This window comes from Mus caroli, unplaced genomic scaffold, assembly GCF_978045245.1.
Source record: "Mus caroli unplaced genomic scaffold, Mus_caroli_1 scaffold_17, whole genome shotgun sequence".
Lineage (NCBI taxonomy): Eukaryota > Metazoa > Chordata > Mammalia > Rodentia > Muridae > Mus > Mus caroli.
The window spans coordinates 81,215,749-81,359,927 of NW_028227272.1; the positions used below are offsets into that span (position 1 = coordinate 81,215,749).

At 38.4% G+C, this 144,179-nt stretch overlaps 1 long non-coding RNA gene across 1 annotated transcript; it reads left to right on the forward strand.

Annotated features, from left to right (window-relative positions):
• The first annotated feature begins 8,878 nt into the window (after nt 1-8,878).
• LOC110311176 (uncharacterized) lies at nt 8,879-75,070 on the forward strand. The gene is made up of 5 exons (XR_002379928.2): nt 8,879-8,937; nt 20,934-21,027; nt 68,547-68,699; nt 72,044-72,140; nt 75,015-75,070. It is a non-coding gene; the product is annotated as an uncharacterized LOC110311176 (long non-coding RNA).
• Nucleotides 75,071-144,179: the final 69,109 nt, after the last annotated feature.

Genomic DNA, 144,179 nt, shown 5'->3' on the forward strand with positions numbered 1-144,179 from the left:
ACCTCTAGAAGCAAGAGCTAGACATAACTATTTATTTTATGTTTCTTACCTTCAAACAGTGGGGCTAATCCTTTGCCATGACCTCTTTGGAAGTCAAAGGACCCTTTTATAGGGTTTACATATGAGATATTCTGTGTATCAGATATTTTCAATATAATTCATAGCAGTAGAAGGTTATAGTTATGAAATAGCAATGAAAATACATTTATGGTGTGGGTCACCACATCTTGAGAACTTTATTTAAGGGCAACAGCATTAGTAAGGTTGAGAAGCATTATTTTAAGGCATGTTGTGTATTAACGAAAAACTGACTTACACAGACAAGGAAATTCTATCTCTATAGGGTTAAATGACACACATTTGTTATATAGAATGGCTATAGTGGAAACTAGATGTTAAAGACCATTTTAGTAATAATTCTTCTAAAAATAATCTAAATACATGTATTCATGCACCATTACATATGCCATCTTAAAACTTTGATAGTATCTTCTCATTGATTCAAGTATCTAATTGCATGAGAACACAAATTGGACTTAGAGACTCATCTGAATTTCATGTCCTGAAGTGCAATTAGTCATATAACCAGTCAGTCGCTATGCAGCACGATCCTGGAGATGAAGAGAGATATTTAAACCAAGAAAAAGCATGCTAAAATAATTTATGATCCAGGCTTTGTAAAATATCTCAAAATATATGAATAGATGAAAAACTGAGTTAACGCAAATGATTTTGTCTTTAGAATGTAGTATTTTAAAAAGTAGATAATGAATGGAAAAGAACAATGATCAATGATTAAAGCGTGTTTGGATTTCAGGACTAGAGCAAGTCTTGCCTTCACATGTGAGACTCCACATAAAAATACAAATCAAATTAAATCAAGCTGCATACTTACACACTTTAAAGTAACAAATAAAACAATAAATTGCTAAGTAAAATTTCCTTGAGCTTATACTCTTAACTAGTCTTTAAGAAATAGAAATTAATTAAATACAACCCAGGGATAGATAGCGTTCAAGAAATATTTCCAGCTCATGCCCTCTGTGTCCCATCCTGACTTCATCCTACCCAGAACCTCTAGTCAAAATGCTTGTAAACCCTGAATTTCATGTGCCCACAATTTGATAATTTGTTTAACCTAAGATGTCTTTTGGATATATAATGAACATTTAAAAATTTGTATTATTTTATTTCTGAAAATAAGATATAATCACATCATTTTCTCCCTAACCTTTTCTTCATCCAACCTTTCCCATTTATACAGTCCCTCTTGCTATCTCAGATTCATGGTCTCTGCTTCTTTAAACTTTTTGTGATATAATGGACTGGGCAATTTGGGTTCATATATTATGTATTTATATATACTGTGTTCATATATGTGGTGGTTTGAATATGCTTGACCCATGGGAAGTGCTACTATTGGGAGGTATGGCCTTGCAGGAATAGATGTAGCCTTGTTGGTGGAAGTGCAGCACTGTGATGGTGGGCTTTGAGGGGCCCCTAATGCTCAAGTCTCCTTCTTCTGCCTCTGGATGAAGGCATAGAACTTTCAGTTCCTTCACCAGCCCCATGACTTCCTGAACACTGCCATGTTCCCCACTTTGATGATAATGGACTGAAACTCTGAAATGGTAAGCCAGCACCAGTTAAATGTTATCCTTCAAGTCTTCTTTAGGCATAGCTTCGCTATTATTTCTAGGAGACAAATGTCTTATAGCAAGCTTTCTGTGTTTCTGTCTCTTACAATGTTTCTATTCCCTCTACATTATGCTGCAAGAGTTATGTTACAGGTATGTCATTTGGGGCTGAATACCACACTGTCATCTGTTCTCTGTATTTTGATTAGTTGCAGCTTGAGGACGTCTTTAGCTGGAGAGGAGGGAAGATTAATACAGAAGAATCAAGAATAATGAAGACCAAAATGTGGACACTTTGCCTCTTCTTAGAATTGGGAACAAAACACCCATGGAAGGAGTTACAGGGACAACGTTTGGAGCTGAGACAAAAGGATGGACCATGTAGAGACTGCCATACTGGGGGATCCATCCCATAATCAGCCTCCAAAGCTGAAACCATTGCATACACTAGCAAGATTTTGCTGAAAGGGCCCAGATATAGCTGTTTCTTGTGAGACTATGCCGGGGCCTAGCAAACACAGAAGTGAATGCTCACAGTCAGCTATTGGATGGATCATAGGGCCCCCAATGGAGGAGCTAGAGAAAGTACCCAAGCTGCTAAAGGGGTCTGCAACCCTATAGGTGGAACAACAATATGAACTAACCAGTACCCCCCTCCCAGAGCTCATGTCTCTAGATACATATGTATCAGAAGAAGGCATAGTCGGCCATCATTGGAAAGAGATGCCCATTGGTCGTGCAAACTTTATATGCCTCAGTACAGGGGAACTCCAGGGCCAATAAGTGGGAGTGGGTGGGTAGGGGAGTGGGGGGGAGGATATGGGGGTCTTTTGGGATAGCATTGGAAATGTAAATGAAGAAAGTACCTAATTTTTAAAAAATCAGGAAAAAAAGAAGAATCAGGGAGGGCTGTAAGATGACAGAAAGGATGACTGAAAGTTTTATAACGGATTCTGCTTTACCTATCTGCCTAAAATTATATATAGTTAACATGTGTGCATACATGTAGAGTTTAAATTAAATATTCCTATCTGGAGTGGTAGTGCACCCCAGGAATGATAGACTATCACACTGACTGATAAGTGGATATTAGTCCAAAAGCTCAGAATACCCAAGGTACAATTCACAGAGTACATAACGCTCAAGAAGAAGGAAGACAGCTGGGCAGTGGTGGCACACGCCTTTAATCCCAGCACCTGGGAGGCAGAGGCAGGAGGATATCTGAATTGGAGGCCAGCCTGGTCTACAGAGTGAGTTCCAGGACAGCCAGAGCTTTTCAGAGAAATCCTGTCTTGAAACCTCCCCCACCCTGAAAAAAAAGAAGAAGAAGAAGAATGGGTATCAAAATACTCACAGAAGAAAATATGGAAACAATGTGTGGAGCAGAGACTGAAGGAAAGGCCATCCAGGGACTGCCCCACCTGGGGATCCATCCCATATACAGGCACCAAACCCAGACACTATTGTGGATGCCAACAAGTGCATGCTGACAGGAGCCTGATATATTTGTCTCCTGAGAGGTTCTGCCAGAGCCTGACAAATACAGAGGTGGATGCTCGCAGCCAACCATTAGACTGAACAAGGGGTCTCCAATGGAGGAGTTAGAGAAAGGAGTGAAGGAGCTGAAGTGGTTTGCAACCCCATAGGAAGAACCAACCAGACCTCCCAGAGCACCTCCCAACTAAAGGAGGAACCAATAGCTCCAGCCCCATATGTAGCAGAGGATGGGCTTGTTGGGCATCAGTGGTAAAAAAGGTTCTTGGTTCTGTGAAGGCTCAATGCCCCAATGCAGGGGAATGCCAGGGCAGAGAGGCAGGAGTGGATTTGTGAGTGGGGGACCATCCTCATAGAAGCAAGGGGGAGATAGGGGGTTTCCAGAGGGGAAATCAGGAAAGAGGATAACATTTGAAATGTAAATAAAGAAAATATCCAAGAAAAAGAAAAAGGAAAAAAATTGCCAAAACCAGACATGAGAAAGACTGTTAAGAATCATTGGTCAAAGTTATCCAAAAGTCTCGCCAAACACTGCTATTTCTATTGCCTTTAGTTTCCTTTCAGAGGTTGAATGTAAGTCCCTATTAATAAAGAGACCATATATTTTGGACACAAGACCCAGAGGATCTGATCTTGGTCTGACCTGTAAGCCTTCTCCTTGAGGACTAGAATGTATGCTACCAGAAGATACCATGCAAGATTTCAATGAAGAGAAGTCACCAAAATGGTACTACGTAGTTATAATGCCTATGAACAAAAACAGTGATCAGAATGGCATGATAGAGCTGAGGGAACAGTAATAGCTTGCATCCCTTGGCAATAATCAGAAGTTCCATGTTTTTATTTAAAGCCCATTCAATAAGAGGGAGGTCCTGCTGGGCAATGAAGACTTAGCCAACTATCTAGAGCTAGTCAGAATGTGAATGTCAGAAAAGAACCTATTAGCACCTATAGAGAAATACCTTATCTCTGTATGTATGTGGCATCTGTCAGTAACAAATTTGATGGCCTACGACTCAGGCAGGAAATAGGATGTGGGACATCTGGGAGGTAGAAAGGATTCTAGGAGACTGTCAGGTGGGAGATTTGCCCTGTAAGATGTGACAATGTGGACACATGGTACCTGAGAACAGGTAATCAGCCATATGGCAGGATGTACATTAGAATAAATGGGTTACTTTAAGTTATGATCTAGTCAGAGAAGGGACTGGCTATATGATCGTGGTTCTGTAAATGTAATTTGTGTCTGAATCTTATTCCTGGGATCATGAATCTGGGAGGAAGAATGAACTGACTTCTACAACCCCCTCTTTACTAATCCGACATAATTCCTAACTGCATTCCAAATGTCTCTATTATACTGACAATACAGGTATAGGTCACAGCCCTGGTCAAAGAAATGTTTCCTTGCCACCAATGGTGATGTCAGACTTTCACCTGTCTGATGTAGCTCACCTACAAAATGGCTGACTAGAGAAGTTGCCTATGTGATGTTCATCCCAGGATGGTATAAATTTGAACAGGAACTCCAGTATCCTGTGACTCAACATAAGACTACATGGACTCCTTACCTTTTCAGAATAAAAGAAGGCAGAGCAGGGTACTAGAAGAAAGACTTTCATCTTGTACTGACTTGTTGATAGTATAATAATAACGATTAGAAGGGTAGATGTGTATCAGTCAATTACTACAACGAGGATCTCAGATGAACCAACTTACAGAAAAGGCGTGTCTTGGCTCATGCTTAGAGATTCTAGTCAGTAACAGGGTGAGCACAGTGCTTTTAGAACTGCAGTGGACAGCACAAAACATTACTAGAGAAAGCCATTCACCTGGTGTCAATGATGTGAAAGGGGAGGATAAATGAAATGGGAATCCTAAGCCTTTGTGAATGAATGCTCCCCACAATGCACTAAGTTCCATAACCAGGCCTTTCTCCTAAAGCTTCTACTTGTCTCAAATGCTTCATTGTCAAAAGATGAACAGTTTAACGTATAGGCCCATAGATAGCATCCCAGGTCTAAATGTATCAAGAAACTATCAGAGGTCATCAGTTGATCACCAAATAAATGAAAGAGCCTAAGAAATGTTCACTGTAGTAACAATGAAATCACTGAACATGAACATGCTGAAATGTGAACCTACAATTAACATGAGTCAAGGCCGAGTGAGACTAGCTGAAAGACAAAATAATGTTGGAAAGATGAAGTGCCAAGGAGAAGATAGTGTAGAAAAGAACTTATTCAATTGGGTACCAAAACACTGACAGACAAAGTTAATAGTGACATTCAGTAGAAACTAGAGTTAATTTAAAAAAAAAAAAAAGAGTAATATATACATAATGACAGATGTATTTGAAATATTTAAAAGTACATGAGAGATTCTTCAAGAATATTGTGAAGAACCCAAAACACAATGCTGAAACCAAGTATGGCCGTACATCCCTTAATTCCAGCACTTCAGAGGCAGAGTCAGGAAGATCTCTTGAATTTGAGGCTAGCCTGGACTACATCTAGAGATTTAGGAAATCCAGAGCTACAAAGAGAAATGTTGTTATAAAAATGATAACAAACATAGAAAAAAAAAAAAAAACAATGTTGGTGCTACATCCTAGTCTTACAAATACTAGAATCTGGAACAAAGGAAGACACAGGCATGTGGAGTAATAGGAAAGTCTAGTAGTCTAAGTTCTTGGGGTAGCAAAGCCAAGACTAAACACACAGGCAACTCATGAGAATCAACTCTAATGGATACCATCAAGTAGATGCTCCACGAAACTGAGTTGATGGACTACATTCATAGCTGCAAAGGGTTGCTCATAGTGCTTTATAAAGATTGACTAGACAGCTCTAGGGAATTTTTATTTTGTTGGGAAGGGGTAACACTAAACATTAGATGCCTTTTTAATTCTGTCCCTGAATTATAAACTTACAGCCCTGTTTAGATTAATTGAGCTTCAATGTTTCAATATCAATGACCTAAATATAAATTGTGCAAGCAGTAAAGCCATATGCTGAATACATAAATTATTCATCTTATAATTTAAAGCTGAAAAATAACAGCTCTCTTAGGATATAAAATATCACAGTATTCTAGAAAGATTTTAACATTTAGGGAAATTTTTTCAGAGATGTGACTGTCTCTTAATTAATGTAATTACTAAAAATATCATGAATTAGGAACAATTTTCACATCAACAGAGCAGTCATAACAGTGTTTTAGAAACTACAGGTTACAACCTATTAGTTGTTCATGACTAGAATGTTTTAATGAATTAAAATGAAAAAGCTCAAATTTTGCATGTAACCATTGCTTGATTAAACATATACTGTTTATATATAGCATGTGTGTCATATAGATAAAAATATTCATGAAATTATATATATCCATTTGTTATTTGTCTATATATTGCCTGAACACTTGTTGAATAATTCTGGTAACAATTGGGATTAGAACTGGTGTTAAAAGTCAAGGAAATTTTCTTTTTAAAGTTTATGGTCTAATCACAAAGGTAGATAGTAACAAAGAAATCATTGAAGCATTAAAATTTTTAAAAAATCATCCATGTTGAACCATTTTGCTCCCTGAGTACCATGAAGGGGTGAGCTGACCTCTGCAATGTGCTCTGCCAAGATGTGGTGTAATTCATCAACATGGACACAAATAAAGAAGGTTCAGTGAACATGGGCTGAAATCTCTAAAATAATAAGCCAAAGTAAACATTTTTGCCTTCTAAGATGAATGTCTCAGGTAATGCATTATATATGTATCTTGTCACTGAAACAATACACATGCCAGAAGCAAGTTAAGGAGGGAAGGGACTATTTTGGCTCACAGTTCTATGATACAAGTCATGATGATAGTAGAAAAGCAGCTGATCGTATTATGTTCCTCACATATGTTTTCCTCATATACGTTCCCAAAAATTGTGAGGAAAGCTTATGTTCAATTGCCTTTCTCCTTTTTGTTTATTCCAGTGTTGCAGACCCTATTAGGACCTCCCAAGGTTAAGGTAGGTCTTCCTCTCTAAACTACCCTAATGAAGCCGATCTTTCACAGGCAATGTCTAGAGACTCAAGTACAATATAAAATTTCCCATTCTGTTCCAGACATTTATTTATCTCTTAGGTGACTTGAGACATTATAGAGGTAAAATTCAATACTAATCATCAAAGAAACTTCAATAGCAATAGAAAGCCAATTGACATAAATTGATGATCATCTTCATAGGGGACTAATAAACTCAATAGCTATAGATGCAAAGGTTGTGAATCATAGGTTATTAATTATTTTAAATCAACCACCAATATTTCCATGGCAAAAATATTTTTCCAATTGTGAGAACATTTTTAGTAAACTTGTTATATAAAATAACACCTCCTTGAGCTGGTCTGAAGCCCACAGCACATATACAGCAAAGGGCTACCTTGTCTGTCCTCAGAGGGAAAGGATGTGCCTGATCCTGTAGAACCTTGATGCCCCATGGTGGGGGAATATTCAGAGGAGATCTCTCTCTAAGAGGTGAAGGGAAGCAGTGTCACGGGTAAGAGCCCGGGGGGTGGAGGGGGAGGAACTAGGAGGGACAAAACATTTGAGATATAAATGAATAAAATAATTAAATCAATCCTCCTTAAGTTCCATGATGATTTTCATTTCATAAAGTTTAAAGTCTATGAAAACTATGAAAAAAACAAAAACACATATTCATATTTAGAACAAAAGAATAATGTACTTAGAAATAGGTATTGTCTTACCTAACTCACGTTATTAGTAAGGAAATTAGAAAATTAGACAGAACACTAGAAGGTTCACCACAGTCTCTAAATGAGTTTGAAAGATGCCTAATTTATCTATCACCTTCCTTGTATGGGACTAACAATGAACAGCTCAAATATTGAAACAAGCAGAGCACCTAATTTCTAGACTACACCAAGTAAAAGTGAAAACAAATATCCACCAATGATTTAAGGATAGAAAAAATTGAGAGATTTGTAAAAATAGATGACAAATACTCAGAGTGATAAAAGTAGAGAATTCCTGAATGTGGGAATACTATGCTGTCCTTCATCTTACCTGACACCTGAGCAGGACCAATACCTGATCACAGACTATGGCTGTCAGTTGGTTATAAGAAATCTTTCGGAGAATACAGTACTGCTATTGAAAAGTTGAAGAATAACAATGTAAACACAACTTATAATGATCATTCAGTTCCAAGAACAGATTTTTTAAAGGTTTTTGTTGTTGCTTTTATTACTACTATTAAAGTGGGAAGAGAACATGAAATGGAATTGTTATGGAATATGAACTATTGTCACATACATTGAATACTCGGTTCCCAAATGTTGGTGTTGTTGGGGACACTGTAGAAGCCTTGAAGATGGGACCTACCAGGAGTCTTGGGTGCTTGAAGGAATGGGAGGTTACAAATGCCATGTAACCCACTGCATCTCACTCCTGATGTCCATTCAATGATCTTCCACACACACCCCCATGTTGTACAAGTGTGAGGTTAAACACTTCCCCCAGTAAGTAGATCATTTTAAGCTATTTATTAGCATAGCCATAAGACAAATTAGTCATATGGTTGTTAGAAAGGGGGTGGGGGGGAAGCACTATGGGCTATGCTAGGCCTTGATTGGTTCATTGCATGTGACATCACAAGGAATCATTGTTAGATACCAGTCCACATAAGGAGCTGCCTGGAGCTAGATATCTCACCCAAATATCACACAGAAGCTGTTGGTTGGTGGGTGAGCAGTTTCTCAGTGACTTGGACTTTCTCAACCTGCTGAACCTCAAAATAGTGAGTTTGTAGCATAGATTTTCAGTTTTCAATTTTGGTGTTTAACATTTAAGTATTGGTTTTTCTCTCTTATTGAAAATTTATTTTTTCGAATACAATGTATCCTGATTATACCTTCCCTGTAGTCCTCCCAGTTCCTCTCCACGTTCCCTTGAGATATTCAATCTTTCTATCTCTCATTAGAAAAGAACAGGCTTCTGAGAAATGACAAAACAAAATATTAGATAAAATAAAGACCATCAATTTGAAGTTGGGCAAATCAAACAAACAGAAAAAAAAAGCCTGGGAGAAGTCACAAGAGTCAGAGACCCCTTCACTCACACACTCAGAAGCCCCATAAAAATATCAAAGGACTGAAAGTCATAGTAGATATGCAGAGGACATGTTACAGACATGCTCAGGCCCAGTACAGGCTGCTTCAGTCTCTAAGTTCATATCAGCTTGTTCACTTGAATTAGAAGGCCTTGCTCTTCTGCTCTCCTCCACTTCACCTGGCTCTTAAACTCTTTTTGCCTCTTCTTCAGTGGGGTTACCTAAGCTTTGACAGAGATGTCCCATTTAGAAATGAGTGTTCTTATTCTTCTCTCTCTCTCTCTCTCTCTCTCTCTCTCTCTCTCTCTCTCTCTCTCTCTCTCTCTCCCTCATCCTCCCCACTTACCCCTTTTCTCTTCCCTTCATAAAGTCTGACTCCAAGTCTGTATTTGTTCCCATATGCTACAGAAAGAAGCTTCCTTAATGATAGTTGAATAATACACTGATCAAAGACTATAGCAGAATCTCATTTGGAGTCATTGTATCAGTTTTTAAAGACAGAAGTATTTGGTTTTAACCTAGATCTTTTAACCTGGGCAATCTCCTCTCAGGGTCACAGTCACTCAAGCAGTGTCAGGTATGGTTTCCGTTTTGTGGAATGAACCTAAAATCTAATTAGACATTGGTTGGTTACTCCCAAAAGTTTTGTGCCATTATTGCCCTAGCATATTTCATAAGCAGGACAGCTTTGAAGATCAAAGGTATTGTAGCTGGGATAATGTGATTGTTTGTAAATAAGTGGCCTAAAGAGTAGCACTATTAAAAGTGTGGCTGTGTTGGAGTAGGTGTGGCCTTGCTGAAGTAGGTTTGTCACTGTGGGTATGGGTTTTAAGACCCTCATCCTAGCTGCCTGGAAGCCAGTATTCTGCTAGCAGCCTTCAGCCTTCAGCCTTCAGATAAAGATGTAGAACTCTCAGCTACTTCACCATGCCTGACTGGATGTTGCCATGTTCCTGCCTTGATGATAATGTACTGAACCTCTGAACCTGTAAGTCAGTCCCAATTAAATGTCCTTAAGAGTTGCTTTGGTCATGGTGTCTGTTCACAACAGTAAAACCTTAATTAAGATAGAATGATGTTTACATTTCTCTTTTGGCTTCTCATGTCAAAGACACTAAAACATAGGGAAGAAGATTCTATGTAGGCACTAACTCTAGCTCTCCATGTTCAGTGAATGGTGTGGCCGTTGCCTATAACAATGGAGTCTTGTTATCAGTTTGTGGGGAGTAATCTCTTGTCATAGCAATATACTAGATAGTTGTCCAGCAACTCAATTGGATACAGCCCAGTCCCAGTACTAGAAGCTCTGTTTGTTGATAAGAGATAGGACTTGGTCTTCCATTACTTGGAGACTTCATTGGGATCACCGTCATATATGTTAGGAAGTTTCCATTGTACTAGGTTTTTGTATCTCCCCCCCCCAAAAAAATGCCTCTCAATTCTAGCTGTTTACCCTGCATTCACTCTCTCAACCCCCCTTCCCTATTCCTCCACACCTAATCCTCCCTGCTTTACCCCTGCCACCTCCACTCCTACAATAAAATCTATTTTCTTATCCCTCCTTATCCCATCTAATCCCCTAATCCCATACTTAACCTTTCTTGATCTATGGACTGTAGCTTGTTTCTCATTTACTAAATAACTAATATCTACATAAAAAGCATACACATGGGAAAGGAATATCTCCAAGGAAAGATTTGGGTTTTTTATGTTAATGTGAGCTTTTCTTTATTGGCTCTTTTTTTAAATTCGTTAAATCAGAAAGTCTTAACCATGTATAAAAATTTAAGTGAAGGAAGATGTCAGTGCACATAGAATTAAAGTATATAATTAACTCAACTTTTAATCAGAAATATAGCACGGAAAGTGTATGGGGGTGGTAAGAGAGCTAGTCAAGGTTGTTAGTTTGACTGTATTAGGAATGGACTGAAGCCCAAGCAACTGAGCACATCTGTGAGGGATATTCTTGACTGAATTATTTGAGGTGGGAATATTAATTCTAAATCTGGATTATATGAGGTCAGACAACCCACCCTAAATCTGGAACAATTTTCTAAGGTCATCCTAGAGAAGAGGACATGGAAAAGGGAAGCTTTGCTATTTGCTCACTTGCTTTTATACTCACTGAAAGTTCATCTATCTTGATACTGATACACTACATCATGGGTACTAGAAATGATTCCTTTGGAATTGCAATGTAGACTGAAGACCAGCAACTCTCTCAGAAACTCCTGGGATGCCAGCACCAGATTGAAACTTCTGAGACGTCTAGTCTCATAAGCTGAACAACTACCAGGTTTTTGGCCTCTCTGTCAGGAAAGAGTCCTTATTGGACTACTTGGACCACATCCTATAAGCTGCTGTAATCATTAATGTTGTTTGTTATATATTACATAATTATATAATTTACATGTATATATTTAAATGTATATACTAAAGTGTGTAAGGATAGGTGTATATATACATATACATATCATGTTCTTTTAGAAAACACAAAGACAAAGGGCTAAAGACTAAGGTGTAAACACAATTTGCATGTAGGTGAAAATAGGTCTGAGGATTTAGGCTCAGGGGGCTGCAGAGTTTATCTTCCACAGGGTGCCACTTGCCAGTATGTCAAAGAAGTAGACATTAAAACCAATCACACAGAATGGAAGATGAAAAATACAAAAAGAGGGAATTCAGACGTCATTGCTGTATGCAATATAAAAGATTTGAATAGTATTTTTTGTTGTTGTTTTCAACTGAAAACACTTTAAGAATATCTGTCTAAAATTATTTTTAGTGAACACGAACATTATAGGACTCTTCTGAAATAGTTGAATGTAGAAAATAAAAGTTCAGTAAAAACACGGTTTCACTGAAGGAACATAAAAGAACATTCCCTAACTACAATGAACTTAAATTCAGGAATTGGTAGTAGATACTCAAGAGGGCTGGATCCTCCATATATAGCTTGTATAAATCTTGTTTCAAAGAAAGAAATTATCATGTGCCTTAAACCTGTCTAACATACATTCATCTAGATAACAATTCACTGACAACACTGAACTTTGTTATCAATTTGTGCCTATCACTGTAAGTTATTTTTAACATTCTCAAAAGGGAAAAAGTCAAAGCACTTTTTAAAAACTCAAGTTTGGGGCTGAAGAGACACCTGTGGAGAGCATGTAAATAAGAAAGAAGCACAGACCCAAGTTGGATGTTAAAGTGCCCACTATGTGTAGCAGATAACAATGAAGTATTTTGTAATGATGTAATGCTAAAGTTTGATTGGCTAGAGTGTGACTGCAACTTGTAGCTAATAAAAGCAGAGGCTAGCAGCAGAGAGAGAGGTATTGATGCTGCAGCACTGAAGACTGTTGTGCTGTCTTGCTCTTGGACCACTCAATGAGCCTCCCTGGCTGCATCAAGATCCAGAAGGTGGAGCTGCCATCTGAGACATGGCATAGATAGATTGTGAGCCTTGCCTTCAAGCTTCTCTGCTGCTTGCTTCAGAGTCAGGTAGTGTGTGTGTGTGTGTGTGTGTGTGTGTGTGTGTGTGTGTGTGTGTGAGTGTGTGTGTGTGTTTTATGGACTGATGCTTGTCATTGTAGTGAATAAACCTTGAGCTCAAATGGTTTCTGGACTCGATCTCTCCTCCCAACCCCTAAACCTTACTCTACTAACCACAGTTGTTGTGGCCAGCAAGATTCTACCTTCAAGGTGGGATCCTGAGAAGGAAAATGGACCTTCTGAGAACAATAGCTGTCCTGGCCATTCTAAATTTTACTAAATTGTCAATAAGCATCAGGTCATACAAAATTAATGCCCAGGTGTAGAACTAACCAGAGCTCTAAGGGAAATAATGAAAGAAGAGACCACCACCCCAAAGTCAGTGGTGAAGTACCTCATCACAGGCTGATTATGAATACCTTGAAGCCAACTGCTACCTACACTGTAGGAAGAGCAGAAAGTTTAGGGAAACCCATGAGAAACTGACTAGCTAAACACCTGGTGAGAAGGGCAGATAAATTATTGGCAAAAGTAATAAGAAACACCCACCAAACTAACTTTGTGTGGTATATAAAAAAGAAAACCATTAAAGCTCTGTACTCCCTAGCAATATAACAACACCAGAATGAAGAAACTAATTAGTAGCTTTAAAGCCATGATGACACAGATCCCACAAAGAGAAAATGGCTTCAAATAAAAAATATGGTCAAAAAGAAAGCTGGTCTTAAAGATGTGAGACTGAGGTACCTCTAACAAATCCACAAGTAGTAGAGCCATTGCTAGAGCACACATCTAGTAAAGAAATTCCAGCAATACTGATGAAAACCAGAGTGGACATAGATAAAGACAGACCGATGGGCAAGAGGATAGCCACTAATATAACTAAGAAAAGGAGGGCAAGCAACCCCTTTAAAGATTCTGTGCTAATACAGGGCCCAGGCAAGACAGCCATATCCCTTCCAGTGACATCTTCCAAGGTGTATTCAGTAACAACTCAAGCAACAAATAGAAATTAGACAATAGACTCTTCAATATGTAAGTCAGTTGAGACAAGAATATTCCCAGAATGGAATGAAGGATATGTCTATATGTAAAGCTCTGGTCAAAGGAGCAGACACAGTAATGCTGTCAGAATTGGAAATGAGGAAAATCAAGAAAACAGTAGAAAAATCAGCAGTGCATGAAGCTTTAGAGCAAGTCCTAGACACTGCTTGAGGTGAAGAGGCCATTCAGCTAGTGAGAAAACTAAGAGTACTGTGGTTTATATATAACAAAGTAGCTACACCACAGGATGCTCCATTTATACCACAATTCAAAAGAAGTTCAATTAAGGGGACACCACCACACATAAGAATTAGTTTGGCAGGACAACTTCAAAACTACAGAACTGTTTCTCAGGTAATTCATCTCTTTAATGGATACAGGGAGTTAGACAAAGAAAAATTAGTAACATTAAATATCAGAAGAAAACCATTTAAATTGAGAACACCCAGATTTTTCAGACCATTCACAAATATTAAACCCTTTGGCAGAAAGCCTGGAATTTCATTTATAAACAGAACCACACAGAAGGTTATACCAAATAGGATTTTTGAAGGAATTAACCTAATCCATTTTTAGGGAACAGAAGGCCACCTGTACAAAGGAAGAACCAGCACCCAACTATGAGAAGACCTTTCAACAAGAATCAAGTCATCTCCAATGAGACCATATATCATGTTGCCCCTAAAAATTAATAAGATGACACTAGCAGCAATGTTAATATTTACACAGGACTACCAGACACTATACCAAAAAAGGAAAAAAATAATTATACAAGGAGGGCCTGAAGAATTCATAGTACTAGTATGTAAATTAGAATTAATGGTATATGATCAAATAATCCCCTTGGATTTTGCATGTTGCAGTGAAACAGAAAATATTTTAAGCTTCCCAATGATCTTAAACATTTTCCCCAATTTCCTAAATTTTAAAAAGATTGCCAAAGTAAAATGTAATCTAGCAGGAGTAAAAATAGAACCTATAAAGCTACCAACAGTTAAACACGCATTTATGCCATAATACCCAGTTAAAGGAGGAAGTGAGTAGATATCTGAAACCATTAAAGCCATACTAAAGGAAGGAGTAATTGAACTAACTCAAAGCTTCTATTTCAACAGTTCAATTTGGCCAGTTTTAAAACCTAGTGGTAAATGACAGATATTATAGGAGAATTAATGAATTCTCCCCTAAACTTCCAGGACAATTACCAGACACAGAAGATATTTTCGTGAGGACTTAAGAAAGCGGAGCCAAAATGGCTGGCAACTATAGATTTGTCACACATGTTCTTTGACATACCACCACTACATCTACAAAACAGAGAATGTACCACATTTACTTGGCAAAGAAGATAGCACCAATTTTTAAGACACCCACAAGGATACATAAACATCCCAATATTAGTCCACAACATTCTAAAATAGTCATTGGATAAGGTCATGTCAGTGCCTAATTGTGTTATATATTCATATGTTGATGACCCTTTGATAGTAGGATGAGAAAAAGAAAATATACAAAACACAGTAGACCAAACCATACAAGTATTGAGAGATGATGGTTGGGCCATCAATAAGGATAAGGTACCAGGACCAGATACAAAATGGTAAAGAATGGCCAATACGCTTCTATTGAAAATGCTTCCCGTGGTTGGAAAACAAATTATCTCTATGTGTGGAAAGCATAAGAGGCCTTAAAATCTTGCCACAGCATGCTGCAGAACAACGAAGTAATATTCAGAACCACGATCCTGATCCTAGGTTGGATCAAGGCACCAGAGGAAGCATGGGCCCATCTACCCATAGAAGGAAAAGTACTACAATGGAAGTTGTACTTAGCAGAGCTCCTTCGCTCTGGTACCTTGTCTGCAAAGGGGTCGGTGCCAAAGGCATCAGAGTCAATACTTTAGATCGACTGCCCTATGATTCCACAGGGATTATCAATCATCCCAAATGCCACCCCTCCCCAGAAACAGGCACCACTAGGGCACTTGGGGGACAAGAGAGTACCAGCCTTCTCTGGTTAATGCCTGGTTTATGGATGGCTCTGAAACCAGTGAACAGAATATGGTTTTGTGGAAGGTGGCAGCCTACAGACCAGGGGATGAAATGGTGATCACAGAAGAAGAAACAGCTAAATCTGCACAACATCCAGAAGTAGTAGCAGCCATGCTAACAGCAAGTCAAAGCCTCAAAGAAAAACAAAAGGTACTGCATTTGTTCACCGACACATGGCTGTGTAGCCAATGGTATAGCCATACAGTCGGGAAAATGGAAAGTTGAATTATCGGGAAATTAATGGCAAGGATATATGGCCCAAAGAATTTTGGACAGAATTATATAATATGCTCAAAGAAGTTAAGGCATATATATATCGCATGCATGCCCATGCTAACAAAAAAAGGTGATGAATATAGACATATTGATACAGTACACAAATTAGCCACCCTAGCAATTACCTTAAAATGAAATTGGAAGGCAGAACAGATAGGCAGCAAGCTAAGGATTAAAGCAAAATGGAAGCCTATAGTGACTAGACATTGGAGACAGAGATTACTACCAAAGAAATATTAAAAGTACCTGAGATCCTCGGACATGCAGGAACACACACTACATTTCAGTGGTTTTCGGGCAGAAATTTACAGGTGATTTGAAACAGGATTAAGGATGAAATAAACCAATGCAAGCATTGCTGAAGATATGAAACTAGGTTCACACACAATTATAAGGGAAACAAAGGACAGAGGCTTGGTTTAAATCATAACTTACCAATAAACTTTACAGGACCATTAAAACAATAGGAAGGAGTGTATGCCATGTACCTTGGTAGATATATGCACCAGATTAGGATCGGCCAAAAACAGACCACATCCAAACCAGTCTTTAACCATACTCACATTATAGGGCAGTATTTCCCATTATGGGACCCCAAATATTATACAATCTGATCAAGAAAGCATTTCACAGGGAGTAAGGTTAACATTTTTGTAAGATTATGAATATACAAGGGGAATATCACATGGCTTATCAGCCAAGAGCAGCAGGAGCCATCAGAAGATTTAATGGTCTGCTCAAAACTAAGCTAGCAAGTAGGGATAAGAACTAATGAAATGTATACGTGGCACAAGAACTAATGAAATGTATACATGAACTGAAGATTACACTGAGATTGAATAGGGAATTCCCAATACAGAAGCAATACAAGGTAACAAAGGTATAGATTACCCAATGGACCAGGACAAAGGTCTAGTTAGGGATTATACATGCATTCATGGGAATAAGAAGGATCAGATGCTTGAGGCAGCAGAAGTGGTGACCCAACGACAGGGAAGCACTCTCCTGTTTGCACAAGGTAAAACCAACCTAAAACTGTCCTGACTGGAAAATATTCCATGACCCATATGTGTCTTAATAGAACTTTATGCAAAATCCTCTATTATACATGTCTAGAAATAATTATAGGTATTTATAGTGTAGTGCCAGCAGTAAATTGTGCAATACACTGGTGCAACCAGATAACAAGTCAAGGGACAAATATGGCCAATATGAAGTTAGCAAGAATGAAACTCGCTAACTGGCTGCCTCTTGTAGCTATTAAAAGCAGAGGCTTGCAGCAAGCAGACAGAAGTCTTGATGCTGTGACAGTGAAGACCATTGTGCTGTCTTGCTCTCCAACCAGAGGAACACTAAAAGTGCTGCCCTGGCTGCATTGAGATAGAAGATCCAAAGGAAAGGAGCAGGTGCCCCAGACAGACTGATTTCTAGCCTTGCATTTGAGCTTCTCTGTCACTTGATTCTGAGTCTGGTACTTCGTGTGTGCTTGTCATTGTGGTGAATAAACCTTGAGATCAAATGGTATTCAAGAGCATATTTTGCTTTTACAAAAAATATGAGTTCTATTTCCAACACTTTTTTTGAATGTCACTCACAAGTGCATGAAATCTTATGATGCTCCTGGCCTCTGTGGGTACCTGTGTTCATACACAAATATTCAAAACACACAATATATGTAACTGAAATAGTAAAATAATTATTTAAAAACTCAAATTTTAAGCAAGTTTGATAACTGTCAATCAAATGGATGGCATTTGGCTCACAAAATACCTTCCACCATTAATAGTACCACCATTTAAAGCAACACTCCCAATGTAATCAAAACAAGAACACAATTGGGCAGTGGTGGTGCACACTTTTAATCCCAGAACTTGGGAGGCAGAGGCAGGCAGATTTCTGAGTTCGAGGCAAGCCTGGTCTACAAATTGAATTCCAGGACCATTAGGGCTATTCAGAGAAACTCTATCTCAAACACAAACAAAAAAAAAAAACCCAAACAAACAAACAAACAAAAAGAACACAAACCTGTCATCTCTGACCTATGAGAACAGGACATATTATCCAGTGTGATGACTTCCAGCCTTCTGGAATCAATGTGTCTACTCTGTCCCTAGAGATGGAAGTTTTCTAGGTATAGCAAATTGTCTGTAACAGGTGTTTAGACATTCACAGTTGTGAAGACAACACCAGTTCTATACGAAGATTGTTTATATGTAGCTCATAGAAAAAGAGGCTGCTACTAGAGACACAGCTCTGGGGGCGGGGTACTGGTTAGTTCGTATTGTTGTTCCTCCTATAGGGCTGCAGACCCCTTTAGCTCCTTGGATACTTTCTCTAGCTCTTTCATTGAGGGCCCTGTGTTCCATCCAATAGATGACTGTGAGCATCCACTTCTGTATTTGCCAGGCACTGGTATAGCCTCACAAGAGAGAGCTATGTCAGGGTCCTGTCAGCAAAATCTTTCTGGCATATGCAATAGTGTCTAGGTTTGATGGTTGTATATGGGATAGATTCCCCGGGTGGGGCAGTCTTTGGATGGTCCTTCCTTCCGTCTCAGCCCCGAACTTTGTCTCTGTAACTCCTTCCATGAGTATGTTATCCCCCATTCTAAATAGGAACAAAGTATCCACACTTTGGTCTTGCTGCTTCTTGAGTTCAGTGTGTTTTGCAAATTGTATCTTGGGTATTCTAAGTTTCTGGGCTAATATCCACTTATCAGTGAGTGCATATCATGTGTGTTCTTTTGTGATTGGGTTAACTCACTCAGGATGATATCCTCCAGACCCATCCATTTGCCTAAGAATTTCATGAATTCAATTATTTTTGATTGCTGAGTAGTACTCCATTGTGTAAATGTACCTCATTTTCTGTATCCATTCCTTTGTTGAGGGACATCTGAGTTCTTTCTAGCTTCTGGCTATTATAAATAAGGCTGCTATGAACATAGGGGACCATGTGTCCTTATTACAGGTTGGAACATCTTCTGGGTATATGCCCAAGAGAGGAATTGCTGTATATTCCATCAATGGGAGGAGAGGCCCTTGTTCTTGTGAAGACCATATGCCCGAGTACAGGGGAATGCCAGGGCCAGGAAGCGGGAGTGGTTGGGGAGCAGAGCAGGGGGAGGATATAGGGAGCTTTGGGGATAGCATTTGAAATGTAAAGGAAGAAAATATCTAATAAAGAAATGAAGTGGAAAAAAAAGAAAGAAAAAATGGATGTTGGAAGTAATCAGGAGACTCAAGTCACATCTAGAATTTAATTTTTGTGCCACTGTGCATAACTGGGACTTCCGTGCCCTTTCCTGTTTTTAAAGCTGGGAAGCTGTGATGCTCACGTTATGATGCCTACTACCTATGAAAGAAGAAAAAGCAGTCATGAAGCTCTGAAGTATTGAAAAGATACTTCTAGAGTGAACCATGGCACTCTAGCAGGAAAATAAATTATCTGTCCTCAACTACTTCAGACCAAATCCAAACTTCAGTGTCATTTTTTTAAAAATGAGTTTATAACTGACAGGTTGCTGGCATGATCAAGTTGAAAATCTCCTCCCCACTTAAAAAAGGTCATTTCCTAAAAAGCTTTCCATTTAGGGAGCCACACATATTGTGTTTTACTATCACGGATTCTCTACCTCTAAACATCTAAATTACATCAGCTATAATCTGATTGCCCTGAATTGAATGTGACAGCACCAAATATCATGGTTCATCTTTGGAGCTTATATCACTACCGTGAAAAATACATAGACCATAATAATTGTTTCTCTGGACTCAGTAACTTTCCTCTAACAGTTCTTTTGGGATTAGTCACCCAATATAGAAGTATTTCATTTTATTTTGAATGCCTATTCCAACTTTGTAGAAGTTCATTGACTTGGACAGACTTTGGGTCTAGCTGATTTCAGGGTGTGATTTTTTTTTATTTGCAAGTATTTTTAGTAATAAAGTTTAGAAAGTTTTAAAAAGAAAATCATACTCAAATTCTTAAAAGTCCAACACAATCCATATTCAATGACATTGTTTTGAAGCAGTTTGTCTCATAATGCTTTGTCAGGGCTGTTTTCTTTTTTTTTAACTTTTTTGGGTATGTATTGAGTTTTTGTTTTATTTTGTTTTTAAAGGTTTATTTTATTTATATGACTGGGTTGTCTTCTAACATACTAGAAGAGGGCATCAGGTCCCATAATAGATGGTTGTGAGCCTTCATATGGTTGTAGGATTGAACCCAGGACCTCTAGAATAGCAATCAGTGCTCTTAGCCACTGAGCTATCTCTCCAGCCCCAGTATAGAGTGTTTTTATGGGATTTCTATGTGAGTGATCATGTGAGTCTCCACATCTACATATGTTGCTTCATCTTTTCTTTGGCTCTTTTTCTTCTAGTTATTTTATCCTAATCTGGTGTTTTGGGTTTTGTTTTATGTAATTTATTTTGTTGTCATTTTTAGATGCATTTCATATCTCATGAAAAGACAGAGAAAGAACGAGTGTGGATTTGGGTGATGTGGAAGCAGTGAGGGTTGGGGAGAGCCTGGAGGATGGGAAACCATAATCAGAATATATTATACTAAAACATCTATCTTCAGTTTTAGAACGAACAAGATAAGTATTTTATTTTATAAGTCGCCATAAAAATACACCTCAACTTGAACAATGGGCCTTAAATCCTGTGGCTGATTATTTACAGAGAATGCACACATAACTGAACTCATGCTATAAGTGTCAAGATAAAAGCTATTTTTGGGAAGACTAAATATCAGAACAATATTTGACAAGGTCACATGAGCTTATTTGGGAAATGTATTTTATTTTTACAGATTTACATTGCTAAGAACCGAGTCTAGGGTTTCAACGTTAGGCAAGTCACTACCACTGAACTAGATTCCCAGCTCACCTATATATATTTTACATGTAAGTAGCAGTTTTCTGATCCATATTTTCATAGTACCCTTTTGATTTTCAAGTATTCCCTTTGTATAATTTTGAAGTTTCCTCTCTTATACATTGGAGATACTCCAAGACTTCAAACATACCTAAAATCAAAATACCAAACTTCTCATCCATGTTTGAAACACACATTCAAGCTTTTCTAGCTGAATATAAAGAGTATTTATCATACACTGGGGTTACTAAATTATACACAATTTTAAAGGTCTATTTTATTTTCATGTGTATGTCTCAATATGTGCAAGTGCATGTGGATGCCCAAGCAAGCCAGACAAGGAATTCAGATCCCCTGGAACTTGTGGTACTGACAGTTGTGAACTGCCTGACAAGGGAACTGAACCAGGGTGTCCTCTCTGACAGCCACAAGCTATCTAAACTGCTGAGACATCTTTCAAATACTAACTTACAGGGTTTACATGAGTTATGACATCAAAATATAACATCATTTTCCTTTATTTTCAATTTCAGAGGTAGAATATTTGTGTATCATAGACCTCAGTAATCACAAAAGACATTTTTTTTGTCTTCTTATTACATGTAAAATGTTCATCTTTTCCATTTAAACTATTTTGCTTCCTCTCTTTAGAGTATCTACATTACAGATTTTGCATTTTGAGGCCTGTCTTGGTCAGAGTTACTATTGCTATAATAAAACCTCATGAGCAAAAGCAACTTGCGAATGAAATAGCTTATTTGATTCACTATTCCACAGCACAGTTCATTGTCAAAAGCTTTGAGGGCAGGAACCTGGAAGCAAGAGCTGATCCTAAGGTCAATGGAGTCTGTGTATGTATGTGTGTTGGGGGCATGGGGGTTGCTTACTGATTTCATCCCTGTGACTTACTCAGCTGGCCTTCATATACTACCCAGGACTACCAGCCCAGGAATGGCCCCACCTACAAAGGCTGAGCCCTCCCACAGGCCTTTATTGAAGAAAACCAGAGTTATTTGAACCAACCATTGCAATCCCATGACAGTCAACCTGGTAACCAAGATAACTAATATATAACCAACAGGATTATAAGAAACACAGCTGGGACATACTAGGCAAAGGTCTTTCTAGTTTATTTCTCTGTTGCTATGATAAAACATTGGCCAAAACAACTTGGGGAGCAAAGTGTTTCTTTGATCTACAGATTACATAACAGTCCATACTGAGAGAAACCAAGGCAGAAAATAAAGGAAATGAAGCTGAGACTGTGGAGGAATTCTAATTACTAGCTTGTTCTAGGACTATGTTCAATTACATTTCTTATACAACTCAAACCTAACTGCTAAGGAATGCTACCAACCACAGGTAATTGGGCCCTCCAATATTAATTACCAATTAAGAAAATTCCTCACAGATGTGTCCACAGAACAATCAGATTTGTAAAATTCTTCAGTTGAACTTCTTTTTTTTTTTTTTTCTCGAGTGTGTTAAGTTGATAAACAAGATTGGCACTCACAGAGATAACACACACCCACCGTGTGGCACGCACTTAGGAATCTTCATTTCTTAAATTTTCCATTGAATATTTTCATACTACATTTGACCCTTAGTAACTAATGCTGTGGAAAATTAAATTACAGACATGGAGAACTATTTGATTTCACAATAAATTTCCTTTTAAAGGAGTCAAGACCAGTGACTAATGAAGCCAAGAAAATTATATTTCCTGACATGACTTTGATCACTCGGTGTTATTATTGATAACTCTGAATTTTACTTTCAAAAATATCCAAGTTCCCATAAAATGTTATGCCATATGCATAACCCACTGCACTATCATGTTTTAAAACTAGAATGAGCATAGAAGTCAGAAAATGGCTTCCACAACGACATCCAAAGGGTATTTTGAGTTACCTACTAAAGTTTCCTTTTTCTGTATAATAAGGAAGATTGCCAGTTACCATAGTAACCAAGGATGCCTTTTGACTTCTAAGGTGAGAGACAGAACATCATCATGAAGGCAAAGTTTCAACAATTAAAATCTAAGATCCATGTAGTTAGCTGAATTACCTAAGAGCACATTCTTGGTAAAAGGTAGATCTCATCACTAACACCAAGAGTTCTTAGCTTACATACCAGCCTCTTCTGCATCATGGAAAATAGTAAATAAAGCAAAACAAAGTGGGTAAGAGCACTTCAGGAAGCCTGAGAGCTCCTTTGTATTCCCAGAACCCACAGGTGGTGTATTCATTACTTTCCTATTGTTGTATCCAAGGCAATTATAAAAAGGATTTATTTTAAGCCTATGGTTCCAGAAGGATAGGAGTCCATCACCAACACCAAATACTGAAGAAATGTGACAACACAGGGAGACACTGCAGCAAGAACCACTGAGAGACCACATCTCAAACAGCCAGCAGGAAGCAGAGAGAGCAAATTCAAACTGTCACGAGTCTTTAAACTCTCAAAAGGTGCCTCCTTGGGATGGAGAGATGGATAAGCAGTTAAGAACACTGGCTGTTCTTCCAGGGGAGAAGGATTCAATTCTCAATATCCACATGGTGGCTCAAAACTATCTGTAAGTCCAACTCTAGGAAATCTGATTCCCTTTTCTGGCTTCTGGTGGGCACTAGACACATACATGGTGCACAAACACACATGCAGGTAAAACAACCCTACCATAAAATAATAAAAGAATACTATCCAAATTGGGCCACTATGTGGGAATCATGTATTCGGATATGGAACATTTTACTGAAACCAACTCCTATTAGTTATCTTCTATTCATATATGTCCACCTCATACCTACTGTGGCATGTACATGCCCATGCACACAAAGTAAATAAATATAAAATAGGTAAATAAATTTTATACCCACTTTAATTTTATATATATATTTTTATATGTATAAAATCCTATATCACCTATATATAATATATATGATCCAGATTCATATATATATGATCAGATTCCTTTCTACACACACACACACACACATATATATATGTATATAAACTTTTAGCCTATATAATGTTCCTAGTATGTATGCATGCTATCAGGGGTGACCATTTTAGTGTTAGACAACCAATTGGTACACTCCTTCCTCAAGGAAAACCATTTCTCCTGCTCTCAGCGTTCCTTAGATGGAGGAGCCAATTCTCATCTAAATCCAGCTGAGCTATCCACACTTCCTATGCACCTATGACTGCAAGGACTATGCTTGCTGTAATGACATTCCACAGCACTTTTACCCATCTTCTGGTTCTGGGGTTTTTTATCATTTTTTATTAATTTAGTTTTTACACTCCATATTTTACCCCCCTGTCCACCCTCTGACTGTTCTACAACCTATACTTCCTCCCCACATGCCTGTCTCCACGTGGATGTCCCCACCACCCACTCCACCTGATTTCTAAACTCCCTTGGCCTCCAGTCTCTTGAGGGTTAAGCTGGAAACAACCTAGATGTCCCATGACAGAAGAATGGATACAGAAAATGTGGTTCATTTACACAATGGAATACTACTCAGCTATTAAGAATGAGGACATCCTGAGTTTTGCAGGCAAATAAATGGAAGTAGAAAATATCATCCTGAGTGAGGTAACCCAGAACCAAAAGGACATGTATGGTTCTGGTGTTCTTTTGTCCCCCTTTTCTACAGTGTTCCTCGAAGTTTGGAGGAAATGTTATAAATGCATTGTTTAGAACTGAGCACTCATTTGCCACTTATTCTCTGCTACCTATACAACCCTAAGTTGCCACAGTCACCACCAGTCATTGGGAAGAAAGGTTTCTTTGAATAAAACTAAAACCAGTATTTCTCTATGGAATAATCACAAATATTTAGAAAGCAGCTTAACATCATATCAATTAAGCAACTGTATTCAGTCTCCCACTAGGGCCTGTGGTGTTAACCACCGAAGGTTCTTTTGACAAGGTTTATGGCACCTGGTATAAATTTCCTCCCTTGGAACACTTCATAAGTCCTATCAGAGAACAACTGCTTGCCTCCATAACAGTAGTGACAGTATTTCACATGTGAGACACAAATGGGATAGCAGGTTGATATCATAAATCACAGGATTCACAGCTGGATGTAAAAGCATTTTCCAGCCCAATAGCTCACCTTAGAACTTTCTAGAACTTTCTAACACTTGGGAAGCTAGCCAGCATGGAAGAAGTTTTCATTGCAGATGGGGCAAGGATTTTTAACATGATAAAGACATGGTTTGTGGTGTATTCAGAAAATGGGTCTTTTAGTTCTTGAGAGAAGCTAAGAGAAATGGCTAGGTTGGAGCTTGGCTTGTTTGTTGGCACTGTGGCCTCCTTGACCAGCAGCTCATCTCCCCCTAGGTAGCAAGGTTTTGCTTAATGACGTCCTAGCTTCTGAGCAGGTACATTTCTAGACTTACATGGTATCTCCTTTTAAACTCTTCTTTTAATGAACTGGATTTTTTCATTCTTTTATTTCTTTTCTTCCAGTTCCATTTAACTTTAAAGCTACGAATGTGTTTTCTTTACCCACTGCACATTTCCAGAGCACTCGGCTTTTATTAATAGGTCATAGAGAATCCAATTTGGCATCTGGAAGCAGGGAATTGTCTCTTAGCCCAGTGCAATAAGTAATCCGAGGACAAATCACTTTCAAATCCAGATTAAAGGCATAAAGTCTCACCTCTTTCAACCTTTCTGTGTTCCCTCCAGGTTCTGTCCCCTACTAGACTGCCAAGTTCAGTTATGTTTCCCAGAATACATGACACAACATCTGTGGTGACTTCCAGTGGGATTTATTTCCCAGATTTTCATTAAAATAATAACTGAATTGACTCAGTAAAATGCTGCTTACCACGATACGGCCCTTTGGAGGTTTGCAAATTTGCATTTAATACTCTTTAATGTCATTACAGCATTAATAATCTATGTCTGAAGAGCAATAAAATATTTCACACTTTCTATTTATGGAGATAGCTGCATAACCCTCCATTTTAATGAGACTCGGGCATAATGGAATCTTTGACTTAGTCTGAATCTGTTTATAAACAGTTGTCCATCTCTGTATTCTCTGTATTCTCTTTCTCTGAAAAATAATGCAGAGACATTGTCCCAGCAGAATAGATGGCATGACCCTTCTGAAGTTCCTCAATAACCTTCGAGTTGCTCAAATTTCTAACTGCAATTGGAATTGAGACTGAAGAGGGTCAAAAGCAATAGAGTGAAGGCTACTTTGCCTCGAATTTTAAAATCCATGCAAATCAAGACCCATGATGTAGATCCAGGGCTTGTAGTCACATGCCTGGATGAACTGCTGAGTGAAGGAAAGGTGTGTTAGGAAGGCTGCTCCTCCTCCTTGTCTTCCTTCTTCCCTTTTCTTCTCCCTTCCTTTCCCTCCTCCCCCTCTTCTCCCTTCCCTTTTCTCTCCTTCTATCATTTCCTCATTTTATATATTTAGATGAGAACAAACAAAAATAAAGCACAATATGAATTATTTTTTAAGATCTGTTTCTCATATGGCTACTAAGAGTAAACAACTGTCAGAGAACACTGAAACATCAGCTGGGAAGTTAGAGAATAAGATGATAAATATGTGACCAACAAGTAGGAAAAGAGGATCCTGGGACTCACAGAGGAAGGTTGGTTTCTCATTTTGTGTTGCTTATTTTGGTTTTTTTGTTTTGTTTTGTTTGTTTGTTTGTTTGTTTGTTTGTTTCTTCATCCCCTGGTTGACAGCCAAAACTCACTGAAAAAAAAAAAAAAGCATTTGTCTTTTCTGCCAGTTTCTGTGAAACAGGCATTGATGGGGTCCAGGTTGGCCTCAAATTAATACATAGACTAGGTTAGCCTTCACTTCCTGATCCTCCTGCCTCCATCAACCAAACACTGGAGTTGCAAAGTTGATCTGCACTCAATGTCAAATAAGAGCCTGTTTTTGTTGTTGTTGTTTACTGTTCTGACTTATTTACCTCTTGTTGAGATTTACATCGTTCTGGATGTTGTTAATAGAGGGAGGTAACGTCTTTTGGAAACAGAGCATCCTTTTCCTGAAAGCAGAGCAAGGTTCTATACTGCTGAGCCTGCCACTGGCTTCAATGACTTGCACTCCATCAAGCTGCTACACAGAGACTTGAAACGAGAGAATATTCTTTAAGATACTTATTTTTGTCTGATAATGCTAAAAAACCTTTTTGTGATTCACGGGAGTGTCATGCACCTAAAGAGATCAGAAACCAGCACAGGTGGTGCTTCAGTGCTGCTTGGTGTGACATGCTGCTACAAAAAAAAAAAAAAAAAAAAAAAAAAAAAAAAAAAAAAAAAAAAAAAGCAATGCCTCCTTTTATTGCTGAGATGTTATTGAGGTCCATGATAATGCTCTTCACATACCTGTAAGTTTGCAGCCTGAAATGAGCTTCAAATTTTCTTCCGTTGGAGGAGAACTGTTAGAAAAAGATAGGCCTAGGGGGCTTGGTGACAGAGAACACTTTCTGGAAATTCTGAGTCATCCATTTTTTATCCAAAAAAAAAAAAAAAAAAGGAATATTCTGCCACCATCAATCCTAATAGACTGTACAGATGATGTGGAGATCTTTGACACAATGTTCACAGAGGAAACAATTGTTTACTGTGCGGGTCTTCTATTCTGTGGTGCTCACCTGGGTCCTGAAAGCAGATGATGTGTTTCATGGATTTTATTGTGCTCCTTGTTCATAAGATTTCTATTTGACCACAGATTACTGTCCAGAAACCATAGGGCAAATCCAAGCCAGGGGATGAAACCAAAGCTTCTATTTGTGAAAACATATTCGAATATTTTGTATCAATGGCTAATTTCCTATTAGAATGTTGAAAACCAGAATTTTTTTTTTGTTAAATGTGAAATATAGAGCATTTCAAAAAGCTAAGCTTTGAATTGAAATTTGCAGTCGTGTACATTAAAAGTTACTGTTCTTAGCATTTGCCTAGGTTAAAGAGAGTGTTTTACTGTTTACTACTGTTTCCCTAAAACAACACACCTAGATAGACTGCTTGGGTATTTAAGAAGAAGCCATGATTTTCCAAGCTACTGTTTAAAATACTTAGATCTTTGTAAGATTAAAATGTAAAAGTATAGTCAACAAACTTGTTGAAACTCTTTGAAATGCTGTTTCACATTTAGTTGAAAATATTAGTTTTCAATATTGTATGTGAAAATTAGCCACTGATACAAAACACTTTAGTATATTTTCACTGATAGGAGCTTTGCTTTCATCCGTATAGTTAACACCAAATTCTGCAGGTAGAGTAAGAAATCACAAATATAAATCACTTGCTTTTGAAACAGTTTTTGAATCATATGCATTCATTGTTTTCCCTCTGGAGGAGAAGAAAAACTTAAACAGTTAAAAATATTAAAAATCCTCATGTAACTGAAATCCTATAAAGAATTTAGAGAAAATTTTCAAGGTCGTACCAACCAAAATGCTTCTGTGGAATATGTTTGAATGACAAATAGATTCTGTTTGTGTTGCTTTTTGCAATATTTGATGTTCTTTTAATTCAGTATAAATCTGTCTTGGTGAGTAATTATGTACCTATTTTAAAACTACCTTCCTAAGATATTTGAAGTGAAATAAAGAAGAAGAAAGTGGAGCCTTCTCAAAGGTTAACCTAATTATGAATAAGAACAAGACAGAAAATAATGAAAAAAAAAATAAGCACAAACTACCAAGAAGTTTCAAGTGATCTGTCACAGAGATAAAAGACTCTTGGCCTACAAAGGCGGATTGAGACCGGTAGCACGAGAAAAAAAGGGAGTGGGAAGAATGATCTGGGCAAAACCCAGCAGGATTAATAATGGCAGTATAAGCAACAAGAATATTAGATATTAGTAGACTTGGAAGTCATCAAATCTTGTCTCTTTGTCCATAATCAGTATCTTGCTAAACCAACACCCAAAGCTTCATGACTCAGGAGCAAATGAGACCTAAATTTTATCTCAGTCCTTGGAAACTCAGCATTCAGAGCTCTAAAAACTAATACGAATCTAAGTCCTATGAGATTACTCTTTATGGGGATGCTCTGATAAAAAACAAGAAAGGACTCCTCTAGAAAGTGTCAAAACCCAATGGCACTTGTCATTTCACCTGCATAGAAAAACATCGTCCAGGAAACCTATCTGTTATAGAGACATTAGAAGTCAAATAAAACTATCTAAAATATAAATCTACATAATAAACTCTTTGACCATTGCCGTAAAGAACACACTGAGGCAGGTCTGTTGAGAAACATAAAAAATAAAAAGTGGTAACAAAATAAACGATTCCACAGGCTGAGGCAAGTTCAAGTCTCCTTACCAATTTATCAGTTCTTATTTCTAGCAAATACCTCCAGTGATTACAACTACCTCTGATTTTTGTAGCTAAATCTTTCTGATTAACACAGTCACTAAAACACAAGACAGTTTCTAACTGTGGTCAAAATCAGAATCCTGATGTGTCAACAAAGCATTTGCAAAATTCATCAGAGTAAGCAATCCTCCTATTTGAAGAGACTGTTAGGAATGTGTGTGTGTGTGTGTGTGTGTGTGTGCATGCATTTGTGTGTACATGTGTGTGTATGCATGTGTGTGCATGCATGTGTGTGTGCATGCATGTGTATGTGTGCATGCATGTCTGTACATGTGTATGTGTGCATGTGTGTGCATGTGCATTGTGTGCATGTGTGCATTGCATGTGTGCATGTGTGTGTGTGAATGTGTGCATGTGTGTGTGTGTGTGTGTGTGTGTGTGTGTGTGTGTGTGAATGCCAAGGAGCTCTCACCAGGCTTAAATGCCAGTGATTTCTTTACATTTCCAAAGAAATTTGTTAACAGCACTGATTCCTACATAATAATCTTAAGAGTACCTGGTAATCAAAATATGTTGGCTCTCCAAAATAATTACGTTAAATTTTATCAGCTTTGCCAATGACATTGTATTGTAGAAGATAATCAAGTCCTATTCAGCCACATCTTTAGACGGATCAAGGTTATTTTTATTTCAAATTTAATGGCCTATATACTGCATTCATTAGTGACCCATTACTCTGGTAGATGGCAATTTTTTTTACAATCCGTTTGATTTTTTTTAGAAAAGAAAGAAAGAAAAGTCAGTAAAAAAAGAAAGCCCATATGAAAAGTTAACCAGGTTAGGTCAAACTTATTAAAATGTTCCCCCGTAGTAGATAAAGTCCTACATTTCTTAATTGTTCCTTTCTCAAAGAAATATCATGCTTAATATTAGTAATCAATATTGTACATAATATATAATATTGTTTCCTCATCTCAGTTATGAAAACACCAGGAACTCAACAACGTGCTTAATTATGCTTAGTATTTTCTCCAAAATGAAAACAAAAGAGTTTAAGGGGTTCTCATGAAAAATAACACAATTAAATAAAATGCACTGAACAGACCTCACACAACTATTTACATCATACACTTGTGGCTCTGCCCTTATTCTAATATGGGCATACAAGGTTCAATAACCAGAATCTATATGATAGCTCACAAGTGTATGAACTCTAGCTCCAGGGTATCCAACACTCGCTTCTGGCATCCAGAAGCACCAGGCACATATGTGGCCCATAGACATACATGAAGGCAAAACACATATGTAAACTAAGTAACTTTCTAAAATTATATTTATTTACATTTCAAATGTTATCCCCTTTCCCGGTTTCCCCTCTACAAACTCCCATCCCATACCCCCTTACCCTGCTTCTACGAGGGTGCTCCCCGACCCACTGACCCACTCCCACCTCACGGCCCTAGCATTCCCCTACACTGGGGTACCAAGTCTTCACAGGACCAAGAACCCATGATGCCAGATAAGGTCCCTTCAGCTCCTTCAGTACTTCATCTAAGTCCTACATTGGGGTCCCTGTGCTCAGTCTGATGGTTGGCTGAGAGCCTCCACATCTGTATCGGTCAGGATATGGCAGGCTACTGTCAGCAAGCATTTTTTGGCATCTGCAATAGTGTCTGGGTTTGGAGTCTGCATGTGGGATGGATCCCCAGGTGGGGCAGTCTCTGAATGGCCTTTTTTTCAGTCTCTGCTCCATTCTTTGTCCCTTTATTTCCTTTAAACAGGAGCAATTCTGGGTTAAAATTTTGGAGATGGGTGGGTGGCCCCATCCCTCAACTGGGGCGGGGCACTAACCTCTGGATATGGTCTCTACAGGTTCTCCCTCTCCTTTGTGGGGTATTTCAGCTAATGTCATCCCCGTGGGGTGCTGGGAGGCTTTTGCTTTCCTTGCTTTCTGGTTGCTACCATAGTTCCCCATGCCACATTGCTACACAACTCTGTTCAATTTCCTGGCCCTCTGTACATCTCCTTCATCTACTCCCATACCTGATTCTTCTGCTCTTTTTCCCCTCCCCCTCTTCTCTTCCTCCCAAGTCCTTCCCTCCTCTACTTCCCTTGATTACTTTTTCCCCCCTTCTAAGTAGAACCGAAGCATCCACTCTTTGGTCTTTCTTCCTCTTGATCTTCATGTGGTCCATGAGCGGTATCATGGGTATTCCATGTTCTTTGCCTAATATCTTCTTCTCAGTGTATACATACCATGTGTGGTCTTTTGTGACTGAGTTACCTCACTCAGGATGATATTTTTTAGATCTATCCATTTGCCTGAGAATTTCATGAAGTCATTGTTTTTGATAACTGAGTAGTATTCCATTGTGTAAATGTACCACATCTTCTGTATCCATTCCTCTGTTGAGGGACATCTGGGTTAGTTCCAGCTTCTGGCTATTATAAATATTCTTGCTTATTACTTGTTCGAGCATCTTCTGGGTATATGCCTAGAATTGGTATAGCTGGGTCCTCAGGTAGTCTATGTCCAATTTTCTGACCAGACTGATTTCCAGAGTGGCTGTACCAGCTTGCAATCCCCACTAGCAATGGAGGAGTGTTCCTCTTTCTCCACATACTCATCAGCATCTGCTGTCACCTGAATTTTTGATCTTAGCCATTCTGACTGGTGTGAGATGGAGTCTCAGGGTCGTTTTGATTTGCATTTCCCTGATGACTAAGGAGTGAACATTTCTTTATTTGCTTACATTCGAGTTTCCTCAGTTGAGAATTTTCTGTTTAGCTCTAATACCCATTTTTTTAAGATTTATTTATTTATTTTATGTACAATTATATCTGTCCTCAAACACACCAGAAGAGGTTGCCAGATCCCATTACAGATGGTTGTGAGCCACCATGTGGTTTCTGGGAATTGAACTCAGGACCTCTGGAAGAGCAGTCAGTTCTCTTAACCACTAAGCCATCTTTCCAGCCCCTGCTCCCCATTTTTAATAGGGTTATTTGGTTTTCTGGAGTCTAACTTCTTGAGTTCTTTTCCCAATCTTATAGAATGACTCTTGGTTAAAAAAAAAGAAGAAGAGAAAACACTTATTCAAAAGATAGTATGACATTAGAGTGGTCAAAATATGAATAACAAAGTAAGATATGATCAAGTATGAGTAAATCCAAACCATGATGTATTCTGAATCAATGATTAGCAGGATTGGAGCATGCCTGATATCTATAAATTATAGAAGAAAACTCTTTTTTAAGAGAAATACCAAGCAATGAGTTGAAAATTCTATATTATACAAAACATCTATTCTCGTCTGCAAGTTTTTATCAACCCTGTTAGAACTAGGGGAGTGTCTGGAAACTTTAAAGGCTTTATTTCAAGCTCTGGTATTAATTTCTCTATTTCAGCTTGGTGCTAAGAGTTATGTATTTCATAACTATTATAGTAATATCCATTCTAACAAGATTTACTAAAAGGAGCATAGAAGTAAGTAACGTTCAAATGAGCCATCCCAAAGCCTTCAAACTCAAAAGCTGTAGACATAGCGAAATCTTTCCTGCCCATGGGATTATTGTACACTACTTACTTACGTACTTCCTATTAGCTCCCCCTGCTAAATGTATTTATTTTCCTCTCAGAGTCTTTACTTGGGATTTGTTACATTCATTGACACAAAAGCAGTTTTAACTATTACTCAGAAGTTTATCCGTAGCCAATTGCTGCAAGGGGGTAGAACAGTAATCAGGTCATTCCACTGTCCTTGATACTACTTAAAGCAGACATAGAGGCTCTTATTCCAATCATTTTTGTTTTATCAGTAATAAGAGTTTTGAACATACTTATATAAATTCAATATACTATTAAAACTTTGATAAGAATTCTTCAGGAATACAATGTGCTTTGACATTTGATTTATTAATTGATTTAAGTAATTTGATGAAATAATATTTCATTAAAATAGAAATATGTCTTTTTTTTTTTTTGGTTTTTTGAGACAGGGTTTCTCTGTATAGCCCTGGCTGTCCTGAAACTCACTTTGTAGACCAGGCTGGCCTTGAACTCAGAAATCCGCCTGCCTCTGCCTCCCGAGTGCTGGGATTAAAGGCATGCGCCACCACGCCCGGCCAGAAATATGTCTTTTTAAAACATCTTTTTTCACTTTTTTTCTTTTTTATTCCCCTGTCCTGGTTTCCCCTCTGAAAACCTCCTATCCCTACTCAACTCCCCCTGCTCACCAACCCACCCCCTCCTGATTCCTGGTCCTGGCATTCCCCTATACTGGGACAGAGAGCCTTCACAGGACCAAGGGCCTCTCCTCTCATTGATGATGGACTAGGCCATCCTCTGCTACATATGCAGCTAGAGCCATGAGTCCCTCCATATGTTTTCTTTGGTTGGTGGTTAATTACTACACTTAGCCCTAAAACCATAGAATCCCACTGTGTGTGTGTGTATGTGTGTGTGTGTGTGTTTGCATGGAGATTACCAAGGGTTATAGAGGCTTCCATGGAGCTCAAAGACTTTAGAGTCCAAAAGCTTAGAAACTGAGAAGCGCATTGAAGATGCAGAGAGCTTCTGTGGGAGGAGGGTAACAAAACTGAATGTGTGATGGAGTTACAGCTCCCATGGGAAATCAGTGTAGTGAGTTCATTCACACTTACTTACGATATTTGTCTTACTCTTTGGGGGCATTATCTTTGTAGGTTTAACAACATTAGCATAAAGCAAGAGCAGGTCTGTCATTAGGTGAAACCAATCATTAGTAACTGAAATCATGCTATTTTGTTATTAAACAGCCTTTCTGTTCATGGAAAAATTGTTTAAGATAGTTTAAAATTCCCTCCAAAAAGAACCTCATTAAGGTAAAATTATTGGTCATGAAATAGAAGTAACTTAATGAAATTAAAATCATAGATGAAGTGATACTGCAGTTGCTTCATTCAACCAATATTTATTGAGTGCAATATTTATTAAGCCACTGTAGTTGAGCTTGTTCCTTCAGGCTTGGCACAGCCATGGCCATGTTGAAAGCCATAGACCCAAGTGTTGATCTACTGACATCCACTCATAAAGGTTGAGACGGGGGCTCACAGGATATAGCATGGACTCTCCTTTATCCAAACACATAAAAAACAAATTTAAGGACTGGATAAGTAACTTAGATAGAAAAGTGCTTGCCACTGAAAAATAAGGATTTGAGTTTGACATTCAGAATCCTTTTTATTTTAAAAAGGACATGTTTGTTAATACTTTTGACCACAGTGCTGGAGAGGTAGATGCTAACAGATCCTGGGCTTACCTGGACCAGCCTAGTAAGAGAGTCCCAGGTCAGTTAGAGACTGACTCAAAACAAAGCTAAAGAATAACCCCTAAGATTGAACTGTGACCACTAATAATAATCACAGGTATATGTACACACAAAGAAAACACACACACACACACACACCAAACCTTGATTAAGAACTATATTTAAAAATTACACAATATTCTAGACATACCCAGAACATATTTGAGTTTTAGTACATTGTCAATGCACTTACAGCTGTGTGCATAGTGGAAACTCATTTGAAACACAGAAAATCTTCAATAACAAATGAAAATAAATTTTCCATACTAAAGCTACTCAAAAACAGGAAGAATCTATAATCCTCTAATTTCTTAATCAGGAAAGCCATTTCTGGATATTAAGTCATAAAAATTAATACACTATCCACACTCCGATGTTCCAGTACAAAATCTGAAATATGCAAAATTCATTTAAATTTGCATGTTATTATTAAAGTTCATGCTATTATAAAAGAAAAAGAAAAAAATTCTTGTTCAGAGATAAAAAATGTTCAGCAACAAAAAGGCACAACGCAAAAACAATTCAAGTCAAATCACCCATTGGTGTTCTGTTAATTCAAGGGGTCCCTTCTACATAACCAAGTGCTGCTAAGATCAAATAACATTTTTTTAAAGTTCAGCTGAGAAATATTTTGAATTTAAAAAAAAAAAAAACAACTCTGGAGAAGAGGGATAGAATATTCTATGACTTGTTAAGTATCTGAACATGATCCTGAATATATATTTACCATCACCTTTTCACATTGGCTTTAAGAAATGTTCTCAAACTTCTTGAGATCTCAGAGGAACTGTCTGAGAAAAGCTGTTTTCCAAACCACATCTTGTGGATGCATGCGCACTCGTTCCAAGGCAAAGTGACCCTCAGCCATTAGAAAGCGACATTGTTCTGAACCATGCCCTCTGTGGTAGGTTAGCACACCATTTTTAATCCTGTTTTGCTTGAACTACTAAGAGTAGGCATCCAGTGATGGCACAGCCATTTAACAGGTTGTGTTATTGAGATGGAGAACAAATATTCTTCCAGGAATAAAATGCTATAGAGAATTTTCTGTAAATATGGCAAACTGAATGGGGAAGAATTTTTACAATGTTACAGCAAACAAGGAAGACATAAATTAATTCAAGTGAGAAGGAGCCCAGTCTAATTTTCATAGCCTAAATTCCAGGGCCAGGAGGCAGGAGTGGGCAGGTGGGTAGGAGAGCACACTCATAGAAGCAGGGGGAAGGGTGGTGGAATAGGGGGTTTCTGGAGGGGAAACCAGGAAAAGTGATAACATTTGAAATGTAAATAAATAACATATCTAATTTTTTAAAAAAGGTAAAATCCACATTATCTACAAGAAAATGTATTTTACCTAAATAATATTAACCCTACAGATGAAAAATGTTTGAACCTATTTTATTAACTATATGGCAAGTTTAATTTTCTCACAACAGAAAACAAAATCCCATTTGCTTTGAAGATACTACTGTTGCCTACCCATCCAGGAACTGAGTTCTGAAAAATGTTAACTGTATTCCTTTTTTAATCCAATAAACTTTGAGGTTTCTGCCATACATGTTGGGTTTATAAGGCATATTACATAGTCAGAAACCAGTTAACATCAAGAGACCAAGGAATCTGTGAGAACACAGCCCCAAGAATAAACTAAGCAGGGCTCTTAGAGGTTCAGAGAAACTGAAACAATATTCATAGAGTCTGTATGGGGCTGAACTGCCCCATACAGTTTAAGATAGGTAAACTTTATGAGTCAAGATCCCAAAAAGACTTCATCTCAGGATTGCTTTTGCAGCTGATAAGTCTTTCCAGTCATTATTAAATTAATATAGTAACACCTGGGAATTAGCCCATCCTATTGAGCAGGTTTACTGCAGATTAACATGAAAATAAACTTTCATGAATTAACGCTGTTCAGCTGAATTAATGATTTTATAGAGTTCCTGGCATGATTCAAATAACCTTAGGAAGAGTTATTTAAGAGATAGTTGTTTTGCTAGTAAGATGTAATGAAGTTAGAATCAAGAACAGAATATGCCCACTCTTCATAATAGTGGCCAAAGACTGCATAATAAGAAATATAATGAGCTTTCACAATTATATTGAAAAGAGAAATAGGCTTGGAGCATATTTGTGTTCAAGGAAAAGCATTTAGGTCAAAAGATAAAGCCACAGGTGTGCACTGTGATTAGGTCAGGTAAAAACTGTTGCTTTGGATTTATAACATTACTTTGAACATGTTATTGATCTCCTTCTGTTACTCCCCTTTTATGCAACATTTTATCTAATATGTAATTCATTCTTACATAGAGAATTTTTTATATTAAGGATATAAAAACCTGGAAGCAATAAAGAAAGGTGGTGCGCCATTTTCCGCTTCACCCTGTGTGTACCTGTCTGTGTGAGTGACATTTTTCCTTTCCTTCTTCTCTCTCATTCAAAAAGTTAATGAGCTCCCTGGCCAGTGAGATGCTTCTGACTGACTCACCAGAAAAAGAAGCACTAGCAACAAATTCTCTACTGAATTCCCCGACTGCAATACAGCGTATGTTAATTGCCAGAGAATTATATAGTAAGTTTATAAAGTCAATAAAAGTTAAGTTTTCCAGTGCTTAATGAAGCACAGAACAGAGAATTAAAAGGCCAGAGATCATCAATCTTTTGACCTGTGTCCAATGCTGTGTCCCATATCAACCCTTTCCAGCTGGAGGCCCCCGGCAATTGCAAAATGCTTTTTTAAAGAAAATTCATGCCTCCCCTATGTTCTGACCACTTTTAAGTATATCTGTCATAAAGTTTTAGTTTTGTCTAAATATGTTAGGATTACATAACATAGGATAACATGAATTTAAATGATCTGCTGACTTTGATGTGTGTATGTGATGATCAATTTGATTTTAAATAGAAGATGACACTAAAGTACCCTGATACACTGAGGGGCCACCAGATAAAAGAGTAAATCATGTACCTATAAAAAAAATCTTATTTTCTTTTACTTTAAAACTTCTCTCTGTTTGTTATGTGATAAATGTGATTTTTTTTCATTATTAAATCTTACACTTGGACAATGGAAAACACTTGGGTTCAAAGCTTCTCCAGTTTCTGGTCAAAATTGCTTTTTATTTTAGGGAAAAACTCTTCCAATAAGAACAAGGAATTCAGGCAAATAGTCAATATTTATGAAGGAATCCTATGCTGTGCCAATGCTAACATATTTATAATTAACTCTTTTTATTTTAATTAGGTATTTTCTTCATTTACATTTCCAATGCTACCCCAAAAGTCCCCCATACCCTCCCCACCCACACTCTTCTACCTCCCCACCCCCACTTCTTGGCCCTGGCGTTCCCCTGTACTGAGGCATATAAAGTTTGCAAGACCAATGGGCCTCTCTTTCCACTGATGGCCGACTAGGCCATCTTTTGATACATATGCAGCTAGAGACATGAGCTCCGGGGGGGTACTGGTTAGTTCACATTGTTGTTCCACCTATAGGGTTGCATACCCCTCTGGCAAGGATGTGGAGAAAGAGGAACACTCCTCCATTGTTGGTGGAATTGCAAGCTTGTACAATTAACTCTTAAGATATTTTACTTTAGGTCTTGGGTCATGGAACACTCATATGGTTAGCCTGAGTAGTGAGGCTTACATTACATGGTTGAAGCAATACATTCACATTTGGGAAAGAAAAGTCCTAGCTGGGAAACAGAATTTTACTACTTCGTTTTCTTTTGGAAGCAAGAACCAAGATGTACAAGTGTGGTAAACTGACTTATAAAGGATTCTGACTTAAAAAATAAAACAAGCCATATGCAGTTAGTAGAGATGAAGGAAGAGGTAGACCAGATGAACCCACTTCAGATAAGCAAACCTGGAATGAGCAGGTCTTGTTTTCCTGTCATGGATTCTAGTTGCTTCCCACCTCCCACATCAGGAAGCTCACAAGTCCATATAACTTCAGCATCAGGATACCTGACATCTTTTTATGGCCTGTGTGGGCACTGTATGCATGTGATGCATAGACAAGTAGGTACATACACACACACATACATCAAAATTTAATTTAAAAACTAGAAATATCTCATGACTATATATATATATATATATATATATATATATATATTATTTCCTGTGTTGTTTCTCGACTCCCCAAATAAATTGTACCATTTCAGCAGAGACGGTGTGCAAGGGGATTCAATGTAAGAAGTGGGTCATACTATCATGAGGAATAAAAGATCCAGTAATTGAATGTCTATAAAAAATTTTTTTTAATTTTAAAAAATTTAAAAAAATAAAAAAAAAACAAGGAAAGCTGCTGTGTCACTCAAGGTATTATAGCAGGATCAACAGTATTTGAAACTTCCTGGGAACCAGGAACTCCAGCAACCTATGGCTAGAAAACATTAACATCCCAAATTAAGAAAAGGCAGTTTGTCTTTCTGCCGTTTTGTTCTTTACAAGCTCTTAATAGACTGGACACCTCATCATATTGATGATGGCAGAATTTTATTGTGTCCACTGATTCAAATGAAATCTCATTTTTTTTCTGGAAATACCATTACAGATATACCCAGTGCTTTTACAAGATTTCTATGTATTCCTTAATCTAGACAAAAAAAAAAAAAAAAAAAACACATAAAACTCAACATCACACATTGCAATTCCATTCTGCTCTCCTGGCTCACTTTTTCAATGCTATATGGCAGAAGTGCTTTCTTGGCCCTTTGCTTTGGAAAATAGTGGATATAACTGTTCACATCACCAAGGACAATGGAGGTTATAAACTCCCTGGATCATAACAGTAGGCACAGAGTACTACCTAGAGAGATTAGGAAAGGAGAAAAGCTGTAAACACATCACAAACAAGTGAGGAAGATCAGGCACTAGAGACGGACTGGTTGTGTTTGTTACGATCCTTAGACAACTCAAATTTCCAAAGCATAGAAATCCATAAACGGCCAAGATTTACTCCCTCAATTGAAAGAGTGGCCCAAACTCTGTGAAGTAGTAACTGCATTAAAAGTGAATTTAGGAGCCTTCAGTTGTCATTCCAGGAAAATATGACTTGACAGAGTGAAACTCAGGAAGCTATTTGCCCCCAGTACCATCTTACCACTTGTAATATTTCCTTGACCTACATGCACCATAAAACCCCTTGTTGCCATTGGCATTATTTTACTGGAGCAATATGAACATCATTCACTGAACACCTTATTTCTTGACATGCTGATCTGAGAAAAACACATTCACTTTTATTTAAAACATTATATAGAGAAAAAAACTCTTAAAGAACAGTTATAAATTTGGTGCCAAAAATAGTCCTTGATTTTGAGTATTCACCAGAAATTGTCTTTTTCACTTTTCTTCCTTCCTGTCTTTCTTCTCTTGATGGTAAGAGATGCTCAAAAACAAATGATGACTTGATTTAAAGTCTATTAAAATTGGCTGAGTTCAGAAAAAGCTGCCAGAAAGATAGAAGATATGTCTTTGCTTTTATACAGAAAGCTCTTTGTATCAGATATTATGTAAATATTAGATTTGTTTTGCTCACTGTTTTACTATATGATCTTATATAATAGCTTAGGGCCTGTTTCCGCCTCCTTTTTGCTTGATGGTTTTAATGGCTCCTTCTTCATCACCAGCAAAGAACATGATTAATTCTAAGAGTGTGGGATCAATAAGAAGAACTTGGAAACAGTTGTTGAAGCCAAATTATGGTTTTACCTATCAAACCAACAATAAAAATGTATGTTCAGTAAGGCAAGTTGCTTCTTGTACTCTGTTTCCAAAATGATTATTGTAATGAATTAGAAAGTATTACAAGGTTAAATGAGTATGGGATTTTTACCTTATAACTTTTTTTGAAAAGTTCAGATTAGTTGGGCATATATATATATAGTAATTTTCCTTTTGTTGATATCATTTTCCACCCTTTCATCTAGTAACTCATTGGATCTATAACATGATGTAATACTTTTAATATAACATGCAACTGTTTGCAACCTGCTTCTACTTTTAACACATCAAGAAAAAAAAAAAAACAACATTTTTTTCACTCCAAGAAAATACAAAAAAAAAAAAAAAAAAAAAAAAGCCCATCTGTAATCTGCTCTGAGTTCCTTCCATTACAAATGCATTTTTATTCCTTCAGGGAAGAAATAAGAAATACCCAGTTGGAAATAAACAGACTCTACCTTCTTTGCCTCCAGTTTCTTGAAAGGACTTGAAATTATAGAGGAAGTTAAAGAATATTAAGATGTGTAGATGGCAGAAAGTTGGTTTTGTAGTAGATATGATTTTCAATCTGAACTGAAGACCCTGACTGTCATGATTTTCTGGCTAGGGGAGATTATTATAGATCATGTGACTCTTTTCACCATATGCTAAACTCTGCCAAGGCAAGTGACCTAGCCCTGGCATCTGAAGAAGCCAATCTGGACAATCTCGTTGCCCTTGAGAATTATTTATCTTAAAATGATTTTTGTTTACTACTTAGAGTCATCCCATGATACCCTGAGTTGAGCATACATTTGAAGTTTCTAGAATATGGCAATGAAGCTGGAAGCATGAACAAAAATTTGAGCCAGAAGTCAGTGAACAAATGACCACAGAGCCCTTGACTTTATGAATTACTATTTATGTACACAAATACCCCTTAGTATTATTCTTGATAAATGTAAATTTCAATTAGTATTATGAATTCTACACATAGATATCCCTATCTGAATGTAGGTATGTGAATGTACTGAATATAGATATATAGAATGTAAATAATACATTCCTAAATTGTTCCCTGCTTCCTAGACTACATTTAATACAGTTCTACATATGCAATACAGTCAGATTTTTGTTATCTATAGATAACAATGACCTACTTCAGAAATTTCCTAAATATAAACACATAAAATAATTCACTTAAAATTGTGTTTACTAGACAAAAATGTATGTCTTAACAAGTCAGCATTGCATTTTTAAGTTTCTCTTGGAAAAATTATACATGGTAGGAAATTAAGTTAATTTAATCTGATTATTTTCATATAACACAACAGTACTGTGGTTTGTTGATCTCGTTAACAAGAAAAATTACAGAGTAATCTAAGTAACTAAAAGCTATTTTAAGGCTGACAAATTTATTCTAAGCATAATATCCCTAGACTGCAATTTCAGAAGCTATTATATTTGTAGATATAGTCTGACCCAAGTAAGTTATCTTTAGAGTTTAGTTAGGCAGCAAGCACATCAAGCTTTGCTTTTGATAAAAATATACAGTCTCCTCACAGACTACACCTAACCATCTCATAAAAGCACAAAGATCACAAATATCTACTATCAAGCTACCTCATTTTATTTGTTAATATAAATATAATCTTACTAATCTCATTTCTCATAGGACCAAATGGTTTTGTTTCCTAAGATGTATGTCCTAAAGTCTGATTTGTGAATAGCTGAAGTATCCAAGACTTAGGTTTCACAAACTTTTCATAAACAGTATTTGACCAGCTAGAATTCAGGATTTAGAACGTAGTACCATAAAGCCAAATCCTATGATAATCTGAGAAAATGTGATCTAAATAGTCTGATCACTAAATTATGATTCTGTGGTAACCTATTCCATGTGATAGGACCAAGTATATCATCTTTTTCCTCTAAACTTGTAGTCTAGTAGGATAAAAAGAACTTGCATTTTTATAAAGTATATGGTTGGTTTATAACACAACTATCTAAGATCTTTACATGTCATCTGTTTTATTCATTGAAACAAATTATGTATTATTATCAAACAAACATGACATGTTGGTGCTTGCAAAGCCTAGATAAACTGGAACATGTTCATCAAACCTTGGATAAATAGTCTCTGAATTGGACCCTGCCCCCTGGTCTATCCTGCTGTAAATCCCATGATTCTGTGCAAATGCAATGAAAAAATAGTCTCTCCATAGCCTCAAATATGAACTACTAAGTAACAGATGCTATAATGAGAGATGAGGAAAAATAAGAGAAACTGAAGGCCCCTTATATCCAGGTGCCATTCTCATAGACAATGCAGTTATTAAACAAATAAAGCTAGAAATAAAATAGAAATGATTTCTGGAAAATGCTTGAAGAGGGAGCAGTGCATAGAAAGAAAATTAAAAGATCTTCAGAAAAATTCTCTCTGGGACACAATATACCACCAAACGCAAAAGATATTCATGCTAAATTATGGGAGATGGAGTCTAGAAAATGTAATCTATCTAATCATCATCCATAACAGGATTTGGCCAATCAGAGGTGTGGTAGCATCTTCTGGCTTCTATGAGCACCAGATGTTAATTTTTTTTTAAAGGGCAGGACTTGATTAAGATTTTTGTATAGTCTGTGGGGGAACACCTGTTTATGAAGCAATGTAAAACATAATAATTGGTGAAATACATGAATTTTATGCAATTCAATTTTACTAACATAATGAAGTTTTATTGTAATATACACAGGTTAACTTTTCACAATGTCTTCAACTGCTCTCATGGGCTACAGTGGAAAAATGCAAAAGTTCTCAAAACTTGACAAAGGCTACTATGAATGGAAGTCACTTGGTAGAAAGAAAGAAGAAAGAAAGAAAGAAAGAAAGAAAGAAAGAAAGAAAGAAAGAAAGAAAGAAAGAAAGGAAAGAAAGAAAGATAAAGAAAGAAAGAAAGAAAGAAAGAAAGAAAGAAAGAAAGAAAGAAAGAAAGAAAGAGAGAGAGAGAGAGAGAGAGAGAGAGAGAGAGAAAGAAAGAAAGAAAGAAAGAAAGAAAGAAAGAAAGAAAGAAAGAAAGAAAGAAGAAAGAGAGAGAGAGAGAGAAAGAAAGAAAGAAGGAAGGAAGGAAGGAAGGAAGGAAGGAAGGAAGGAAGGAAGGAAGGAAGGAAGGAAGGAAGGAAGGGATGAAAGGAAGTGGGTGGTTAAGTTTAGTTCAATCCATATAAACTGAGCAAGGAGAGTCAGACTCAGAAATATCATTTAGCATTCTCTAATTATAGTATCTGACTTATATTTTACAAGGAAGAATGGGAACAGATTATGACTCTAAATAAACCATTGACAGAAGGATCTGTAAAAAGCATGTATCTAGATTAAACAAGAGTAGTTGGTGAAGGAGAAATAGAAGGTCTAGCAGACACAAAATATGAAAGATTTCCACCCTTACCAATGAGATGGTTGGGGCAAGGGGGTGGTTTTTAGAAACACACAGTTGCTCTGCAGAGTGGCTTCTTATAAGGAAAATTAAGAGCTCTATTTTGCATATAACGTGGTGTACCTATTCATTTTCTCACAGTAGATCTATTGGTCTAAAGAATCCATGAGTCTGACATTTAGTGGGGAAATCATGTATATGATCATATTGTTGAAATTTGCATAAGGATGAAGGTAAAGCTATTAGCCTGGGAGGGGTCACTTTAAGACATGCTATGTAAAATGAGGATGTAAGATAGCGAAGCTCGGTCATTTAGTGGTCTGACATTCAAAAGAAAGCCTAAGTTATTAGTGAGGACCAAAGTTCTGAAGAGGATCCATCCAAGTGAAGAAACTGTTTCAAACCTGTTTGTAAAATAATGAATGAGATAGCTTTAATGCTTTCAAGTAATGCCTTCAATTTTTTTTTATGTTTCTGAGATTTTTATTTTACTACTTTTACAAATCCTTTGTGGGTTTGGTTAAATATTCATATTAAAAGGTTATACACATATACAATGAAATGTGATCATATCTACCCTTATACTTTCTCAACTCACCCCAGTATTCCCTGAAATGTCCATTCCCAAATTAGTCTTTATTATTTACTCTATATAGTGCTACTCATATGTATATGGGTATGGACACGTCCTCTAGAGAACAGGAAATATAACAAGTGAGTACAATCTCAATAAGGAATGATTCTCCCTACCCCAGGACCTCTCTTCATTGTCAATACTTCCTTGGTATGGGAAGGCATCTGGAGATCATATATTCAATCTGTGCAAGAATTTTGACTGACATGGTCTTGTGTGCATCCTGTACAACAAACCATGGTTCTTGTGAGATCATGATTGCAATAGCCAAGTCTTGTCCAGAAGATGGCATTCTATACCACACCTCTTCATCCCCAGACTTCCCTGGTCTTCCCTGAGCTTTGGTGAGAGTGGTAGTGGTGATGGTGGTATTGGTGGTCGTGGTGGTGGTGGTGGTGGTAGTGGTGGTAGTGGTGGTAGTTCTGTACCATTTGGGGATGAGTATTCAATCTCATATTATCAGCACTTCAGCCAACTATGCATCTCTGCATTGACTGCTATACATTGTAAACTGTAGTTTATTGGGCTAAATTTGAGAACAGCCCAGATGCATATCGATAAGTAAACAGAATTTAGGTTTTATTGAAACATATCCTTATCAGATATGATACACTAATACAAAAGTTATTTTGTACAAGTTTTGTAGGGCACACTTCCAGAGTTACTCTTTGCTGTCTTCTTGCTTGTGATTAATCACGGATGAGTCTGCTGACATCTCTATTTTTAATTAAGATGTCCTTTATGTCCTGCCAAGGTCCTCTGCTTCCAACATACGTCATTGAAAGACTGTCCTAACCTGAAAGATATGACCATAGTCAAACATAGATACTCTCTACTGTCAACGTGCCAAATAAGCATTTGTGGCTATTGTCTTCCTGGAATTGGTCATGCTTTGTGTGACTTGCCTTTAAGAAATACTGAGAAAATACACATGCTCACTGGTGTGGTATTAACCAGCAGCCCTCCCATCTCTTTCTCTTGCATCTTCTTTCTGCCTTTTCTATAATCATCCTCATCTTTCCAATCATGGTTCCCCTACTGACTGACAGGCAGGTTCCTGCAGGGTTTGGTGAAATGAATGGTGCTACTTTAAGTCCCTAGGTCATCTATATGTTAACATTATCTTCTTACAAATCATCATGTATTCCTAATGGTGATTTGTTTTTCTTCCTAAAACAAGGTATGAAATAAAATGTCTTTATTCAACAACTACCAAAATTTAATGAGCCTACATCATTACTTAAGGCCATTTAAAAAATGAGCTAATTAGTTTAAAAATTCAGAAGTTTGGGTGTTTTAAATAATATTTACAGAATACAAGCAAAAAGACAAATTGTGTCTAAATGCCAATTAGTAATAAAATCTATTCTTAAATGAACGTATTAGAAATACATAATAATGTTAAAACACATAGTTTTTCATGCAATAAGAGTATTATTCCCAAAACATACCTATCACATATCTGGCATTTTGGATATCATTTTGCCAAGATTCTAAAGAATAAGAAGTAGCAAGAAGGAAGACAAGAAAGCTCCATTGAAATAGCCCTTGCCGGTTGACAGGGTTTGGACATGATCAGCCTCCATGTGTGACACTCTTGCTCCTTAGGGGTCCATTGAATGTTCTGCTATTGTGTGAGCTGAAGGACAGGAAAGTAAATGATCTACGATCCCACTGAATTTGAACAATTTAGCAGGTCTGCATTGTACTTTTTTTTTCAATTTTTCTCCTTTGAATTTAGATTAATTTTTATGGAGAAACCACATTACTTTACTGAGCTTGACCCAATTTAGTTCTGAAAACATGATCAAGAATAGAGTTCATTTCAGATACTAATTATCTTTTTTTGCTGGCTTGCTGTGAGAGTTGGCATTATAACAGCAGTGAGGAATCTCTATAGCTTATAAATACTTAATGGAGGAATGATAGCCAGTTTTCACAGTTACTTTACCATAGCCAGGAGAATGAGCTATGTAATATTTAATAGTCACTGTACTGAAAGTAATTCCTGAAACAATTCTTACCCCTCAGTTTTTTATCAATTGTGGGATTATATAAGGAAAAAACGCCAAGTTGATTAAAACACTAAGCAAGTTATTATTTTTTTAAAGTTCTGCAGTTATTAAATGAAACAAGATTTGCATAAATCAGTAAATCTCATCTATTATTTCTGCCCATCTCAGGAAATGAATTATTAGTTGAAGAGTCTCATTCTCTACAAAGCTGCATTCATTATTGTCTAGAATCTTCTATGATCCCCAACATTCATATTGATAAGCAGAGAGGAAATGTGATTACCATATTGATTACATTAATTATAAAAGGAATACTTTGTCCTCAGAGTTGAGCATTCAGAAATGACATCTTATTTCTTCCCTGAAAACTTTCAGAGCCCAGTAGAGAAGGTGTGCAGGTCCTGTAACACTTCCCTAAGAAGAGAAGTTTAGAGCAGAGAGGTCTCCAAGTTCACTATAAAGATGCACATAACTCAATAGTTTAATAAAGGGAAATAATCCTTCCTGACATAGATTTCATTGAAATGGCAGGTGCACGTCTCCTAAAAAAAGTGCTCGGTATGTAAGTGCCAGACCTAGAGCCATCCTTTGAGTTGTATACATCAGCTCTTAGCGAATTAAATGCTGTATTTCTCATCCAAAATTTTATCCCTAAAAATCACAGGTTAGAAATCACAGTCCCATCACCCCACCATCCTACATTCTCAAAACTATAACTTCCTTTAAATCCCAGCACTTCTGCAAGTCCACAACTTCAGCCAACAGAGAAACAGCAAAGACCACGAGATGTATCATAAGTTAAAGGGATACCCAATGTTGTCTATGACTTAAGCGAATGTCATTTTTTAAAAGAGCTTTTTTAAAGCATTTTCTTTAAAAAGAAACCTTCTGTAAAGCATTTTCCACTTTCCTTTTTAATATAACAAAATGCTCAAAAATACCATAAGGGTGAAATTTATAAAACAATGAGTATATATTTCAAAGTCAGAAGATTTTATAATTTATGTTAAAGTAGAAATGATCCTCTCTGGTTAATTCTCTATAATTCAATCGATAAAACTTGCTCTTCAGCATTCACTCGCTGATGAACTTTTAGTACCTTTGTTTTTGAGCCTGTTTATGAACTCATACTTTTAGAAACCATATGCATTTCCTAGACAGGACTTTAGCCAGACTTTGTTGGCCCTGTGAAAGGTATCCCTGAGCCCCAACATAACAGGATATTAGGAGGGCATAGCAACCTTAACTAACTTGCCTAAGTGTCACTAGAAGTCAATTATGAATTTTTAGTCTTTACTAACACTTCCAAGTGACCTCCTTTTATTATAATTTTCTTGACTTTCTTGCAGTAAATCAGTGACTTATCCACCTGTACTTATCTGGGAACACAACTCACATCACAGGAGTTTAAAAGCTAGAGATTGTCTCTACTTCAGTGCAATTCAGAGAAGAGATTTAATCTTATTTTCATCCATAGAAGACAACACAGGTGTAACATTTGATAGGTAATCAGTGAGTGCTTGCTTGGTAGAAGCTCAGAAATTACAACAATTTCCTGACTCCATTACTGGCATGCTTGTAGTGAAATTCAGAGTATGGGTCTCTCGGAATTCTCATGTTTCTAACACTTACACTTAGTTAAAACTCAATGGATTTGAGCTGGAGAGATGTCTAAGTAGGCAAAGTGATAGATGTCTAAGCAAGAAGATTTGAGTTCAGTACGCAGAACCCCATAGCAAAAAGCTGCAGCCTGTGCTTTAACCCCTGTGCTGATGGATGCAGAGAAGGAAAAATCATCACAATAGATACCACAGATGCGGTGAATGCCTTAGGTAAGAAACAGAACACAGTCAGTTGTAGAAATTAGATTGAAAGCTTAAAGCAATGAAATCTGGAATCTGCTTCAACTCATGAGCCCTGTTTCAACAGGTAAGGAAAAATTGTATAAGAAAATAAAAACAAAAACCTTTCCCAATCCTATACAACCACAACAGAGATTATCTCCACCCACTCACACAGACTGGATTTTGGAATGTTGTTATTGCATGGCGGTAAATGTAAACTATAGAATGCTACCTCTCCTGTAGTACCTTATTCACATTACAGCCGCACATTATGTGATCTTTTGAAATATTAATTTTTTTTTCAGGATCATGAGCCTTAGAATCCAGCTCAACATAGTCTATCAGTGTGAAGACACTGAACCACAGCCTTGAACTTGGACTGCTCACTTATCTAGTCTCTTATAGACTATAGAAAGTGACTAACTGCCAAATCCATTCACAGAATACACAGCATGGTCGTTTTACCACAGACGGTTTCACAATCAGTTCAACCCAAGGAGGAAGGGCCCATCAATCAATCAGCCAGACAGTTAATCAAAACACACACTGAAAAGTCTATGAAGTCAGGTTCTGAAAGGAATTTAACTTTGATGATTTGAACACTAAGAATGCCTAGGATTTAGGAGTTGGATTGCTTCCAAACAGAAGATGAAGCAGCTTCTTCTCCTGTGAAATAGATGTCACATGTTATTCAAAATGGGGTCAACACATCAGTCAACTTTTTGAAAAGCAATTCATTCTAAATGTTTACAAATAACCCCACAGACGAGATAGAGCCAGCCGTTCAATAACAGTGTTCATTTTGTCCCCTTTAAATTTGAAAGGAAACATGTTACACCTAGGAAGACAAGAGCTTTAAATGACTACAAACAGCTAAGGAGCAATTATCCATCAGAAAGAGCCGCAATGAACTGAAATTGTGCCAGCCAGATTGCCTTCTTTCTTCTTTTACAGGTTTTGATACAAAATATGTTTTTACCTGAAACTTGAAACTTTAGTGTTCCACACGTAATCATTAAAGCTTGGCCATAAGAGGAATAACTGCCTCCACAAACCTCTCCAGCTCCATCCCCTACAAACTTACATCACTACGTGTGGAGGGGTGTGTGTGAGTGTGTGTGTGTGTGTGTGTGTGTGTGTCCAGTCTTTTACATTGAAATGTACTTTATTTTCAAAGTCAGTATAACCGTGAATACTTACATGCATAAGTATATATAAATTCTAAACTCCATTGCAGCTCAACATAATAATATTTATCTGAAAAATGATGACATAGCTCAGAATGGCTAGCCAAATGGTCATCCGTAACCAGTGAAAACCTTAAAGTCAGAAGTAAGGATTATGTAATGTTCGAAAGAGTAACTGATCTGGTAAAATATCTACACCCATCTCTAGAGAATTCAATTCCACTTCAAAAAGTTTTTCACTCTGATGCAACTCACAGCAGGGTTTGTTATTCTATTTGAGCTAGCTAGCTCACCGCCCCACCCCCTAGGCATCGCTGTCATACAAGATGGGGGGGGGGGGGCGGGCAGAGCCCTGAATGTCTATGGGGCAAGGCTTTATAGGAACCATCAAGCAGGTAGTATGTGAGAAAGCATTTAATTGGAAAGCTCCTATGTCCTTTAACATAATTGGGTGGTGCCAATTATCATATCATATCATATCATATCATATCATATCATATCATATCATATCATATCATATATCATATATCATGTCATGTCATATCATATCATATCATATCATATCATATCATATCATAAATTTAACTTCTGTTCCCCTCTGCATTGGTGGTCATTAGGCAGGGCGTGTGGGCTTGTAACCTGGGGTGCAGGTTTGTTAGGGGAATAACCTGGAGACACTGGTCTTGAGGGTGTAACCTGGAAACTCTGGTCTTGGTGGGATTAGCCTAGAGACTGCAGCTAGGCTCAGGTTTTGTTGGGGGCAACTTGGAAACTACTGCTAGGTACCAGCCTGCTAGCTTACCTGCGTTCAAATATAGATCAGGTTCTCTAAAATGGAGTCTGAATTTAAGATTTGGCATCTCAAATTGAGAGAGAAAGACTATCGCTGCTTCTTAATAACTTGATAAAATATATAGGAAGTCTAAAAGTTCTAACAAGTGACTGCTAGAATTGATAAATAACAGCAAAAGTGCACATTTCAAAATTGATATGCAGAACTCAAGAACATTTTATACACCAATAAACAAATTTTTAAAGAAAAAAGTCATTATAGCAATTCTATTTTCAATAACTACAAAAAAATAATATAAAATACTAAGGTCATTAGTTACATTTATTTGCTTCCAGAGTTTTTATTTTGTTTCTATTTTAGTGACATTAATAAGACTTAAACAGCGATGATAAAATCAAAGACACAAAACCACAAATATCCCCATGTTCACAAATTACCAGAATTAATGTTCTTTTTTTAAATGTCTATTCTATTAAAGTAATTAGCATATTTGATGCAAACCCTATCCAAAAAACCACAATGTTGTAGTTAAAAGAACTAAAAACCCAAACTTGAAATGAAGTGGGAGACTCATAAGCAAAAAAGATCTCAAATAATCACAGCAATCCTGAGTTCTTGAGAAGCAAACATCACGATATACAATTTCAAAACATATTACAAGGACATGAGAAGGAAAATCAAACAAACACTTAAACATAGAACAATACTAGACAGGTATCCAAACGGGAAAGAATAGAAAACCCCGAAGTCAGTGTATCTTAGAGCCAAGTGTCTATTAACAACAGTGTCAAGACTAGACACTAGAAAAAGTGCAGCCTTTTCAAGGGTTTCTGAGAAACTGGATGTGTATACATATGGTGAAGGCTCCAAATATTAAGAAATTATTAAGAGCTCTCGACAGGCTAATTTCCTGGTTGGCTGTGTGTGTATGTGGTGGTGGGGGGGGGGTGATGTATATACGTACATACTAAAATATCACATCAAACCCTTTAATGCATACAATTAATGTAGAGGAATACATAAAGGTGAAATTTCTTCATTTTAAATCTTAATTTCAGTAATCTAAGATGTATTCTAATATCTTTCTAAGTCTTAAATGTCTATCCTGAGGGTGTAAATACAAAACAAAATTGGATACATAAGGCTAAATCTTCTCAGTTCACACTCCTTAAAATGATGAATAGAGTTTCATTGTCTAAATATAGTCCACAAATGTAAGTCCACTATCCTGTTATAGTGAAGGTGAATAGATGAAAAGTAATGCTTGGATACAGCCGAGTGAATAAGAATAGTAAGGATGCCCAGAAGCTGAAGGTACGATAGGCAGGCTGACCAGTAAAGAAGGAAAGCCCTCATAAAGCAACACCATATCCCAGCCCGGGAAGGCGTGCAAGGCACTCAGACCCTTTCATCCTCACATGTAATGCTTCTAATTGCAATAGACTGAATTGTGGGTAGGAACACCACCTAAGCCAGGAAGCCATGCCAGACGATAGCTCATAGGCAAAGATTTGGTTATGAGGTGACCAATGAAAATCATAGCTGCCTCTTGGTAGCTGTCTCCTGAAGTTCAGAGTGCCATTTGTGGTTAAGCATCCTTGATGCTACAGTAAGATTGTACCCATCATACTAAAAACAAGGCATCAGAGCATTCACCCACATGTGTATGTGCACTAACAAAGGTCCTGCAACCTCAGTCAATCAGACAGTATTATGGCATCATTTTCAATATAGTTTTGACACATCTCTCCTTTTGTAGAGACTAGAGGAGAAAATGTCCTAATAGGAAGATCTATCCCACCATGTTTTGGAACAAAAATAGGTCATATGACCTCTTGAATATGTCACCAACCATAAATATTCATAAAAGACTTAAAATCCACAACATAGTGTTCCTACCTTAGGGCAGCCCATATCAAGTTCTTGGAGTGTTCACTTTGATAAGCTTTGCTTCTGCTGATTTGCTAGATGAATTTCTAAACAAATTCTATCTCTTGACTGAATCCAGTCATTCAAGAAGACAAAATGCAAGAGACTCTACCTTTTATAAACATAAAGAATAAAAGTGTTATCAACCTTTCTAGCCGCTAGCTTTATAAGAACACATTTATCTTCTGCATGGACATACTTGGCCTCTCCTTCAGCTTCAGTTATATCCAGTGGATTTCATGCTACTCTTGGTGTCCTGGAGACTAGAAAATACCTGTAGACTAAAAGGAACCAAGGAGGAGGAGGAGGAGGGAAATAGGAGGAGTAAGAGGGAGAAAAGGGAGAGGGAAGAAGGGGAGGAGCAGAGGGAAGAAAGGGGAAAAGGAGAAGGAGAAGAAGAGGAAGAAGGAAGGAGCAAGGTAGTAATCGAAGGAAGGAGAGAAAGAAAGAACAAAAGAAAGAATGAACGAAAGAAGGAAGGAAGGAAAGAAGGAAAGAAAGAAGAAACTACACATATTTCAGGTTCAGGGAGGTGGGGTTGAATAAATAATAAGTATACTATTAGCTGACTGACTGCTGTTTTAACTTTTTAAAAAAAGGTAAGCACCAAAGGGGTGTGGGGTATCATTCATTTATAAGTAATCTGTCTAAAACTTCTAAGGCCTCAGGTTCCACCCCCAGAACCAAACCCAGAGATGAAAGTATGTGCACATGTGTAAGCCAGAGGACGACCTTGGGAGTCATCCTCAGGAACTGTCACCCATCTCCTTTAAAACAGGCTCTCTCCTTGCCCTGGAACATTCTAATTAGGTTAGACTGACTGCCCAGAGAGTCCTAAGAAGTCTTCAGTGTCTGCCACTGTGCTTGCCTGAGGACCAGGGAGATTAGAGCTGTGCACTAAAGCTTGGCTCTATTTCAGTTCCTGGGATCTAAATTCAGGTCATCATACTAGCACAGCAAGTGCTTTACCTACCTTACTTACCCAATCCTCATCCCCACCCCCACCCCCATCCCCACCCCCCCAACTCCACCCCCACCCCATCCCCCAACCCCACCCCCATCCTCACCCCCACCCCATCCCCATCCCCACCCCCAACTCCACCCCCACCCCCATCCCCCCAACCCCACCCCTACCCCTATCCCCACCCCAATCCCCCCACCCCCACCCCATCCCAACCCCCCAACCCCACCCCCATCCCCACCCTCACCCCCATCCCCACCCCATCCCCCTACCCCTATCCCCATCCCCACCCTCACCCCCACCCCATCCCCATCCCCGTACCTGCTTTTTATATAAGTTTATGGAATTGAACACAGGGCCTTCCCTATGCTTGCCATGCAAGCACCATTTCAACTAAACTAATTCCCAATCTCAGTGTTTTATTTCTAAGTACACCATACACATCAGTAACTAATAAAAATGCCCAGATAATAATAAGCCAGTGATATATATATAATTGATAATTGATAATATATAATTTATATATATATATAATTAATAATATCAATAAGCTGATACTCATATTAAATGACCATGATTTTCCCAAATTGTCACTGCTAACAAATGGTGGAACCAAGGTTGTGTCCTCAAATTTTTCTACCTTGAATTCAGTATTTTCTCAAAATACCATACTACTTACATTAAATGAAATTTTTTTCAGCTACTCAAGACCAGTCTATGAAATGCCTTAGTTTCATTCATTCTCTTGAATCCAGATGGTTTAATTACAAAAAAAAACAAAGAACAAAACCAAAAGAAAACAAAAACAAAAACAAAACAAAAAAAAACAGGTGTAGGTTTTTCAGTACCTAGGATGTGTATTATTTATTTTAGGATATTGACTATGATGATAATAAATATTCATAACCTCTGTCATGTGTCATGTAAGGAAATGAAGTCATTGCCCAGGTTTTAATAATTATTCCTTTATGTTCCTAAAATTTTAAATTTGTTCTGCTACGTAAAAGTAAAAAATATAAATCTCCAATGTTTTAATGATATTTTGTAATATTACCACATTCAAGGAAGAAATTAAATATTTTTTAAAAAATGAATGAATGTGAATAGCTATCACCCAGGCTAACATGAATCAGAGAATATAAAACATGGACATATGAAGGCTGAAAGGGTGTTAGTATCTACTTTATAGTCAGTCTGAAGCCCATTCTGTTAGACAAAGAGGATGTGGCCATGTTCATCTAACATTTGGGAAACATCTACTCTCCTATAGACTGAAAATATTTCTTAAAGAGGTGCCTAAATTCATTGATTTCTTGCTTGAATCATTTAATTGTGTATGCATGGATAAAAATGTTATTATTGAAAGTAAATAAAAATTTTAAATTTATATATTTTCTCACAGCTGCCAGTGGAATATATTTTAAATGATCTTACCACAAAGAAGTATGTCAACAGATGAATACTTCATTAGACCAATTTGATTATTGTAGAATTAACATATGAATGGAAACATCCTATTGTACCACATAAGTACATATAACTTTTATTTTCCAAATGAAATTTTACTAATCTTTTTAAAAGCAGCAAGTGAAAATATTAACCTACCAATACTCATCTAACATGTTAGTAAAAGAAGCAAAGTGTGGATATGGTTGAAGCTTTGTTTCTGGAGTTAGATACCTGAGTTTCTTTGCCTGATTTCACAATTTACAAGCTGTGAAATACTGGCTGAGGTTCTTGTATTTTGTGTATCTGGGGAAAAATAGAGCTATTAATAGCTGCTATCACATGAATAATGAACATATTAAACCAAGCTAAATGCTTAGAGAAATAAAGGTGTACACTTGGCAATGGCCAAGAGGAATTGTATGAATAGTAATGTTGACTCCAGCATCCTTTTTATCTTCCATTCTGGGTCAACATACAGCAAACTGATTCAGCTTTACAACTGTCACAGTGGCCGAGCCTCGCTGGAACTTGGGACTTGTTAAAAGCCAACAACCCTTAGAGTACCAGTCATGCTACACAAAAAAATGACAAATTACCAATGTCCTGACCCATTTCTCAGCCTCCTGGTTGTCCTCAAAATTACCTAACATACTTAAAAATATATAAAATAATAATTAGGAAACCACACAGACCCATGTAGATACACAGACCTACTTCCATCCTTCCTTTATCGAAATACTGATGTGAGTCTTCTACATTCATTAACAAGCATCCCACATATGTCCAAGCCATCCCCCATTTTTCTGCTCACAATGTCATCTGGTAGTTCCACATAATGAATACATTAACCTTTATCTCTCATGTTTCCCTAAATATCCTATTTCCTGCTTTCTGCAATGACACCTTCACACACATTTTTTACGTACCATCTTCCTATAAGCCTTTTTCTTCCAACAGATCATAAAACTGCTAATCTGCCCACACGAAATGCTCTCTCCAATATGTTAGCTAATTTTATACCGTCACATTTTCCAAAAGTTTAGTGCATTCACCCTGATTCAACTTTTTTGCCTTCAGACACTTTTTCTTTGACTTGTTTCTTCTTTCAATAATATCACAATTGTTCTCTTTTAACAAAAGGCATGGGATTCATTGTGTGTTGGTATATGTGTGGATGATCTATTGTATAGTGTCACCTGTATCCAATATGTGCTAACTTCCAGAAGAACACTGGCATTTGTCTAAGAATATCAGTCACTCAGTATCCTTGCATCTTTACATCCTGCGAAATCCAAGTAGCCTGATATGATAGTATTTAAAGATACCGATGAATTATGGCTAGTAGAATGCTCAGTGAAAATATCTCCTGAATCTGGGTTATCATAAGATGAGGATAAATGGGAGTAAAAGAGGAAGCTACTTGCTTAAAAGGTCATCTACTCCTATAAAAATCTCTTACAACTACCAATTGGGTGTCAAACATCAGGAATCAGACAAGGTAAATTTTCCTCAATGAAAGAGGCTCAGTTTAATCATATGCTATCATTATAAATATTAAAAGTATTGATGTCTTCCAGAACCCTCTCTTCAGATAAGTGAATCTCTCAACCTTCATCTGAGAAGGCTTCATTTACAGTGAAGAAATTAAAGAACACAGAGATACACAACAGACCAGGGTACAGAGAATACGAAACTGCAGAAACCTCAAACTCTAAGTAGAACATTTATACCACAACTCCTACTCTAAAGGCTTAGGGATCATTGCAGAAGATGAAATGGAGAGAATATAAAAGCCAGAGGTGATGGATAACTACAAAGAAACAAGGTCCTCTGGACGCAGCTGGGACCCACCCACAGGAAATCACAATAGGACCCGCCCACAAGAAATCACCAGCATGAACAAAACCTGTGTGATCCCAAGCCAGACCAAACTACAGAATGCAGTTGGGAGTTGGACACAAAGTCTACTCAGAGGGGTATATCAAATAACTCATATTCTTAAATTTGAGCCTTGCGTGATGGATAAAATTCTGTGATACATTTTCAGTTTTACATCTGGTACTAGTGAATCTGTGAATAAACAAATCTGGGGATTTTCCTACAACAGCAAAAATCTTTTGATATATTTTATTGAAAGTACAGTATGAAGAATAAAAACTAATATGCAGTGTCCAACATTGATATTCATAATAAATGTTCTCTAATAAGGATGCCATTATAAACAAACAGTAATAATGCATTGTTCTTAGTGGTGGCTCCTACTTCAGTTCGAATTGAAAGGTTCATGTGCTCAATGGAAAATCTTTAAAAAGCCCATTGTTTATATGAAGACTATTCAGAATTCAATTTGTAGAAAGAATATATTAAACTATCCTGTCCAACAACTAAGAATTACTAAATCAGTATAAACACATGCATTATGAAATGTGATGAAATCATTGATTAGCATTAAACATATGGAGATGTTTTATGACTGAAGCAATGAGGAATCTTTTAAATTAGAAAAAAAAAGCCAATATTAACCTTAAATGAACTAAAAAGAACTCTCCAGTTGCCAGAGCATCTGCAGGAAACATCTTGGTTCCCAGATTCCACCAAGACTAGTCTGCACAGTTGAGAGTGTGGACTAAAGAAGCTAACAGCTTCAGGGACAGGCGGGAGTCACAGAGTTTTTGAGACAGTCCGTGTTTCAGGCTCCAGGTATCCGGCACCTTCCCTGCCAGAGGAGAGGTGTCCGCCCTGGCAGGGAGGGCTTTGCCAGAGTACCTGAGGGAGCCATCTTGGTCCCCTGGATCCCACTGAGACTAGTCTGCACAGGTGCAAGTGTAGACTACAGAAGCTAACAGCTTCTGGGACAGGTCCTGTTTCAGGCCTTCATCTTCTGCCAGGAGGCAGTTCAGAAGGCCAGATATGTGTACACCTTCCCTGAAAGAGGAGAGTGTGCTTACAGAGAGTGCTTTGACCACTGAAACTCAGGAGAGAGCTAGTCTCCTAGGTCTGCTGGTAGAGAATAACAGAATCACAAGAGGAACAAGCTCTAAACAGAGACAACTATAACAACTGACTCCAGAGATTACCAGATGGCAAAAGGCAAATGTAAGAATCTTACTAACAGAAACCAGGACCACTCTCCATCACCAGAACCCAGCACTCTCACCTCAGCCAGTCCTGGGCACCCCAACACACCCAAAAAACCTAGACCCAGATTTAAAGGCATATCTCATGATGATGGTAGAAGATGTCAAGAAGGACTTTAATAACTCACATAAAGAAATACAGGAGAACACAGCTAAAGAGTTGCAAGTCCTTCAAGAAAAACAGGAAAACACATTCAAACAGGTGATGGAAATGAACAAAACCATACTAGAACTAAAAAGAGAAGTAGACACAATAAAAAAAACCCAGTGAGGCAACGCTGGAGATAGAAACCCTAGGAAAGATCTCTGAAACCATAGATGTGAGTATCAGCAACAGAATACAAGACATGGAAGAGAGAATCTCAGGTGCAGAAGATTCCATAGAGAACATCGGCACAACAATCAAAGAAAATACAAAATGAAAAAAGATCCTAACTCAAAACATCCAGGAAATCCGGGCACAATGAGAAGATCAAACCTATGGATAATAGGAGTAGAAGAGAATGAAGATTTTCAATTTAGGGGCCAGCAAATATCTTCAACAAAATTATAGAAGAAAATTTCCCAACTTAAAGAGATGCCCATGAACATACAAGAAGCCTACAAAACTGCAAATAGACTGGACCAGAAAAGAAATTCCTCCCAACACATAATAATCATAACAACAAATGCACTAAATAAAGAGAGAATATTAAAAGCACTAAGGGAAAAAGCTCAGGTAACATATACAGGCAGGCCTATCAGAATTACACCAGATTTCTCACCAGAGACTATGAAAGCCAGAAGATCCTGGACAGATGTTATACAGACACTAAGAGAACACAAATGCCAGCCCAGACTACTATACCCGGCCAAACTCTCAATTACCATAGATGGAGAAACCAAAGTATTCCACGACAAAACCAAATTCACACATTATCTTTCCAAGAATCCAGCCCTTCAAAGGATATTAACAGAAAAAGACCAATACAAGGACGGAAACCTGGCCCTAGAAAAAGCAAGAAAGTAATCCTTCAACAAACCTAAAAGAAGACTGCCACAAGAACAGAATGCCAACTTTAACAACAAAAATAATAAGAAGCAACAATTATTTTTCCTTAGTATCTCTTAATATCAATGGACTAAACTCCCTAATAAAAAGACTAACAGACTGGCTATACAAAAAGGACCCAACATTTTGTTGCTTACAGGAAACCCATCTCAGGGAAAAAGACAGACACTACCTCAGAGTGAAAGGCTGGAAAACAATTTTCCAAGCAAATGGTAGGAAGAAACAAGCTGGAGTAGCCATTCTAATATCTAATGAAATGGACTTCCAACCCAAAGTCATAAAAAAAGACAAGGAGAAGCACTTCATACTCATCAAAGGTAAAATCCTCCAAGAGGAGCTATCAATTCTGAATATCTATGCTCCAAATAAAAGGGCAGCCACATTCATTAAAGAAACTTTAGTAAAGCTCAAAGCACCACGCATTGTACCTCACACAATAATAGTGGGAGACTTCAACACACCACTTTCATCAATGAACAGATCATGGAAACAGAAACTAAACAGGGACACAGTGAAACTAACAGAAGTTATGAAACAAATGGGCTTAACATATATCTACAGAACATTTTATCCTAAAACAAAAAGATATACTTTCTTCTCAGCACCTCATGGTACATTCTCCAAAATTGACCATATAATTGGTCACAAAACAAGCCTCAACAGATACAAAAAAATTGAAATTGTCCCATGCATCCTATCAGATCACCATGGAAAAAGGCTGATCTTCAATAAAAAAATAAATAATAGAAAGCCAACATTCACATGGAAACTGAACAGCACTCTTCTCAATGATACCTTGGTCAAGAAAGGAATAAAAGAAATTAAGGACTTTTTACAGTTTAATGAAAATGAAGCCACAACATATCCAAACTTATGGGACACAATGAAAGCATTTCTAAGAGGAAAACTCATAGCTCTGAGTGCCTCCAAAAAGAAACTAGAGAGCACACACTAGCAGCTTGACAACATGACAACACACCTAAAATCTCTAGAACAAAAGGAAGCAGATTCACCCAAGATGATTAGAAGGCAGGAAATAATCAAACTCAGGGGCGAAATCAACCAAGTGTAAACAAGAACTATTCAAAGAATCAACCAAATGAGGAGCTGGTTCTTTCAGAAAAACAACAAGATAGATAAACCCTTAGCCATACTCACTAGAGGGCACAGGGAAAGGATCCTAATTAACAAAATCAGAAATGAAAAGGAAGATATAACAACAGATCCTGAAGAAATCCAAAGCACCATCAGATCCTTCTACAAAAGGCTATACTCAACAAAACTGGAGAACCTGGATGAAATGGACAAGTTTCTAGACATATACCAGGTACCAAAGTTAAATCAGGATCAGGTTAATGATCTAAACAGTCCTATATCCCCTAAAGAAATAGAAGTCATTAATAATCTCCTAACCAAAAAAAAAAAGCCCAGGAACAAATGGGTTTAGTGCAGAGTTCAATCAGACCTTCAAAGAAGATCTAATTCCAGTTCTTCACAAACTATTCCACAAAATATAAGCAGAAGGTACTCTACCTAACTTATTCTATGAAGCCACAATTACTCTGATACCTAAACCACAGAAAGACCCAGCAAAGATAAAGAACTCCAGACCAATTTCCCGTATGAATATCGTTGCAAAAATACTTGATAAAATTCTCAATAACCGAATCCAGGAACTCATTAAAAAAAAAGAAGAAGAAGAAGAAGAAGAAGAAGAAGAAGAAGAAGAAGAAGAAGAAGAAGAAGAAGAAGAAGAAGAAGAAGAAGAAGAAGAAGAAGAAGTCATTCATCCTGACCAAGTAGGTTTCATTCCAGGGATGCAGGGGTCATTTAATATACGAAAAACCATCAACGTAATCCAGTATATAAACAAACTCAAAGACAAAAAAACGCATGATCATCTCTTTAGATGCAGAGAAAGCATTTAACAAAATCTAACACCCATTCATAATAAAAGTCTTGGAAAGATCAGGAATTCAAGGCCCATACCTAAACATGATAAAAGCAATCTACAGCAAACCAGTAGCCAACATCAAAGTAAATGGTGAGAAGCTGGAAGCAATCCCACTAAAATCAGGGACTAGTCAATGCTGCCCACTTTCTCCCTACCTATTCAACATTGTACTTGAAGTCCTAGCCAGAGCAATTGGACAACAAAAGGAGATCGAGGGGATACAAATTGGAAAGGAATAAGTCAAAATACCACTTTTTGCAGATGATATGATAGTATATATGAGTGACCCTAAAAAATCCACCAGAGAACTCCTAAGCCTGATAAACAGCTTCAATGAAGTAGCTGGATATAAAATTAACTCAAATACCTCAATGACCTTTCTGTACACAAAGGATAAACAGACTTAGATAGAAATTAGGGAAATAACAACCTTCTCAATAGTCACAAATAATATAAAATATCTTGCCATGACTCTAACTAAGGAAGTGAAAGATCTGTATGATAAGAACTTCAAGTCTCTGAAGAAAGAAATTAAAGAAGATCTCAGAAGATGGAAAGATCTCCCATGCTCATGGATTGGCAGGATCCATATAGTAAAAATGGCTATCTTGCCAAAAGCAACCTACAGATTCAAGGCAATCCCCATCAAAATTCCAACTCAATTCTTCAATGAATTAGATAGGGCAATCTGCAAATTCATCTGGAATAACAAAAAACCTAAGATAGCAAAAACTCTTCTCAAGGATAAAAGAACCTCTGATGGAATCACCATGCCTGACCTAAGGCTGTACTACAAAGCAATTGTGAAAAAAACTGCATGGTACTGGTATAGTGACAGACACGTAGACCAATGGAATAGAATTGAAGACCCAGAAATGAACCCACACACCTATGGTCACTTGATCTTTGATAACCATCCAGTGGAAAAATGACAGCATTTTCAACAAATGGTGGTTATCATGTAGAAGAATGTGAATTGATCCATTCCTATCTCCTTGTACTAAGGTCAAATCTAAGTGGATTAAGGGACACCACATAAAACCAGAGACACTGAAACTTGTAGAGTAGAAAGGAGGGGAAAGCTTGAAGATATGGGCACAGGGGGAAAATTCCTGAATTGAACAGCAATGGCTTGTCCTGTAAGATCAAGAATCGACAAATGGATCCTCATAAAATTGCAAAGCTTCTACAAGGCAAAAGATACTGTCAATAAGACAAAAATGCCACCAACAGATTGGGAAAGGATCTTCACCTATCCTAAATCAGATAAGGGACTAATATCCAATATATATAAAGAACTCAAGAAGGTGGACTACAGAAAATCAAATAACCCCATTAAAAAATGGGGCTCAGAGCTAAACAAAGAATTCTCACCTGAGGAATACCGAATGGCTGAGAAGCAACTGAAAAAATGTTCCACATCCTTAATCATCAGGGAAATGCAAATCAAAACAACCCTGAGATTCCACCTCACACCAGTCAGAATGGCTAAGATCAAAAATTCAGGTGACAGCAGATTCTGGTGAGGATGTGGAGAAAGAGGAGCACTCTTCCATTGTTGGTGGAATTGCAACCTTGTACAACCACTCTGGAAATCAGTCTGGCGGTTCCTCAGAAAATTGGACATAGTTCTACCGAAGGATCCAGCAATACCTCTCCTCAGCATATATCCAGAAGATGTTCCAACTGGTAATAAGGATACATGCTCCACTATGTTCATAGCAGCCTTATTTATAATAGCCAGAAGCTGGAAAGAACCCAGATGCCCCTTAACAGAGGAATGGATACAGAAAATGTGGTACATTTACACAATGGAGTACCAGTCAGCTATTAAAACGAATGAATTTATGAAATTCCTAGGCAAATGGATGGACCTGGAGGGCATAATCCTGAGTGAGGTAACCCAATCACAAAAGAACTCACACAATATATACTCACTGATAAGTGGATATTAGCCCAGAAACTTAGAATACCCAAAATATAAGATACAATCTGCGAAACACATGAAATTCAAGAAGAACAAAGACCAAAGTGTGGACACTTTGCCCCTTCTTAGAATTGGGAACAAAACACCCATGGAAGGAGTTACAGAGGCAAAGTTTGGAGCTGAGATGAAAGGATGGACCATCTAGAGACTTCATATTCAGGGATCCATCCCATATCCAGCTTCCAAATGCTGACAGCATTGCATACACTAGCAAGATTTTGCTTTAAGGACCTAGATAGAGCTGTCTCTTGTGAGACTATGCTGGGGTCTAGCAAACACAGAAGTGAATCCTCACAGTCAGCTCTTGGATGGATCACAGGGTCCCCAATGGAAGAGCTAGAGAAAGTACCCAAGGAGCTGGGGGGATCTGCAACCCTATAGGTGAAACAACAATATGAACTAACCAGTACCCCTCCCCCCCACCCACCCACCGAGCTCGTGTCTCTAGCTGCATATGTATCAGAAGATGGCCTAGTGGGCCATCAGTGGAAAGAGAGGCTCATTGGTAGTGCAAACTTTATATGCCTCAGTACAGGGGAACGCCAGAGCCAAAAAGTGGGAATGGGTGGGTGAGAGAGTGGTGGGGGAGCATGTGGGGGACTTTTGGGATAGCATTAGAAATGAAAATGAAATAAATACCTAATAAAAATAAAAAAACAATTAAAAAAAAAGAGAGAACTCTCATGACAAAATTCTTCTTTCCCATCTTCTATTTGTTCTAATTGTTACAAAATGGCCACAGATTGGTAATGCCAACAGAATGAAGCCTATAGTTGTGATGTATACTTTGTAGACAGAAGTGCTACCTTTTGGATTTTAAATATCCTCCCAAGGTCCCTGTCAAAGGGAATAAATAGAACTTCAGGGAGTAGAATCCCTCAGCATACCCTTAAAAGAAATACTGGGATCCAGACCATTTCCTTTTCTGGGAATGGGTGGGAAGGATTGTTTTCAAGAGGAGAAATATTTGTGTGTGTGTGTGTGTGTGTGTGTGTGTGTGTGTGTGTGTGTGTGTGTGTGTGTGTGTGTTTGTGTGTGTGTGTGAGTAATTTTATTCTCTGACAGTTTTATACATATATTCTCTCTTGTCCTTTTCTCCCCCATTACTTGCTTACATCCCCACTGCCTTCTGTTAAAATTATTTTCATCCATCCTTTTACTATGTTGATATTTCCTCTAACCCACTGAGTTTAATTAAGATTTTTTACAGGAGTGTGAATGGAGGTTATTTACTGGAAGGTGGGTAACTTACCATTGGCTGTCCCACTGAAGTAACCCTTTAGCTTTTAGATGCTTCCATTAAGGTCATGAACCTTTCCATCCCTATTGAAGTAGCCCCTTGGCAGTGCATTATTCCAATTTGTTTATAACTCCATTGTTATTAGAAAGACGCCTTCTTTAGTGTGCACTAACTGCCCTAAAGCCCCAAGGGATGGGTGTGATTCTGTGAGCTCTTCCCTTAAGTGTTGCTCAGCTCTTGTTCAGGAAGTCTAAGCCCCACAGTGTGTTCCTGATTACACTTGCTGTTTCCTCTCCAGAAGAAACTGTTTGCAGTGCTCCTAGCCAACCTGGGCCTCCTACACTCTTTCCACACTCTCTTCTGTGCTGTTCCCGAGCTGGAAGAACAGAGGTGATATAAATGTCCTGTTCTTAGCAGAGCAGATCACAGTCTTTGTTCCATTTTAAGTTTTTTTTTTTTTCCCCCGATCACAGTAAAGGTAACAGGCTCCTTCCACCATGCAATCACAACATCATGAAGGATACCCCCACAAGCCCAAAACTTCCTGCTCGAAAATGACGAGCCAAGCTGGGCGCACATCTTTAATCCCAGCACTTCAACACTTGGGAGGAAAAAAACAAAACAAAACAAAACAAAGAAAGAAAATGAGGAGCTGAAGCTCTTTATTTTAAAGTATTTAGTCCAAATAAGTCAAAGTTGTTTTTTTAATTCCTGTGATTTTGTTTTTGTTTGCCAGTTCTTAATCAATTTATCACAAATTTATTTACTCTTTAAAACGATCCCTTCTTCTTTAATCCAGAGATATAAGTTTATATAAGCCTGACTATGCTGTTTTGATGCATAATGGTATTCAACTCAGGAGCATATGAGAGCAGAAATCTACTTCCCTTTTAAAATTGATAACTTCAGAGAGCTGCATCCATAACAAAGAAAAAAAAAGCAGGTCTATGAGGTAGGAAACTGGAATCTGATCAAAAAATATGTGCTGGAATCTATCTTAACAAATGAGTTTTCTATCAGAATGACATTGTTGGTTTTTTTGTTTTTTTCTCTAAGCAATATGGGCAATGCAATTATTGTAATGCAGAAACCCAAGCCCAGACTTGAGTGTCTGATTTAGAAAAACAGATGACAGAAAAGGCTGAATGACTGAGATTGCTTGATGAAAGACCATGAATGGAGAAAAATCAGTATTTTTAACTGGTTTGCCAACTTTAAGAGGAAAACAAACATGTATTTAACTGGCAGCGCCAAAGCCTGTGAGGTAGACTCGAAGCAGCTGCAGAATGGGCTGGGGAGCCACGGTGAGAAGGCAGAGCAGAAACTTGGCAGGATCTGAGATGAACAAGGTCGTGGTGAATCAGGAAAGAAAACAGGGCCTAAGAAAAGACTTTGAATCACACATTCTGGGAATACTAAAATAAGATTTTTCTGGAAATACAAAAAGTGTATGTTGTCTCAAAGAATTTTACCAGGGGCTAGAGAGATAGCATGGCAGTTAAGAGTGCCTGCCCACAGTCATCTATTGGATGGAACATGGGGCCCCTAATGAAGGAGCCAGAGTAAGTACCCAAGGAGCTGAAGGGGTCTGCAACCCTATAGGAGGAACAACAATATGAACTAACCAGTAACACCCCCCCAGAGCTGTGTCTCTAGTTGTGTATGTAGGAGAGAATGGCCTAGTCGGCCATCAATGGGAGGAGAGGCCCTTAGTATTGCGAAGATCATATGCCCCAGTACAAGGGAATGCCAGGGCCAGGAAGTGGGAATGGGTGGGTTGGGGAGCAGGGTTGGGGGAGGGTATAGGGGACTTTTGGGATAGCATTTGAAATGTAAATGAAGAAAGTATCTAATAAAAACATTTTAAAAAAATACTTAACATTAATTAAAAAAGAGTGCCTGCTGTGGGCTAGAGAGATGGCTCAGCAGTTAAGAACATGGACTGCTTTTCCAGAGGTCCTGAGTTCAAATTCCAGCAATCACATGGTGGCTCACAACCATCTGTATGGAGTTTGGAAGAGAGCAGTGGTGTACTCATATTATTAAATAAATAAATAAATAAATACTTTTTAAAAAGAAAAAAAAAGAGTGCCTGCTGTTGAGTTTCTACCAGTCACCTAAGGATGCTCAGACACCTGTTACCCCATCTCCAGAGAATCTGCCCCCTCTCCTCTCCTACCCATCTCTCCCGAACCACCCCCCTAGGCCCACAGAGAAAGAGACATGCATACAAATAAAAATATAAATCTTTCAAAAATGAATTTTCCCTACAACATTCACGGATGTTCCTTCATAGTAGTTAAACAAAATAAAGAATATGAGATATTCATTTGATGGTACACTTGAAAACTTCATGCTTTCAATTCAGATATTGACAAATCCTCAATATAGTTCCATATGTTTTATTTGACTGAACAAATCATGAAACAATTTCTCAAGGAGTGAGGTGACCTGTGTCTCCTCTTCCTGTAACTCTTCAGCTACATTTGAGGACACTGAGAGTTCCCAGAAAGCAGTTGCCAGCATAGACTGATGGAGTGATAAAAATTCTAGTGACTATGGATGATCTGGAGGCTACTGATCTGTAGCCTCAAATTACAGTTCCTTAGGTAATATCCTATCTTCCTAAAAGCCAATCCTTGTCCATCTCTCTATCAAACCTAATAACCTAGGTAATATACAAACTTAACAGAACCCTGCTCTCCACTAGTGGAAGGGCAAATAGTATCCTCTGATACTTCATCAATGTTGTTTTATTTTTTGTTTTTGTTTTTTGTTTGTTTGTTTGGTTGGTTGGTTGGTTGGTTGGTTGGTTGGGTTTTTTTGTTTTGTTTTTTGGTTTTGGGGGGGTTTTTTGGTTTTTCAAGGCAGGGTTTCTCTGTATAGTCCTGGCTGTCCTGGAACTCACTCTGTAGACCAAGCTGGCCTCGAACTCAGAAATCCGCCTGCCTCTGCCTCCCAAGTGCTGGGATTAAAGGCGTTTGCCACCATGCCCAACATTAATGTTTTTAAAGTGCTTTGATTTTATAACTTTCTTTATTCTATTACCATTTAAAAAATCTCCATGAAGTTGCTTACTCATTAAAACCTTGTTTGGGAGACCCCTAAGTATATTCCCATGCTGTGACCACTCCAAAGAAAACCATGGTTTTTTTTTTGTTTTGTTTTGTTTTGTTTTTTATTCCTTTGCTTTGTGTTGACAGCTTTTGCTTTCAATGGATGAACATGAAGCTTCAGATTTTATAAAATTATGTTACAAAATACTTTAATTTAAAGAATAGAGATACGTGCAATGCTTGGTTGTTTGTTTTAGAATATTCCCTGGAAGGCACAGTGATCTTCCAAAAAATGTTTAATATCCAGTAAAGAATAGACAGAAACTATCAAATTCTGTCTAAGTCACAAAGTAGATGAAAAGAATCGGTTTGGTTTTTTTTTTTTTTTTTTTTTAATTGTTTGGTTGGTTGATTTGTTGATTGGTTGGGATATATATATATATATATATATATATATATATATATATATATATAAAATGTAAGCTATTTGGATCCAGCTAGGCATGTACTCAGAGCATCCTCATGCCCCAGCCTTCCCAGTGCTAGGATTACTGGCATATACCACTATATCTAGCAAAGTCCTATTTATAAAGGGAACTGGGTTAAATAATCAGTTATCTGTGAATCTTTGTCACCTTCCTCTTGTTATGACACTTGTTAGGAACCATTCACTTTCCAGAACCATTTTCCTCCCTCTGACCTTCAGTGAATCTGGCCAATGCACAAAAGGCCAATGTGGCATGTCACCACCAAAGGCCATGTGACAGGGTTCCTAAGCACATGCTCCCATACTTCTGACCCATTATAAAGTCTCTCTCCTCTCCCCTTCCCCCCCTCCCGATCTCTCTCTCCCCCCTCCCGATCTCTCTCTCTTCCTCACTCAGAGGCAGCCATTTGTGTCCCCTTCCCCTGATTCCCATCCCCACCCCAATAAATCTCCTACATGAGGTCTGTTGCCTGATGTCATCTTTTTACTATTCCTTAATCCTCTGATTACTGCAATACTCGTAAAAAAAATTTTATACTTCTTATAAGAATCTTAGAGTCTTTTCAGCATTTCAGCCTTAGTTTAAATAAAACTGCTAAGGGAGAATTAAGCACCCATATGCTTATTTCTAAATTGTCTCCTCTCTTTCAGAATCACCAACTATCACAGGTATGGCATAAATTGATATATGCCACCCCAAGGTGCATTGTATTCTTTGCTTACTAAAATACCAGTCTGTGGTAGATATAAATAAATTTTTTTTAAAAAGTTTTCCTTGTCCTCTAGAATTCACTGTACTCAGTGAATAACCATTCATTGACTGCAAGCTCATTCCGACATCCTAAGATAATATTCAAAGGGCAAAATCTAGTTCCTAGTTTTTCTTTTGGAACTAGATAAAACTCGCCCAATTTTTGTCGCATTTGACTTGCAAAGCGCATCAAAGCGAAAAGACTGCAATGAGATTTAACAAGTTAATGGTAGATTAATGCGTTCTCTTTTTATTAGGCAAATTTGCAATGCTGTGGACTACTGGGCACTCTGGAATAGCACTGGCTCCTTCCTATGCAGATGAATCAACAGCGATTTAGTGAGCTTTTACCTAACTCGTGCTTAATACATGAAATAAGCAGTTTTTAGAATTGCTGGGCCTATGTACAGGTAAGAGAAAAAGACAATTTACTACTTATAAAATAACCAATTCTAGCCCCGTCACTCCAGGCTATCCTATTGAGAACGTTGATTATTGTCAAGGATGAGAAACTAAAGAACTAAATTCTCAGTCTGCGTCCCAATTAAAATGTCACCGCATTCGATTAATACTTCAGATGAGAAGCGGCCGTGCAATCCCTGAACAAACAAGAGATTATGGATTTCCTGTCATAATTAACGAGTCAACAATGTCCTATCTTGCGATGTTCCCATCCAACAGTATTAATGCTAGTTATGGCAAAAGTTACACCTGTATCCAGATTCAAACCTGGATGGGAGGAAAGCTGGGACCAAACTGGGAGGATTGAGGACGGGGAAAACATAATCAGGATGTATTATATGAGAAAAAAATCTATTTTCAATTGAAGAAAAAGTTAAGGAATTGTGTGTGTGTGTGTGTGTGTGTGTGGGTGTGTGTGTGTGTGTGTGTAACAAGAACTATTACAGGGACTGCAGAGATGGCTCAACAGCTAAATGATCCTGATGCTCCTAAAGAGGACACCAATTCACTTCTCAGCATCCCTATGGACAACTCACACCATCTATTACAACAGCTCCACACTACTTTGTCAAGTTTCCTTGGGCCCCCACACAGACCTGCACTTAACACATGCACATTAAAAAAAAATACATAACATAAAACAAATAATTTAAAAGAAGAACGAGTATAACGTAATTCACCTTTAATGTTTAGCTACTTGTATTTTTTAGATCTGTTGCCAGAACCATTTTGTTTGGGGGGATCAGTTTACAATGAAATGTTTACATTGCTATCAACACACGATATTAACACTTTCTACACGTGGATGCTTAGTTACTTACACCTTGTTTTCTTTCCATGCTTATTCAAACATCTTCAAAATATAAAAGTTCCATTTTTTTTCTTTTAAAAAAATGATAAAGATGTAGCCATATGAGCAAGGATGAGCCTCAATGCTATTTTACGTTATGACAGGACTTGGTTTCCCTGGGCTCAGTTGCATATCCCCACTGTTTTGCCGCTATCTGCCTTCCGTCCTTCATGCCGCACTTTTCTTTGCCTACTATTCTTTCTCCATTGCATCACTTCTTTTTTTTTGGGGGGGGGGGGGTGGGAGGAAAGGGTTTATTCAGCTTACACTTCCACACTGTTGTTCATCACCAAAAGAAGTCAGGACTGGAACTCAAGCAGGTCAGGAAGCAGGAGCTGATGCAGACGCCATAAAGGGATGTTACTTACTGGCTTGCCTCCCCTGGTTTGCTCAGCTTGCTTTCTTTTTTTTTAATTTTTAATATTTTTATTACATATTTTCCTCAATTATATTTCCAATGCTATCCCAAAAGTCCCCCATACCCCCCCCCTACTTCCCTACCTACCCATTCCCATTCTTTTTTTTAATTAGGTATTTTCCTCAATTACATTTCCAATGCTATCCAAAAAGTCCCCAATACACTCCCCCCCCAGTCCCCCACCCACCCACCCCCACCCCTTGGCCCTGGCATTCCCCTGTACTGGGGCATATAAAGTTGGCATCACTTCTTTAAGAATCTTATATTATCTTGAGCTGCAGCTTAACTGAAATGGTGAGGGGAGAATTAAGCACCCATATACATATCAATTTAAAAAAAATTAAGTTTTCTTTGCCCTCTGTGTTATGATCGTGATCGTCGCACAGCTTCAGGAGGACCACACCAGGCCAAACAGTTCCACGTGAGGTTTATTGGGAGAGAGAAGGGCAAGGTGGCGACCGAACGAGAAGGAGGGAAGAGAGAGAGAGAGAGAGAGAGAGAGAGAGAGAGAGAGAGAGAGAGAGAGAGAGAGAGAGAGAGAGATCAGGGGAGCTTTCTTTATATATGGATGATGATGTAATCACAGGTAAAGGTGGGAGGCGAGCCAAGTGGATTCTGGGAATATGGTGGCTGTTGCCTTGACAACAGGTGTGCTGGTTCCACCTATGTGATGGCATGGGTTCTGGTACCAACATACCTCCCTTCTTGCTATTATAAAGAGGAGGGAAATCAGGGAGGGAGAAGCCGATGATGAAAAGGGAATGAGGGCATCCTGTCTCTTAAGCTGCTTCCTACTGTCTAGGGGTGTCGTCAATTTTGTGGGGTAGCTGACTTTTACCATCGAGATCCACTTGGTAAATGTTCGCATCAGGCTCCTCTGTGGACAATGGCTCTTCTGTGGGCAGCAGCTGGTTATCCTGTAACAGGAGCTGATTCATAATTTGGTTAGAAATTGTTTGTATTTGACATTGAAGGAATGCAGAAACAAGATTAATGAGGCAGGGAGCAAATAGTAACACCTGGAGGATGACTAGCAAAGGTGTTACAAAGGGGAGTATCCACTTCCATATACGATCTTTGAAAATCAGAGAACTGGAGGTTTCACATTCCCTGAAATTGTTTATATCTGACTGTAGCTCCTGGATTTTATTTCTTACTATCCTAGATTGGTTGACATAGAAACAGAATTCTTCTTGAAGGAGCAGGTAAAGACCACCTTTGATAGCTGTCAGGACACTTAGCCCCGTTGGTTCTGAAGCACCGTGGATGCCAAAGAATCGATCTGTTTCTGGATAGTAAGCACGGTTTCAGTCATTTCTTGAAAGTCGTGTTTAAACTGGGAAATGAATGTATTGTATTGGGTCATGGAAGTCGTTATCCCTGCAACTCCAGTACCCACACCTATTCCAACACTCTGGAATTAAGTTCCCTGCTTCCCTATCTCCTGCCATTTTTGCTTGTGTCTGGCCCCGGAGAAAGCTGCAGACCCTTCTATTCATTTAAAGCAAGGTTTGCATATTCATAAATCAAGATATAAAGCTACCGTTCTATACATGCCTCTTTCCTGGGTTTTTGTAAATCCCTAAAGATCAAAATTCTCACAGCTTCTTCTCATATATCTGTAAGTAAATATATCAAAGAACTCAAAAACAAAATGTAGCACTATTCTCACATCCAAAGACATCACCATAATTTGTAAAGCCTTGGTAAAAAAATATGTAAGCATCACTTGTAAGGAAAACAAAAGAAAATGATATCCCTAATTAAAAAAAAAAAAAATGAAAGGTGTCCAGATGAGAATTTTTTTCATGGAGTTCAAATAGCATTTTTCATAATTAGCCAATAACATCATCATCAGTTTTAAGCTTCTTTACATGTGTTGAGTAAAATGTGAATGTAAAACAATTCTGAAATTATCTTGAAGAAATAGCTGGCTTTGAAATGAACTTTGAAACAATGTATGTTACTGCATGAGATAAAAATAACACAATCAAGGTTTTTGTTTGCTTCACACTTGTTTGCAGGTCCTCTCAGCTTCTGTCTCCGTCTTAAATCAGCTGATCTACACAAGAGAGAAAATAGAAATGTCTACGCAGAGACCATGGCATCTTCTAGCTTCAGGTATATAATCATCCAGAAACCATATGACCTTTGGCTTAAATCATCTTTGCAACCTTTAGAGATGAGAATGGAGCCTCCATTAGCCTGAATGAGATGGAGGCAAGGTGACCCCAGTACTAAACTTAGAGGATAGGAAGCTAACAGCAGCAAAAGTCTTTGTTTCTGTAGAACTATTCCACTGTTCTATTGAAGAAATGCCAGAAGAGGCAGAGGGAGTGGGGGGAATACCTAGCTCTGATCAAATTGGAAAAAAAGAAAAGAGCCAACATGTAAAAGAATTCCGATCTTATAACTTTAACTTCATAAATTAAAGAAAACCAAGCTTAGTGTCCCAATTGTATAACCACAGTACACTCAGAAGCCTCAGGTAGAGAACCAAAGCAAGACCAAGGCCAACCTGAGTTACACAGCAAGTTTTAGGCTAGCCTAGACTAGAAAACTAATTAAACATATCCCCAATATCACTTAACACTTTTAATTTTGAAATGCTTTAGTGTGTGAATTTTTAATTTAAAATTTAAAGATAGAAAAATTTAAATAATACTATCCTGTTAAAAATTATTTTGGTTTGATTTGGTCTGATTTGGGTTTAGCCATGTGTGTTATATTCTACCCTAGGTCTTGATTCTATCTAATCTCTGGTTCCTGGGCATCCAGGCAGTGTAGGGTGCAGGCTGCCTTTCATGGAGTCGGTCTGGAGTTAAACCAGACATTAGTTGGCCACTCCCACAAGTTCCATGCCACCATTGCCCCAGCAGATCTTGCAGGCAGGATGGAGTTTAGATCTTGTAGATCGAGGGTTTTGTGACTGTGTTGCTGTCCAGGTTTCTCTTTCAATAGCCTATAGAGTACCTTCTCACACCACACTAGAATGTAAGGATGAAGGCTTCACGCAGGCACTGGCTCAACCTTTCTGTGTGTTCAATGAGATATGAGAAAAGTTTCAATTAAAATAATAATAAAAATTTTAAAAGCTATTATTTACCTACATCATGATTTTTCATTTCATACTAACTAGTAACATGTGTTAGGTATCATTAGGAACTTGGTTAATTTCAAAACTGTCTCCATTATAAATATGTTCAATTGTGCCTGTTTGTGATGAGTAGCTATAGTCAGAAAATTCAGTGAGAGGGGTAGATTCAGTATGATAGAGCTTCATAGTTCAGAATCGGAAACTAAAACCAGGTTGCTGCCCTAGGCATATATAAACATCTGCATTTTCATTGCAGAACAAAGCAACATTTCTGTCAGTTGGAAATAGTCTTGAGTCTATTGCTTTGGAATATTGAAATTTAGCTCTCTAACTCCCTAGCAGCGGTTTTGGTTTAGGATAACTTTCAAACCAATTACCCACTTTAGAAATTTGTCAGCTTTTACATTGCAAACACTGAAATAAACGATCTTACTTTTTAACCTATTTTGTTCTGTAGATAGAGTCCTTGAATGTACTTACCCCCTTACATATTCCTCTGAATGCAAGCACTATCCATATGTGATAAATCCTGGAGGATATAAACAACAAGTTTACATTTTTCCAATTAAACAAACCTAACTTAACCGGAGGAGTAGACACAATGAAGTTTAAGATGAATTGGATCATTTTTAGAACACTCATTAAGATATGCCTGGAAGTCCCTGAATTCTGTTTCTTGCTCTATTTTATATGTTCTCTTTGTGGATTTAACTAAGATAAAGACGTGACTGAGAATTATGAAAATGTATGTCTGTCATTAATTTACTGGGTGGAGTAAACAGTTTACAAAGGACATATATATACATATATATGGAGATATATACATACATGAAAAAAGGAAAAAACAAGCAAACAAAAATCAAATTTCACTGTTTCGACCATGGGTTATTATACTATATGATGAAATATACAACTGGTCAAAATACAAATCATGGTTGCCCAGCCAAAATTGATATATCTATAACACAGCTCTTTCTCCTTAGATTCAGGAAATACTCCAAAAGGGGAAGAGAGGTTGTAAAAACCAGAAAAGAAAACCATGAGACAATATCTCTTAGAAATGACACGGAAGTTTCACCCATGATACTTCAACAAAAGTGCTGCCTAAATATTCCTTAAAGTATACTGCTAATCGACACACTAACAAGGAAAAAGAAGAAATCTCCACATCCACAAACAACAACACTAAAACCTGACACAAGGCAACTAAGGAATGATGAGACTAGAAGTAATCTTCCCTGTGGGATCAATTCCTTAATGGCTTATCTATTATCACATGGTCAACCCCGAAATCATATATAGACAAGCAACACTTGAACTCAATGAACTCAGCAGGTTGTATTTATTATATTTATGTACTGATAACAAGTACACATGTATGTGACAATAATAATTGAGTAAAATAGGCCATGAGTTTGAGAGGGACAAATGGGAAGGAGACCTTGAAGGAGATGTAATGGCATCAGGCATATTAAGGGTTAAAAATCAATGTTGGTTCAATTCAGAGTTACTAATGATGCCCTACGTTTAAAACTGATAAATGGGAGTGGGTGGGTTGGGGAGCAGGGTGGAGGAGTATAGGGGACTTTAGGGATAGCATTTGAAATGTAAATGAAGAAAATATCTAATAAAAATCGCCTTAAAAAAAAAACTGATACAGTGTGAAAACACGGAAAGAGAGTACCACATAGCACATCCTCAAAGAGCGACACCAAAGAAAATATTTCCGAGTCTCCATGAACACAACCTAAATGCTTCCCTATAAAATTTTACCCTAAAAAAAAAAAACCAATAGCTATTAGCGAGGGACAAAGTCAAATTTAAACACATGTGGAGGATTGTCATTGCAGCAACAGGCTATGTACTATGCAATTTTAGTTACTACACGTCTCTTACAGAAGACAAATGAGACTACTTGAGACGACCTTGTTTTCGCATCTGAGACAACTACCAGGTAGGGATAAAAATTGTTAAGGACCTAAAAACAAATTACTAACCAAGTCATTGATTATGGAAAAAGGATAGTTTCCCTTACTAAATGAACATCCAATAATAGAATGAGATGTAGCCATTATGTTACCCCACTTAGAGAAAGAAAATCAAACATACTAAAGACAAGACCGAAGGGCCTAAAAATTAAAATAGCAGAATTTACATGGTTTGGATGGTTATAATCATAAAATAGTCACAGGCCATGTCTCTATATGGTAAAAAAAAAATTCTAATTTAAAGCAAACTACATACAGCTTTAAATAAATGGCACATGAAGCTACTCTATTAATCCATTGTGGATAAACTGGAACTTTGGATGTATTGGCCCACAATTTTTGTTAAGACATGTTAGAAAGTCCCAACCAGAAGCAAAACATATCCCTCTATCCCCAGTGAAGAAAATACTGAAAATACTATGAATTTCTAACTCATACATATTTAATTTTCTATAATTTTAAAATATAAATAATACAATTACCCTTGCTCTAATTTTATTTCAAAAGATGATATCCTTTGACGGCACTATATCCCAGTCAATTATGAGAAGTAATATTTAGAATATACTGAATTTTATTGGAGTTTAGTTCTAATGCTTTGATTCAATCAGAAATCTGTGTGTCCAAACACTAAAGGTCCTTGTCCCAAATTGGTTTTTGATAGATCAATAAAGCCAACAGCTAATGGCTAAACACAGGTGGGACCCTTAGAGTTGTGAAGGCAAGGACACAGAGAAGAACAGAGGAGAATTGCCTGATTCAGGGAAGAAGGATGGGACTCAGGGGCTGCAAGAGAGAAAGCCAACAAGCCATATGTGAAATTTGGTGGGTGGCCACTGGCCACTTCCCTGGCTGGACCTGGGATAGCAGGGGAAGGTTTAGGAGTGCCCAGCATTTGAGGCAGCCAAGGCATTTTAAAATTAACTTGTGTGTTTGTTTGTGTGTGTGTGTGTGTGTGTGTGAGAGAGAGAGAGAGAGAGAGAGAGAGAGAGAGAGAGAGAGAGAGAGAGTATATTTTCCATTTGTGAATACAGATAGCTCCTGGGTGGGTGTGTGCATGTGACCCACTGGGAACCAAAGAGATGCAGCCCAAACTCACTGCTACAGAATTTAGTTATGGGTTTATCTTTCCTGTTGTTCTTATCAAAAGTAGTTATTCTCACCAACTAACATTAGTATGATCTTAGAAAATTTAAAAACCTAACCCTCAGCCATCTATCCATACATACAAAGGAATATATTTTCCTTGAACAAATATTATATAATGAAAGCGCCTTTTTAAAGCAAAGTGCAGAAACATGCACACATGCATACATATAGACATGTGCACACAGCCACAAATTTTATTGAGTGGTTTGAGGACAAAAAAAAAACTAACTGCCATTACCATTCCATTGAAACAAGCAAATTTGTGTTATTGTAATATTGAAAGTATAGTCAGCAAGATTAACTTACATTCTATGTATTTCCCTGTAAGGAATATTTTTTTAATATTATTCTGCTCACTGAAACATCTTTCTTTCTAAAACACAAAAGACGGCTAACTTTATTTATTGCATCTACAACTTGAAGCTGTCAGGAGAACAAAGTTATGTATATGACTCACTGGAAAATGGCACGCTAAAGGAATTTGACCTAGTTATGCCTGAATTACTGCTTTAGCTGTTGTTCAAAAAATGTAAGACATCATGGTAGAAAACAAACCTCCCGGCTGTGGGCAAAGGCTGATGCCCACTGAAGCAGAGAAAAAGAAAAAACCTTGGTGTGGTTAGCAGAAATCCCACAGATGAAACACAAACAATGCTTCACTTTGCTTCAAAAACCTTAGGCTGTTGCTGTCTTCAAAGAAAATAAAAAAAGAATAGAGGATTCTGATCCAGCAAACTAGTTCACTCACCAACACACAAGAGTTTCCTGTGTTGCCTGAATCTCTGAGTTCTCTACTGCCTCAAGGAGTTCCAAAAATGGGGCAGAAACATCTCCGCTCTCTGGGAAGGAAGAAATGCCCCCTTTCAAATGTTTCTTTTCCTTGAAAAATATCAATAATCTAAGAAGAATAAGAGGTGGAGTATAGCTGTATTGTGCAGCCACAGTGTTCATCTCTTTCACTCCTAGAACCCTATTGGTTTTCTATTCTTAAAATGAGAATTGGTATCTTACCAGCTCAAGTCCAAGGTCTGAAAATTAAAGATTTATTTAAAGTTGACTGTTGTCAACTTTCTATTTTCTATAAAAAACAAAGTCTTTCTTTGAACATCTATATATTCTAGAGAACAAAGAGATTAAAATCTCGGGGGATTTTGAGATTGAAACCTGGGTCAAATTTTGATTATTTTACAAAGACATATCAGAGCAGCTATTTGAAATTTTAAACTAATTTAAGTATACTCATCGTGACAAATGAGAAAGATAGAATAAGCCATGTAACTATATGACAGGAAACACTGCAGGTGAGAACTAGCTAATGTAATTCAAATGGGAATATGCTTGTAGAGAGAATCTTTATGTACTGTGTGGAAGCAACAACGGTCCATAAAAAGCCTATGGACACTGAGCTGAGGCAGGATTAGAAAGTGGAACATCCAGGAGAGAGAAAAAGGATTCCAGAAAATAGTCAGGCATGAAGATTTGCCCTGAACACTGAAGGAGATGGTGGCAGGGCACTGAGGACAGGTGGTAGGACTTCAAATAGAATAAACCAATGATTAAGTTATGAGCTATTCAGGGAAAAAGCCTGCGCTTTTGGCCTAGGCATTTCTTCTTGAAACATTAAGTCTCAGAGTCAGTATTTCAGAAACTTGGGCATGGGTGGAAAAGCCCACTATTACATACGCTGGTGTTTTGAGAAAGAAAGGAAAGGAAGGAGGAGAAGCTGAAGAAAATAATTCATTACCTTCTGCTGCAACAAAATACAACTTGAGGAATGGAGAATATATTTTGGCTCATAGTTCATGGGTATAGTTCATCATTTTGAGGAAAGCAGGGAGACCACAGCATGATGCTAAATTACATGTGCAGTCTAGAAGCTACGGTTGGTACTCAGTTTTCTTTTTAATTCATCCTGGAATTCTAGCCCATAGAATGGTGGCATGCGTATTCAGGGTAGGTCATTTGTCATCAATTAAAACCAGTCTAGCCGGTTGTGGTGGCTCACACCTTTAATCCCAGCACTCGGGAGGCAGAGGCAGGCGGATTTCTGAGTTCGAGGCCAGCCTGGTCTACAAAGTGAGTTCCAGGACAGCCAGGGCTATACAGAGAAACCCTGTCTTGAAAAAAAGAGAAAAAAAAAAAAAAACAGTCTAGACACTCCATCACAAACATATCCAAAAGTTTATCTCCAAGCATGCCAAGCTTTACGCAAAGAAATTCTACAAGTAGAATGAACATGATCTGTATGCTGGTGATACAGATTTTACGTTTCCACCAACCAACAGTGAATGTTCTCCTTTAATTACATCCTCAACTTCATATCTTACCTGAGGTCTTTTCTTTGTGTAAATATTTAGGTGTACTGGCTGGTTTTGTATGTCAACTTGACACAGGCTGGAGTTATCACAGAGAAAGGAGCCTCAGGTAAGAAAATGCCTCCATGAGATCCAGCTATAAGGCATTTTCTCAATTAGTGTTTAAGGAGAGAGAGCCCATTGTGGGTGATGCCATCCCTGGGCTTGGGTTCTATAAGAAAGCAAGCTGAGCAAGCCAGGGGAAGCAAGCCAGTAAGAAACATCCCTCCATGACCTATGCATCAGCTCCTGCTTCTTGACCGGCTTGAATCCCAGTCCTGACCTCCTTTGGCGATGAACAGCAATGTGGAAGTGTAAGCTGAATAAACCCTTTCCTCCCCAACTTGCTTCTTGGTCATGATGATTGTGCAAGAACAGAAACCCTAACTAAGACAATGGGTTTTTATTTATTCTTAATATATGTGTGTGTATAAATGCATGCAATGTATTCTGATTGGATCCACCCTTTACCCCTTCCATGTTCCTCCAGTACCCACCAACCTGTCTCCTTCCTGACTTCATTCATTCAGTACTTTTTCATTACTATAGTAGAAATAGTACTTTTTCGGTACTATTTCTTTTTATTATTATTATTATTTTAATAGCTCCTGTGTCCACTTTGCACATGAGTATGGGTCAGCCAGCCTATCACTGGTTACACCCCCAAGAAAACTAACTCTTCCATCAACAACCACAACTATAAGTTGAACACCTGATTCTTTTCCCCATCTGCCCTGGATTTTTATGGGCTTGATCCTGTGCAGGTCCTGTGTAGGTAACCACCACTGCTGTGAGCTGATGTCACATCCAGATGATAGCATTTCACACCTTTGCTACACATCCTTTTCCTCTTACACACTTTCCACCCATTATTTCTCAATGTTGCTTGAGCCTTGGAAAAAAGAAGGTTGATATAGATTATGGTTTCCATGATAAAGTATTCAGTCTATTATTGTCAAGCCTTTGACTAATTATCAATCTCTTCATTAACCCATTGCAAAAAGAAGCTTCTCTAACCAAGGTTTATAGTAGCACAAACCAATAAGTATAAATGTAAATATCAAGAAAGTACTTTGACCATAGACGATTAATTTTGGAGGTGGCTTGTAAGAGAACAACAAAGAGTGAGAGTGAATGTTTTGCTGGATATTTATAATTATTGTATCAAGTTTGAAGAAGAGGACCTTATAAATTACTCTTTTTCTGAGATGAATGCTTTTCAAAATCATCACAGCCAATGAACCAGAATCTTACCCTCACCTAACGTCTGTGCCACCCTCCAAGCAGAAGCATTGTTCATTGAAACAGTTGATGAATGACTTCATGGATAGACCATCTTAATACACACACCATTTCTTAAATGAACGTAACCTGTTCCCTGTGGGCTGAGAATGGTGACCATCACTCAAGTCAAATAGCTTTGACCATAGCAGGAAATATGCATCCAAATAATCGTGCCCACAATTCATTCTTTGGCATAGCAGAACTGTCAACTCTTAGCTTAGCTACTGTGGAGGTAAAATCCTTTGGTGGTGTGAGGGACATTGAAGTACAGCCTTATCACAATGAACTCCAATGTCTAAAAATTGTCCTTATTTAGGGTTTGTACCACAGTAAGAGCCAAGATTTTAAGCTCTACTAAAAACAAAACAAACGAACAAACAAAAGGACTTTATCGATTTATGTTCACTTAATAACATGTCCAGCATTTTTATGATTGGTATAAAAATATATATTGTGTTGAGTATAATAATAATAAAGAAAGTAGTTTGACAATATGACCATTGATTAGAACAACATCAATAGATTTTTCTCCTAGGACCTATGATATCCCCGTACAGGGGCTTTTGACAAGTTTTATAACACCAAATACGAAATAGATCATAAGGAGATGACCTCAAATTCAATCAGAAAGTGGTTGTTACCCTCCTACCATGCTACTATTTCAACAGTAGGTACAACTTGCCTGAAGTTCGGTTTTGTAGTATGCAGACTTTTGCACTAGGTAGGATTATTGATGTCTCTTCTCCCTCAGTAGCCCTCATAGTAACTCCCAGCATTACAAAAGTTTAGATGTTAATTACTTGCCAAAACGTAGTTTGTAAGTTTGACCTTTTGGGTAGATACTGTATCCTTTTGATCCCATGATTTCCCAAGCAAAAGCTTCTTAGTGTGACCTCTATTTAGATTTTTGAATCTAATCCTTTGAAGTGTATTATCTTCCAGGGATATCTGATGTACAAACTCCTACTAAAGAGCTTTCTGGCCCTAAAAGAGAATGTCACCCATGTAATATTTCTGTAAAACCTTATGCTCCTTAATCTTCATTAAATGAGAATCTTTCATTTTTAATGTTGTATATGTTCATTGGCTTAATGTATTTGCCTAGAATTCTACATAATTTTTCACTTTCTTGCAAAACTTTATTCATGGATAAGTTACTTGTATACAATGAATATCCTGTCATTAATATTAAATATTTATGCTCATTTAGAAAGGAACAGTTATGCTTGATGATAAACCACCCCAAACTCAGTGACTTTGAATTACTCAGGATTTTATCTTGCCCTGCTTTGCATAGTCTTCATTCAAAGTTCAACACTACATCTTACTGTGTCCATAGTCTGCAAGGTTTTCAAAACACACATCTACCCCAGGGGTTAGGTTTTCTACACCTGAATGAGGTATCTGCTCACCCAGTTCCAATAACTATTGTTAGACACCTTTGGCAGGTGTCAGAAGAGAAGTTTTTGGTGAAAAGGCACCAAAAACACAGTAATAATTCTTGGATTTTCTAAAAGCTAAAATATGAATCACTAACACCATCCTTGTTACTTTAGGCTCATAATTATCAGGTACACTTGGTGTGGCTTTTAATACCTGCAGAATCTATAACAACTGGTAGTCTTTTAAAAATTAAAGAACACATCTTCTACTGTCTGTGCATCTCAAGTTTTCTTAGAGAATTAAGTCACACTGGGGAATTGTATGTATGGGCTGGGGGACGAGGTTCTGTCCATCATTTATTTTTTTCACTGGGAAGCCAAAGATAAATGCCATCTGGACATAGCATTTTATCATCAGCTGTTTCAATTTTTGATCATCTGTTCTGGCATGATACCATTCTTCTCTATGTTTATTTTCCCCGACCCTGAAAACGGATTGCTTCTGGCATCTGCTCCTTTCTCTGCAACCAAAGGTTTGGCAGTTTAGCAGTGCCTCAGTGTGGTACAAATCTATAGCTCTTACCACATCTCCTTGCTAGGACCTCTCAAAAACAGGGTGTCAACCGGAATGTGCTGGCTGAGATTGGATGCTCAGTGTCCTGTTCTGCTGCTAGAAAGGAGCTACAACACTTGCCTGCACCACCTGGTTTGATAGACTTCCGTCAGGAAGGAAGTTACAGAATTAGAAAAAATAATAAAACTGTATGTGCACTCTAGTCTTTCTTTAAATACTTTCTGGTTATGGGAGCTATTAGGGATTGTTTTTCGGTCTCTGTCTTGTATTTTATTTTAGTATTGGTATCAGGGCTTATAGTATGTTAACTCATTCATTTCATACTCACTCCATCTCACATGAGCTTTCCATTCTGCCTCTAGCACATGCATAGTCATTTTCTTACCACCCTTCATTTGGTGACTTATCACACTCAGCTGAGCACTCTCTCGCCATATAGAAACAGCTGGTGAAGCTAACCTTTTAAAATAATTTAACATCATTTATCTTATCAGAAGTTCCATTTTCTCTCTGGTTATTTCTTCCATATCATTTGATTTTCTATTTAAAACTGGAAGAAAACATGACACTTTTTTTTTGGCTCCATTTTATAAGTGCATTTTATCTGTATTAAGAATAATCTGCAGTGGAGCATATTTATCCTGAGCCACAAAGAAGCCTTAGGATTTTGTTTTCTATTTTGAAAAACAGAAACTGAATTTTTCAAATACTATCCATTCTGATTATTCATAACTATTACATTTTATTTCTTAGACTTAATCCTCAGAGGTACTTGAGGGACACTAGAAAAATTCATACTTTCACTCCTCAGAAACTATTCATCTTATGAAAATCACAAAGAAAATCATTTTCACTGTCTTGATTATTTCCCAAAATTGTGGCTTCATTAAAGTATTGGACAGTGATATCATCCAACTGCAAATTATGAGAACGGTAACTATCATGTCTGCAAAGATTCATGAAATTATCCTCTGCCTTCAAGATTGGTCCAGAGAGAAGTAAACAGCCCTGCATATGGTTCTTACAATCTCTCAGGGTGAAACTGCATCTCGTCATGACAGAAGATTGACACAATTCATTCTCATAGAGCAGCCATGTCACGTTCAGTTCCCTAGATTGTCACGTGAGCATTTTTTCTTTTAATGGCTTTGTTCAAAAGCTTAAATCTCATGAATCCTCGTCATGCTTTAATAATGCTAACCCTTTCATTTCTCACAATGTAAATCCCTATCACTCTTTCTGCTTTTTCTAAAAAAATAAACTTTAGTGTGAGTAGGTGTGTATGTTGTGTATACATGGGTATTCTTGTGCCACAGTATGCATGTGGAGGTCATATAATGACTTTGTGGTATAAATTCGCTCTTTTGAGAGGGCTTCAGGCTAGAACTCAGATCATCAGGATTGCAGAGCAAGCACCTCTGCCTTCTGGTCTCACTCATTGGCTCCCCTGATGCCATTTAAAATAAAAAATGTATTTATCAAGGTCTCTGTCCATTGAGGACTTCTGCAAGCAGGCACCAATGCAAACTTCTGACCTCCATATACTCTCCTGCACAGGCAATTATGCCTGCATATGTGCATCAACCAGAGAGAGAGAGAGAGAGAGAGAGAGAGAGAGAGAGAGAGAGAGAGAGAGGAGAGATGCGGGGGTTTGTGGTTAAGGAAGATTGAGCAAGAACTGTATAGACTGCGACCAATCAGGCTAGTCAGAAGCACTAGCATGAGGTATTCATTCGTAGATCCACAGCTGATGCAGATGCTGAGGGTACTCTTTGAAATCTATCCAGTTACTACTCTTGATATGTCAGATCTTATCTATATGGAGGGGGGTTCTAATCCAGGCTTAGTATATCTTCTAAATACACATTTTCATTATTAAAATGCTTTACATTATTTTGTGTCTTTGAGACAAGCTTTGTAAGTGTCTTTACAGACACATGCACATGTGATTACACATGCATGTAGGAACCAGAAGTGAATGATGAAGGCCTTCCCCAAACACTCTTTCCCTTCGATTTGGAGACTGTGTCTCTTACTAAGCCTGGAGATTGCCAGTTTGGCTAGAATATTTAGCCAAAGTATCCTCCTGTCTCCACACCTTTAGTGCTGAGATTATAGGCAATTGATTGACACTGTGCCAGGTCAGCCTTTTCACATGGGTTTCGGGAGACAAAACTCAGATCATCTTGCTTGAATAACAAACACTTTAGCTAACAATCTCACAAGCCCCTGTAATGTACGCCTCACCTATGAACACCCAATAGAAACTCAAAAACTATTAAACATACAGGTGAAAAATTAATAAAATGAGTCCAGCAACCATTTCTAGCTCTTCCATGAAATATAGCACAGTATTAAATGATAGGCTGCATCAAGGTTTAATTAACCCCTATTCTTTTATAAACAAAATAAATGTTGAAGAATGAAATAACTACTAATGTTATCAACTTATTTCGACGCACCTTCGAAAGAACAAATATTCAAATATTTTTGTATTTCCACTACTCTGCACATTTCTTGACACAAATATGATAAAAGTTGACAAATGTGGAAATTAATAAATGGTTTTTCAGGATTGCAGTGACAATACACCCACTGAAAAGATTCACGAGTGAGTGGGACGTGCCAGATTTTTCTGTAACATGAATTTTTTCATGGATGATGTCCCAACGTTTCACAGCTTCAGGTGCTGAGCGAATCCACCGAGAAAGTCTTCTGTTTAAAAGAGATGTAATACCACCCCAGGAAGATAAATCATATCTTAGCCACACGTGTAATTAAAGGGCAAAGTGTAACTCTTCCTTTAGAGAAAAACGAACCCTCTGGGGGATAATGTACTTAAATAAACCAGCCAGATTCAGTGGCTTAAATCAACGACCTGTGGATTACATGGCAAAGAAAGATTGCTGATGGGATTCAAGGTCTCGCAGCTTCAGGCCAGCTGCGTTCAATTAAATTGGGCTTCAAAGCCAAAGAAGGGGAATTTTAGAAGGAAAGAAGGGGTTCATGTCACGGTGCCCTGGAAAGTCACTGATCAATGATACACCGGGCATAATAAATAAGATAGGATGAACAGGGGTCCGGAAAACTGAACTGTGTGTCTGTAGACCAGACACTGCACAGTTCAGTCCAGACGGCATGTAGTGGAAGAGACTAAGAAGAGAGGAATAAAAAGACTAAAAACACCGAATCTGGAGCAGGAACACACTAGCTTCTAGAGTGCACTGTTGCCGCCACTACAACAAATGGTGTGAATGCATGTGAGGTTTTTGGTTCGCTCAAAACCGATGGCTCAAATTCTCATACAGTTTCTTTGTACTTAGCCAGCTCTTCACTGTGAGATGGATTTTCAAGATCATCCCAGTGTGGTGACCCTTGGCATTTTAGTAGGTAAATCCCCATTTAAGAAGTTTGCATACTATACTACAAAGTTTTAAAAATAATGATATATCCTTTCAGATTGAAACTTGAAACCCAAGGATTAAATTTTACTCTGGGTGTCCCCCATTGATTTTTTTTTTTTTTTAGTTTTTTATATCTTTATTTGCAGATATTTCTCCAAGTCTGAAATGCCTAGGTATATACAATTTCTTTTGTAATTTCTTTCCAATTGTTTTTTTTTAATTAGGTAATTTCCTCAATTACATTTCCAATGCTATCCAAAAAGTCCCCAATACACTCACCCCCCCAGTCCCCCACCCACCCACCCCCAACCCTTGGCCCTGGCATTCCCCTGTACTGGGGCATATAAAGTTGGCAAGTCCAATGGGCCTCTCTTTCCAGTGATGGCCTACCAGGCCATCTTTTGATACAAATGCAGCTAGAGACAAGAGCTCTGGGGTACTGGTTAGTTCATAATAATGATCTACCTATGGAGTTGCAGTTCCCTTTAGCTCCTTGGGTACTTTCTCTAGCTCCTCCATTGGGGGCCCTGTGATCCATTCAATAGCTGACTGTGAGCATCCACCTCTGTGTTTGCTAGGCCCCGGCATTGTCTCACAAGAGACAGCTATATCTGGGTCCTTTCAGCAAAATCTTGCTAGTGTATGCAATGGTATCAGCGTTTGGAAGCTGATTATGGGATGGATCCCTGGATATGGCAGGCTTTAGATGGTCCATCCTTTCTTCACAGCTCCAAACTTTATCTCTGTAACTCTTTCCATGGGTGTTTTGTTCCCAATTCCAAGAAGGGGCACAGTGTCCACACTTTGACCTTCGTTCTTCTTGGGTTTCATGCGTTTAACAAATTGTATCTTATATCTTGGGTATCCTAAGTTTTTGGGCTAATATCCACTTATCAGTGAGTACATATTGTGTGAGTTCCTTTGTGAATATGTTACCTAACTCAGAATGATGCCCTCCAGATCCATCCATTTGCCAAGGAATTTCATAAATTCATTCCTTTTAATAGCTGAGTAGTACTCCATTGTGTAAATGTACCACATTTTCTGTATCCATTCCTCTGTTGAGGGGCATCTGGGTTCTTTCCAGCTTCTGGCTACTATAAATAAGGCTGCTATGAACATAGTGGAGCATGTGTCCTTCTTACCGGTTGGAACATCTTCTGGATATATGCCCAGGAGAAGTATTGCTGGATCCTCTGGTAGTATTATGTCCAATTTTCTGAGGAACCTCCAAACTGATTTCCAGAGTGGTTCTACCAGCTTGCAATCCCACCAACAATGAAGGAGTGTTCCTCTTTCTCCACATCCTCGCCAGCATCTGCTATCACCTGAATTTTTGATCTTAGCCATTCTGACTGGTGTGAGGTGTAATCTCAGGGTTGTTTTGATTTGCATTTCCCTGATGATTAAGGATGTTGAACATTTTTTTCAGGGGCTTCTCTGCCATTCGGTATTCCTCAGGTGAGAATTCTTTATTCAGTTCTGAGCCCCATTTTTTAACGGGGTTATTTGATTTTCTGGAGTCCACCTTCTTGAGTTCCTTATATATATATTGGATATTAGTCCCCTATCTGATTTAGGATAGGTAAAGATCCTTTCCCAATCTGTTGGTGGTCTTTTTGTCTTATTGAAGGTGTCTTTTGCCTTGCAGAAGCTTTGCAACTTTATGAGGTCCCATTTATCGATTCTCGATCTTACAGCGCAAGCCTTTGCTGTTCTATTCAGGAATTTTTCCCCTGTACCCATATCTTCGAGGCTTTTCCCTACTTTCTCCTCTATAAGTTTCAGTGTCTCTGGTTTTATGTGGAGTTCCTTAATCCACTTAGATTTGACCTTGGTACAAGGAGATAGGAATGGATCAATTCAAATTCTTCTACATGATAACCGCTAGTTATGCCAGAACCATTTGTTGAAAATGCTGTCTTTTTTCCACTGGATGGTTTTTGCTCCCTTGTCAAAGATCAAGTGACCGTAGGTATGTGGGTTGATCTCAGGGTCTTCAATTCTGTTCCATTGGTCTATTTGTCTGTCACTATACCAGTACCATGCAGTTTTTATCACAATTGCTCTGTAGTACAGCTTTAGGTCAGGCATGGTGATTCCTCCAGAGGTTCTTTTATCCTTGAGAAGAGTTTTTACTATCCTAGGTTTTTTGTTGTTCCAGATGAATTTGCAGATTGCCCTTTCCAATTCGTTGAAGAATTGAGTTGGAATTTTGATGGGGATTGCATTGAATCTGTAGATTGCTTTTGGCAAGATAGCCATTTTTACAATGTTGATCCTGCCAATCCAAGAGCATGGGAGGTTTTTCCATCTTCTGAGATCTTCTTTAATTTCTTTCTTCAGGGACTTGAAGTTCTTGTCATACAGAGCTTTCACTTCCTTAGTTAGAGTCACGCCAAGGTATTTTATATTGTTTGTGACTATTGAGAAGGGTGTTGTTTCCCTAATTTCCTTCTCTGCTTGTTTATCCTTTGTAGACAGAAAGGCCATTGACTTGCTTGAGTTAATTTTATATCCAGCTACTTCACCGAAGCTATTTATCAGGCTTAGGAGTTTTCTGGTGGAATTTTTAGGGTCACTTATGTATACTATCATATCATCTGCAAAAAGCGATATTTTGACTTCTTCTTTTCCGATTTGTATCCCCTTGATCTCCTTTTGTTGTCGAATTGCTCTGGCTAGGACTTCAAGTACAATGTTGAATAGGTAGGGAGAGAGTGGGCAGCCTTGTCTAGTCCCTGTTTTTAGTGGGATTGCTTCCAGCTTCTCACTATTTACTTTGATGTTGGCTACTGGTTTGCTGTATATTGCTTTTATCATGGTTAGGTATGGGCCTTGAATTCCTGATCTTTCCAAGACTTTTATCATGAATGGGTGTTGGATTTTGTCAAATGCTTTTTCAGCATCTAACGAGATGATCATGTGGTTTTTGTCTTTGAGTTTGTTTATATACTCGATTACATTGATGGATTTTCGTATATTGAACCATCCTTGCATCCCTGGGATGAATCCTACTTGGCCAGGATGGATGATTATTTTGATGTGTTCTTGAATTGGGTTAGCGAGAACTTTACTGAGGATTTTTGCATCAATATTCATAAGGGAAATTGTTCTGAAGTTCTCTATTTTTGTTGGGTCTTTATGTGGTTTAGGTATCAGAGTAATTGTGGCTTCATAGAATGAGTTGGGTTGAGTACCTTCTGATTCTATTTTGTGGAATAGTTTGTGAAGAACTGGGATTAGTTCTTCTTTGAAGGTTTGATAGAACTCTGCACTAAACCCATCTGGTCCTGGGCTTTTCTTGGTTGGGAGACTATTAATGACTGCTTCTGTTTCTTTAGGGGATATGGGACTGTTTAGATCATTAACCTGATCTTGATTTAACTTTGGTACCTAGTATCTGTCTAGAAACTTGTCCGTTTCATCCAGGATCTCCAGTTTTGTTGAGTATAGCCTTTGGTAGAAGGATCTGATGGTGTTTTGGATTTCTTCAGGGTCTGTTGTTATGTCTCCCTTTTCATTTCTGATTTTGTTAATTAGAGTACTTTCCCTATGCCCTCTAGTGAGTCTGGCTAAGGGTTTATCTATCTTGTTGATTTTCTCAAAGAACCAGCTCCTTGATTGTTTGATTCTTTGAATTGTTCTTCTTGTTTCCACTTGGTTGATTTCACCCCTGAGTTTAATTATTTCTTGCCGTCTACTCCTCTTGGGTGAATTTGCTTCCTTTCATTCTAGAGCTTTTAGGTATGTTGTCAAGGTGCTAATGTGTGCTCTCTCTAGTTTCTTTTTGGAGGCACTCAGAGCTATGAGTTTTCCTCTTAGAAATGCTTTCAATGTGTCCCATAAGTTTGGGTATGTTGTGGCTTCATTTTCATTAAACTCCAGAAAGTCCTTAATTTCTTTCTTTATTCCTTCCTTGACCAAGGTATCATTGAGAAGAGTGTTGTTTAGTTTCCACGTGTGTGTTGGCTTTCTATTATTTATTTTGTTATTGAAGATCAGTCTTAGTCCATGGTTATCTGATAGGGTGCATGGGACAATTTCAATATTTTTGTATATATTGAGGCTTGTTTTGTGACCAATTATGTGGTCAATTTTGGAGAAGGTACCGTGAGGTGCTGAGAAGAAAATATATCCTTTCGTTTTAGGATAAAATGTTCTGTAGATATCTGTCAGATCCATTTGTTTCATAACCTCTGTTAGTTTCACTGTGTCCCTGTTTAGCTTCTGTTTCCATGATCTGTCCATTGGTGAAAGTGGTGTGTTGAAGTCTCCCACTATTATTGTGTGAGGTGCAATGTGTGCTTTGAGATTTACTAAAGTATCTTTAATGAATGAGGCTGCCCTTGTATTTGGCGCATAGATATTCAGAATTGATAGTTCCTCTTGGAGGATTTTACCTTTGATGAGAATGAAGTGCCCTTCCTTGTCTTTTTTGATGACTTTGGGTTGGAAGTCAATCTTATCAGATATTATAATCGCTACTCCAGCTTGTTTCTTCCTACCATTTGCTTGGAAAATTGTTTTCCAGCCTTTTATTCTGAGGTAGTGTCTACCTTTTTCTCTGAGATGAGTTTCCTGTAAGCAGCAAAATGTTGGGTCCTGTTTCTGTAGCCAGCCTGTTAGTCTATGTCTTTTTATTGGGGAGTTGAGTCCATTGATATTAAGAGATATTAGGGAGAAGTAATTGTTGCTTCCTGTTATTTTTGTTGTTAAAGTTGGTGTTCTGTTTTTGTGGCTGTCTTCTTTTAGGTTTATTGAGGGATTACCTTCTTGCTTTTTCTATGACGTGGTTTCCGTCCTTGTATTGATTTTTTTTCTGTTATTATCCTTTGAAGTGCTGGTTTCGTGGAAAGATAATGTGTGAATTTGGTTTTGTCGTGGAATACTTTGGTTTCTCCATCTATGGTAATTGAGAGTTTGGCTGGGTATAGTAGCCTGGGCTGGAAATTGTGTTCTCTTAGTTTCTGTATAACATCTTTCCAGGCCCTTCTGGCTTTCATAGTCTCTGGTGAAAAATCCAGTGTAATTCTGATAGGCTTGCCGTTATATGTTACTTGACCTTTTTCCCTTACTGCTTTTAGTATTCTATCTTTATTTAGTGCATTTGTTGTTCTGATTATTATGTGTCGAAAGGAATTTCTTTTCTGGTCCAGTCTATTTGGAGTTCTGTAAGCTTTTTGTATGTTCATGGGCATCTCTTTCTTTAGGTTTGGGAAGTTTTCTTCTATAATTTTGTTGAATATATTTGCTGGTCCTTTGATTTGTAAATCTTCATTCTCATCTACTCCTATTATCAGTAGGTTTGGTCTTCTCATTTTGTCCTGGATTTCCTGGATATTTTGAGTTAGGATCTTTTTGGATTTTGTATTTTCTTTGATTGTCGTGCCGATGTTCTCTATGGAGTCTTCTGCACCTGAGATTCTCTCTTCCATCTCTTGTATTCTGTTGCTGATGCTCGTATCTATGGTTCCAGATTTCTTTCCTAGTGTTTCTATCTCCAGTGTTGCCTCAATTTGGGTTTTCGTCATTGTTTCTACTTCCCTTTTTAGGTCTTGGATGGTTTTATTCAATTCCAACACCTGTTTGGTCTGGTTTTCCTGCAATTCTTTAATGGATTTTTGTGCCTCCTCTTTAATGTCTTCTACCTGTTTAGCAGTGTTTTCCTGCAATTCTTTAAGGGATTTTTGTGCTTCCTCTTTAAGGTCTTCTACCTGTTTAGCAGTGTTCTCCTGCAATTCTTTAAGAGATTTTTGTACTTCCTCTTTAATGTCTTCTACCTGTTTAGCAGTGTTCTCCTGCAATTCTTTAAGGGATTTTTGTGCTTCCTCTTTAATGTCTTCTACCTGATTACCAGTGTTCTTTTGTATTTCTTTAAGTGTGTTATTAAAGTCCTTCCTGATGTCCTCTACCATCATCGTGAGATATGCTTTTAGAACTGGGTCTAGCTTTTCCGGTGTGTTGGGGTGCCCTGGACTGGGCGAAGTTGGAGTGCTGGGTTCTGATGATGGTGAGTGGTCTTGGTTTCTGTTAGTAAGATTCTTACGTTTACCTTTCGCCATCTGGTAATTTCTGGGATTAGTTGTTATTGTTGTCACTGTTTAAAGATTGGAGCAGACTCTGTGTTCCACTCACCAGAAGTCTCAAAATCCTGTGGCGGGTGTCGTGGGTAGCTGGCGGGTGTCAGCAGACCCTGGGCTCTAGCTACCCCAGTGCTGTTCAGATCGGAAGAGGCTTGTGGCCCTACTCAGGCCGGATTTCTGTCTCCCCAACCAAAGCAGTCTCAGGTCCCGCGTGATTGGACTGGAGCAGAAGCTGTGTTCCACTCACCAGAAGTCTCAAAATCCTGTGGTGGGTGTCGTGGGTAGCTGGTGAGTGTCAGCCGACCCTGGGCCCTAGCTACCCCGGTGCTGGTCTGACCGAAGAGCCCAATTGTTTTTAAAAATAAAACTCAAATGTGAAAGATAAACTGATTTTAATCTAGGTTACTCTTTAGCAGAAAGTCTAAGACAGAAAAACTTCTCACCCTATTAAAAATTAGCTCTGTTTTTAAGGTGCCCTTAATATACTATGTAAAGAATACAACTTTGATTTTAAGCTTTGTCTACCATGAATAATATCAGCTGAATTCAGAGCCATCTCTGCCTCAGGCACATGGGGAACTGGATTTCTTGCAATTTCTCATTCTCTGTAAGTTAAAAATGGACTTGGAATGTCATAAGAATTTTTAAACTGGATAGAAACTGTCAAGCCTAGCAATTCTAGTGTCCCTATGTCTTGTAAGATTCATTTGCAGAAATACCACACATTATTTTTACAAATCTGTAATTTAAGAGTATATTTTAAAACAATAAAAATATGAGCAAAGACTATGAAAATTTATTGCCATCCATTACAGATATTAGGTAGATGATATTAATCAAATTTTGAAAGATCTAGACTAGTATAGAGTTTATTTAAATAAACTTCTGATATAAATATTTTCAAGGGAGTAATATAACTTGAAGGAAGAGAAACACTTTATCATATGTAAAAATCTGAGTTCAATTTCTAGCACTGCAGAAATTAAAAAATAACTGCTTTAAAAATTATTATTCATGAAATTACAAAAATATTAATGATAAAGAAAATATTTATATTCATATGTTACCAGTGAACCACTATTTTACACTATGAAAATTATCAAGAAATATCTAAAACCCATGTGTAAATGGGCACAAACATCAATGCAAAATAAGAAATGCAGCTGAAAACAAATCTGGAATATTATTATCACTAATAAATGAATAAATGGAAAAAATGAAAGTGAGGGCTTTGTACATTTTGCCAGAATTATGCAGAACAATTAGAACTCTGGGTCTAGGAGCCACTACAAGAAAGGGCGTAGGTAAGACCACTACACTTGGAGCTAAAGTGCTTCAGTTCTTTAATAAACAAAAGGTGGCCTAAGACCAAGCAGAAAACTGTATTGTATCTTTCCTAAGAAATATAATTAGAACTTTGATAACAAAATGAACACATGTGACCCCGACTTTATAGGCAACCTAAAATGGAACACATAACCAATGAAATGTGTTGTCTCCATTTAATGCCTAGAGGGAACATGCCTGAGAGACATAGTGATTTGTCCCAAGGTACAGGCTGTGAGCAGGGATGCAGGATGAGAATGCAGGATGTGAGTAGGGATGCAGGAGGTGAGCAGTGATGCAGGATGTGAGTAGGGATACAGGAGGTGAGTAGAGATGCAGGATGTGAGTAGGGATGCAGGAGGTGAGTAGGGATGCAGGAGGTGAGCAGGGATGCAGGATGTGAGTAGGGATGCAGGAGGTGAGTAGGGATGCAGGAGGTGAGCAGGGATGCAAGATGTGAGTAGGGATGCAGGATGTGAGTAGGGATGCAGGATGTGAGTAGGGATGCAGGATGTGAGTAGGGATGCAGGATGTGAGTAGGGATACAGGAGGTGAGTAGGGATGCAGGAGGTGAGTAGGGATGCAGGAGGTGAATAGGGATGCAGGAGGTGAGCAGGGATGCAAGATGTGAGTAGGGATGCAGGATGTGAGTAGGGATGCAGGATGTGAGTAGGCATGCAGGATGTGAGTAGGGATTCAGGATGTGAGTAGGCATACAGGATGTGAGTAGGGATATAGGAGGTGAGTAGGGATGCAGGATGTGAGTAGGGATGCAGGATGTGAGTAGGGATGCAGGAGGTGAGTAGGGATGCAGGAGGTGAGCAGGGATGCAAGATGTGAGTAGGGATGCAGGATGTGAGTAGGGATGCAGGATGTGAGTAGGGATGCAGGATGTGAGTAGGGATGCAGGATGTGAGTAGGCATGCAGGATGTGAGTAGGGATGCAGGATGTAAGTAGGGATGCAGGATGTGAGTAGGGATGCAGGAGGTGAGTAGGGATGCAGGATGTGAGTAGGCATGCAGGATGTGAGTAGGCATGCAGGATGTGAGTAGGGATGCAGGATGTAAGTAGGCATGCAGGATATAAGTAGGGATGCAGGATGTGAGTAGGGATGCAGGATGTGAGTAGGGATGCAGGATGTGAGTAGGGATGCAGGATGTGAATAGGGTACAGGATGTGAGTAGGGATGCAGGATGTGAATAGGGTACAGGATGTGAGTAGGATGTGTGTAGGAATGAAGGATGTGAGTAGAGATGCAGGAGGTGAGTAGGGGTGCAGGAATTGAGTAGGGGCACAGTACAAAGGGTAGAATCTAGACAGCCTTGAGGAGATGAAATCTTGATGTAGTCTTACCTTTCATCTTTACATTATTTTCAATACTTCCCTCAGTATATATGGGATATGCCTCACCCCACCCCTCATTGAATATACAGTATATCCACATATACTGAAAAGACTACATCAGCATCTTTCCAACTAGCAATAACTGGAGGTCTTTCCTTTCCCAGGCTTGGGTTCCTTGCTGGCTTGAAAGACCCTGTTGAAGCATAGGCTAATGATCCTCTTCATAAGAAAAATGTCTATGCTGCTTCCTCCTCCAGTCTTCAGCTTCTCTTCTGACCATCCAGGATCAGGCTAAGGAGAGGGATCACAATAGACTAGGTACACAATTAAGCACAAATGATGACAAGAGTTATAAGAATTTCCCCTACGTTTGTAGACACTCCTATATGTATATGTTTTTCCAGTGCTGACTGAATTCTTCATTCTCCTTCCAATCAAATGTGAAGAGACAAGTCTCTTCTTTCACTGGCTGTTTTGGGGTCTTATCTCAGCCTCTGGTTTTCCAGAATTTAGCATTGTGGCTCTCTCTATGGATTCTTCTTGAGCAATTTTTCAGTGTGGGAACAGGTAAAACAACCACCAGTTTCACCATCATAAAAGTCCTCTTCAGCAGCCAGAGAGGCCCTGCCCACTGACAGACAGCATGGGTAAGGCGGAAGATACCCAGAAGCCTGCCCTCTGCCATAGCGTGTGATGACAAGATAGGTGAGAGAAGCAGAACAGTTTGTGCACTATGAAGAGAGGCAGAGATGGAAACTTGAGGATGGTAAGGAACAGCATGATGTCAGTAGCTTGCACTCACCATCTGAAACCATGGTGATGTCCTGGCCTCTGCTGCCTGACATAGAGAGTCATGTCTGGGTCCCTGGCTCTACAGCAGCAGGGGTCATTGTCGATGTCCATGGTCCATGTTACCACCAAAGGCCAGTGTAGTGGGCAGTGTAGGAGAACTGGCTCCCTGAGTAGTGTGAACACAGGTGAGCTGAACCCTTCCATCAATGGCTGCAGCACTTTGGAGAGCTGGCCCTGGACACTTCTTAAGCAGCACAGAAGACCTAGCCCTGGTGCCATAGACTGGGACAAGCTGGACCCAGGGGCGTGGGAGAGCTGTTCCCACCCCTTGCCAGATGCAGCACTCAGAATGTGGAGGGCAAACCCCACACCTCACCTGAACAAATCTGGAGAGTTGGCCTCGGTAGCTGTGAGCACAGGAGAGGAGACGAGACGAACTGAACAACTCAGGTACCACCCAGGCCCAGATCTAGGACTTGGAGCTGGCCCACCCCAACATCTACCCCATCTATGAACTGCTGGAGAACATGAAGGGGCTGGTTCTTCAGAACTAAAGATGCAGATTCTCCATGATACAGGGCAACAAGGTATTAGAGCAGAGTCCAAGTGAGGATTCAGTATTGATAGTGTAGCAGAAGCCAGAGGCCTCGAACCAGATTAATGATTCATTTCAATGAACATTTGCAAGTAAATCTGTTTGAGCAAGGTTGTAGATGGGGTGACACACCATGTCACACCACATCCACAGTGAGATTTTTTTAATTTTTTATTTTATTTTGTTTAGTTTTGAGGATAAGATTGCAAGGGTGGAGAGTAGATGAATGGGATTGGGGTGCATGATGTAAAATTCACAAAGACTCAATGAAAAGTTTTTTAAAAAGAAATTCAAGTTATTTCATAAGGTTGTTTTTTGCACAGTAAAAGCTACTGCTTTTTACATTAAAAAAAAAAACAAAAAACAAAAAACAAATGTCATCTCAGGATAGTATAGCCTGTGTCACTCTTTATTGTCTCCGAAAGACCTGGACACCATCTGTTCTAGGCTGCTTCTTTTGCTATGATAAGTACCGTGGTCCAAAGCAACTTAGGGGAGGAAAGACTTGTGTAACTTAAAGGTTATGGTCCATCATCAAGTGCAGCCAAGATGAAAAGCAAAAACCAGAGCTTGAGGCAAAAATCAGATAGGGATGCTGCTTACGGGCTTGCTTCCTCCAGCTTGCTCTGCTACCTCTTTTCTTCTTTTCATTTTTGCTTCTTTTAATTTTTTGATATTAGAATGTAAGTAGATCCTTTCTCCCTTCTCTTCCTGCCTCTAGACCCTCCCATGTACAACTCTAGGCTCTTTTTCAAATTCATAGCCCAGTAGTTTATTAATTGTTGTTACATGGGTATGGATATACATGTTTGTATGTATACACATACATTATATACATACATACATATATTGTTAAGTGTTGTATTTTGTAGAAAAAGAAAAAGAAGCCAGGGGTATGCTTGGTATGGTGTCAGGAGGGGGGAAGGGGTGACTATGTGGACCCATACTGAGGCATTCCTTCCCCATGAGGCACCAGGCATGGGGAGGGAAGTTGAGAGGGTAGTAGAGAGACAGAAAAGAAGAGAGAGAAAGAGAGAGAGAGAGAGAGAGAGAGAGAGAGAGAGAGAGAGAGAGAGAGAGAGAGAGAGAGAGAGAGAATGGGGAAATTGGAGACAGAGAGGGAAGTGCATGAGGAGGAGGCAAGCAGCCCCCTTTATATTGAGTCAGGCATTCCTGGCTGTTGCCAGGTAACTGTTGGGTGGAGCCTTGAAGAAGTGCTAATACTAAGTACATAAATAGAACTTACTCCCTTTCCTAGCAGCGCAGCCCCTTCTCCCCAGGACTGTAACCAATCACAATTGGCTGGATAATTCTTCAGTTGAGGATCCCTCTTCCAGGGTGACTCTAGGTTTGTGCTGAGTTGACAACTGAAGATAGCTATGACACTATCGCATGTGGCCCTCAGCCTTCCCAAATCCAGTCTTCCTAGTCACTTTCCTGTTGTCATTTGCTTTATCCAAGTAAGTGTCTTCTTCCCTGTACATGCTGTCCACAGAAGAGAGGCGGCAACAGGAAAGGGGCACACAGCCGTCTCCACAGTCCTATACCCAGGTCTGCCTTTAGAGATTCATTTTAAGGCTACCAGTTTATAGTTACCACCAGGGGAAGGCACAATTTTGTCATTCCTACCTCCCCTAACCAAGAGTTCTGGACCTTATAGGCAAGCACATTTGACTTGCGATATTGTTCTGCCTTTGTGGTTATGAAGACACTAAGACATGCGGAATCCTCGGTTAGAAACATATCCCAGCCTAGTTCTTCACAGCAAAGCTTTTTTATGTTAGGTGATCTGACATTCCTTGACATGGAATAGATAGAGAAAACAAGGGATTTGTGTGATCAGTTGGTGGCTTGGTGTTTTAATGTCTCAGGGCTGAGCAAATCTTTATTAACTCTTAACTAACACTCCAATAAAAATTAACTTATTGGATGCTCACAGTCAGCTAGTGGATGGATCACAGCGCTCCCAATGGAGGAGCTAGAGAAAGTACCCAAGGAGCTAAAGGGATCTGCAACCCTATAGGTGGAACAACATTCTGAACTAACCAGTACCCCGGAGCTCTTGACTCTAGCTGCATATGTATCAAAAGATGGCCTAGTCGGCCATCACTGGAAAGAGAGGCCCATTGGACACACAAACTTTATATGCCCCAGTACAGGGGAATGCCAGGGCCAAAAAATGGGAATGGGTGGGTAGGGAAGTGGGTGGGAGGGTATGGGGGACTTTTGGGAGAGCATTGGAAATGTAATTGAGAAAAATACGTAATAAAAAATATTTTAAAAAATTAACTTATCAAAAAGATCTTACCTAAATTAGCCCTTATTCATCAACTTCCTTCTAACCTGTCTCATGTCTCCTGTAACTTCACCTAGGGTTTGAAACACCTTGTAAATATTAAAAACACATTAAAAGATGCAATGTTCTAATACTACTTTGAGAAAAAAAAGTAGAAAGAGATCTCTATACATGTCCAGATGTCTAGAAAGAGAATGGTAATAAAGACTGTTCTTTATTACCAGAGAATTGTCTGTCACTAGACACAATTATATCACTTAATAATCAAATATCCCTGGGGCAATTAATTAAAAAAAAATATTGCTTTCTCTCCTGTTTGTTTTTGATACAGAGGCTGACTCTGAAGCCTAAGCTATGCTGCCCAGACTGATTCTCCTTGCTCAGTCGAAAACACGGGGACTGAAGGTGTGAGCCACTCACTTGGCCTATTAACTTTCAGAAACCCTTTAAATTAGACTGAGAAATAGATTATTGTACTTTGAGGAATAGAAGTGTCTTCGAGTTCTTATTGCTGGGAAGAGACACCATGACCACAGCAACTCTTATAAAGGAAAACATCTAATTGTGACTGGCTTACAGGTTCTGAGGTTCAGACCATTATTGTCATGACACGAAGCATGGTGGTGCACAGGCAGACATAGTGCTGGAGAAACAGCAGAGAGTTCTACATCTGGAACAGCACACAGCATGAAGAGAAAAAAGACACTGGGCCTGGCTTGAGCATCTGAAAACCTGAAAGTCCACCCCTAGTCACACATTTTCTCCCAGTGACACCTACTCCAACAAGGCCATCTCTCCCTGTAGTGCCTCTCCCTATGAGCCCGTGGGAGCCATTTTCATTCAAACTCCTACAATGAGCATCCACAAGCAACCTTACCAATGACTCATGTGTTCTTAAGCGCATGCTTTCCCTCATGTGGTGTGGGTAAACGATTGTCCTCATGAGACTGAAGGGAAGGATGAGCTGTCACTCCTGCTATGGTGCTGTAAGCAGACTGGGCCTTTCACGTTTCTCATTCTCTCACTTGCTCACACTGGGAGAAACTGGCCTCCATGTTGGCAGCTTCCCTCCAATAAAGCAGATAAGACCAAGGGTGTTTAGTTAGGAGTGCTTTCCCTTTAAGAATGAGAAAAAAAAATAGGGTCATCTGTCCAACAACCTATGAGAAAGAAAATCCTGCCGACAACCATTCAGGAAGCTTAGAAGCTAGCCTGCCTCTCTGTTCCCACAACCTTCTGATCACTCCATTGAGACACCACCTCCCCACCCAATACTTTAACAGACACCTTCTAAGATACCATGGTGGGGATTTGCTACCCCACAGTCAGAAAATGTGAAGCTGTAAATGTTTCAAGCTGTGTTTTCCGAAGGTAACATACCATGCAACTGTAAAACTTAATCATCTCTTACAGATAAATACTTGAAAAACCTGAGACCCATGTACAACACAATCCCTCTGTAATTTATTAACAAATATTTCAAAAAGTGATAAAACCAAAATGATGTTGAAATTAACTTTCAGGTCAGCAGAATCTTATAAACAGAGCACTCAATTAAACAAGCACTTTGAATATTAAATTACATAATTGATAGAAACTTCAAAATATTAATTTATTAAGCATATCATATCTAATGGTTTTTACAACTTAATGTTTTTCTAAATCCCCCCATAACCTTTTGAAGTTTCATTTATTTATGGGTGAAAACGAAACACAAGTGCTATGATCTCAGGCCAATGTGGCATAGATTTTTTTTTTCCCTAGGAAAATCCAAATCCCACTTTAGGCACTAAAATTGTCCTTATATTCAAAACAGTTTTCTACCAGCTACTTTGACTTCCTTTCCCCTGAAAATATCATGGTATGAAAGGGTTGTGTGTTCTTGCAGTGTTAGGGTTAAATGAAATCGTGTGGACAGGGCCCTAAATTAGATATCCTTGTGGCATCCTGCCTTTCTTTGTTCTCTATGGGAGAATATAATGGGAGGCTTGAATTATGAAACCTGGAGAAGATTCTGTTGACAGAATTTAACCATCTTGAACTTGATCTTCTATGCTCCTGAATGTGATGAATAAATCTCTGTCCTGTATAAGCCACCTTGCCTACAGTGTTTTGTTATAGCAATTTCACGTACTATCTTGCAAAGATAATTACTATCACTATTGTCATATGGACATTTCTTTTAGAGCTTTCATAACATGGTAATATCCTGGCGTAATTTTCCTACCTGAATATATGCTTCTCTTAAGGAAGGGCATTATAATATTCTCTTGTATATTATAAATTCATACCCTTTTATGTAAATCAAGCTCTTAAAAAATGATTCCCATAGTAGTAAATAATGGTGTGAATTGTGCATTTTCGGAAGGAGATGTTTTTCACTGTATAGGAGAAATAGATGTTTGAAGAGAAAGTTTAATTATTTATAATATATACAATTTACATTTCAGTGGGATTAAGTTAATTAGGAAAAATTGTCTAAAAGTTGTCTCTTGCTTTAAGCTCTCACCTTTCTTACTCTCTAGTCCTCCTTCTCTCTCTCCCTTCCCCCTTCTCTCCACATGGCCATGGCCAGCCTCTCTTCCTCTTTCTACCTTCTTTCTTTCTCCCTGCCTTTCTACAATAAAGCTCTAAAACCATAAAAGAATAAAAGTGGTCTCTTGGAGGATAAAAATTAAAAAGATTGAAATGTAGAATATCTAGTAAACTTTGTAACAATCACAGAGGCAGGACTTAAGGACACACGTTTTCCCTTTCTGTTGTGATAATACCTTCATAAAAATCAACTGATGGGAACAGGGTTTACTTTAGCTCACAGTTCCAGGACACAGTCCATCACTGCAAAGAAATCAAGGCCACAGAAGTAACTAGTCACAGTGCACCCATAGTATAAAGCAGAAAGAAATGCCTAGACAAGTCCTTGTACCCGGTTCATTTTCCCCTGTATAGAGTCTTGAATCTCCTAATGAGTAAATCATGCCACTCACAATGGATAGTACCACTTCAATTAGCACAATTAAGACAATCCTTCACAGACATGCCCACAGACCAACCTGACCTGAGGCAGGAGTGGGTGAGTGGGTGGAGAAGCACACCAGCATAGAGGCAAAGAGGAGGAAGAGAGGGGATAGAATTGGAGGGTTGTGGAGGAGTAACCAGGAAGAGCGGAATATTATTTAAAATGTAAATGAATAACAATTATTAATAAAACACACATACAGTATTATTTAAAAAGAAGAATCTATCCTTATAGAAAAATATTTCTGCATGGTTTACTTGAGGTTTGATGTTTGCTTCTAACTACATAAAGTATTACTCAAAAATGTATTATCCCTTCTCCACTGTATGAACTTGCACACAGGCATGCATTCTCCATACATACACCCCGTTTAGAGAAATTCTAATGGTTTGGCTAAAACTTTGTATGATAACTAAGTTAATATAAAGTCCATCTTTATTTTTATATAATTACAATGTTCAACAGTTATGTCTCCTAGAGTTTTCAGATAATGTTTTTTTTTTCTGGTAAGGACTTGGCAATGATAATTATCCAATTTGCCCCTGCGATGTTAGCCTACACTATTTTCAGCCTTTAGAAATCACCCACATTCCCACTGCAAATGCATCTCCTGCTGTCAGATTGGATTAACTCTTTCTTTAGCCATTTTGAATAAGTCCATGACAAAAAAAAATCAATTGGCAGAACTACAATACAGCTGTCTGTCATCCACTTGAGTCAGCTTCATCATGACCATTTGTCAAAAGCTATGCCAAATACCTTAGAAAATTTGTCAAAATAATGGTAATGGCTGTTCAACATTCAGTATATGGATCACTTGTACAGCAGCCTCTGTCATAAAAAATCAACACACTGAATACCTGTTATGAATTATTATTAGAAGGCAGAAATGAGTAGGTGTTATGTGGACTTTTTTATGTATATGATATTCCACTCCGCAAGACCAGAGAATATTTAGACTTAATTTTTTAGGAGCTGGAGGCAAAGGCACAGCTAATTCATATGTTTGTTAAAATAGGTTCTAATTATTCTCCCTTAAATCTAAACCAGTTCTTTTTAAAAAGAAAATATAAACCAATGATTTCAAAGGCACTTTCAAACATCAAATGATATTTCACATTTTTTACATCTTTCAGCTTATTATTAATGCCTGATAAACACTTTCAGTGAAAAATAAGTTTCTCTAAACATCTCTGTTAAACAGTAAACCTGTTCCTATAAAAATGGCTTCCTTTTGTTGAAATGTCAAAAAATAATAAATCACTCACTTGTACATTCTATTTCTTATCTGCTAACCAAATATGAGCATAGATATTTTGAAAAAGAATTAAAATAAATTTTCTAAGTATTTCAGAATAAAAGTTCATACAAGAAATCACAGCTCAACATTTATAATCCCTTGGCCTCCCAACAGCACTGACAGTGGAGTAGAAAGGTACACATACACAGTCTGTGTTTTGTTGCATAGCTTTCCAAAATATTAAACTGTGTACGTGGGTTTAGCAACCAGCCCCCGGTGGTTTTATTACCCATTCCTCTTCCCATGTCTGTGTTGCTTTTGTCTCAAAGAGGATGATAGATCAAAAGGGAGACACAAGTATTCTCTGTGCTTTTGAGTTTACCAAGTCAGCCTTCAAGAAGAAACCAGTGCATAAAGTATTCAAGGCGCTAAAGGGGTCTGCAACCCTATAGGTGGAACAACAATATGAACTAACCAGTACCCTCAGAGCTTGTGTCTCTAGCTACATATGTAGCAGAAGATGGCCTAGTTGGCCATCACTGGGAAGAGAGGCCCCTTGGTCTTGCAAACTTTATAAGCTCCAATACAAGGTAACGCCAGGGCCAAGAAGTGGGAGTGGGTGGGTAGGGGAGCAGGGCAGGGGAAGGGTATAAGGGACTTTCAGGATAGCATTTGAAATGTAAATGAAGAAAACATCTAATAAAAATTTGAAAAAAAGAAATTATAAATATACAATTCTTCATTGCTCAAAAAAAAGAAAAAGAAAAGAAAAGAAGAAAAGAAAAGAAAAATACAGAGAAGTAGAAAAGTTCATGAGAATGCAAAGGAAAGATTCTAAAACTCACACATATATTGGTTTTTTTTTTTTTTTTTTTTTTTTTTTTTTTTTTTTTTTTTTTTAGTTCCTGGCTTAGAATGTAAGAAAGTTAGGATAACAGATAAATAAATAATATCAATATGTAAGGTTCTAAGAAAAGAGAACTTGCCTGGCCTCCATTCTAACCTGGTCATGGAAAGGAACTATCCAGACAAGGTTTGAAGCATTTAGAAGTAGGATGAATCTGACTTAATTAACTTGAGGCTGCTAAAATACCATGTCATATACAATATCTTACATAAAACAGAAATCTCTGTCTCAGAGTTCTAGAACTCAGAAGTATAAAATCACTACACTAGCAAGTTTGATGTCAGTCAAAACCCACTTCTTGACCTTCCCCCTGTATAAACACATTAGACTAAAGAAACAAGGGAACTCTCTGCAGCCTTCATTACACAAACATTAATTCCCTCATTACAGGTCCATACTCATGGACTCATCGATTCCAAAATACCTCTTGAGAACACCACACTGGTGATTAACTTGGATCAAATTAATTTGGAAAGGATGCAAACATTTAGACCATAACATTATCTTTCTCAATTTCCCTTCTTCCTGAAGTAGAACTCTGGAAGTAATAAAACTCCAAACTAAAAAGGCCTGTGGGATGGATAAAGGCGGATGGGCAACGCAGGTACAGAGAAGTCCTCCTGCTTCAGCAGAGCCTGCAAAAACCAATCTTCCAACCATTGAGGTAACACACACACTCGGTATGGAAATTACATATTACTACATTACATCTTGAAATCCAACATCAGATAATGGAACAAAAGAACGAGATCCTTAAGTTGACAAGGAGTCCAAAGGAGTGTCTTAAAAGTAGCCAAGATAAAAATAGTATGGACCTGCATGAGTCAGTTCATAATCTGAGTGGAAAATGAAGTGAAGGAATTAATGACCAAATACTAGGTAACTTATCTGTGCTTCTTGTTTATTCATTCCTGTTTCCTTGTCAATCACAAGCAAAACTTCTCTTCAACAGAATTCCCATAACTATTTCACACAAAAAGAAGGCTTAACACTAGGCGGTGCTGTTCACTGTTCTGCATCTAAATCTTACTTCTGGGTATGTGAGGGCATATGCCCTCACAATTGCCTCTGGGAAAATTCACAGCCCATTTCTCCACATTGGTCAATTTCCACTTGATTTCTGTCCATTTCTCTGGAGGAGAAAATACCCAGTATGGGCTAGATGGCTAGCGAAGAGATTCTGTGTGGCTTAGGACAACTCGAGGTAGAAAAGAGATGGGGAGGCCATGGACAGAGGAACTCTGCTGCAGTTTTAAAGATATAAGTGAGGGCTTGTATCCCACAAGTAAATGGAATCATAATTAGTTCATAGATCTAGAATTTAATCCTGATGTGAATAATAGCAATAAGATAGAGAGATGGGGTGGACGATAGTGAGTTGCTTAGAACACAGTCAGTCTATGAAATTTGCTCTAATAAGAGAAAACTGACAGAAAAAAAAGACCCCTTCAACTCAACATAAGATTTAAAAAGGACTATTAGTCTGAACAGACGGCTCAGCTGTGAACAGCATGAACAAGTCATCCAGAGAATGAAATTCAGTTCCCGAAACCATGTGGAGCAACTTAAAATTATCTCTAATTCCAGCTAAAGGGGATACAGTAGCATACACATACACATACAGAAATACACAAAATATATACACATGCAAAAACATACTACTAATAATAATAAGTAATAAGAAATCCTGTAAGTTTATACATATTGAAATGTTTGTGGCCCTCTCTACCACCATTACCAATGGATTGTGCAACTCTTCTCCTAGAGACTTCCTCCACAACCCCATCCATTTGTCTAAGTTGCAAACTGCCACTGGTCTTCCCTGGGAACCTACCAGCCACACCAGCCATGTAATCAGGTAGGCAATCTTCACACTTCCCTTCAGTTCTAATTGAGTCTTATCTCAAGCTTTATAATAATCTCAGGACAGAAAGTAAAAACGAGCGGAACCACATGGCAACAACAAAATAATAGAACTCAGGGGAACGCCAGGGCCAAGAACTGGGAGTGGGTGTGTAGGGGAGTAGGGGGGTGGTCTATGGGACTTTTGGGATAGCATTTGAAATGTAAAGGAAAATACCTAATTAAAAAAATAAATTTAAAAAAAAAAAAAAAAAAAAAAAAAAAAAAAACACTGCTCATTGATAATTCTCAACATCACTGGTCTCAATTCCCCAATAAAAACACACAGACTAACAGAACGGATATGAAAACAAGATCCATACTTTTGATGCATCCAAGAAACACACCTTAATATCAAGAATAAACATCGAGCTTCTGCTCCAATCCAATTGCGCGGGACCTGAGACTGCATTAGTTAGGGAAGCAGAAACCGGCCTGAGTAGGGCCACAGGCCACATCCGGCCGGATCAGCGCCGGGGTAGCGGGAGCGCAGGGTTGCCTGACACCCGCCAGCTACCCACGACCCCCGCCGAAGGATTTTGGGACTGCTGGTGAGTGGAACACAGCTTCTGCTCCAATCCAATTGCGCGGGACCTGAGACTGCATTAGTTAGGGAAGCAGAAACCAGCCTGAGTAGGGCCACAGGCCTCATCCAGCTGGATCAGCGCCAGGGTAGCGGGAGCACAGGGTTGCCTGACACCCGCCAGCTACCCACGACCCCCGCCGCAGGATTTTGGGACTGCTGGTGAGTGGAACACAGCTTCTGCTCCAATCCAATTGCGCAGGACCTGAGACTGCATTAGTTAGGGAAGCAGAAACCGGCCTGAGTAGGGCCACAGGCCTCATCCGGCCAGATCAGCGCCGGGGTAGCGGGAGCACAGGGTTGCCTGACACCCGCCAGCTACCCACGACCCCCGCCGAAGGATTTTGGGACTGCTGGTGAGTGGAACACAGCTTCTGCTCCAATCCAATTGCTCGGGACCTGAGACTGCATTAGTTAGGGAAGCAGAAACCGGCCTGAGTAGGGCCACAGGCCTCATCCGGCCAGATCAGCGCCGGGGTAGCAGGAGCGCAGGGTTGCCTGACACCCGCCAGCTACCCACGACCCCCGCCACAGGATTTTGGGACTGCTGGTGAGTGGAACACAGCTTCTGCTCCAGTCCAATCATGCGGGACCTGAGACTGCTCTGGTTGGGGAGAGAGAAATCCGGCCTACATAGGGCCACAACCCTCTTCCGGTCAGAAAAGCACCGGGGCAGCTGGGGCGCAGGGTCTGCTGACACTCGCCAGCTACCCACAACACCCGCCACAGGATCTTAAGACTTCTGATGAGTGGAGCACAGCTTCTGCTCCAATCCAATTGCGCGGGACCTGAGACTGCATTAGTTAGGGAAGCAGAAACCGGCCTGAGTAGGGCCACAGGCCTCATCCGTCTGGATCAGCGCCGGGGTAGGGGGAGCTCAGGGTTGCCTGACACCCGCCAGCTACCCACGACCCCCGCCGCAGGATTTTGGGACTGCTGGTGAGTGGAACACAGCTTCTGTTCCAGTCCAATCACGCGGGACCTGAGACTGCTCTGGTTGGGGAGAGAGAAATCCGGCCTACATAGGGCCACAACCCTCTTCCGGTCAGAAAAGCACCGGGGCAGCTGGGGCGCAGGGTCGGCTGACACTCACCAGCTACCCACAACACCCACCACAGGATCTTAAGACTTCTGGAGAGTGGAACACAGCTTCTGCTCCAATCCAATTGCACGCAGGACCAGAGACTGCATTAGTTAGGGAAGCAGAAAAACGGCCTGTGTAGGACCACAGGCCTCTTCCGGCTGGACCAGCACCGGGGTACCGTCAGCTACCCACGACCCCCACCGCAGGATTTAGAGACTGCTGGTGAGTGGAACACAGCTTCTGCTCCAATCTTTAAACAGTGACAACGATAACATCTAACCCCAGAGATTACCAGATGGCGAAAGGTAAACGTAATAATCTTACTAACAGAAACCAAGACCACTCACCATCATCAGAACCCAGCACCCCCACTTCGCCCAGTCCAGGGCACCCCAACACACCGGAAAAGCTAGACACGGATTTAAAAGCATATCTCCTGATGATGATAGAGAACTTCAAGAAGGACTTTAATAACACACTTAAAGAAATGCAGGAGAACACTGCTAAACAGGCAGAAGACAATAAAGAGAAAGCACAAAAATCCCTTAAAGAATTGCAGGAGAACACTGCTAAAGAGTTACAAATCCTTAAAGAAAAACACGATAACATAATCAAACAGGTAGAAGTCCTTACAGAAAAACAGGAAAACACATCCAAACAGATGATGGAAATGAACAAAACCATACTAGACCTAAAAAGGGAAGTAGACACAATAAAGAAAACCCAAAATGAGGCAACACTGGAGATAGAAACCCTAGGAAAGAAATCTGGAACCATAGATACGAGCATCAGCAACAGAATACAAGAGATGGAAGAGAGAATCTCAGGTGCAGAAGATTCCATAGAGAACATCGGCACAACAATCAAGGAAAATGTAAAATGCAAAAAGATCCTAACTCAAAACATCCAAGAAATACAGGACGCAATGAGAAGACCAAACCTACGGATAATAGGAGTGGATGAGAATGAAGATTTTCAACTCAAAGGACCAGCAAACATCTTCAACAAAATTATAGAAGAAAACTTCCCAAATCTAAAGAAAGAGATGCCCATGAACATACAAGAAGCCTACAGAACTCCAAATAGACTGGACCAGAAAAGAAATACCTCCTGACACATAATAATCAGAGCAACAAATGCTCTAAATAAAGATAGAATACTAAAAGCAGTAAGAGAAAAAGGCCAAGTAACATATAAAGGCAAGCCTATCAGAATAACACCAGATTTTTCACCAGAGACTATGAAAGCCAGAAGATCCTGGATGGATGTTATACAGACACTAAAAGAACACAAATTCCAGCCCAGGCTACTATACCCAGCCAAACTCTCAATTAACATAGATGGAGAAACCAAAGTATTCCACGACAAAACCAAATTCACACATTATCTCTCCACGAATCCAGCCCTTCAAAGGATAATAACAGAAAAAAACCAATACAAGGACAGGAACCACGCCCTAGAAACAACAAGAAGGTAATCCCTCAACAAACCTAAAAGAAGACAGCCACAAGAACAAAATGCCAACTTTAACAACAAAAATAACAGGAAACAACAATTACTTTTCCTTAATATCTCTTAATATCAATGGACTCAACTCCCCGATAAAAAGACATAGACTAACAAACTGGCTACACAAACAAGACCCAACATTTTGCTGCTTACAGGAAACTCATCTCAGAGAAAAGGATAGACACTACCTCAGAATGAAAGGCTGAAAAACAATTTTCCAAGCAAATGGCATGAAGAAACAAGCTGGAGTAGCCATTCTAATATCTGATAAGATTGACTTCCAACCCAAAGTCATTAAAAAAGACAGGGAGGGACACTTCATACTCATCAAAGGTAAAATCCTCCAAGAGGAACTATCAATCCTGAATATCTATGCTCCAAATACAAAGGCAGCCACATTCATTAAAGAAACTTTAGTAAAGCTCAAAGCACACATTGCACCTCATACAATAATAGTGGGAGACTTCAACACACCACTTTCACCAATGGACAGATCATGGAAACAGAAACTAAACAGGGACACAGTGAAACTAAGAGAAATTATGAATCAAATGGATCTGGCAGATATCTACAGAACATTCTATCCTAAAACAAAAGGATATACCTTCTTCTCAGCACCTCATGGTACCTTCTCCAAAATTGACCACATAATTGGTCACAAAGCAGGCCTCAACAGATACAAAAATATTGAAATTGTCCCATGCATCCTATCAGATCACCATGGACTAAGGCTGATCTTCAATAACAAAATAAATAATAGAAAGCCAACCTTCACGTGGAAACTGAACAACACTCTTCTCAATGATACCTTGGTCAAGGAAGGAATAAAGAAAGAAATTAAGGACTTTTTAGAGTTCAATGAAAATGAAGCCACAACATACCCAAACTTATGGGACGCAATGAAAGCATTTCTAAGAGGAAAACTCATAGCTCTGAGTGCCTCCAAAAGGAAACTAGAGAGAGCACACATTAGCAGCTTGACAACACACCTAAAAGCACTAGAACAAAAGGAAGCAAATTCACCCAAGAGGAGTAGACGGCAGGAAATAATCAAACTCAGGGGTGAAATCAACCAAGTGGAAACAAGAAAAACTATTCAAAGAATCAACCAATCAAGGAGCTGGTTCTTTGAGAAAATCAACAAGATAGATAAACCCTTAGCCAGACTCACTAGAGGGCACAGGGAAAGCATCCTAATTAACAAAATCAGAAATGAAAAAGGAGACATAACAACAGATCCTGAAGACATCCAAAACACCATCAGATCCTTCTACCAAAGGCTATAATCAACAAAACTGGAGAACCTGGATGAAATGGAGAAGTTCCTAGACAGATACCAGGTACCAAAGTTGAATCAAGATCAGGTTAATGATCTAAACAGCCCTATATCCCCCAAAGAAATAGAAGCAGTCATTAATAGTCTCCCAACTAAAAAAAGCCCAGGACCAGATGGGTTTAGTGCAGAGTTCTATCAGACCTTCAAAGAAGATCTAATTCCAGTTCTTCACAAACTATTCCACAAAATAGAAACAGAAGGTACTCTACCCAACTCATTCTATGAAGCCACAATTACTCTGATACCTAAACCACAAAAAGACCCAACAAAGATAGAAAACTTCAGACCAATATCCCTTATGAATATTGATGCAAAAATCCTCAATAAAGTTCTTGCTAACCGAATCCAAGAACACATCAAAACAATCATCCATCCTGACCAAGTAGGTTTCATCCCAGGGATGCAGGGATGGTTCAATATACGGAAATCCATCAACGTAATCCAGTATATAAACAAACTCAAAGACAAAAACCACATGGTCATCTCCTTAGATGCGGAAAAAGCATTTGACAAGATCCAACACCCATTCATGATAAAAGTCTTGGAAAGATCAGGAATTCAAGGCCCATACCTAAACATGATAAAAGCAATCTACAGCAAACCAGTAGCCAACATCAAAGTAAATGGTGAGAAGCTTGAAGCATTCCCTCTAAAATCAGGGACTAGACAAGGCTGTCCACTTTCTCCATACCTATTCAACATTGTACTTGAAGTCCTAGCCAGAGCAATTCGACAACAAAAGGAGATCAAAGGGATACAAATTGGAAAAGATGAAGTCAAAATATCACTTTTTGCAGATGATATGATAGTATATATAAGTGACCCTAAAAATTCCACCAGAGAACTCCTAAGCCTGATAAACAGCTTCGGTGAAGTAGCTGGATATAAAATTAACTCAAACAAATCAATGGCCTTTCTCTACACAAAGAATAAACAGGCTGAGAAAGAAATTAGGGAAACAACACCCTTCTCAATAGTCACAAATAATATAAAATATCTTGGCGTGACTCTAACTAAGGAAGTGAAAGATCTGTATAATAAAAACTTCAAGTCTCTGAAGAAAGAAATTATAGAAGATCTCAGAAGATGGAAAGATCTCCCATGCTCATGGATTGGCAGGATCAACATTGTAAAAATGGCTATCTTGCCAAAAGCAATCTACAGATTCAATGCAATCCCCATCAAAATTCCAAATCAATTCTTCAACGAATTAGAAAGTGCAATCTGCAAATTCATCTGGAATAACAAAAAACCTAGGATAGCAAAAACTCTTCTCAAGGATAAAAGAACCTCTGGTGGAATCACCATGCCGGACCTAAAGCTCTACTACAGAGCAATTGTGATAAAAACTGCATGGTACTGGTATAGTGACAGACAAATAGACCAATGGAATAGAATTGAAGACCCAGAAATGAACCCACACACCTATGGTCACTTGATCTTCGACAAGGGAGCTAAAAACATCCAGTGGAAGAAAGACAGCATTTTCAACAAATGGTGCTGGCACAACTGGTTGTTAACATGTAGAAGAATTCGAATCGATCCATTCCTATCTCCTTGTACTAAGGTCAAGTCTATGTGGATCAAGGAACTTCACATAAAACCAGAGACACTGAAACTTATAGAGGAGAAAGTGGGGAAAAGCCTTGAAGATATGGGCACAGGGGAAAAATTCCTGAATAGAACAGTAATGGCTTGTGCTGTAAGATCGAGAATTGACAAGTGGGACCTCATGAAACTACAAAGCTTCTGCAAGGCTAAAGACACCATCAATAAGACAAAAAAACCACCAACAGATTGGGAAAGGATCTTCACCTATCCTAAATCAGATAAGGGACTAATATCCAATATATATAAAGAACTCAAGAAGGTGGACTCCAGAAAGTCAAATAACCCCATTAAAAAATGGGGCTCAGAACTGAACAAAGAATTCTCACCTGAGGAATACCGAATGGCAGAGAAGCACCTGAAAAAATGTTCAACATCCTTAATCATCAGGGAAATGCAAATCAAAACAACCCTGAGATTCCACCTCACACCAGTCAGAATGGCTAAGATCAAAAATTCAGGTGACAGCAGATGCTGGCGAGGATGTGGAGAAAGAGGAACACTCCTCCATTGTTGGTGGGATTGCAAGCTTGTACAACCACTCTGGAAATCAGTCTGGCGGTTCCTCAGAAAATTGGACATAGTACTACCGGAGGATCCAGCAATACCTCTCCTGGGCATATATCCAGAAGATGTCCCAACCGGTAAAAAGGACACATGCTCCACTATGTTCATAGCAGCCCTATTTATAATAGCCAGAAGCTGGAAAGAACCCAGATGTCCCTCAACAGAGGAATGGATACAGAAATTATGGTACATTTACACAATGGAGTACTACTCAGCTATTAAAAAGAATGAATTTATGAAATTCCTAGCCAAATGGATGGACCTGGAGGGCATCATCTTGAGTGAAGTAACACAATCACAAAAGAACTCACACAATATGTATTCATTGATAAGTGGATATTAGCCCAAAACTTAGGATACCCAAGATATAAGATACAATTTGCTAAACGCATGAAACTCAAGAAGAATGAAGACCAAAGTGTGGACACTGTGCACCTTCTTAGAATTGGGAACAAAACACCCAGGGAAGGAGTTACAGAGACAAAGTTCGTAGCTGTGATGAAAGAATGGACCATTTAGAGACTGCTGTATCCAGGGATCCGTCCCATAATCAGCTTCTAAACGCTGACACCATTGCATACACAAGCAAGATTTTGCTGAAAGGACCCAAATATAGCTGTCTCTTGTGAGACGATGCCGGGGCCTAGCAAACACAGGAGTGGATGTTCACAGTCAGCTATTGGATGTATCAAAGGCTCCCAATGGAGAAGCTAGAGAAAGTACCCAAGGAGCTAAAGGGATCTGCAACCCTATTGTTGGAACAACATGATGTACTAACCAGAACCCTGGAGCTCTTGTCTCTAGCTGCATATGTATCGAAAGATGGCCTAGTCGGCCATCAATGGAAAGAGAGGCCCATTGGACTTGCAAACTTTATATGCCCCAATATAGGGGAATGCCAGGGCCATAAGAATGGGAATGGGTGGGTAGGGAAGTGGGGGGCGCTATGGGGGACTTTTGGGATAGTATTGGAAATGTAATTGAGGAAAATATGTAATAAAAAAAAGTCAAAAAAAAAAACATTAAAAAAAAAAAAAAAAAAAAGAATAAACATCAACCTTCCTGTCCGACCAGCACCGGAGTAGCTAGGGCACAGAGTCGGCTGACACCCACCACCTACCAAGGACACCCGCCACGGGATCCTAAGACTTCTGGTGAGTGGAACACAGCCTCTGCTCCAATCCAATCGTGGGAGACCTGAGACTGCATTAGTAAGGGAAGCAGAAAACAGGCCTGAGTAGGGCCACAAGCCTCTTCCGGTCTGACCAAGTAACATATAAAGGCAAGCCTATCAGAATTACACCAGATTTTTCACCAGAGACTATGAAACCCAGAAGGGCCTGGACAGATGTTATACAGAAACTAAGAGAACACAAATTCCAGCCCAGGCTACTACACCCAGCCAAACTCTCAATTACCAAGATGGAGAAACCAAAGTATTCCAGGACAAAACCAAATTCACACATTATCTTTCGACGAATCCAGCCCTTCAAAGGATAATAACAGGAAAAAACTAATACAAGGACGGAAACCAAGTCCTAGAAAAAAGCAAGAAGGTAATCCCTCAACAAACCTAAAAGAATACAGTCACAAGCACAGAATGCCAACTCTAACAACAAAAATAAAAGGAAGCAACAATTACTTTTCCTTAATATCTCTTAATACCAATGGACTCAACTCTGCAATAAAAAGACATAGAAACAGACTGGCTACAAAAACAGGACCCAACATTTTGCTGCTTACAGGAAACTCATCTCAGAGAAAAAGATAGACACTACCTCAGAGTGAAAGGCTGGAAAACAATTTTCCAAGCAAATGGTAGGAAGAAACAAGCTGGAGTAGCAATCCTAATATCTAATAAAATCGACTTCCAACCCAAAGTCATCAAAAAAGACAAGGAAGAGCACTTCATACTCATTAAAGGTAAAATCCTCCAAGAGGAGTTATCAATTCTGAATATCTATGCTCCAAATACAAGGGCAGCCACATTCATTAAAGATACTTTAGTAAAGCTCAAAGCACACATTGCACCTCACACAATAATAGTGGGAGACTTCAACACACCACTTTCACCAATGGACAGATCATGGAAACAGAAACTAAACAGGAACACAGTGAAACTCACAGAGGATATGAAACAAATGGATCTGACAGATATCTACAGAACATTTTATCCTAAAACAAAAGGATATACCTTCTTCTCAGCACCTCATGGTACCTTCTCCAAAATTGACCACATAATTGATCACAAACAAGCCTCAACATATACAAAAATATTGAACTTGTCCCGTGCATCCTATCAGATCACCATGGACTAAGGCTGATCTTCAATAACAACATAAAAAAATAGAGCCAACACACACTGGGAAATGAAACAACACTATTGTCAATGATACCTTGTTCAAGGAAGGAATAAAGAAAGAAATTAAGGACTTTTTGGAGTTTAATTAAAATGAAGCCACAACATAACCAAACTTATGGGACACACTGAAAGCATTTCTAAGAGGAAAACTCATAGCTCTGAGTGCCACCAAAAAGAAACTAGAGAGAGCACACATTAGCACCTTGACAACACACCTAAAAGCTCTAGAACAAAAGGAAGCAAATTGACTCAAGAGGAATAGACTGCAGGAAATAATCAAACTCAGGGGTGAAATCAACCAAGTGGAAACAAGAAGAACTATTCAAAGAATGAACCAATCGAGGAGCTGGTTCTTTGAGAAAATCAACAAGATAGATAAACCCTTAGCCAGACTCACTAGAGGGCATAGGGAAAGTATTCTAATTAACAAAATCAGAAATGAAAAGGGAGACATAACAACAGATCCTGAAGAAATCCAAAACACCATCAGATCATTCTACAAAAGGCTATACTCAACAAAATTGGAGAACCTGGATTAAATGGACAAGTTTCTAGACAGATACCAGGTACCAAAAGTAAATCAAGATCAGGTTAATGATCTAAACAGTCCCATATCCCCTAAAGAAATAGAAGCAGTCATTAATAGTCTCCCAACCAAAAAAAGCCCAGGACCAGATGGGTTTATTGCAGACTTCTATCAGACCTTCAAAGAAGATCTAATCCCAGTGCTTCACAAACTATTCCACAAAATAGAAACAGAAGGCACTCTACCCAACTCATTCTATGAAGCCACAATTACTCTGATACCTAAACCACAAAAAGACCCAACAAATATAGAGAACTTCAGACCAACTTCCCTTATGAATATCGATGCAAATATCCTCAATAAAATTCTCGCTAACTGAATCCAAGAACACATCAAAACAATCATCCATCCTGACCAAGTAGGTTTCATCCCAGGGATGCAAGGATGGTTCAATATATGGAAATCCGTCAACGTAATCCAGTATATAAACAAACTCAAAGACAAAAACCATATGATCATCTCGTTAGATGCTGAGAAAGCATTTGACAAAATCCAACACCCCTTTATGATAAAAGTCTTGGAAAGATCAGGAATTCAAGGCCCATACCTAAACATGATAAAAGCAATCTACAGCAAACCAGTAGCCAACATCAAAGTAAATGGTGAGAAGCTGGAAGCATTCCCTCTAAAATCAGGGACTACACAAGGCTGTCCACTCTCTCCCTACCTATTCAACATTGTACTTGAAGTCCTAGCCAGAGCAATTAGACAACAGAAGGAGATCAACGGGATACAAATTGGAAAAGAAGAAGTCAAAATATCACTCTTTGCAGATGATATGATAGTATACATAAGTGACCCTAAAAATCCCAACAGAGAAGTCTTAAACCTGATAAACAGCTTCAATGAAGTAGCTGGATATAAAATTAACTCAAGCAAGTCAATGGCCTTTATGTACACAAAGGATAAACAGGCTGAGAAGGAAATTAGGGAAAGAACACCCTTCTCAATAGTCCCAAGCAATATAAAATACTTTGGCATGACTCTAACTAAGGAAGTTAAAGATCTGTTTGACAAGAACTTCAAATATCTGAAGAAAGAAATTTAAAAAGATCTCAGAAGATGGAAAGATCTCCCATGCTCATGGATTGGCAGGATCAACAATGTAAAAATGGCTATCTTGCCAAAAGCAATCTACAGATTCATTGCAATCCTCATCAAAATTCCAACTCAATTCTTCAAGGAATTAGAAAGAGCAATCTGCAAATTCATCTGGAACAACAAAAAACCTAGGATAGCAAAAACTCTTCTCAAGGATAAGAGAACTTCTGGTGGAATCACCTTGCCTGACCTAAAGCTGTACTACAGAGCAATTGTGATAAAAACTGCATGGTACTTGTATAATGACAGACAAGTAGATCAATGGAACAGAATTGAAGACCCAGAAATGAACCCACACACCTATGGTCACTTGATCTTTGACAAGGGAGCAAAAACCATCCAGTGGAAAAAAGACAGTATTTTCAACAAATGGTGCTGGCACAACTGGCAGTTACCATGTAGAAGAATGAGAATTGATCCATTCCTATCTCCTTGTACTAAGATCAAATCTAAGTGGATTAATGAACTCCACATAAAACCAGAGACACTGAAACTTATAGAGGAGAAAGTAGGGAAAAGCCTCGAAGATATGGGTACAGGGGAAAAATTCCTGAATAGAACAGCAAAGGCTTATGCTATAAGATCGAGAATCGATAAATGTGACCTCATAAAGTTGCAAAGCTTCTGCAAGGCAAAAGACACTGTCAATAAGACAAAAAGACCACCAACAGATTAGGAAAGGATCTTTACCTATCCTAAATCAGATAGGGGACTAATATCCAATATATATAAAGAACTCAAGAAGGTGGACTCCAGAAAATCAAATAACCACTTTAAAAAATGGAGCTCAGAACTGAACAAAGAATTCTCACCTGAGGAATATGGAATGGCAGAGAAGCACCTGAAAAAATGTTCAACATCCTTAATCATCAGGGAAATGCAAATCAAAACAACCCTGAGATTACACCTCACACTAGTCAGAATGGCTAAGATCAAAAATTCAGGTGACAGCAGATGCTGGCGAGGATGTGGAGAAAGAGAAACACTCCTTCATTGTTGGTGGGATTGCAAGCTTGTACAACAACTCTGGAAATCAGTTTGGCAGTTCCTCAGAAAATTGGACATAATACTACCAGAGGATCCATATATCCAGGGCATATATCCTGGGCATATATCCAGAAGATGTTCCAACCTGTAAGAAGGACACATGCTCCACTATGTTCATAGCAGCCTTATTTATAATCGCCAGAAGCTGGAAAGAACCCAGATACCCCTCAACAGAGGAATGGATACAAAAAATGTGATACATTTACACAATGGAGTACTACTCAGGTATTAAAAACAATGAATTTATGAAATTCCTAGGCAAATGGATGGACCTGGAGGGCATCATCCTGAGTGAGGTAACACAATCAAAAAGGAACTCACACAATATGTACTCACTGATAAGTGGATATTAGCCCAAAAACTTAGGATACCCGAGATATAAGATACAATTTGTTAAACGCATGAAACTCAAGAAGAATGAAGACCAAAGTGTGGACACTGTGCCCCTTCTTAGAATTGGGAACAAAACACCCATGGAAAGAGTTACAGAGACAAAGTTTGGAGCTAAGACAAAAGGATGGACCATCTAGAGACTGCCGTATCCAGGGATCCATCCCATAATCAGCTTCCAAATGCTGACACCATTGCATACACTAGAAAGATTTTGCTGAAAGGACCCAGATATAGGTGTCTCTTGTGAGACAATGCCGGAGCCTAGCAAACACAGAAGTGGATGCTCACAGTCAGCTATTGGATGGATCACAGGGCCCCCAATGGAGGAACTAGAGAAAGTACCCAACCAGCTAAAGGGATCTGCAACCCTATATGTGGAACAACATTATGAACTAACCAGTAACCCAGAGCTCTTGACTCTAGCTGCATATGTATCAAAAGATGGCCTAGTCGGCCATCACTGGAAAGAGAGGCACATTAGACTTGCAAACTTTATATGCCCCCAGTACAGGGGAACGCCAGGGCCAAAAAGTGGGAGTGGGTGGGTAGGGGAGTCAGGGGGAGTGTATTGGGGACTTTTTAGATAGCACTGGAAATGCAAATGAGGAAAATACCTAATAAAAAAATTAATTAAAAAAAGATAAATAGCTATTTAGTAATTATTTAGTGTAGAACCCCCTTCCATATAATTTAAAATGTTAGTCAAGGAGATTGTTGAGCTTATTTTATCTGAATTTTTAAATAAGTGGAGTTTATAAAGAACTGGTTCAAAAACAATACACCTCTATTCCCAACACTCTAGATACTGAGGCACAAGGAAGACATATTTGGGACCAGCCTGAACTACACACTGAGTTCTAGGCCAGTTATAGATGTATAGAAGATACTATATCCAAAAATGATGATGATGATGATGAAGATAATGATTAAATAATGATGGTAAATATTTGAAATCATTAGAGTATTTATCAACTCTTCTGTATAGGGCTTTGCCTTACATAGGCAACCTCTATAGCATCTGATAACATTTTACAGCCTTCATGAATTCTTATTTTATTTATAAATTCCTCATTTTTCTTTTCCTCTTCCTGTAAAAAAAATTCACTGAATTTTTTATAATCAAAATTACACAGAGAAAGGAACTTAGCAGGGCACTTTCAGGCTATGTTAAAAATTCTTTACTAAGTTATTATTACAGATATTTAAGGAAATTAATCCTTTCATCACACAAAAATACTTGGAATAAGAAATAGTTATGGAAATCTTTTCTCAGAAGTGAGAAACTGATTAGAAAGAAGATGAATATGAATTGAAATATGAAGCTTTTGCTTTGGAAAATCTCACCAAATGCTGAGTATTTAGGACCTTAGATTTAATAACTCTTGAAGTTTGTGCTTCGAATAAACTTGCTCATAATATGTGTTAACTCTTTGTCATGATGGAGCACTCTATGCCTTCCAAAATAATTCTTTGCTCCATTAAATCTCAACTATATAGAGTAATTTCTATTTGGACAATGTTCATTTCTTTCTATGTTGATACACAATGCTCTAAAATATAAATGCCATAATTTATCCTGCCCAAACATTTAACTCTAAGCTTTATACTACATAATTTCCTAGTATAACTAATATTATCAAGATTCATCTCATTAAATTCCAAAACAAAATCTAGTTACTTCCAAAGCAGAGATTTCAAAAATGATTAATAACCAGGAAAATATGACCAGAGAGTGAAACGTGAAAAAGTCAGTCTTTTATATCACAGTGTACTTGTGAGAGAAGAGAAACTGCATCTTAATCACAGGCAAAAGGGTAATTACTGATAGGTCAGCTTCCTTTGTTCTTCTATTTGGCCACTTCTAACAGATCACTTCAGTCAAAACCTGGCATTCCCAGTTTTTCAGTATCCTGAGCCTTCACTTTTATTCCTGAATGGTTAGGGAAATAACTAAGATCACAATATGGCTTAATATAGCTATGATACAACTGTGTTCTTGGTTTCACAAGGTAAAAGTAAGAAATCTGTGTATAAATTGTCTATTCTTCTGGACATGACAATCAATGCAGATAATTATGGGATTGAACCAGGAACATAGCGAGAACTCTTAAGAGTTAATATGAGGAAAACCTAACCAGACTCTTTATAACAATATAGCTTCCAATGTTCAACTATGAGGTCAGTGTTACTCTAATCCTTACTTAGTAGACAGCAGAAAGGCTAAGAAGGATACACAATAGGAAATGAACACTAAGTATACTCAGGTCCCTCCAACTAAAGCCATATGCTTGACACAGTTAACTACCACCCCCATGATGCTTTCCAGAGAGTCAACTGTTAAAATATATTCACATTCTATCAGAAATCAATAAAAGGTAACATAATAAGACATTGGAGTAAACAATATATATTTCAGTTACTATTAAATTATATATATATATATATACATTATTAGATATAATTAGATTTGTACTGAGAATGCTTTTATAAATTGTTTGTTGAATAAATATTTATTTATTCTACATCAGTTACCATGAACATTAAAACTGTGTGTATATGTCATGGCTCTACCTCAAATTTCTTCTTTTTCTTTTTCATTTTCTTTTTTCTATTTTATTTATGTTATTCTTTTTAACCCACCTTGCCATCCCTTTGCCTCTGAGAGTGTGCTCCTTACCCCCACCTTAACAACTCCCCTGCATCTCCCTTCCCTGGGGCATCAATTATCTACAGGATTAAACATATCCTCTCCAACTGAGACCAGACAAGGCAGTCCTCTGCTACATACGTGTTGGGGGGCCATGGACTAGCCCACGTATGCTCCTTGGCTGGTGGCTTAGTCTCTGGGAGCTCCCAGGGGTCTGGGTTAGTTGATACAGTTGGTCTTCCTATGTAGTTGCAATTCCCTTCAGCTCTTTCAATCCATCCCCTAACTCTTCCATAGGGGTCCCCAACCTCAGACCAAGGGTTAGCTGTAGGTATTTCTATCTGTGTCAGTCAACTGCTGGTACAGCCTCTCAGAGGACAGTCATGATAGGCTTCTGTCTGCAAGCACAACATGGCATCAGTAATAGTGTCAGGGTTTGGTGCCCAACCATAGAATATTAATACCTCAAATCTCTTACTTGCAAGAACCTGAAAAAATAGTACTCAATTCATAGTTTGAAAACAAAGTTCCACTTACGTTCTGTCTCAAATGTGGCATTTGGACTCAGTTATAAACTCAAAATCTTTGCCATCGTTATTTGTAATGGCCAAGTAATGTAAAACAAGCTCAGTTATGTGATGTCTAATGACTTCAAATTACTCATCAAAAAATAAAATATCATGTAATAGTGAAAGTTTGCGATGAGGGCTACAAGCTGTATACTTTTGGCAATTAAACTCTTTCTTTTTATTCCAGGGAAAAAAGCTACAGACTCCTGGCAATTAATTCCTACTAATAGCAGCAGGGAAGAAAAGTTAGTTAGGTTCTTTTCTCTTTGACACAGACCACTCTCTGGCCCAGTAAAAGGCTTGGAGTTTCTTAATTCTTTGTGAGTCGGAGAGAGAAGAAAAGAAAGAAAAAATGAGCAGATTTAGGAATGGTAAAAATCATTTCCCAATCTGTTCATGGCATTTTTGTCTTAATGACAGTGTCTTTTGAATTACAGAAGCTTTGCAATTTCATGAGGTCCCATTTGTGAATTCTTGATCTTAGAGCACAGGCCATTGCTGTTCTGTTTAGGACTTTTTCCCCAGTACCCATATCTTAGAGGCTTTTCCCCACTTTCTCCTCTATAAATTTCACTGTCTCTGGTTTTATGTGGAGTTCTTTCATCCACTTAGACTTGAGCTTTGTACAAGGAGATAAGAATGGATCAATTTGCATTCTTCTACATGCTGACTGCCAGTTGAACCAGCACCATTTGTTGAAAATGCTGTCTTTTTTCCACTGGATGGTTTTAGCTCCCTTGTCAAAGATCAAGTGAACATAGATATGTGGATTCATTTCTGAGTCTTCAATTCTATTCCATTGATCTACCTGTCTGTCGCTGTACCAGTACCATGCAGTTTTTATCACAATTGCTCTATAGTACAGGTTTGGATCAGGCATGGTGATTCCACCACAGGTTCTTTTATTGTTGAGAATAGTTTTTGCTATCCTAGGTTTTTTGTTACTCCAGATGAATTTGCAAATTGCCCTTTCTAACTCAGTGAAGTACTGAGTTGGAATTTTCATGGGGAGTGCATGAATCTGTGACTGCTTTTGGCAGGATAGCCATTTTGACTATATAAATGCTGCCAATCCATGAGCATGGGAGATCTTTCCATCTTCTGAGATCTTCTTCAATTTCTTCTTCAGAGACTTGAAGTTCTTATCATACAGATCTTTCACTTCCTTAGTTAGAGTAAAACCAAGGTATTTTATATTATTTGTGACTATTGTGAAGGGTATTATTTCCCTAATTTCTTTCTCCAGACCATTTATCCTTTGTGTAGAGAAAGGTCATTGATTTGTTTGAGTTAATTTTATATTCAGCTATTGCACTGAAACTGTTTATCAGGTTTAGGAGTTCTCTGGTGGAATTTTTAGGGTCACTTATATATACTATCATATCATCTGCAAATAGTGATATTTTGACTTCTTCCTTTCCAATTTGTATCCCCTTGATCTCCTTTTGTTGTCAAATTGCTCTGGCTAGGAATTCAAGTACTATATTGAATAGGTAGGGAGAAAGTGGGCAGCCTTGTCTAGTCCCTGATTTTAGTGGGATTGCTTTGAGTCTATCTCCATTAAGTTTGATGTTGGCAACTGGTTTGCTGTAGATTGCTTAGAGCTCAAGAAGCATGACTCTAGAAATTCAAATAACCCCATTAAAAATGGGGTATAGAGCTGAACAAAGAATTCTCCAGTGAGGAATACCGAAGGGCTGGGAAGCACCTGAAAAAATGTTTAGCATCCTTAATCATCAGGGAAATGCAAATCAAAACAACCCTGAAATTCCATCTCACACCAATCAGAATGGCTAAGATCAAAAATTCAGGTGACAGCAGATGCTGACAAGGATGTGGAGAAAGAGGAGCACTCCTCCATTGCTGGTGGGATTGCAAGCTTGTACAACCACTCTGGAAATCAGTCTGGTGGTTCCTCAGAAAATTGGACATAGTACTATGTACATAGTACAGAAGATCCAGCAATACCTCTCGAGGCATATACCCAGATGTTCCAACTGGTAATAAGCACACATGTTCCACTATATTCTTAGCAGCCTTATTTATAATAGCCAAAAGCACAGATGTCCCTCAACAGAGGAATGGATACCGAAAATGTAGTACAGACTCCACCGAAAGTAGTCTGCACAGGTGAGAGTGTGGACTATAGGAGCTAACAGATTCTGGGACAGGCAGGAGCCACAGAGCTTCTGAGGCAGCCCCCTTTTCGGGCTCCAGACATCCTGGTGTCTGCCCAGCCCAGAAGGGCTTTGCCTGAGTATCGGCTACAGACATCTTGGTTCCGGGACTCCACCAAGAGTATTCTGCACTGGTGAGAGTGTGGACTACAGAAGCTAAGAGCTTCTGTGACAGGCCGAAGCAACACAGCTTCTGGGACAGGTCCTGTTTGGGCCTTATCTTCAGCCAGGAGGGAGGTCCGAATGCCAGATATCTGTGCACCTTCCCTGTAGGAGGAAAGCTTGCCTGCAGAGAGTGCTCTGACCACTGAAACTCAGAGGAGAGATCTACTCTCCCAGATCTGCTGATAGAGGCTAACAGACTCATGAGAGGAACAATCTCTAACCAGAGACAGACAACTAATTCAACTAGCTCCAGAGATTACCAGATGGCAAAAGGTAAACATAAGAATCTTACTAACAGAAACCAAGACCACTCACCATCATCAGAACCCAGCACTCCCACATCGCTCATTCCAGGGCACCCCAACACATCCGAAAATCTAGACCCTGATTTAAAAGCATATCTCATGATGATGGTAGAGGACATCAAGAATGACTTTAATAACTCACTCAAAGAAATAGAGGAGAACACTGCTAAATAGATAGAAGACCTTAAAGAGGAAGCACAAAAAATCCCTTAAAGAATTGCAGGAAAACACGACCAAACAGGTGATGGAATTGAATAAAACAATTCAAGACCTAAAACAGGAAGTAGACACAATAAAGAAAACCCAAAGTGAGGCAACACTGGAGATAGAAACACTAGGAAAGAAATCAGGAACCATAGATGCAAGCACCAGCAACAGAATACAAGAGATGAAAGAGAGAATCTCAGGTGCACAAGATTCCATAGAGACATCAGCACAACAATCAAAGAAAATGAAAAATGCAAAAAGATCCTAACTCAAAACATCCAGAAAATCCAGGACACAATGAGAAGACCAAACCTACAGAAAATAGGAGTAGATGAGAATGAAGATTTTCAAATCAAAGGGCCAACAAATATCTTCAAGAAAATTATAGAAGAAAGCTTCCCAAACCTAAAGAAAGAGATGCCCATGAACATACAAGAAGCCTACATAACTCCAAATAGACTGGACCAGAAAAGAAAATCCCCGACAAATAATAATCAGAACAACAAAAGCACTAAATAAGAGAGAATATTAAAAGCAGTAAGGGAGAAAGGTCAAGTAACAGATAAAGGCAAGCTATCAGAATTACACCGGAATTTTCATCTAGGACTATGAAAGCCAGAAGATCCTGGACAGATGTTATACAGACACTAAGAGAACACAAATGCCAACCCAGGCTACTATATCCAGCCAAACTTTCAATTACCTTAGATGGAGAAACAAAAGTATTCGATGACAAAACCAAATTCACACATTATCTTTCCACAAATCCAGCCCTTCAAAGGATAATCACAGTAAAAAAACAATACAAGGATGGAAACTACGTCCTAGAAAAAGCAAGAAGGTAATCCCTCAACAAACCTAAAAGAAGACAGACACAAGAACAGAATGCCAACTTTAACAACAAAAATAGTAGGAAGCAACAATTACGTTTCCTTAATATCTCCTAATATCAATTGACTTAACTCCCCAATAAAAAGACATAGACTAACAGACTGGCTAAACAACAGGACCCAACATTTTGCTGCTTACAGGAAACCCATCTCAGGGAAAAAGACAGACACTACCTCAGAGTGAAAGGCTGGAAAACAATTTTCCAAGCAAATGGTAGGAAGAAACAAGCTGGAGTAGCCATTCCAATATCTGATAAAATCGACTTCCAACCCAAAGTCATCAAAAAAGACAAGGAGAGACACTTCACACTCATCCAAGGAAAAATCTTGCAAGAGGAACTCTCAATTCTGAATATCTATGATCCAAATGCTGGGCAGCCACATTCACTAAAGACACTTTAGTAAAGCTCAAAGCACACATTGCACCTCACACAATAATAGTGGGAGACTTCAACACCCCACTTTCACCAATGGACAGATCCTGGAAACAGAAACTAAACAGAGACACATTGAAACTAACAGAAGTTAAGAAACAAATGGACTTAACAGAATCTAAAGAACATTTTATCCTAAAACAAAAGGATATACCTTCTTCTTAGCACCTCATGCTATCTTCTCCAAAATTGACCACATAATTGGTCACAAAACAAGCCTCAACAGATACAAAAATATTGAAATTGTCCCATGCATCCTATCAGACCTCCATGGACTAAGGCTGATCTTCAATAACAACATAAATAATGGAAAGCCAACATTCACGTGGAAACTGAACAACACTCTTCTCAATGATACCTTGGTCAAGGAAAGAATAAAGAAAGAAATTAAAGACTTTTTAGAGTTTAATGAAAATGAAGCCACAACATACCCAAACTTATGGGACACAATGAAAGCATTTCTAAGAGGGAAACTCATAGCTCTGAGTGCCTCCAAAAAGAAACAAGAGAGAGCACACACTACCAGCTTGACAACACACCTAAAAGCTCTAGAACAAAAGGAAGCAAATTCACCAAAAAGGAGTAGAGGGCAGGAAACAATCAAACTCGGGTGAAATCAACCAAGTGGAAACAAGAAGAACTATTCTAAGAATCAACCAAACGAGGAGCTGGTTCTCGTTGAAGAATTGAAGCCACAATTACTCTGATACCTAAACCACAGAAAGATCCAACAAAGATAGAGAATTTCACACCAATTTCCCTTATGAATATCAATGCAAAAATACTCAATAAAATTCTCACTAACCGAATCCAAGAACACATTAAAACAATCATCCATCCTGACCAAGTAGGTTTTATTCCAGGGATGCAGGGATGGTTTAATATACGAAAATCCATCAACATAATCCATTATATAAACAAACTCAAAGACAAAAACCACATGATCATCTTGTTAGATGCTGAGAAAGCATTTGACAAAATCCAACAGCCATTCATGATAAAAGTCTTGGAAAGATCAGGAATTCAAGGCCCATACCTAAACATGATAAAAGCAATCTACAGCAAACCAGTAGCCAACATCAAAGTAAATGGTGAGAAGCTGGAAGCAATCCCACTAAAATCAGGGACTAGACAAGGCTGCCCACTTTCTTCATACCTATTCAACATTGTACTTGAAGTCCTAGCCAGAACAATTTGGCAACAAAAGGAGATCAAGGGGATACAAATTGGAAAGGAAGAAGTCAAAATATCACTTTTTGCAGATGAGATGATAGTATGTTTAAGTGACCCTAAAAATTTCACCAGAGAATTCCTAAACCTGATAAAGAGCTTCAATGAAGTAGCTGGATATAAAATTAACTCAAGTCAATGGCCTTTATGTACACAAAGAAATAAACAGGCTGAGAAAGAAATTAGGGAAACAACACCCTTCTCAATAGTCACAAATAATAAAAAATACCTTGGCGTGACTCTAAGTAAGTGAAACATCTGTCTGATATGAAATTCAAGTCTCTGAAGAAAGAAATTAAAGATAATCTCAGAAGATGGAAAGATCTCCCATGCTCATGGATTGGCAGGATCAACATTGTAAAAATGGTTATCTTGCCAAAATCAATCTACAGATTCAATGCAATCCCCATCAAAATTCCAACTTAATTCTTCAACGAATTAGAAAGAGCAATCTGCAAATTCATCTGGATTAACAAAAAACCTAGGATAGCAAAAACACTTCTCAAGGATAAAAGAACCTCTGGTGGAATCACCATGCCTGATCTAAAGCTGTACTACAGAGCAATTGTGATAAAACTGCATGGTACAGGTATAGCAACAGACAAGTAGACCAATGGAATAGAATTGAAGACCCAGAAATGAACCCAAACACCTTGGTCACTTGATCTTTGACAAGGGAGCCATAACCATCCAGTGGAAAAAAGACAGCATTTTCAACAAATAGTGCTGGCACAACTGGCGGTTATCATGTAGAAGAATGTGAATTGATCCATTCCTATCTCCTCTTCTCCAAAGTGGGAAAAAGCCTCAAAGATATGGACACAGGGGAAAAATTCCTGAATAGAACAGCAATGGCTTGTCTGTAAGATCGAGAATTGACATTTGGAACTTCATAAAACTGCAAAGCTTCTGTAAGGCAAAAGACACAGTCAATAAGACAAAAAGGCCACCAACAGATTGGGAAAGGATCTTTACCTATCCCAAATCGGATAGGGGACTAATATCCAATAATATAAAGAACTCAAGAAGGTGGACTCCAGAAAATCAAATAACCCCATTAAAAAATGGGGCTCAGAGCTGAACAAAGAATTCTCACCTGAGGAATACAGAATGGCAGAGAAGCACCTGAAAAAATGTTCAACATCATTAATCATCAGGGAAATGCAAATCAAAAAAACCCTGAGATTCCACTTCACTCCAGTCAGAATGGCTAGGATCAAAAATCCAGGTGACAGCAGATGCTGGCGAGGATGTGGAGAAAGAGGAACACTCCTCCACTTTTGGTGGGATTGCAAGCTTATACAACCACTCTGGAAATCAGTCTGACAGTTCCTCAGAAAATTGGATATAGTAGTACCAGAGGATCCTGCAATACCTCTCCTGGGCATATATCCAGAAGATGTTCCAACTGGTAAGAAAGACACTTGCTCCTCTATGTTCATAGCAACCTTATTTATAATAGCCAGAAGCTGGAAAAAATCCAGATGCCCCACAACAGAGGAATTGATACAAAAATTATGGTACATTTACGCAACAGAGTACTATTCAGCTATTAAAAACAATGAAATAATGAAATTCTTAGGCAAATGGTTTGACCTGGAGGGCATCATCCTGAGTGAGGTAACCCAATCACATAAGAACTCATATGATATGTTCTCACTGATAAGTGGATATTAGCCCAAAAACTTAGAATACCCAAGATATAAGATACAATTTGCAAAACACATGAAACTCAAGAAGAATGAAGACCAAAGTGTGGACACTTTGCCCCTTCTTAGAATTGGGAACAAAACACCCATGGAAGGAGTTACAGAGACAAAGTTGGATCTGAGACAAAAAGATGGACCATCTATAGACTGCCATATCCAGGGATCCATCCCATAATCAGCCTCCAAACGCTGACACCATTGCATACACTAGTAAGATTTTGCTGAAAGGACCCTGATATAGCTGTCTCTTGTGAGACTATGCCGGGGCCTAGCAAACACAGAAGTGAATGCTCATAGTCAGCTACTGGATGGATCACAGGGCCCCCAATTGAGTAGCTAGAGAAAGTACCCAAGGAGCTAAAGGGAACTGCAACCCTATAGGTGGAACCACATTATGAACTAACCAGTACCCTGGAGCTCTTGTCTCTAGCTGCATATGTATCAAAAGATGGCCTAGTTAGCCATTACTGGAAAGAGAGGCCCATTGGTCATGCAAACTTTATATGCCCCAGTACAGGGGAACGCCATGGCCAAAAAGTGGGAGTGGGTGGTTAGGGGAATGGGGGGGAGGGTATGGGGGACTTTTGGGATAGCATTGGAAATGTAAATGAGGAAAATACCTAATAAAAATATTAAAAAAAAAAAGAAAATGTAGTAGAATTACACATTGGAGTACTACTCATCTGTTAAAAACAATGAATTTATGAAATTCTTTGGCAAATGAATGTATCTGGAGAATATCATCCTTAGGGAGATAACCCAATCACAAATAAGTCACTTGATATGCACTCACTGATAAGTGGATATTAGCCCAAAAACTTAGAATACCCAAGATACAATTTGCAAAACACAAGAAAATCAAGAAGAAAGAAAACCTAAGTGTGGATACTTCATTCCTCCTTAGAATAGGGAACAAAATACCCATGGAAGGAGTTACAGAGACAAATTTTGGAGCTAAGACAAAAGGATGGATGATCCAGAGACTACCCCACCCGGGGATCCTTCCCATAATATCAGCCACCAAACTCAGACACTATTACATATGCCAGCAAGATTTTCCTTAGAGAACCCTGTTATAGCTGTCTTTTGTGAGGCTATGCCAGTGCCTGGCTAATAAAGAAGTGGATGCTCACAGTCATCTATTGGATGGAACACAGGGCCCCAAATGGAGGAGCTAGAGAAAGAATCCAAGGAGCTGAAGGGGTCTGCAACCCTGTAGGTGGAACAATATGAACTAACCAGTACCCCCAGAGCTCATGTCTCTAGCTGCATATGTAGCAGACAATGGCCTAGTCGTCCATCATTGGGAAGAGAGGTCTCTAAGTCTTGCAAACTTTATATGCCCCAGTACAGGAGAACGCCAGGGCCAAGAATTAGGATTAGGTGGGTAGGGGGGCAGAGCGGGGGGGGGGGATGGAGGGTATAGGGAACTTTCAGGATAGCATTTGAAATGTAAATAAAAAATATCTAATTAAAAAAAAGGAATCAAAGATACAACTTAATAAACACCTAATTTCATGGAAATAAAAAAAAGGAAGGAAGGAAGGAAGGAAGGAAGGAAGGAAGGAAGGGAGGGAGGGAGGGAGGGAGGGAGGGAGGGAGGGAGGGAGGGAGGGAGGGAGGGAAAGAAGGAAAGAAAGAAAGAAAGAAAGAAAGAAAGAAAGAAAGAAAGAAAGAAAGAAAGAAAGAAAGAAAGAAAGAAAGGGAGAGACAGACAGACAGACATAGTGTCTTAGTTAAAGCTGAAGAAGGCTGCACTGCCACTTTATTGTTGTTTTTAGTTTTTATACTTTCTCAGGATAATTAATCACATGATTTTCTATGCATTTTTACATTACGTAAGTTCATAGTAAGTTTAAGGCAATAGTCCCTGTCATAGATTGATAAGCCTTAAGGAGCTGCAACAGAATTATTTACATTTCTCCATTAAGACTAGTGCCTGATTAAACATTCATTATAAGTTACTAGCTCCATAAGTTCATTTTAAGTTTAAAGCAATAATTTTTATATTGTAAGTTGCGATTTTGTCAAGAGACAAATCATCTGCTTATGTCTTATTATTTTGAAGTTTTGTATAGACAGTCCATCATTTATTTTCCATCCTTGCACCTACAATAAATTACCCATTCCCAGTTTTATGACCTTTAGTTACAAGATAGTGGCTTCATTCCTAACCAGTAGGAATGTTTTCCTTGGTCATGAATTTGTTCCACACCAGCTTTCTTTTCCTAGTGCAATTAACCCATGACACATGAAGGTTTACGGAACTCTATCTGCAGCTTTTATTCTACAGGGGGTTTTAGATCACTTTTATCAATTTAGGAATTCTGTAAAATCACTATCAAGAATTGTGAAATCATCAGTCCATCTACATAGCATTACTACATGAAAGTACATCTTCATATTGATTCTGCAGAAAATCTGCCCAATAGGATGGCAGGAAAAGCATATCAGTATCAAGAAGCAATCCTAGGATGAAGTCTCTGAGGACCCTGCATCTCAGAGTGCACACATGGCAGCCATGAATAATAGTGGGCCAACTCCAGGAAACTCACTTGGTTGCCATAGCATTTCTTAGATGGCTTCTGACACCTGGTACTATATGGCCAGGAGACAGTGTATATCCTTATTCAAATCACTACAAGAACAAACTGAATTCATATACGCAAAAAAAAAAAAAAGAGTAAATTTGAAGTGCTTTTCTTAGCAAAAGAATTCTGTTAAAAAAATGTTTACAAGTTATGTGACTTTATGTGACACATCAGAAAATGCAAAACTGAAGGAGCGAAAGACAGATTAGAGAGGCCAGGGGCTGGAGATAAGAAAGAGATTGCAGCAGGGGTTGTCTAACTCTGCATTTATCTAGACTATTTGCACATAAAATAGTAAATTTTGCATATTTTCAATATATACATTTTAAAGATATCAGCCATCCAAGATATGAAGAAGATACAGAGAATAATGAAAGATAAATTCACAGAATTTAAATGCATGGTACAATCTTGTTGAGGGATAGAAATTTCCTACATTACTTTGAAAAATTGTATTTTGTGTTTATGCTGGAAGTCAAAAAGACAAAGAAAAGACATTGCTTTATCGCTGGTAAATTACTTCTCCAAGCAGTGCCCTTTGCAGATTCTGAAACAACTTCATATGTGTACTGAGGTTGAACTATAAATAAATATATTCTCAAAAATGAAAGTCATTTTTCCCAGAGAACAACAACAACAAAAAAAAAGGGTAAGTAAGTATATGGTCTCACGGGAATAAATGGTCCTGCTGGATAAAGGTTGGATTATGAGTGGGAATTCTTGTTTATTTTAATAATTTTTTATAAAAAATAAATATCCATGTATGTCTGTACATGAGTTACTAGACTTGCATCTTCTGGCTCAGTCGACTGAGGCTCAGGGGTACTGAAACCTCAATAGGAGAGAGCATATCTCTAGATTTCTACATTTTCTCCAGGAACATAAGTAACTTAAGGAGGAATTCCTGACACAAACACTGGAGAATAAAAGACAAGACATTCCTTGAACCTTCAGAAACTTGGAGAAGTGCTCTGGGCAGAAGGGATCCGTCATGGTATAGGAACATAGAGGTCACGCTAGAAGGACAATGCTCAGTGACAAAAGCTACATAGTGTGCAAAATAAAGTAGTCATAGCTAATTTCCCAAAACCAAAGAAAACAAAAGCAACTGACAACATTAGGGTTTGAAAGACTACTCAGGCGGTGGCTGCACAAACATGAAGACCTAAGATTATGTTCTAAAACTCACATAAAAACAAAATGCTGCAGCACACATATGTAACCCCAGTGATAGGGAGGTGAAGACAGGAGATTCATCTGGCTTCCAGACAGGCACTGTGGCCAAAACAGGAAGTCCCCAGGTTCAGAAAGAAAGTTTCAAAATTTAAAATGAATACAGTTATCAAGAACACTCAAGTCAACTTCTGGCTTCCATATACAAAAACACAGGCATGCATATTCTACATACACAAATTACCATTACAACACAACAATAATGGTTTCTTCATGAAAAAAGAATGTATCATTGAATGACATTAGTGAGAGAAAGATTGAGAACAGAAGGAGATTTCTACAGAATCAAAATAATCATTGCAGAGCATTTAATTCGTGCCTACATATTCTTTGAGAGTGGTGAACTTTGTTCCCCTTAGTTGAAATTGGATTTGATGACTTACTGCTGAGGACCAGTGCAAGAGTAGGTTAGTGTTGTTGGATACCGATTAGAGACTGTTCTTGTACCATGATGAGATGTTAATTTCTACTTCTGCTAGTGGAAAGAACAAAAATTTGAAAACACCTGCATAGCTATGCACACATAATTGTTGTCTCATAATTGTCATCTGGCTTCTTTCTTTCTTTCTTTCTTTCTTTCTTTCTTTCTTTCTTTCTTTCTTTCTTTCTTTCTCTCTTTCTTTCTTGTCTTTCCTTTTTTAAAGATATTTTCTTTATATACATTTTTGTCGCCTGGCTTCTCTTTTTTATTATTAGATATTTTCTTTATATACATTTCAAATACTATCCCTCCCTATTCCCTGCTCCCCTACCCACCCACTCCAAATTCTTGGCCCTGACAATCCCCTGTACTAGGGCATATAAAGTTTGCAAGACCTAGGGGCCTCTCTTCCCAGTGATGACCGACTAGGCCATCTTCTGCTACATATGCAGCTAGAGATACGAGCTCTAGAGATACTGGTTAGTTCATATTGTTGTTCCACCTATAGGGTTGCAGAGCCCCTCAACTTCTTGGGTGCTTTCTCTAGCTTCTCCATTGTTGGCCCTGTGTTCCATCTTATAGATGAATGTGAGCATCCACTTCTGTATTTGCCAGGAATTGGCATAGCCTCATACGAGACAGCTATAATAGGGTCCCTTCAGCAAAATCTTTCTGGCATATGCAATAGTGTCTGGGTTTGGTGGCTGATTATGGGATGGATCCCCAGGTGGAGTAGCCTCTGGATAGTCCATCCTTTCGTCTTAGCTCCAAACTTTGTAACTCTTTTCATGGGTATTTTGTTCCCTATTCTTAGGAGGAATGAAGTATCCACCCATTGGCCTTCCTTCTTCTTGACTTTCTTGTGTTTTGCAAATTGTATCTTGGGTGTTCTATGTTTCTGGGCTAATATCCACTTATCAGTGAGTGCATATCTAGTGACTTCTTTTGTGATTGGGTTACCTCACTAAGGATGATATTCTCCAGATGCATCCATTTGCCCAAGAATTTCATAAATTAATTGTTTTTAATAGCTGAATAGTACTCCATTGTGCAATTGTACTACATTTTCTGTATCCATTCCTCTGTTGAGGAACATCTGGATTCTTTCCAGCTTCTGACTATTATAAATAAGGCTGCTATGACCATAGTGGAGCATGTGGGCATATACCCAGAAGAAGTTCCAACTTGTAATAAGAACACATGCTCCACTATGGTCATAGCAGGATTATTTATAATCGTCTGGCTTCTTTACAGGAAATGTTTGTAGCTCTCTGTAACTGAATGGAAGAAGGGTGAAGAATACCTTTACAATGGTGAATGCTAGTATGGCCGGAGGTGAAGCAACAAGGTTGGTGTCTCCAGTGATAAGCAAGATGGATGCAACATGATAGGAGGAAAGACAAAGCCAGACATGGTGGCACATGCCCTTAATCCCAGCACTTGGGAAACAAAGGCAGGTGGATTTCTGAGTTTGAGGCCAGCCTGGTCTACAAAGTGAGCTCCAGGTTAGCCAGGGCTATACAGAGAAACCCTGTCTCAAAAAACCAAAATAAATAAATAAATAAATAAATAAATAAATAAATAAATAAATAAAAGACAAATGAATATAATGAAACTATAGCTGTTTGAAGGAGATGAAGAAAAACTGGATGAGTGGAAGCCACATGGAATACAGACTAATTCTGGAAAAGAAAGGGGAACCATGATATTTTTTTTAAAGAAAACAAAAGCCTATAATCCTTCTAATAATACTGCACCAACGTTAATTTCTTAGTTTTAGTGTTATGTGTGGTACTAACATCATAGGAAACTCAGTAGAGAATTTTAAATTTTCTGTTTCATCTCTGTAAGAATTCTATAAGCCTAAATTATTTCAAAATGAAAACCTTTTTAAAATAATAGTAAAGTAAACACACAATAGTAGTGTAGAGCTATCCCATAGTTTATAGCACTGCTTGGTGATTGCGTGGTTAAAGCTATTTAACAACAATGCAAAAATAGGTCACTGGTTACTTTTGGAAGACTTTTATAGTTCTGTGGAATCCTGACATAGTACTGCAAAAATTTATAAGTGAAGATATCCATTTTCTAACTACAAAAGGAAGCAGATTAAAAAAAAAAAAGGAAAAATGGAAGATCAAATTCAATGCCATTATTTAAATCATGTGCAGATCTCTGGAATTCCAACTTTATTATCCAAGGGTTTCTCTTCTCCTATTTAAAAGGGAAAAAAATCAAGACTGTGTGGGCTCCATTTATAGTGCCTTATCATAATGACAAGCTATTCAAAACTGCTGTCTTCATTTGCTAATTGGCTGTCACCACTCAGCTATAATAAAACCTAAAATATGGAAAATAGTTATCTGAGGATCCAGATGCTAGGGATGTTAATGCTCATGAACACTCCCATTGAGGGACTGGAGTTCAATGTCAGGTTGAAGGCACAAACGAGGAGATGCATCTGCATGAACAATCTTGTGGGTGGAATTATGTGGCTTACATCTGATGAATGCCTGCGATTTACTAGGAAACTGAATATAATAAACTTTCTCTCAAATGTATATAAGATAATTGAGATTATTATTACAAATAAAATGAAGCAACATGTGTAAAAGAATTTTGAAATACTATGGAAATATAAGTTTGCTGTTAGCTAGGAGAGAGTAGGGAAGAGAGAAAGGAAGATTATTAATTCTTTTTAAAAAATTTACATTTATTTGCTTTACGTGTTTTGAGTGTTTTACCTACAGATATGTATGTGTACCATATGTGTGCCTGGTGTCCATGTAGGCCAGAAGAAGGCATTAGATATCCTGGAGCTGGAATGACAGATGCTTATATACCACCATGTGAATTCTTCAAACTGAAAATCGATCCTCTGCAAGAGCAAGAATGTGCTCCTAACTGCTTAGCCATCTCTCCAGCCCCAAGAGACTGTGAATTATAGATGTAATCTAGAATTAGTCAGACATATGTCCATATGTTAAGGCTTCAAAATGTCCCTCATCAAGCTGAAGAAAACTGATAAAAAGAGCACACTGTGATGCCATTCTTGAATGCAAGGAGTCATAGAAATATGAACAATGTCTACATGGACGGAAGCAAAATAAAAATTGGACTGAGAAAGGAAGTTTATGTGCCACCGTTCTTACAGATATTTAAGAGATTTTGTTAATGTATACTGAACAATAAGTTGCGGGTACTGAAAATATAAAATTTCCATTCATTAAGAGAATTCACCCATGTGTCAATCATTAAAATCAAAACCCAAGATCTTCGTCAATCTTCTGTATTTCTTCACACCCCTATGATACACATTTCTCTTCCCATTTTTTTTGCTTGATATACCCAATTACAAGAAAGAAATTATGCAATATAACATCATTTTGACCCACACAGTGGGTCCACCATGTAATTATATCATTTTACAAAGTGTAGAGTCCTGTCGTTGAACTTAAATTTCTCCTTTTACTTTCTTTTAACATGAAAATGCATCCACACCAATAATTTAAAGCGATGTGTATGCATGTCAGATTCCACACAAAATGAAAGCAGTACGGTTTCCCTGTTCTAATATGGAACAGACTTCAGAACTACTGAGAAGTCCTGGGGCTTGAGCAATATGTGTGCAGCCTGGGTAGTAATTCAGTGTGTGAGCCTGGCAGCCTGAGATAAGTCCATCTGCCAGCAGATCCCTAGATGTCACTCATTCTTCCACTGTATGAATACTGTCAGGACCATGACATCATGACATTTCTTCCTCCTGTCTGAGCTTCGTTCAGCTATTTTATTCCTTTAAAAAAATACAATGGTGCTTCCTCTTCATGAAAATTAAAAACTTTAATTTCAGATGCAATACAGATACAAGAAAATATAATTTTTATAGTTTTCCTGTTGCAATTCATTCTCTGTCCCCATAAAAATAAAATAAATGAGCCTAGTAATTTCTTAAAGCATTGATAAGATACAAAACTTATGCATCTTTTGCTTGTACTGTTATTTTGCCTTCTGAAATAAAATGTTTGACCTATATAATGCCATTGTATATTCTTATGATTTAAATGTGTATGTTTGCTTCTGTATTTTGCAGAATATAATTATGGATTGCTCTCCAATAACCCTGTAATATGACATCATTTGCTCTCAGTCTGAAAGACTGCATCAGTTTCCCTGATGCTCCTTCACCAACGTATCGTCGTCAGGAGCATGGCTTTAATCTTCACAGTGGCTAAGGCTGCTTTGCCGACACTCTTGAAGTCAAGCTCTGTACACAAATAGTCTCACATCTCTCCTGCTTTCATCTTCTAGATATTTTCATATGTATGACTTCCTGAGCTTTTACATTCACAGCTTTCATCTACTTAGGACTTTCTATTATAAAGGCATCTTAGGGTTAAGACATGAGCTTTGGCAGGACAAACTTAGAAGAAATATATCTTTTAGTGGATTCAAACTTAATTATATAAGGAACTGGGAGGGCGATCCACCCATCTAAAAATTTTTAACCAAGAATTTTCCCTGTCTAAAGGAAATGCAGGGACAAAAATGGAGCAGAAACTGAAGGAAAGGCCATCCAGAGACCATCCTACATTGCAATCCATTCCATCCACAGACACCAAACCCTTGACACTATTGCTGGTGTCATTATTATGCTTGCAGACAGGAGCCTGGTATGACTGTCCTCTGAGAGGCTCTGTCAGCACCTGACTAAGACAGACACACATACTCACAGCTATCCATTGCACTGAGCCCAGGGACCATAGTGAAAGAGTTAGGGGAAGGGCAGAAGGAGCTGAAGGGAATTGCAATCCCATAGGAAGAACAGTATCAATCAAACAGACTCCCCAGAGCTCCCAGGGATTAAACCACCAACCAAAGACTACACATTGGCTGGTCCATGGCTCCTGCATATGTAGCAGAGAACTGCCTCATCTGGCATCAGTGGGAGGGGAGGCACTTGGTCCTGTGGAGGCTTGATGCCCCAGAGAACTGAGATGCTAGAGAGGTGAGGCAAGAGTAGGTGGGTGGTGGGGGAGCACCCTCTTCGAGGCAAAGGGGAGGGGGCTGGGGTGGGAGGTTCATGGACAGGAGACCAGGAAGGGGGAATAACATTTGAAATGTAAACAAAATGATTAATAAATTTTATATATATATAATTTAATATATATTATATAATATATTATTATAGTATGTAATAATATATAAAATAATATATAATATATCTGTTATATATATTTATATATATGTATGTATATATATATGATGGAGCCTATTGCAGAAGACAATGATAAAAACATGCAAATGACCTATCTGTACAGAACAGATAGTTTGTTCAAGTAAGCTGAACAGAAGTTTGTTCAATGACGCCATAGCAATAAGCCACAGCAGATGTGATTGATGGACATCTCTAACTATCAAAGAGAAGTAGGTCAAAATTACACAGGACAGCGAAGTCAGAAAACATTAAGTGTTGCTATGGATATGAAGTAAAGGGAATCTTTTTGGTGAGAGTGTACAATGATATAGCAAATGTGGAAAACAGTACTAAGGTTTCCAAAAAAGCTGAAAAAATAGAAATATCGTAAGATTCAGACATCCTTTTGTAGACAATTTATCCCAAGGGGGAAAAATTATGGTCATGTGCACATGTATACTTTCTGTTGTATTAGTATTGCAATAAAAAGGAAATTAAAACAGCCTAGATGCCAATCAAGAGGAAAGTGTGATGTATATACATTTTTCATCCTTTAAAAAAGAATTAAATTCTACTGTTGTAATATTTTAGATGAAACTTTAAGGCATTAGACTAAGTGAAGTAAGCCAGACAAACACAGATCAAAGTTACATGATTTTACTTATTTGTTGTATGTAATGAAAGTCAAATTCATAAAGAAAAAAAAACTGGTAGAACAAGAAAAAAGTCAGAGATACTGATCAAAGAGTACAAAGCTTGACTTGAAGAAACACTAGGAACCTAAAGTGCCCATCGTGACTACAGTTATTAGCCACAATTCATTCCTTTAAATTTGCTGAGAGTAGATCTCAAATGCCTCCCCAAAATGACTGTGAGGTAGCTCAGTGGGGTATATATGCCTGCAAATAGAGTACTCAAGAGGGTGAGGCAAAAAAATCATGAGGTTGAGGTTAACCTAGGATATAACACGCCTTCAAGGACAACCTAGGCTACATAATAAAACTGTCAGTTTCAATTAGATGAAACTATACCACTATACCACTCCTGGAAACATTCTCAAAGGACCGAATATTGTACTACAGAGATATTTGCTGATCCATGTTCACTGTTGTTTTATTCACAATAGCTATGAAATGGGAAACGCCTAGATGCCCATCATTTACTGATAAATGAATAAAGAATACGTAGTTACACATTCATAACAGAACATTACTCATCTGTAAAGAGAAATTAAACTTTTAAATTTACCAAGGTATAGAGCTGGAAATAATCTTTCTGAGTGAGGCAACAACTGAGATTCAAGAGGACAATGAAGCATGTTTTCTCTCATATGCTGGCTTAAATCTTTAGATATGTGTCTTTAATTGGAATACTCATGGGAGTCAGGAAACACGCAAGAGGCCATGGAGTGGAAAATTTCAAGGAAAGATTCACAGAGCATGGGTGTTACAAAAGAAGTAAGGGGAATGATGGAACAGGAAGGATGGAATAAGGTGGGTAGTGGGAGGGCAGGGTAGAGGCGGGAACACAAAGGGGAATACATAACACAAAATACCCCTAGAAAGCCCATATGGGAACTCCAACAGCAGAAGCTTCCTAAAATATACACATACACATTTAAAAGGAGTTCAAACAGAGTAACGCTGTAACAAAGAAAATGACTGAACATCACAAACTATCAAACAAGAAGCCCAGTGTCAAGTATAGGTTATCCCTTTTCAAATTCTTAGTCAAGGGGATCTCACAGATGCCCCCCTCCCAACATTACAGGCCATTCCCATTGCTTTTAGAAACCTTCCAGAACTTTATGGTAAAACCCTGTTGCTGAATAGAACACGCACTCAAACTCATCCCAACCTGGAAGTCTCATTCCTGCTGGCTACCTTCCACAGTGCTATAAGATGCCATGCACACCACTGGGGAAGAAAAGTGACCAACAACAGTACTTAGCTGTGAACTCTGAGAAGTACAGTAATGACTGCCCCAGCAAGATATGTCCATTGATACAACGGTGACATGACTGCTATGGGAATAACCAACAACTGGATTTAAAGCACTTTCCAGGGGATGAAATTCATGCTTGGTAATAATTACTGGGCTAAAGTCCAATGACTTGCTAGATCATAGACTCTAGGGGAATACCTAGTACTATTCCGCTAATGGGCATGGTATTAAACTGAATCTTGATGACTTTTTATTACAGTCAAAGATTAGTGCATCTCTCAAGCCTCATCAAAGAAGCTTCTTTTTGTAGCGGGTGGCGGCTTAGCAGCTAAAACAGAAACCCACAGCTGGCCAGTATGCAAGGAATAAGTGACTAGAGAGTGCTCAGCTCTAAATGATGCACATATCACAGATACACAAACACACACACACACACACATGCACATACACACACACTTGCACATACACACTACTCATGGTCCATCACAGAAGATGGTGGAGAAGGGTTGTAAAAACCAGGAGCAGTGGCTATCTGGAAGACAATGGAATTTATTAGAGGACCATAACTTGGTAGTATCTGTGACTGCATATACAAGACCATCACAAGCCAGAGTGCCAACATGAATAAGTCGAACTTTATGAAGTTCTGCCTCCAGAAAAAAGAGTTATTGACAATTGATGACTCTTAGGGGAGAGAGATTCAGTTTTCTTCAGAGCTATGACCTCTGAGCAAGTACTCATGTTCCAATAGTGGTCCTTCATCCATACACATACAGGCAACAGTAAATGGGTTAAAAAAAAAAGTCATGAAATTTGGATGGAGTAGTGGTGAGGTTAACAAATAAGAACTGGAGGGGAGAAATGGGGCAGTGAAATTGATCAAACTCTTTTTTCTGGAGGCAGAACTTCATAAAGTTCGACTTATTCATGTTGGCACTCTGGCTTGTGATGGTCTTGTATATGCAGTCACAGATACTACCAAGTTATGGTCCTCTAATAAATTCCATGCATACATAAAGTTCTTAAAGAATAAAACAATTTTGAATATTGTCATAGTTAATGTTCTATTACTGTGAAGAGACACCTTAACTATGGCAACTCTGATGAGAGAAAACATTGAATTGAAGCTTGCTTACAGTTTCAGCGGTTTAGCCCATTATCATCACAGCGAAATACATGACTGGATTCAAGCACACATGCTGCTAAAGAACTAACTGAGAGTTCTACATCCACATCTGCAGGCAGCTGAAAAAGAGACACTGGACCTGAGCATTGAAAATCCCAAAGCTCACCTCCAACAAGCCACACCTACTCCAACAAGGCTACACCTCCTAATCTCCATCAAGTGGTACTACTCCCTGGTAACCAAGCATCCAAACCTATGAGCCTATGGGAGCCACTCTTACTTAAACCATCTCAAATAACAATAATAAATTGGATGGGTGGTGGATATGTTAATTGGGATATTAAACATCCCAAATGCATAGCATTTTCATCAATCCTATGTTAATGATGTTCAATTATACAACTTACTGGATTTTAAAACTTGGCTAAAATCATTAAAGTTTCTGAGTCTCAGTATTCTCTTCTGTAAAACCGTAGGCAGTTGTGTTGTTAAGTGAAATAATGAATATAAAGGAATAGTCAGTATCTGATACATGGGAAACAGTCAGTAAATCCTAGCTTCACTAACACCCTATGGCCAGAGGTATAATTGCTTTTTATGAAGAGGATGAAATGAGGAAGATCTAAATGTGAAGTAATATGTTCTTCTTTAAAGTAAAGACAAAGATAGCCAAATTTTAATTTTTCCGAGTAGACCATTTCCAGGAGAACCAAAGAGCTAGAGAATAGAAAACTTCACATTGTCACATGCCTTCTTTTTTTTTTTCCCCCTTACAGGAGTTGAAGCATTTTCTCAGTCTGCTAATGGAAGAGAGAGAGTATGGGGATAAACTTCTGAATCACAGGGGACTTTTGAGCACGGTGCTGCTGAAAGACAAGAAGGTAAGATGCAGCTATATCCACCTGCGGCAAAAGAAGGTAATGAGTGGGCACAAGAAAATATCAAATAATTATAAGTCTTCAGAACCTAACTTCTTATTCATGTCTGGCAGACACGTTATCTGAAAGTATAATTTCCACACCACCCGCAGTGCAGCAGCTGGGTATTTCCAGCTTCAAGGATAGAAAGCTCACAGCTCATACTGTACTGAGCCTGCCTCCTGGGGTGATAGTGAATTGAACTCTAGCATCCCTATGTCAAGAATAAAATGCCATGCAGTGAAGTCTTTCATTTTCCACTTTAAGAAAGGAGGTTATGCTAGCTTTAAAATGTGTTGCCTCATATTTTAAGGTGGAAAATACATAGGCAAAAGAGCAGAGTTTGCTCCGCACCAAATAACAAGGTAAATATTGAAGAAGCAGAACTATTTTACTTGTTTTTCATTGTTTGTACAAACACAGGTGTTTGAATTCCCGTTCCCACAAACTTTTAAATTATCTAAGATTTAGAGTCAAATCTTGTTCAGAGGTGGTAAAGATAGCCATCAATATATGAATCATACTTAACCACGTATCTAACCTCTTAAGGTGTCTACTTCAACTATTCAAAAACACATCCTTTAAAGTTCTATCTGCAGGACTGGAGAGATAGCTCAGTGGGTAAGAAAGCTTTGCATAAAACAAAGAGGACCCAAATTCGGATTTCTGCACTCATGTAATAAGGACAGCCTTATGTGCACCTCTGTCGGTGGTGCTGCACTGTGGGAAACTGAGACAGTAGGACCCCTGGACTTGTAGAATGCCAACCTAACTCAAGATTCAGGGAGAAACCTTGCCACCAGGGGATAAGGCAGAGATTGCCAAAACAAAACAACCAATGTCATCCTCTAGACTGCATTCCAATTGTGTGGACACACAACTGCCTGTGTTCATACTCCACAAATATTCATTACATACACCATTCACACACATACATGAATTTGCCAGAAACTAAATTTCCTTCCAAATAAATTCCAGCCAGCAATGGTGCATTTGATCAAAAAGGCTGGCAGATGTGAAATTATTTTACTTTCTAAAACAAACACAGAGAATGATTTTATATTTATGCACTCTTGAAATGCCAACATTATTTTCCCCTATGATCTTGCAAGGATATGAGACACTGCCTGAACATTAATGAGAAAGTGTATGTTGATTTAATCAACAAAATAAACATGCTCCACTATGTTCATAGCAGCCTTATTTATAATAGCCAGAAGCTGGAAAGAACCCAGATGCCCCTCAACAGAGGAATAGATACAGAAAATGTGGTACATTTACACAATGGAGTACTACTCAGCTATTAAAAAGAATGAATTTATGAAATTCCTAGGCAAATGGATGGACCTGGAGGGCATCATCCTGAGTGAGGTACCAATCACAAAAGAACTCATACAATATGTACTCACTGATAAGTGGATATTAGCCCAGAAACTTAGAATACCCAAGATATAAGATACAATTTGCTAAACGCAAGAAGAATGAAGACCAAAGTGTGAACACTTTGCCCCTTCTTAGAATTGGGAACAAAACACCCATGGAAGGAGTTACAGAGACAAAGTTTGGAGCTGAGACGAAAGGATGGACCATCTAGAAACTACCATATCCGGGGATCCATCCCATAATCAGCTTCCAAACACTGACACCATTGCATACATTAGCAAGATTCTGCTGAAAGGACCCAGATATAGCTGTCTCTTGTGAGACTATGCCAGGGCCTAGCAAACACAGAAGTAGATGCTCACAGTCAGCTATTGGATGGATCACAGGGAGGAGCTAGAGAAACTACCCAAGGAGCTAAAGGGATCTGCAACCCTATAGGAGGAACAACAATATGAACTAACCAGTACCCCCCGGAGCTTGTGTCTCTAGCTGCATATGAATCAGAAGATGGCCTAGTTGGCCATCAGTGGAAAGAGAGGCCCATTGGTCGTGCAAACTTTATATGCCTCAGTACAGGGGAACAGCAGGGCCAAGAAGTGGAAGTGGGTGGGTGGGGGAGGGGGTGGGGGAGGGGGTGGGGGACTTTTGGGATGGCATTGGAAATGTAAATGAAATAAATACCCAATAAAAATAAATAAATAAATAAATAAATAAATGATTTTTTTTTCAATCTTATTTTATCAGATGATATTTTTACTTCATAGCTCTGATATTCTGCATAAAATATCAGTAATGACAAGCATTCAAAATGGATAGCAACCAAAATTTATTTTAGTTTTATTTTCTGTTATTGGATTTATATGTAAAAGGAGTTGTGTATACTTTCTAGACATTTACAATATTAGAAAATGGTAATACTCTCCTCCCTTCCTGTGAACATCAGCAATAATCTAGAATTATCAGTCCCCTCGCTTCTGGAAGCTCTTTACTGTTGTGTCTCTATTTAAAAAATTTTTATTACTACAGAATCTGATTTTGTTAAAAGCCTTGGAATTTCTTACTTTATAACAAAACATTGTATACAATGCAAAAAGAAATAAAATTACTTAAGATGTCTCACTGGAAATGGTAAAGAGAGAAATCAGAGAAAATTGCATTATCTCCTATCTACTTATGTTTACAAGCGCTTCAATGTTTGCACAAACAAAGCCGCTGAAGATACTGTAGCGTCAAAGAGAGTTGGAAATCATCTTCATTGCAAAACGGCAAACAAGGCTAAGCATGGTTGTCTTAAGGAGCAATTATTTAATTCACCTGTAACTTAAACACTACTCAACTGCCATATGGTTCTTTAAATTGAACACACCTGCTAATGCTTATTTGTCAAAACTCAAAATGTAACGAGTTGAAAAACGCAGTTACAGAACATTGAGGATGCAAGCAAATTGGAATTATAGTCCTGTGAGTCCAGAAACTCAATTTCGGACCTTTTCCTATGTAAAACTGTGTCCTGGTGGATATAATTTAAAGACACAATTCTTCTATCCAAGCAGACTACATTTGGCAACACTTTAAGCGTCGTTTTCATTTATCTTATGAAAAGTGGGGATTTTTGGCAACTCAAGAGAGCTTTCAATTGTGCTCCTGCATTAAAATAGTGTTTCAGATGAACAGAGGACAGTGGCCATTGTCCTCTCTACACAGCAGCACATCAATTGGCCCTGCAGAGCCAAAGGTCAGCACTGAAGTCATATATTCAAGTAACATGATATGGAACCAACAGGTTAGAATTAGGGATGTATATGTATATATAAACAAGTATATGCATGCAATAACAATTAATTATGAGACCATGAATATGAGGAAGAGCAGGAAGGAGCTTATGGATCCATTAGGAAGGAGGAAAGTGAAGGAAACTGTAATTAAATGACAATATCAAAAATTTAAATATGAAGTATCTTAAACTGGATGTAATAGCTCACACCTAAAATCCCAGCCCTCAAAGTCTGACTCAAGACAATTGTAATTAGATTGAAATTATCCTATGCTACAAATGGAATTGTAGACCAGGCTGGGCTACACAATACTCTGTTAAGAATCTT